Raw genomic sequence first — 144,179 nt, 5'->3', positions numbered from 1 at the left:
TCTCCATTTCCTTTTTCTTTAATTGCTTTCCTTCCAGAAAAAGAGCTAAATTATTTTAATAACTGGATGAAAGAAAAACCGTTTTAGTACTATATTTTATAGGACACTTACCTATTTTATAATTTCGTTATATAACGAAATGTTTCGTTTTGAATTAAAAGCTTTTATAAATCAACACAATCATAGACTCCAAATTAGTTAACTACAATCTTCGTTTCCAAATTAGCCATTTGTTGCTTAACCTATAATACTGAACAAATAGTTATAGGTATAAAAGTCAGTAACTGGGAAACGTGGTTATGGAAACTAAATTACGGGAAATAAATATTTATTCTTAAGTTATATTAGTTATACAAAATGGCATTCTTTTTCACCATTATTACTCCATTGACAAATTACAATTTTATGAGATTTTTAAGCTATAAATTTAAAATAGCTGTCTTACACTGCACAGCTTGAATATGTTTAAATAATTGTATTACGGTAAAAATATCGTATAATTTGTTTCATTTAATGATTAATGTGAATCATTTGTTTTAAACTATTTCAGCATTTCCTAAACGCATTTTTCTGTTCTCTTAATAAATAGAGTATTAACAAATTTACATGAATTAATTATTCCAGTTCATAAAACAATTGTTGTTACCAAAGCTGACTTACGGAAAACCTCTAATACTCACTTCTAAGAATATACACTATTCTAAGAATATACGTTACTGCGACATTGAAGTCGTCACAATGCGACGCGTTTGCAATGTTGCAGCGACGTGCCGTGCAACATTCACAGCAATGCTTAAATACTATTTGTAGCTCATACGGTAAACTGAATGAAACTCGGCTGTTTATGCGTTAAAATACACAAGCTCCTTTATTTAATCAACACATATGGGGAGTAAACACTTATTGTATACCGACTTGAATGAAAGCAGTAATAATTAATATATAATAATTGAAAATAAATTTAAAAATTATTATTAAGAATGAAGCGGTTATCGACGAGAAAAATACCAGAGATACATAAACTTTATAGAAGCGCGCGAGAAAATCAATGAAGATTTTTTGCTATCCACAAATTTCTACAAACAGACAATGAAATCAGGGCATTTGGAATTATTTTAATACGATTTTTCAGAGCAAAGATGAGGATTCGGAAAATGTGTTTTAATGTAAATAATGAAGTAACATGAGATATAGGCATTCTTGCTATCCTTCTCCTTTACTATAAAACGATTCAGTGTTTTATTTAATTTAAATAATATGAAGATATCATGTTTTACAATGCATACTTTCAAAGTTATTAATTTAATCTAAATGAATCTGTACAACACAGAGTCGTACCATTTTTGGGTGAATCAGGCATTTGAAAATAATGGGGCACATATACTATATGTATAAGAATTTGGAACGTAATAAAAATGCTTAGGAGAAGCAGTTATGAGATTAGCTTCAGATATTAAAATCTGATGATAAGGCCCTGACGCTTTACTTTCTTTACTTCATTTTTCTTCAAACTGGACTTTCTTTAAAGTTTTCATTTGATTTCTTTATTGAAATCAGAAATGATTTCAAACTGTTAAAATGTCAAAAAGGCATCAATACATGTTTTAGCAATGATGTTATAGTTTTTTCATTAGACGGGAATTAAAGAAACAGTTTCCTCAGTATAATTTTAACTGAAGAGAAATAGATTATTTGATTTCTTTAATATAACAAAATGAAAACACAATGTGAAATGAAATATGAAAACACGTTTATGCCTTTCATTTTAGAAACTACTCAATTAAAACTGAACTTCAGTTATGTACTTAAGTTCAAATTGAAATTGGCTGTATTTATGAAAATAAAAGTAATTTCACTACTTAATTTTGTAGGAATAACTTTACAACTTTTGTTAAAATTAAAAAACATTGAAAATATAAAACTCCTTCTCTTACATTAAAAGAAATATTTGTTTGTCTCACAGTATAACGCAGCGCAATTATACGGAGTTTTCAGAACCTTCGATTGACTCTCCAGGAATTGGCTTTCTGTTATGAAATTTCCAAACAAATTTATTTGCTTATTTAAATGCGGCAAAGAACTGAAGTCTGTCCCAATAAAAAGAATTCCATGAAGTTATATTGTACCTTAAAATCAGTTTTTCTTGCCCTGTTTGGCAAAAACTTTAGTTTAATTCATCAGTGTTTTATAATATGCGAATTTCCAAGTTATCACAATGAAATTTTTAAATTCCTTTGTGAAAGATTCCTTTCTTAATTTTTCTTTCCAAATACGATTGCAGAAATTAGTATCTTTTCAGTGTCTATTTCTGCAAATGATACATTAAAGCAAAACTAGATGTGATAAGTTTGGATAATTAAATTAGACGTAATTAGAGGGTTAGATGTAATTTTTAAGTTCATAATAACAAAATAAAATATCTTGTTTGCAGAAGTGAAATATACTAATTTAAAATAAAACTATTATTTCGAATAAAGTTTATCGGTGAAGCTTAAATATACATTTCGATTTATAGTAATTTTCATTACATTTATAAAATTGTCTGCAATAGGTTAAATAGGTGCAATGGGTTAAAATACAATTTGAAATTCGGTTTCTTTATAGCATGAAGTAACTTGTACTTTTAGAGACAAACTACTATTAATTTATAGTCTTTTTTCACAAGTGAAGTTTTAATATATAAGTAACGATGAAAGTAATATATAAGTAACGATGAATATATAATCGTTACTTATATATTACTTTCATATATATATAAGTAACGACAAAATGTAATTTCCTTATTTTTATACTGTTATCATTTAAATAATTTATATATCTATTTAAAAATTAATACCATAAATATATTCTCTTAATCTCTCAAGTAACAAATATTTTTGCACAGTTTTTCATACTATATAAAGTGAATACGAGTTAGTTTCTTTAGAAAGTCCTCCACAAAGGCATTCATTCTCTTAAGTAGACAGCCCTCGTATGTTTTGCCGTTGTCAAATAATTTGAACTAAACTAGAAAATATTTTTCTCTAACTAAATTTCTTAATAACGAAATTAAGTTACTTTAACAACACAAATATATTATACGTAAAAGTGTGACATAATTTGCGAAAAGAAAAGATCTGATATAATAAATTTTAAAACTAATCTCAGAAATTTACATATAGGAGACATGTAGAAAAGTTCAGTGTTTTGAAGTAATACACCATTTGTAAAGTTATGATAATTAAAAAAAACATGTTTTATATAACTAAAAAGTGGTTATGGAAGTATTGCATCATTTATAATGTGGCGCTAAGTAGCACGCGTGGAAGTAAGTAATTATTTTGCGAATAATTTTGAAAAATAGCTGAACACGATGAAAGTAAAATGCATAAAATCAATTCTTTTTCCACATTATCTTTTAACATGAAAAACAACAAAAAGCGAGTTATAAATAAACCTGACCCCCTAAATTAAAATTTCTAAGTAGTGAAACAAAAATAAGATGACTTTTGATAATGGCCTTTGCCTCCGCACTCTTTGTAATAAACGGGGAAAAAAAAAGTTAATCTACTGCCAGTACTTCTTTTTGTTCATAGCATTTAAATTACGGATTTATTATTACATACTAATTATTACTGATATCATTTACTTCAATGTACAATAAACAGTACTTACCTGAAAATGTAGCACAGATGCTGTGTTCGGTGAACAGAACTAAAAAAAATGGTCGCGAAAATCCTTAAGACAAACGCTATGCAGACAACAAACTCTGGTTAGTCTCTAGACACACTAGATACAGTAGAATGTGAATCCATTCACCACAGAATATAGTTCAATGATTTCGAAGTACCACATCAATAAAAACTGTTACTATTTTTAATAAAAAACGAAATAACTAAAATTGCAAGCTATTAGTATAAAAGAATCATTTATTTAGAAAGGTTTATTGAAACACATAGCAATGAATCGGGGGGGGGAGGGAGGTCAGCGCGCAACAATGCCTCCCATTAAAGAAGAATTACGCGAGCAAGGTCAAGAAAAATCAGGATGGGAAAGACTGCGAATTGCTTGTCGTCACATTAAACGTTTGCTGCGACGTGTATGTGACATCCGTAGGACATTCCCATCCACATCAATATGCGACATTTCTGCAACGTTTTACCGTGGTCACAGATGTAATGTGAAGAAAATGCAACATTGAGAGACTGCAACGTCATAGCAACTAAGTGTGCTGTATGAGGTTTTACTACCTATGGAGTTAGAATCGTGTATGCCTTCCAGCGATTCCGAGAAATAGAAGATATTGGAAATTTATGGCGGAGGGGAAAAATTACATAAGACAGGACAGCGCAATATTTTCGAGTTTAGTTCAGAATTTAAGTCACGGTATTGAGAGATCACTGTGCGAGCTTATGCATTTGACGCTTTCTGTATTACCTTAAGGTAAACACTCTTAGTAGTTTGAAGTAGTAACTATTGATGATGCTCTGTTCATAGTGAGAATAATATATAAGTAACGATGAATATATAATCGTTACTTATATATTACTTTCATATATATATAAGTAACGACAAAATGTAATTTCCTTATTTTTATACTGTTTTCATTTAAATAATTTATATATCTATTTAAAAATTAATACCATAAATATATTCTCTTAATCTGTAGGAGTACTTTTGTGTGAAAAAGATCAAAAACTGTAACGTGTGTTGGGAAAAACAGATTTCATCAAGCTATCATGGGTTCTGTGCGTACGAATCCATTAGGAATCGTACGCACGTAACAATATAAAACATGCGTCATTTTAATATTAATAGCCGCAATCACATATATTTTACGTAATATTACTGATTTAATGTTTTATAAAGTCCGAAAAGATGCACACTCTGCCAAGTAGAAGGTAGGGAGAGACAGGCGTGATATCTCCGTAAATGGGGATAATGCGCGTTATACTTCAAAAAATATTATATATATACTATATGTAATATATTCAAACTCAGAAGCAATGACCAGGAGCAGGAATTTTGATGGCATAGCAGTGTTGATCCATAATTACTAGGAAATTGGAGGCGAAGCCAGATTAAATCTTCAGTTTAATTTTCAGCAACATGTTGCGGCTACACACATGTCGGCACATTAAATGTGTCTGTTCCAAAAGGCTTACATTATTGATAGATTTGCAGTAGAAAAGAAGGAGCAGACAGACTGCAGTCCAGATAAGGCAAACCGTAGAAAGAAAGTGCATAATGTTCAGGATGAAATCTGAAGTCAAACTGAGTTAGTTTTGGTTCTCAAAGCATTTTGATTGGATAGTTAATATTGATATAAAATGATTATTGGCTGCTTGACTTTTAGTTCAATTTACATCCCCAGAATTACGTTAGAGTCATATGGCATAGATTTTTCTCAAAATGACAAAATGCAAATAGATGCTGCTATTTTTAGAATAGAGAAGGGAAATTAACTTATGCTGCTAATTTAATATTTTACATATTCGTTTTTTGTCTTACATTCATATTATAAAGCTAAAAAAGATTTTACATGTAAGGGGGTTAACACAATTCTTAATCTTGGTTACGTTAAAAGCAGGTTTAATAGTAAGAAGTAATTTGCTGCAGAAAAATTTACAAATCCTGATCCAATGGAAGAAAAAAAAAAAAAAAAAAAAATAGCTGAAAATCAACCAAACTACTTAAAACGGTAGTTACCGAACATACTATTCGATTACAGTAATCAAAATTAAAAGGTCAACATCTACGAATGCTATACAAAACGAAAGTTCCAAAAAGTACAAAATAAGGAATTCAACACGTAGAGATAATAAGATTACTCATTGTTCAAGCCATGGTATAAAAAAAAAAAAAAAAAACATACTTTATAAAGATTACGCGATTACACGCTGAGCGAAAAATTCTTATTTTAATGCGGAAAGTAGTGTTTCCAGAGAGATAAACAAGAGGCATGGGTTCTGAGTTAAAAATGGAAAACACGAATTACAGTGCAGATAATTCAAACAATTTTCGCAAAATAAAATGTATATAAAAAATTCATACACCTATGGGAATTTTTAGAGTTTATGTTGCATCACCTGATTGCTGTGAGAAGAAGAGCAAGGGTTTTGGCAGAATTCAGAAGCAATGACCAGGAGCAGGAATTTTGATGGCGTAGCAGTGTTGATCCGTAATGACTAGGAAATTGCTGACAAGGCTTTAAACTCCTGCATGATATATTAAGAGATTTAGGAAAGAATTTAGGCAATCCTCTAGAAATGAAAAAATTATATATTAAAAGACTAATTGAAGAGCAGTATGCCTGTTAGAAAGTAATATGTAAGCATCTAGTAATGCATAGGCAAAACGGTAAAAATCACGGTTGATTTAATTTCCATGGATTACAGGAAAATGTGAAAAAAAATGTATAAACAGTATACGCAAATGATCATAATGCAAATTTGGGTAGAAAATAATCGATCGAGCGAACGCATGATTTCATATCACAGGGAAGGAGCCATTATGGAAGCATGGTTTCTGACTTTCAATGTACAGAACTTACACTATAAAATATACAAAGTATTGCTGTAAATATGTTAAAAATTGCATATATTGATTTGGAATTATCCGGTCCCAAGGCATCAGTAGCTGTAAAAATCACGCCTACATGTCTCAACACGATGTCCTCAAAACAAAAAGCACCAGCCAGTACAGACGACTCACTGTGCTGACCCCTTTGTGAGTATACAGTGCACTCACAAAGCGTGTACTGCTTTGTGTGTGATGTTGAGGTGTACAACTAAGAAACTGCTCATGCCTCCCATGTTGGGAGCTTGGTGTCTGCAACATTCCAAGAAACCTGTCCCTTGCCCGAAATCAGTATTTTCCTCATATCCGTTTTCATTCCAAAGTTTAAGCAGGTTCCAGACAATTAGTTTTTTTATTTCCTCAAATGCTTTCAATATCTCTGTTGCCGTAGAGGTCAAATGATAAGCGTCCTGAACTGTATGTTTTTCTTTCAAATGCCAAAAATCATTTGCCAAAATATGATTAAAGATTCCAATGCGAACGGTTTGCGCAGACAACATTTTCGATTGCAGGAAACTTTTTCTTAAAAACCCATATAATTGCTCAACATCTTTCGCTAAAAATAGTTTAAATATCTTAAAATTTGTTACATAATTTTATTACACATTGTAATTAAAAGTTAAATATTTTTAAAAAGAATTTCATATTTTTGCAAAACAGCACTATAAAAACGCAGAAATTTTTAAGCGAAACTTAAATGCAAAATACAGAGTTTGCAGTATCTTTAATAATTTTGTCTCATTCAAAAATTAACTTCACAAATAGGTAATAATTTTGAGTTTTCGAGTGACAAAATGCTGTTTAGGAAAAACGGAAATGCAAATAATAATTTTCAGGAGTACATACTTGAAACACATTAAACACAGATCGAGGACAAGCCTTTTTCTCTTTGAAGGGGGAAAGGGAATATGTAAGATAAAATATATATAAATCAGCTTTATAATTTAATTCGGTAGTAGCCTCTTTTTTATTTTGGTTATTTCCTCTTTATTAAAAAAAATCAATAACATTTCTGGATTGCATCATATCTCGATCTATCTATCCCACATGACTTGTGCAACACTCGTGATGTAGCTAATTCGGAACCTAAACTGAAAATTTCAAGAACTGAAACACTTTTCTAACCTAAAAAAAAAACGGTATTAGAGCACTGTGTAGTAAAATCTGTAAAAAAAAAAAAAAAAAAAGAAAGAAAGAAAGATTGTCATTAAGTACAAGGTCTTTAGGTACTAATGTCGTATCATACAACATTGTGAAGGTTTGGTACAGAAAGTTCAAAAACAAGGATTATGACTTCAAGAAGTGGAGCACTCTGGTTGGCCAACTCATATTGATGAGGCCTGCCTGTGAGAGCTTGTCGAAGATCAGTATACAACCACTCGAGAGCTTGCCAATGCAAGGAGAAAATTCTGGACCGAATCATCACTTGTGATTGAAAGAAGTGGATCTACTTCAACACAGGCTAAAAAAGGTTTGTCTCCATCCGGTGAGCCCTTTGGCAGCATCCCAAAGAGCAATTTTACTAACAAAAAGATCATGTTTTGTAGTTTGTGGGATTGCCAAGGTATTATCCACAAAGAGTATCTGGAACAAGGTAAAACCCTTGAGAGTAAAGTGCACAGCAAGATGCCAGTCTGTGTTGACGTTGCTAACAAGAAATAATGTCAAACCGAGTTCCAGCACAAAAAGGTGATGTTCCATCAAGATTATACAAGACCACATGTGTTTGCATTTTCCAGCTGGAGTCTGGACTTGAATGGGGTTTTTTGCCATAAGCACCATATAGCCCCAATAGCGCTTCTCCGAACTTCTACCTTTTTTAACACCTGCAATTATATCTTGTCTGTGCTGTCTTCCATTCTCCACTGGACATCCAAAACGATGCTGATTTATTTTTGGACTTGTGGCCACCAAATTTCTGGGCCAAAGGCTTTGAAAAACCACCAAAACGTTCACAAAAAGTAATAGTTTTGGGTGCTGATTACTACCCACACTAAAGGTACTGCTTTCATGTTTTTTCTAACTTTATTAAGAAAATTTTTTGATGGAAAACTTGTCGTTGCAACAAAATATTTTTTAACTTACGTTGAAAATTTTCAAATAATGATAAGGATATTTACATGAATAAAATAATTTTCAAAAATTAGTACAGAATAAGATAAACAATGTTTTTGTGTCTTAATGTGGTAAATATTCTGGGCTTTCATATAGAATTGTGTAATGACATCTAAAGTGTGAGTAATGCAAGAAAGAAGCTGAATAATTATCATAAAGAATTATGTTAACTAATTTTAAAATTTATGAATGATATGTTCAGATAAACTTTGAAAGCTTCTACTTTTACTTTTTTATATACAATTATTATTTTTAATGAAGTATAGTTAATTACAATTAAAAGAATTAATGTGGCAATAACATACCATGACAATTATCCTATGTGAAACAAAAAAATTGCCAACAGCAGCTATTTATTTAAAATACGGACTTAACGATTCATTTTTAACCACTTACGCTATGACTAAACTTCACAGTTGCGATGCCATATGCTACAATACAACAAACGATAAAGTATCTCACTTACGCCGCTCCGCGTCTGCGAGTGCATGTGTGTGATTATGGCAAAGCCTCGAGGGCCATCTGCCTAAGGGGTGGGATGCCTTCGTGGAGGACTTTCTAAGGGAAACTGGCTTGTATACACATTACACATGGGGAAAACCACAAAAACAACCATGCAGCCAGCCTGTTCTCGGGATTCGAACTACCAGTGTTCAGCGACTTTACCGCTCGGCCCGCGTCTGCGAGTGCAATCTAGAGCTGCAACTCGAGAAATAAACAATCTCGTTGTTAGGCGACGTGCGCACCATGTTATTTTTCATTTTTGCATGCGATTTGAGAGAAAAGCATCTCGACGTGTGTGGCACGTCTCTTTAGTGCAAGTGATTAACATACAATGACATCACATGCAATTGCATGCTTTCTGCAATGTCAGAACATGACATTATTATAATAATATATTTTATGTTTGGTAATTATTTCATATTTTGTTAAACTTATACATTTTTTATTAACAAACTCTTTGATTTGAAAGCGAGCAGTGGCAACACTTTTCGAAATAAAACATTTTTATCTCCAGCGACTGTTGCTACTGGAAAAAATGAATGCAAAAATTAGCATTTTCAGAGTAGTTTTTAATTAATATCTCGGCTGATTAAAGTCATACAAAGAAGAAAATGGTCAAAATGGCTTCCCATAAATTTTTGGAATCTTGGGGGGTACATCTCGAACTCCCTGCTGTTCCGGAGGAGATGGTGACATAAGCAGACAGACAGACGCCTACGAATTTTAATAGTAAATATTCCAGTCTCAGGTAGCTACAGCAGAGAGATCATTTTCAAAATTAAATACAATTAAAAATTACCTGAGATCTACCAGAGGTTAGCAGATCTTGCAATTGTACCCATTGAAAGAGATATTTTACAAGAATTAGATATAGATTTACTTATAAATCAATTTGTGAAAAACAAAGCTTGAAAAGTTCCATTTCTATAATTTTTCTCGTACTAAATACTGAAATTATTTTGTTTCAGTTCATTTGTTTATTGTATGTGTTATACGCTTCTTTTAATGCATAATCAAACACAATTTATGTGAAAACGTATTTAAGGAGTTAGGCCACTTGGAATGCTTGAAAGGTACATTCAACTTTCGAGCTTGGTGGAGGGCTGCTTTGAAGTAGGACTCTCATTTTCTGCAGAACCAATCAGCATACATCTTTGTGGTCCTAATTTTTATCTTGAGACATAAATTTGAAAACCTCTTAAGATGCATTACAAAAACTTTGGGAGTACCAAAGAGTTTAAATATAACATTTCTGATCAAGTAGTCAACATTTGAGAAACAAAAAACGTTTATCGTAAAAATTCCATTTTTTAAACGTGGATTACTGAGAAAACACTTATTTAAAAAAACTTGGGTACTTACTACTTCCAATGATAATGTGTCTGAGAATATGCATATGAAGTTTGAAGTGAAATAGATCAAAATTAAATGATATACAATGTATGTCAACATAAGATACATAGTTTCGAGGAAAACGTGTTATGTTTTTCAAGACTTTTAAATCGAAAATGCAATGCAAAACTGTACTTCTCAGCCAATTCCTGTGCCATACAGTTGTCCCTTCAGGTTAGTTAAGCCAAAAGAATTTCTAAAGTGACCTAACCTCTTAATGTGTTAATAAATTGTTAGTAAATAATTAAAATGAAATATTTTTTTTTTTTTTTTTTTTTTTTGTTTACACATCTAAATAACATATCTCTCTAGCTTTATATTTTCTCAACATTTAACTTATTAGATATGTAAATTACTTTTTCAGTTTTAAGATAATAAACAATGTTAAGCAGTATATTTGATATTCAGTGTGTTTACTATATTATTTCACTTCGCTGACAATGTTATTTTTTGATATGTTTGAGTGTGGGTTTCTTGAAATATCTGCACATTTAGAATAATTAAAAGATAAAATGTAATATTTTTGGTTTTCCATATTATTATATTAATAAACAATAAGTAAAAACAATAAGTAATTTCCCTCTAATATCATCACAGCATAAAGGCACTCACTAGACATGCATTAGGCTTGGCTCCGGTCAGGTACATGCTTGAGAACATGGCCCTTTAACCATTCGAAATCAAAAAATCGCGATGACAAACAGTACACATTACAAATGTATTACATTTCCTTGAGGAAATAACAGAAGGAAAGTCATCTGTGTACAATTTTTGAAAAGTACATGAGTATTTTGCTTTTTTCGCAGACATAATTAAAAAGATCATAATTTCATTGCTCATTATAATTTCAATGCTCATTGGAAAACAAGAATATGACGTTTTCAGATACAAGCTCTCACTCACAAATCAGAAGAGCAGCATTTTTTCTCACTGATGAAATGAATTTGATTTTCTTTGATATGTAATCTAGAAAAAAAAATCAAGTACTTTCAGATGCCCCAAATCACTCGTTTTGGTGCAAATGATAAAGTATTAAGCAAGCTACATAAAAATCATCAGAAATTTTAAGAATAAGAGAAAGTCGGGAGAAATACACTGTAAACTGGGTTGAGGGAGAAATGGTCAGAAGAGAAAATCGGCAACTCTAGGTATTCTATTTAAGAATGTTCGAGAGTATCTTCACCTTGGTTATCTTCTGAGAAAACTGAATCGAGAATACTTGAGATGCTCTTGGTCATAAAATTTTCTGATTGCATGGGATTTTTAAATGCCTGTTGATGGAGCTGTGTCGGGGCATAAATTTTATTTGTAGCCCATTTGTATTTAATGCCATGTGGTTGGTTCTGTGTTAGTGCTGCAGAAGCTGTTAAGATTATGTCTTCCAGCTGTTAAGACTTAGCAGTGTGTTACACTTGTAGTTTGCTCTTTTGTGCTAGAACTGGGTGCAGTACAGGTTCTTCAATGCAGGAATGTAGATGCCTGCATAATGCGCTACATTTTTGCCTTTGCTTTCGAAGATTTTTTGTTTAGCATTTCAGTGCATGTATATTTTTAGTTGTCCTATAAAGAAGATGTTCTTCACAGATGGACTGGAGGCCTACAGCCTGTTCCAAAACATCCTTTGCGAACTTCACGTGCCAGTCTGTCAGAACATGATGAACATGTTTTACGCAGGAAATTGCATCTGAAAATCAAATTGTTCAATGCTAAGGCAACTTGATCGACAAGCAAAAAATATGAGTTGATAGTGGTGTTAACATAACTCCTAAAAAATTTAACAATACAGATGAAGGAAGTAATCATGGTTACACAAAATACGCAAAATTTCTTCCATCCACCCGCAATGAACGCCTCTCTTTCCCCTTAGGAGAATAGCCCCTGTTAGCTTTGCAATATTCATATTACCTAAATCATTTAACCTAAGACACAGCACTACGCTAGACTCGCTGCGTACTGTGAAAAAGAGGTTAGTTTTTCCTAGTCTTGTTGTAAATTTCTTATTTCTTTGTTACAGTTTAGGAAATAATTCCAGGGTGCATTTTTTAATTAATTTTTGTAATTTGTGATCACATAATTTACATATAAGTTCTTATTTATTGCACAGAATTTAGTTCTTTTGATTCTGAATTCAGTAATGTTAAATTATGAAAATAACTCAAATAAATACTTAGATACATGCAAAAAATCTCTTGACAAGAGTAATGTCTGGCAATTTTCTGAATTTTTCGGAAAACTGCATTTTTGAAGACATAGAAGATTTTCCCTGAAGCTTCCAAAGACCAGGCTATTCCACTAATTCTTTGAGGTCAGAGATCCTCAAAGAATTAGCCAAGGTATTCTTTATACTGCTCTCTAAGAAATATCGATAATATGTGATATTTCTCACGTGTTAAGGAGCTCTTCAGTAATCTCTGAATTCTCTTTGAGTTAATTTTGCACTGTTTGCTTGTTAATTACAGTAAATTGTGTATTTCTTCCTGTTTATCTGGAGTAACTATTTGAATGGATCTCCCTTAACCTATTGCATGTAACCTTTTGAGCTGATATTAAACACAGCGAAACCAGTGGCAGCATATCTTGCATACCCTTCCCTGCTATCAGGTACACTGCTTCCTTCTCCTCCTAAGGTGAAAAATGCAACATCTTACATTTGATGTTTTACTCAGTTTAATGTTGCTGTATCTTGAAAAACTTAACAGAACTTAACTTTAGAAACACACATCACTTATGTTATTTTTTAAAATAACGCATTCTAATAAATTCTTTTTCCTGTACCAAAACAAAGTATTTGATGCTAAATTCTGCAGAACAACTGAAAAACTATGCATTTTATGTCATTAATTAAAAATACAAAATTAGAGCATAAAATGCTCTATGAATTATGATCTTAAGTTTTATTTTCCCATGCTGTGTTTCCTACTTCATAAAAGATCTCACAAATATTTTACTTGTACATTTATTTAATCAATAAAAAGATAACATCAAGTGTTAAAACATAAGAATTAACTATATGAATGAGATATATAAAGGATATGTTCAATAAAACATAAGTAACAAGTTCAACAACAGATTGGTTTGTAAATATTCAAAATCTTAATGACAATGACTCAATATACATTTAACTGCAAATACTTTTAAAGACATATGTGCTTCATAAATCACAGAATAATGATAAAACAGAAACATTGTTGCACAGATAAAACAGAAACACTGTTGCACAGATAAAACAGAAATGCTGTGGCATAAACATATATCAAACAATTACACAATTTGTAACATTGATACAGTTTGCTACACTGATATAGAGGATTTGATACACAGATTACATAAATCCCTGTATGTGTTCAATATTTTGTAATACAGTGTTTCAATAAAATGATAAATTTACCCTTTATATTCACATAAATTTATCCATACAGTAAAAGAAATTTAAAAAAAAAAAAGGAAATATTTGAAAATGCCATATTTTATATAGACCAACAGAGAAATCTAATGTCTCTGACTGTTCGGATACAAAGCATCTAGAGCATCATTGATGTTCCCTTCTTTTGTAATAAGAAGTCGTTCAAGCCATCCTCCTTCATTGGTAAAACCCATGGCTTTCATTTTCATCAAAGCATTAGCTATTTTAGGATCTATGCAAGAAAACATTTGATGCATTTTAATGAAATCATTCTTTAACTGAATATCAGAGCTATTAATACATGAAATGACGCTTATACACACACACCTACCTATAAGCAGATAATATATTTACTAATATACTGTTTGTCTATTGTAAGAACTACTCTCGCCAATATGTCTAATTGGAGACAATTACTATAGTAAGAGACCTTAGATATTTTATGTGTGTATGAGTCAAGTGACAGCTTTATTTTCATTTTTGTTTTTGGCATATGGTGACCATAAGAAAGACAAAATGTTATAATAAATATTTCCCTTAAAAATAATAAATGTATATCACTAATTCATCATTAAGTGCATCCAGATGCCAAATTTAAATGCATTGCTTCAAGACACTCCTATGAAAAAAGGGGTTAGGGCTCGTTTCTACAGCAACAGAAAGAGGCAACTGTAGACTTTCTATAAGAAGATGTTCTAATGATAGACAAACAGTATATAAATATATGTATAAATAAAAAAAAAAAAAAAAAAAAACATGCAAACACATACATATATATATATATACACACATGATAAAAATTTAGGATGTTATGTCGAGGATGGAGCTCTTGCATTAGGATAGAGAAATTTTATAAAGAAGAATATAAAAATTTATCAGATTATTTCTCATTGAAAATTACTCTATGTTAAGCTTTCCTCAACAGCAATACAATAGAATAATTATAATAAGAGTTTAGGCATGTTGAAATACTTTGGTTTGAACCACACAATGAAAATGTTGGCAAAACTAATACATTTAATAACAATATTTCAGATGTTTGAAGCTAGAGCGGCTAGCTGCACATAATAATTATAAAAAAGAAAAATATATAATGAGTGCAATAAGTCCACCTAGTGTATTTCATAAAAATATTTAATATTTTTAATTAGATATGTCATGATTGCATTTAAATCAGACATATTGAAAAGAAGAAATATTGGCTATGCATCATGAGCTTGGCGACCAATGACAAGCTGTTTCGTTAAATTTTATCTTGCTTCTATCGTGCACTGAGATAACTAATCCTGAATTGTATTAGTTTAGTTATTTATAATACTTATGTCTATTTCTTGCACATGCTTAAGGCTTATCAAAGTTCTGAATAAATAAATTCCCATATATACTTAAGCCTTATTGAGCGACGGTGCTAGATATATCTTACCACCTGATGCAGTCAGTCCCTGTTGATCCTAAATTATGCGACTCGATGCAGCCATATCAGCCCTGGCACTGGTTCTGGGTTTATGTGAATAACAAATCAGTTAAGATATAATAACACGCCACACAAATATTAATTTAGAAGTCAAACAACAAAAATCAGCATTATATTTCCAAATTTTCACAGGACTAGGTTCGATGGTTTTTCCGAACCAGCATCCTCAGCTGCAAAAGTGCAAATGAACGAGATAGGATATAATGATTAGATAAGATAAGAAAGCCTGAACAGTAGATAAGCTACTGGCGCCATCTGTTGATGAAACCAGAACTAAAAACAACCGACTTTCTAGTTAACGACCCTAATTCCAATCCATCTTTGCCTTCAGCCTTTAAAAAAATTATGTTTTAGTTCTGGTTATTAAGGATTATAGATCATTCCGGATTATGGACGTCGGGATTAAAGATTTTGTACTGTATTTTATTTAGTGTTGAAGTGAAATTAAGAATTGAGACTCTCCAGATGTTTTATTATGTGCGGAAGGAGGAATCAAATGTGCATGCGTAAAGCCTACGAGAAAACGTTGGTGGTGGTTTTGAGGTCTGAAATTTAGATCATTCTGGATAATGGACATCCGGATTTCGGACTTTATACTGTAATAGAGTATTCTACAAAATACCTTGAACAAAATGAAGCATACTTTTCCCCTCCTGTTTTAATTTAAAAATCACACATAAATAAATAAAATGATAAATACTTTACCTTCAGAACGCACATCAAAATCACCATCTTGTTTCAGTTCCTGTTTCTTTTTCTTAACACAGCTGTCATCTGCAGATTCTGAAGATGGTTTTGCATGTTTATCAGCATCATCTTTATTAAGCAATGTCCAGTCATCACAGTTTCCTGATTCTGGTGCAAATAATCCTCCAGCAACCTAAATTTTCATTCAAAACCATATTTAATTTAAATACTATTACTCAACATAATTATTCTAAATAGAATTAAGGCTTTCATATTTAACAGCATTATGCTGATTATTATTATTTAAATTATCTATTTAAGGGTATAATAAGTAAGGTTATTGTAAAATACTTAGCTGAAATCAGATGTATTTTAAGTAGAAACAATTTTATTAAAATACTTTTTAACAGTTAGTGCAACCACTCCGGTGCAGTTTTGTGATATGAGGGATGTTTTTTAAGTAAGGGCCATTTGAAAATAAAAACCAAACAAAAGAAAATTTATTTTCAGATTCTACACGTTTCTCTATTTTTCAACACAGTTTCCAAGTTTGTTTAAACACTTATCATACCTTATAACTAGATCATACCTCATAACCTCTTCCTAGAAACTGGCTGCATGCTCCAATAACCAAAAAGTCACAGTCGTTTTCCCGTCTTTGTCATTGTTGTAGTGCTTGCCGCCGAGATGATGTTTGAGATAGCAGAAAAGAGGAAAATCACTTGCCGCAAGGTCTGGGCTGTACAGGGGGTAGTAAAGCCCAGATCTTGCGGCAAGTGCACTTCCAAATTCTCAGCCAAGAGAGTCCGATAAAGCTCGAGTCTGAGCTGTGATGTGAGGCTTTGCATTGTCATGGTGTAGCAAAATTCCCTCTGACAGCATGCCATGTCTTCTTTTGAATTGCTCTGTGTAGCTTTCGCAGGGTTTGACAGTAGGCTTCTGTATTTATGGTGGTTCCGCATTGCATGAAGTTGGCCAACAAAACACCATGCTTATCCCAAAACACAGAAGTCATCATGTTTTGCTAGGACAGAATCTGTTTAGCCTTGAGACTTACAGGAGAATTGTGTGTCTCGACTCCATACTCTGTCCTTTCCATTCGGGTGTGACATGTGAAACCCAAGTTTTACCTCCAATTACTATCCTACACAACATGGTATCACCTTCTTTTATAATGAATAAAAAATTAAAAAATTGAACACACAAATCTTTGTTTTTGTGTTCCTCCGTTACGAGTTTAGGGACTCAACGGAGCAGAGTTTCTTAAATCTTAACTTTTCAGAAACAATCTTGCACAGCACTGACTTAAACGGTTCAGGAAATTCGTTTGAAAGAGTGCTTATGGCAAAGTGTCTGTTCTCAAGAATTTTCACTTCAACTGTAGTCATATTGTCTGTGATCACAGATGGGTGACCGAACTGACCGTACCTCACATGTGGTGGGTGTTTCGATAATCTTGAACATTTTAAAGACACAGAACAAACTGTACAGGTTACCTATGGAGCTGCATCTGAGCATAGTTGTTTCCAAGGAATGCCAGGACACGATGCAAGTACTCGTTGTGGCGCGTGTGACACCTGTTAGTGTATACAACAAAACGGCCCTTACTTAAAAAACATACTATGTATTTTACTGAAAAAAAAAGAAAGATTTATAATTCCAAAAATCTACGCATGATGTACATATTTTACATCTGAATTAGGTATTTATCCTGAAAATCAATTAATATAAGTAAGGATCCTGAAAACAACTGATGTATGATATTTGGGGGTCACATTTTTGTTTCTTTTGTTCCAGTGGAAATTTTATGGTGACTGGTTCAAGAATACATTGAAAGCAATTGTTCCCTTTAGTGATTTTGCAGCAAAATATATTCCTGCAGAAATTTTACTGATGTTTCTTCTCTTGCAACCAAATCCCACAAGTACATAAATTTAAATGAAGATTGAGTTAAATAAATATTATGATTTAGAATGCAACAAAAAGTATCAATACAAAAATGGTGACGTTAATTATTGAAACAAAAGAATAGAAGGATATGGTTGCCAGAGTACAAAGGGGTGTCAAGAATAGAACATAATTGCCAGAATTTGGTTACATTCAGAAAATTTGGAAACTTCTATTACTGCAGTTGAGCTAATACACTCTTTTGCAAAAAAAAAAAAAAAAAAAAAATCGAAGCATTAAGAAGGACTTTTGCGATCGCAGCTCAACGATATGTTGATACCATCCTGCGGCCAGTTGCATTAACCTTTATGACGCATCACCCTAGGGCCATTTTTCAACAAGATAATGCCAGGCCACATACCGCTTCCATATCTCTGGACTGTCTCCATGCAGTTGATAGTCTTCTTTGGCCAGCAAGGTCACCAGACCTTTTACCAATTGAGCATGTCCGAAACATGGTAGACCGCCAGATTCAAGCACCACAAAATATCGCAGATCTGGAGTGACAATTGATTAATGCCTGACAGAATGTTTTGCACAATAACATTAGGAACCTCTACTACTCCTTGCCTCGACGAATTTAAGCATGCATTGCCGCTAGGGGCAGTTCAACCAATTACTAATTTGAACACTCAATAGGTGATTATGAGCCATGAACAAGTACTATGACCTTGATTTTTTAATCATTTTATTACCTGTGTATGAGCTACACACATATTCAGTTTCATCCAAAAAAAAACACGTCCTTCATGGTGCTTCAATTTTTTGCAAAAAGTGTATATAAGTACTTTTTTGTGTAAACAAAATATGTATATTTACTGCAATGCAGGTGAGATAATTTATTGTCTACTCTTTTTATTTAAAAAAAATATATAATGTAGCTAAAAAACAAAAATAATGTTAATCCCATTCAAAAAACACCAAAACCACATTTATTTCAATAAAACTCGACAATGAAATTATTTCTTAATTTATTGATGCACACAACCCATTTCTATTTTAATTAAAAACGAATTTTTAAAAAATCTTTCTCTTCCCATTTCTGTTGCACTAAAATTAAGGAATAAGTAAGTAACAATATTTTATTTGCATAAAACAGAAATTAATACATATTTTTATTGTCTGCTTAACTGATTATGGCAAAGCATGAAAAGGAAATCTGTCTTTAATGGGAGGCAAGTCTTTAAGAGTACTTTCTAAGGGAAACTACTACAAGTTATTGATGAGAAAAACTACAAAAATGCCTTAGATTTCAAAATTCAAAATGCCATAATTTTTTAATTATTTTTTTTACAAATAAATTACTTTATTATTATTTTATTGAGGTGAAGGTAGTATGTAAGTCAATATATATATATATTTATAAATAAAAATTAATAATTTGTGTTTTATTTTTTATAGAGATATATATTCTTAATAAGTAAAGAAAAAATAAAAATGCAGTATTCGTTTTTAAACAAAATAATAAATTCGTAAACCTTCCAAATTATTTTGATAAAGTAGCCTTATATATCTCTGAAAAATGAACATTTCTTAAAACATGTTTTTCTCTTTGATATTTTTTTAAAAGTCCGTGCAATTTTCATCAAAATTATTTTGGTGATTAATATATCCTTCAAAGTGTCCACTTTAAGCTGCATTTTATCACTAGCCCCAAAACTGTTCATAATGCTAAATACTCACTTTAAATTTGGGACCAAAAAACAAGTTGAAAAAAATTGAGACAGGGACTGAAAATCCAGGCTCTGCTGGATTATTTGGACCTCCTGGAAAATTTGGGACTTTTGGTCACCTTAATAATGTGGCCATTTTCATGGATTTTTCACCCAGCTTGTGTCATAAACACTTGCTAAGACTAAGCAATGACTCGGGGGGGGGGGGGAAGACCACTAAAACTACATGTTGCATAAGACATGTAATCAATTTTTGCCCATTGTTTATATATTGTATATTTGCCAAATGGTAAGCGACAGCATGTTATTGAAACCTGCATAGTTGCCAAACAATACATAGTGTTATGTTGTTGATATGAGATGGTCTTTTTTATTATAAATGTTATCCGAATTAATATTCTTAAAAAATAAATATGTACTATACTGTTTAACCTTCTGAATGTTAATAAACCCTAAGTTAAGAAAAATTTGATTGCTGAAACTGCAACGGCAGCACCAAACAAGTGATACAAACTCAAAAACTCTAGAGAAAAATGCCAATTGGTGAAACAGTAAACAAAAAAAGTAAACCTGTATGGTAACCCTACGGGCTGACAGGGAGAGATGAGTTTTCTCTGGCAGTGTAGTCTGTGTTAGTTTCTGTAACTTCTTCAGTCTGTGGCTTCACTGGATATGTAAACTTCGGCATCTGTGTCTGTGTTGGGACTATGCTCTTTCTTAAGCCATTATAATGTATATCTATGTTACCTTTCCTTATTAAATTTCATTATTTATTATATATGCCCATCTCAATTATGACTGCTGTTTTTCTATGTAATGTTATCAATACTTTTGTAGGCACATGTTACGTGCACGTACCTCAAAACTCTTCAAAAGTACAGCACAGAAGAATAATTTGAAAATTTTATGTCATTTATTAACTCCATATGCTCAAAAGAAAAAGTTTACATAATACTTAATATCATAACATTAAAATTAAATTTTTGTACTTACAGGTTTAAAAGCAGAGCTTGACAACTGTTCATTTCCATATTTATCAGTTTCAGGCGAAAAACCCAAACTGATAACTTTTGGTCTGACACTTGAAGTGTTATTATCATCTCCACTTGCAGCACTCTCTTGTACCTTTTGATCTGATTTATTGAGTTCTGTCTCCAGTTGGGATTCAAGTGGAATTTTGTTGCCTTCACCTTCAAATTTATTTTCAAGTTTGATTCCGTCTGATTCCACTATCACATCATCATTTTCAGCTTTAGATTTGTCTGCATTCTCTTCTTTAGCATCTTCATCATTACCAGTATCTTTAGCTGCTTGTTCATCATCCTCTGACTTTTTAAATGCACACTTCACATTAACATCTACATCTATATAAAAATACAATTCTCCTTTTGTATAGGCTCAATACACTAAACCATTAAAACAAAATTATCACTCAATAATTTTAAAAATATGAAAATAACTACAAACATATTTCTAAGATGCAATTAATTAATTTTTAAATAACATATAGTGAAAGCAGTAATTAAATTTTGTTGTAGAGGATTTATTCTCTGACATTAATTGCAAATCATAAACTTACTTTCTGCGAAACAAACAATACTATTTAATCTTCAGTCTGTCACACTATTACAACATTTTGTAGTTTTATGGAAATTCAGTAATATTTTTACCTCTTGCCAACTTATATACATAGGTAAGAGAGGAAATGTTTTTGGCCGAAAAACTTCAAGGAGTTTCTAGTGAATAAACAAGAATTAGGGTTCCCCACAACAACACATTTTTATTATTTTTAGAATGATGTCCATCTGTCTGTGTGTGATGATTTTTTCACCCACAATAACTCTTACATGAACTTCCAAAAATATCTGTTTCTATATTTATGCTTTCTACATTCATATAAAGAGTTTATTAAATTTTTAAAAACTGGAGAACTGGAACTGGTGCTTTATAGGATGAGAACCAGTATTTTCAGCATTATACAAAGCCCATAACAATTTTACTCAAAAACTGTATTAAAATATAATTGAAAACTTTTCAATTTTAGTATTTACGACTTTTATATCAATGGGAACAACTTATTAGATTCTGGCTACCTTGAAGTTCTGAACAGATGTTTGTAAAAAAAAAAAAAAATATATATATATATATATATATATATATATATACACTCACTTCCAAAAGTTAAGCACAAAGATGTAAAATGTAAAAACATTAACAAATACTGCTTTGATTGACACAAAATTTGGCAGGAAAGTAGCATATATGTTAATGCATAAAACAAAATCAATAATTATATACAGAAATGAAAACAATATTAATTTTTTTTCAAGTTATCAGATAATGACATATTGGAGACTTAAACAAAATTATGTATAAAATGAAAATAAACAGCATAAAATGAGGAAAAAAAAGGACATTAATAGGGTATGTGATCCCCCCCTCCTCTGTATACAAAGTTAACACCTTGTGACCATGCTTTCAATTAGGTGGTCAACCACCGCAGAATTAAGCAATTGCCATTCTTCTTGTAGCAGTTTCAGCTCAATAAGAGTGGCTGGAGGTAGGATACGTGAAGATACAGCACGGCTGAGAGCATCCCAAAGATTTTCAATAGGATTAAGGTCGGGCGAATATGCTGGCCACATCATACGCGCAATGCCTTCACTCTTCAGGTAAGTCATTGACGATGTCAGCTCTATGAGGATGTGCGTTATCGTCCATTAAAACAAAAGTAGGGCCAACTGCTGCAGCGTACAATCTCAAAATGGATTCTAGGACTTCATCTCGATACCGGACAGCCGTCAAAGAAGTGCAGGTCAGTGCGATATCCTAATGAAATCCCTGCCCGCACCATAATGCTTCCGCCTCGGAATGCGTGATGTTCGGTGATGTTTTGGAACTGATTGCGTGTCATTGTTCACGCCATATCCTTATACGCTTGTCATCTGGCTTCAGAGCAAATCTTGACTCACCACTAAACATGACATTGCCCCAGTCAATTCGCCTTGGAATTCCGCCTCGGAATGTGTGATGTTTTGGGACTGATTGCGTGTCATTGTTCACGCCATATCTTTATACGCTTGTCATCTGGCTCCAGAGCAAATCCTGACTCACCAGTAAACATGACATTGCCCCAGTCAGACACATTCCAATTGACATGTTCCCGGCACCACTGTAATCGTGCCCCTCTTGATTTGACGGATAGAGGAACACACTTGAGGTACCCGGGCGTACAGTCTACTCATATGTAATCTTCAGCGTACAGTAGCTGCAGACATTGCCTTTCCAACAGATGCTGTAACTATAGATGTCACACGTGTGGAGGTCACTCTGCGATTCCACTTGGCTACAATAGCAATATATTGATCTTCCCCGGGGGTTGTAACCCTTGGGCAACCGGCTACGGGTCTTCGGACAACTGTCTGTGTGATTTGGAATTGTTTCCATAAACGTGAAATTACAGAATGATGAATGTCGAAGAAAAGAGCAACATCTGTGATCGACTGTCCTGCATTCACTCTACAGCACGCCAGCCCTCAGAATCTTCTATCCGTCTTCTGGAAGTCATAGAAACACATATGTCTTGAAAACAAACTGCACGAAAGTTTTAAACACCTTTTATCAGCACTTACAATCAACTTCTGTAACCCTTCATAAAGATGGCTTCTTATAAGACTGCCTTTTTTGCATATTTCTTGAGATGAAAGCACGACTGGCTGTTACCTAACATATTTGCATACTTCCATCTACCTCTGTAGCAAATTGAATCCTCTTCAATTCTGATTGGCTTCCGGAAATTAGCATTTTCCTCTTGGTGCTTAAATTTTGGAATTAAATGTAATATAAATAGTAAAGTAAAAAGAACAAACGATAAAAGAGTTATGTGGTCAAAAACTTTGCGCGTTGTGCTGCAAAATTTAGAAAAAGGTTAAAAGAAAAATCCTAGTTTGTACGCTAAAAAGTCGCTTAAATACTGTGGTTCCGTGAAAACATTAACATAAGCAAAATAAGTTGCAATGAAACATGTGTTACAAGAGAAAAAAAATACAACACTTGAATATTTACAAGCAAAAATCAATACTAATACTAGTAAGCAATATGCTAATCAAATTAAGGTATATTTAAAACATTAGTAAAAGTACTAACAAATGATTTGAGCAAAAATATAAAAACTAAGAAGCGGTAAATGGTAGATTCGCCTACTTCGAATCTCATTATTATCAGGGGAAATTACTTTTTAATGAATTTCAAATCAAGCTAACTCCACAACGCATTTCGCTGAAACAGACAGTTGAAACTGCATGCGAAGCAGTTTTTAATTAATTGAATAAACTTTGCCAATATCTTTAGTGTCAATTCCTTGTTCCAATTTCCCAACGCGTCCGCTTGAAGAAACATATTAAGGTGTAATGAAGACAATAGATAATGGAATAGTATTGCCGATGTACAAAATAAAATAAATAGCGATTTGTTATTAGTCAAAGTATACAAGATTTTATGAGAAGACCTACTAGCTTATAGAGTTAATACTTTGTAAAAGTACTAAAAATTAAATTTTAAATTTTAAATAATAATAAAACAGAGGAATTGAAGTTATTAGTCAAAATAAACAAGATTTTATGAGAGGACCTACTAGCTTATAGAGTTAATACTTGTAAAAGTACCAAAAATTAAGTTTTAAATAATAATAAAACAGAGGAATTGAAGTAAGGGTCTTGCCAAGACCAAAATTTTCATAAGAGAAGAAATATTTTTTTTAATCAGACCTGGAGAGGCGCCGTCTTTATCGTTGTAAGATCAAAGTCAAAAAGGGGCTGTCAGCCCCGAACAACAAGGCAAAATTATGTAAAAAGGGGAAAAAACATCACTAGGAAAGAGCCAATGAAAAGTGACCGGCCGTTGGCAAAAACCTGACTCAGTGCAACGGGGGGTGTCAATGTGTCGAAATATGCTAAAATGGTTCAAAATGGCATCTTGCTTTAGGAGTTTGAAGAAATTTGGGCTGGGTGAAAGAAAAAATGGCTAATTCAACAAAATGTTATAAAATGGCCACAAAAGTAAGAAGAAATAATGAAAAATAGCTACATGTGAGATACAACAAAATATAATAGCTGTTTCAAAAAAATAACTGGCGACCTCAAAATTAGCATTCTAAATCTGGCGATTTGCCCCTAAATTCATCTCCTCTCACAGGTTCAAGATTTTTTTATCTTATGTAACGTTTTAATGCAGATGCCTCTTTTGTCTAATCAAATTAATTTTAAACCAAAACTCTGAACTGAAACTTTCCCACTCCCAACCTTCTTCCTCTGAAAGTACTATAACTTTCCCCCTTTCTCGCATAAGCTCTCCTGCTGGCAAAACACGTTTTGTGTATGCTGCTACTTGCTTAAAATGGAATCGTACTTCAAAATGAAACTTGTATTCAAATATAATTAGAAACATCTCATCTGCAAAAGGATGGTTTGATATACGTAAAAAAATAAAGATTGTGATTTTTCAAGATACGTTGTGCTAAACTGCATCGTCATGCTTTCTACTCTGCCACTACGGTCTTCTCAGTCATCTACGCAGTATCATAAGCTGTTAAAGCTCCAGTACCTTCATCTATGCATTTTTAAATCATTACATATATATATATTATGAGATAATCCAAAACTTCTCAACTTCAATATTTAAAATAGATATATATTTGAGAACATATTACATTTATATGCATTCAATGTATTCTTGGAATTATGCTAAACATTAATAAGCTCATTATGAAGACAATCTCTAATTATGAAACAATTAAATGTATTAGCCTCAATCCTCGATGTGTTTTACTTTGTGTCAAACCATTTTTTAAATAAAAGGATGCTGCCATTAAATGTTCCTTTTGAAGAAATAATGCAGTAAATATTAATAGCATACCAAATATAAAAAGAAACATATGACAACACTTAACATTCTACAGGGAGTTATGAAGATATACTTCTTTTAAAATTTGTAATTGTTGAGCCATTGATTTGTGAATCTGAAATTCTATACATTCAGAGGATATACAATGATCAATGAGATATTTTAAATCAAAGCATAGGAAGTGATGTGTACATGAGCACGTATAGTTGTTATTATCCGCTGTATGGGAGAATAGAATTAAAAAATGAGTCGTGCTTATAGTTATCATCCAGCCATAAAGTTTGTTAAGTCTTATTTGCAAACAATCAAACTGAAGTGATAATGTTGACTGCTGTTCAACCAATAACATGTCTTAAAATGGAATTGGCAGGAGGTCATGTGCTTACATCATCAGATTATTTTTTAAATTAAGTTTACTCCATGCAGTTCCAAATACACTTGGTATTAGAACTTCCTTTTATAGATAACAATGTTTCATACCTCGCTAATAGGCTTAATAGTTTTCACAATTATTTCCAGATTTTTCTCCTATGTCATATAAGGCAGTTTCCTGAGAAAACTATAATTTAAAGACATTGATTATCCAATTGGATGACCTTTATGCATTTGAAATATTTTAAACATAATATCCACTGGATTGCCCTACCAAAAAAAGCAATTCATTAATTATATGAAATAACTCAAATTTGGTTTAAAATGTCTGAAATTTGACAAAAAGAAAAGAAATGAATAATAATACAGTAAAAGTCCAAAATCTGGATGCCTTAAAAAATCTAGACCTCTAGATCATCAGCAACCATTTTATTATTTTTTAAGAATTTTTTTTGTATGCTTTATGCATACACATTTGATTTTCTTTTTTATAATAAAACCTGAGAAGAGTCCCAAAATTTCCTTTTGGCACTAAATAAAGTACCTCCATACTGAAGAAATTATCATTTATTAGCATAAATCTGTATGATCAATAGTTTGGCTCCATAGCCACCTTTCTGCTTGGTATACATGTCAGAACACATTACATGATTCTTATCACAAACACTCTACTTCCACATGATGAAATCGAAGAATTACTTTTATTTGATGATAAAAAACCGTAAAATTTTACACTAAAGATGTAATAGTTTATTTATTGAAAACTTACTATAACTCAATGCTTTTAACATTACTTATGCACAATTTTCTCAAAATGCATTTTAATAATGCCTTGGATAATTCCTCCCAATTATTTCAGTCAGAAAATATTTTTTCTTTGACACTTCCTTTTTTACAGGGCTTGTATAAAAAAGTAAGTTCAAGCTATATATTTACTGAATGGTTTATGATTAAAACTCTCAAAGCCTACCTTAATTATTTCTTAGAGTGGAATACAGAGCTTGCATAATTGACCTACAGTCCCATTTTAAGAAAATATATGATAGTATGATTACATGGAATGAAAAATTACAAGGCAGTATAATTGAGCAATTATTCAATAATGCAATCCTGTTTTTAAATAAGAAATTTGGTATAACAAAAGATTTCATTCATAATTTTTTATTAAATACATGAAAGTATTTTTTAACTCAGCATTAAGACTAGAATTTTATTTTTTTAATGTACATAAAAGTTCTTTAATTTTTGACAGAATAATATATAATTAAATAACAGTTGATATAGACTGTTTTTAATTAAGATGCACATGTTAACCATATATTTACTTACCAGCTACTTTACTCAAAGCCAGCAATTGGTGTTGACACAATTCAGCCATTTTTGATATAGCACTCCCAGGATTTTCCCCCAGAAGAGTTCCAAAAATATCAAAAATATCGGCTGGCTTTTGATGCTCTTCTGACTTGTTATCAGCTGATTTCTGATGTTGATCATCCTTTTTTGCAGAATTTTCTTTCATAGAATGGAAAGAGTGAAATCTTTTAGGGCAATGACCAAACATACCACGCCACATATGTCTAGCACCAGGAAACACCCATTCACGTGAAACCTAAAATAAAATGTTTTATTCTAAAATGAATTGCATTTTCTTTTTTCATGCTGCCAAAGTAGTCAAGTCAAATTTATACATAAAATTTTACCCCTTTTACAGGACAAGAAAAATACCTAAAGTTCTAATAAAATAAATAAAATTATGTAAGGCATTTCTTAAGAGAAGGCAGTTCACTGATATAAGTAACAAAAATATTATCCTATGTATGGAAGTGTAATGCTGCATATAATACACCCGAGAGAAATACACACACACATACATATATAGTGATGATAAGTCAAATGCAGTAAATTGATGAAAGATGAATGCTTGACTAGGGAAGACATTATTTTGCAGTCTCGAGTTAATTGACAATTAGAAGAACACAGAAATTATCCATTGCATAGCAGAAGATGCAGGGAACTTTTGAAGAATCACAAAAATCACTTGATATTCCAGGTATATCTTTATTAGGTACTTTTCCGTTTGGCTGGCGCAAATCTCACCAAGCACACTTAATTGGCGACAACAGACAGTAAATACATAAATAACAAATGTTACTTCTAAGAATTTTTTATTTTGAAAGCATAAACATTTTAATATCATTTAAAATTTTGTAAAAAGACTAAGAATTTACTATGATCACATGTTCAACATCCTGATTCACCGGTTCATATCACATGACCCCAAGTGATCTCATCTCACGTAAACTACGCTACAAAAATCTAATTCTGTCAGTAATTATCTACATTAATTTCAAGTTAAATCTTAAATCTTATGGAATAAAAATTTAAATGCAAGAATTCTTTCAATTCGTATGAATAGCTTACTCAGAAATTATGTAAAATTGCAGTGCTTTACTTTACTAGAGCATTCTCATTAGAACTGATAAATTTAACCTTTGACTTCGCTTTTTCTATATTTTTGCCTTCAGATGAGCGGTGTGATTGCATCCTAATTGAATTAATTACCGCAAAAGCCCTTAGTGATAGAAATTATTTAAATGGCAAATATATTTTGAAAATATAGTAGAAAGAAACAAGCAAACCACAAATGCATGTTACATGTTTATTTACTTGGCTAACTAAACATGTAATGTGCATTTGTGGTTTGCTTATTTCTTTCTACTATGGCTAACTAAACATGTAACGTGCATTTGTGGTTTGCTTATTTCTTTCTACTATATTTTCAAAATATATCTGCCATTTAAGTAATTTCTATCACGTTATCAGCACGATATGCTCTAAAGAAGTTTATTTAGCAGAAATGAACAAGAAATTTTGATTTTTCCGAAAGAAAAGAAGAAACATCCACAGCGCTGGTGAAGCTAAGCCTAACACGGTGAACATGATTTGTATCACTTAGGACATAAAATTGAGCTATCTGGTAAAAATTCTATGTAATTTTTTGTCATTATTGAAAGAAACAATCAATTCGATAAGAATTTGCTGCTACTTGTTTTGAAAACCAAGCGTAAAAGGATACCGGCGAGGATATTCCATTTGGCATCTGTTGTACCATTTTTGGTGACTTTATTGCCTGCGCCGGCAAAATGGAAAAGTACCCTTCATTACTTGTTGCATTTCACAATGGGTGCCAATCTGCACCTCACAATTTTCATGATGGCACATTTTTAACAAAAGCAGCCAAGCAAGAAACATCCTTCAGCCAGCAAGCATATGCAGAAAAAGAAGGAGGATGGTAGGATTGCACAATAATTTAGAGTAAATTTTTTGTTAATAATCTGATTGGCTAAAACTTATAGGCAATGCAGAAATTTCAAGATGACATAATGCGGATATGATAACGTTTTCAGATAGAGAAAGTTATTACTAGAGACAAAGCACCCAAATTAAAAATGAGCAACTAAGAGGCATTTTAAATTATAATTTTGATTTGCATTTCTTTTTAATCTTACATATATATATATTTGTAATAATAAAATTCCATAGTCAAACATACACTTAAAATTCTAACTGTATGTTCTTTTCATTTTTAATGGCGACATTCTCTTATTTGAAAGTACGTGGAATTAAATCCACAGCCCCGTAGTCAGGCTGTTTTTCCCGCCTTTTCTACTTGTACAGTTTTAGAATGTTCTGGAGATATTTTAAGCGAACTGGATTGGCTGATGAAGCTGTCATTTCTTGGAAGCTCCGCCTTTCCAGAGGCTATAAAAGGACTCGCAAAGGAATTTTGGAGGCTTTTTTCTCAAATGTCACGATGCAGTAAAATTCATACAAAAAGTTATTAGTAATTCTTTTTATTTACTCCGGATATCTGATTTTTGTAACTGCTATTTCTCCTGAATAATAATAAATGGATCCTGTTTCTTAAACTTATCGACTGATTATTTAAGCTACGACTAAAGCTGATACATCACATATATATACAGGGTGTTTCAAAATTTATCATTAAAATTTCGTGGGGAGGTAGGGAAGGCGTCGGGTAACTGATTTCACACAGGAAAGTGTGGCAGCAAATGTATGTGAGGGCGCTGTGTGTACCCAACCAGTATACAGCTTGCTCGAACACAACATTTAAACTGTGAAAACATTTCAAATAAAACATCACATATATGAGCAAAAAAACACTGAAATGGTTTGGGGGGGAAAAGAAACTTTTTCACCACACTGGTGCAAAAACTGTCACTAAGTTGGTTTCTAGAAAGTTGCTAAGCTGTACGAATGATTTTTCCCAAAGCTTCCAGAAACCTGCTAAGCACCGTATAAACAGAATTTCAAAAGTCAGCATAAGAATCATTTTTTTAAATTTACAAAATTTAAGTTTTTATAAAGACCACGGTTTAAGAATTAGTTAAATTGCATTTTAGAATTTATGGTACTTACGTATTATCGCAACCAGGTTGGCACGATTTGTAAGTTTCAGTAAAAAAGTATGAATAGAAAGAAAATGTACATTTATTAATTACAGATAATTTTTAATACAGTTTTTTTATATTATTTTATTTTAAAATATAAAATAGCAATTAAACCCTTCCGGTTTCGAATTTGAATAAGTTGCAGAATTATTTTTTCCGCGGAAATCTTTTGGCTATTGCTTTTAGCACTGATTGAAAACCGCCTTTGCCATTAACAGCTTCAGCTTGGCGCCATATAAATTCGATAAGGTATGAGTCAAGATGATGACGGGCTGTTCCTCTCTGTTTTTTGTTGCGTCATTTGGCTGAGCCCCACATGCACTCTACATGTTGTGTGTGAACGTCCGTGTTGGGATCCACAAAGTTATATTTGTCATTAACAGTTCCATGCAGAAATCCAGCATTTTCGAACTCACTTGTATTGTATCCTTTCCAGCAATCCGAATAAATGATGCTTCCTTCCTTGATATTTTCGCAAATTTTTTCCATGAGGGTAACAGCGCTTCTGTTAGGTACAGTAGCCAAAAAAGTCTCTCTCTTTTCTCGGCAAATTCCGCCGAAAACCCATTGCTGTGGTAGTACACGCCCAGTGTTATTTTTTCTTTTTACAAATAAACTTTCATCATGTAGGGTTGCCGTAAGTAGGGTTGCCAAATTTGGCGATTTATGCGAATTTTGGCCTGGTTGCATTAATACATAAGTACCATTTATTCTGTGAGTGATATTGGGAATTTATGATACTTTTTATGCATCAAGGAGGTTTGGCTGTTATTTGTGTTCTCGAGTTAGTTACAGCTGTTTATTTAGCTGCATTTAATTATTAGTTACAATAAATAATCAATTCTTCCCTAATCATCTTTAGTGATTATTTAAACACATGTACTTGAATCTGCAGTTCAGAATAATAACAAGAAATTTGATTTTTTGATCACTCATTAGTTAAAAATATATAAACTAGTAATAAGTTCAATTCGGCTATTTCCTTCTGCTTTATATAAAAAATTAAGACTGACATAAAAGGAAATCTTGGTATTTTCCGATTATGTGTGGCCTTCTCAAAACATATTTGTAAGGCAAATTAGTATAACAACAAAATAGTTGTGTGGCAGCCCACAATGTCAACAAAACATATTTATGCGGCAATCCAGGTATGTGTGTAACACAAGTTCGTTCTAGCCAAGTTAGTGCAATTCTTAAGATTTTTTTTTTTTTCTTTCTTTTTTTTCTTTTTTTTTTTTTTTTTTTTAAGTGAAAACAGGTCATTATATACATAGTGAGAGAAGCAGCACAAACAAGATAGATTTCTCAAAATAAGTAAGCGCTTTATTACCGATGTTTCTTGCCTTTTTAACTATGCTAATTAACAGTATTTACATGGAATTTTTAGTGTGCCACCAATCTGAATATGGCTTTTATGAATCAGCTTGGCAAAAAATTAATCACAAACGAGTTTGAAATGCTCGATAAAGTCGTTAATGAATTTGCAACTTTCTGTTGGGGGTGTCGATAATCAAAAAGTGCCAAAATCTTATTAAACCTATATAAATCTATCAGATTATGTGACAATAATTATTTGGTGGTCTTACGTATCAGCAGATTTTCAAAAGCATGACAACATGGAGTTCACATTTTATACATTTCAGAAAGAAAAATAATGATAATGGTGGTTATGTAATGATATACCATCTTTTAAATTACTGAAAAATTTTTCATATGTTTATTCTATGCAGCAGGATTTATTTTTAAAAGAAAAACTTAAAAATAAAAGAATGAATAAATACATAAAACCAATTCTGAGGGAATACAAATTTTAAAAATATTTATATATACAGTTATTCTTCTGTTATCAGGACCAGATTCAGAAATGTATGTATATGCATGGATGCATATGTGTTCATGTCTGCATATGTATATGTGCTATTTCGGCAGTCGTGATGAAGCTTAGCATCAAAGTTCAGGAGTTGCTTTTGCAGAGTGGTAAGGCTAATCCAAATGACGAGGTAGGTTGATTTAATTTTGAATGGTACATCTTTATTCCATAGCTTTAATTCAATTTCAGAGGCAGAGCACAATTTGTTACTAAATAAGATTATTTTAAATTTAACGCGTCATAGAGAAAAGGATGATGGGAGCAGCAGCGTAGGTTTTAACAGCACAGGAAGAGGGAAGCTTCTGATGCAAAATGGCGCACATTCGTTACTTATAGTAACAGTTACATATAATAGGCTAGCAAATTCTAGAAGGTACTGGTCTAGGGGGGAAGATCCCAAATTGCAGAAAATTAATTGAAGGTTGCTGGTTCACGTAGAGCAAAGCCATCGTATTTATCCATATATGTATGAATGCATGTGTTCATATCTGAATTATGTATATATGTATTTATATATGTATGTGGACACACACATATATGTACATACATACATTTCTGCACATACATACACATGCATGCATACATACATTTCTGACCCCGGTCCTGATAACACAAGTACCAATATATATTTGATCATATCGGGAGGGGGGGTGCAAAAGTTCTATCCATTTTTGGATATGCAAATTTCAGGGTTGCCACTCAAACAGGAGAATGAAATTCCCTGACTTTTCCAGGTTTTCCAGGTGTGTTTCAAGAAAATTCCAGTCTATCCGCGTAATGTACGTTGGCTGTGCTAAGATGTAAATTAATTATGGTATTACTTGTATTGTGTAGCAAATTCACTTAATTATTCAATAAATCCCAGAGTACATTTATTCTTAATTATTCTTGATATATTTTGTTTGATAATTTTGTTTAATTTTCCACTTAAGAAACTTAATAAAATTTAAGATATATATATATTGGATAACAAATGTATGTTTTATTTAATTATTACTCACGATCATCACCAGTTCAACACGAGGCTAATCCAGTCCTTATAAATCACAACGCAATGCTAAATAGTTCGGTTAGATTTTAGGTAAATTTAATTTGCGTGAGGTATGTTCTTAAGAGGCACCTTAACACTTGAAAACACAAATATAATTACAATAGTTGTTGTTTTCACCATTGAAGATTGAGATTAGAATCTTCCCAATCTGGAATAAAATAAGGCTTTTTTTGCAGACATTCTGCAGCTAAACGAAAGAAAGAAATCTATTTTAATAAATTGAGGTATTTTATATTTATTTCGCAGCATACATAAGGAAAAAATATGTGCATTAAATTTCGTGACGGTATGTCATCATACTGCTATAATTAATTTCAGGATTATGCCAGAGAAAATTTCCTGAAATTTGGAAATATTATTTACTAATAATAAATAAATTTAGAGGGAAGAAGCAACATTAAATTATATGAATAACATAAAAATAATTACTTAAAAATTGAATTAGAATAATCAATGATATTTTAGCGAATATAGTTATATTACATGGCTAGCCTAGATGACTGATTACTAATTTTTTTATTTTACTGCAAAATGACAAGGTATTTACTAAAAAGAAAAAAAAAAGGTTTAAAAAGATTTTGCGGTAAAATTCTAGTATACGGTAAGGCTTTGGCATGATTTTGAAAATTGTCGCCAAGACCAAAATGACCCGTTTACTGCGCATCAAGATGTCGCCAAATCCCATTATTATTCTAACCAAAGAACATCTATGTAAAGAAGAAAAGGTTCCATACAAGTAAAATGCTATTAAGACGCTAGAATATGGAGGGAAAATTTGCCAAGGGATTTGGCGACGGAACCTGGCAGCCAGAATTTCCCTCTCCACGATGTGTACAGGAAATTGAGAAACACGTGTTAAGAAGAAACACTCTTTGACAAAAAGAAAACTACGAAAATCCGTTTTTAAATTATTGCGAAACATCCAAGAAGAAACGTTTTATCAAAGGTTGTTTCTTCTTGGATGTTTCGCAATAATTTTAAAAACGGATTTTCGTAATTTTTTTTTCCCTGAATATAACTAATCCATGAATTAATTTACTTGCGCCAAAAAATATTTTCTTTTCCTTTAGAGTTTAACCACTTCCGCTAAGACTAAACTTCATGGTTGCGGTGCCGTGCGCTACAATATAACAAGCGGTAAAGTGTCTCATTTACGCCGCTCCGCATCTGCGAGTGCAATCCAGAGCTGTAACTCGAGAAATAAACAATCTCGTTGTTAGGCGACGTGTGCACCCCGTTATTTTCATTTTTGCGATAAATGCTTATCGACGTGGTGTTCACGTCGCTCGCGGTTTGAGACAAAAGCATCTTGACGTGCGTGGCACGTCTTTTTAGCGCAAGTGGTTAAAGAAATTTTAAACGATATTCATTTTATGAACTCTTGATAACATGACCTTCGAACTTCGACACTGGTTTTGAGCTTTGGCAACAGATATATCAGACATGCACAGCTGTTTCCCTCTATGATGGAACGGAGCCACAGCCACGTCTGTTGCAGAGAGGTTTTCCTTCTTTACAATACATATTTCTTTGATTCTAACCTCCATAGTACCGTATACTAGGATTAAACCCATTTTGTTTTATACGAGAACAGGTACTTTCTTTAGTTCATGCACTGCACATGCGATTCTCGAGAATACTGGAAACCAAAAGTTGTGGGAAAGTTGCTTTGCCTTTCTAAAAGACAATCAAATTGGAGCTGCGAAAATTGGCTCTATGCCAGCTACCCGAATGACACTCACGTGATGCATAATTCACCAAAAAAGTTACCTCTTCCGACGTTGGCGCAAAAATCGCTTTTTTTGGCGGGATCGTTGTATGAACTTCCCTGACTTTTCCAGATTTTGACAAAAATACTTAAATTCCCTAACTTTTCCCTGAATATTTTGGTCAATTTTCGAATTCCCTGACTTTTCCCGGTTCTCCTGGTTTTCCAGGTAACGTGGCAACCCTGAAATTTGCAATGGAACTGACGTCAAACGACATTCTAATGACGAAAATTGTTGCCCAATCAAACGTGTAGATGCCTCACATATAAATGCATCGTCTCTTGCATAGTTAATCATCTCAAAAAAATCTCAGAAGGTGTAACATGGAAAGCGAGAAGGAGCATATAAAACACTGCTTGTTATACAAGTTCGATAAAAAGACTACAGCAGCCGCAGCATGTTGCAATGTTTGTCAAATTTATGGGGAGGATGCAGTAGACAAAAGCACATGTCGTTGATGGTTTCATAAATTCAGGGAAGGAGACAGAAGCTGCCAAGATCAGGCTAGGAGTGGATGGCCATCACACGTTGGAGAAGACGATATTGACCAAGCCATAAGGTACAACTCAAACCCAACTGTGCAAGAATTAACTGAGACATTCAACATACTTGAGAGGTGGCTGGTTAAGTTAGGTTTTATGAAAAAGTTGGATCATTGGGTTCCACATAACCTGGCAGCTAATCAGCAGGATGACTGAATTGCCACCTGTATTTCCTTGCTTTCCCAGTACAAAAACAACCCATTCTTGACACGAAATGTGACAGGAGATGAGAAGTGGGTTATGTACCATAACATAAAATGTCGTAGGACTGTGTGTTGATGTAGGCATAGGACTGTGATACACCTGTATCGACTTCAAAAGCCGAACTTCATTCCAAGAAGGTGTTATTGAGTGTGTGGTGCGATGTGGTGGGAATAATTCACTGGGAGGTCCTGCCACTCAACAAAACTATCACTGCTGCCTTTTACTGTCTACAGTTAGACAGGCTGCATTCAAATTTGGTAGCAAAGCCGCCAGGTTTCATTAATCATCGTCATGATAACGCCAGACACATGCAGCTTTCATCACTCGACAAAAGTTACTTGGGTTTGGTTGGAAGGTTTTATGCCATCCTCCCTATCCTCCTGACTTGGCACTAACTGACTATCACCTATTTCGCGTGTTGTACAATGTCTTCAGTCAGAAAATCTTTGATGATCTTGATGCTGTGAAAACTGCCATCCAAGACTTTTTTGATTCGAAACCTCCGGAATTTTACTGCCATGGGATTCATCTACCAGAAAGATCACAAGAGATCATAGTTACAATGGAGATTATGCACAATAATAGGTACATTCATTTTGCGTTTATTTGCTCTTCTTTGTGGGTAATGAAAATGGGTAGAACTTTTGCACTTACCCAATATTACACACATTTTCTGTTGACTGCTGTAATGAAACGATTAAAGAGAAAAAGACAAATTACTAATGACAGAGATATGATGAAAACAGTGAAAATTTTGGATTACTCTGTCTTTACAGATAATACACTAAAAATACTACATTCTAAAAATTCCAAGTTCTGCACACATCATTTCTCAAAGTGGTTGAAATTAATTTGTAAATCATAATGTTCAAACTAAAAAGTGGGAAAATTTACAGCTTTTACAAAACAATGTTAGTAAACATGAGAAAATATGAATGGTGCTATATTAAAAATAATATAAAAATTATAAAAATTTTGAAGTTATGTATTACAGGGTTCATAGCCACATTTTAGTTAACAAAATAAGCACCTATAAGGGCTTTTCAAGCACATTTTAAGAAAAAAAATAAGCACCTGTCTAATTACATTATACACAACTGCATAACATTAAAATTAGACTCGTAATTTAAAATATGAGAAATGCAGTATTTATTAAGAGAGAATAAGCATTACCTCAACCATGGAAAATAATTACTTTTTTTAATTTTAAATAACAGTTCAATTTACAGAACTAGTTTACAATGAGAGAAAAAAAACTAGGCAGAACTAAACTATATTACAAGATTTAATGATGAAATTTCAGTTCAAAATAGAGGAAATATATAATAATAAGGCATATTTATTCTATTCGCTTGGAACTTAATACAATTTATTTTCCCACTCATATTGATATTTAACTAATTTAAATCTAAATTCTGAATTTAAATCTAAATTTTCTAAATTTTCATCGTATATCAGTTTTCCCTTAACAGATATTGCAAGCAAAGTAATTTAAGTAAAAAAGAGAACATTTCTGAAATCAAAAGACAGAAATTTGCTTCATGCAGTCATCCTTTAACAGTAAAAGCTTAACTACCCGCATACTTGAAAATTGGCGAATATTCGACAGTGGACAGTCAAGCATAACTTGAAAAAGAAAAGCGGGGGGGGGGGGTGTAGACTGCCGCCGTTCTTTAGATTTTTCTGCTAAATAAATGCTTTTGACATTTCGATATGTGCATCATATAAAAACAAACCAATGAATTGAACAGAAAAATATTCTGCTTTGCAAGCACAGTAAAACTCTTTTAAGTGTTCATAAACAAATCTCGGACCGAACATCAAAATTAATTTATCTCTGCAAAATATCCCAAATGTTATTGTGCAATACATGCGCCGTAATTCTTCCCTACATGATATTACGCAAACGGATTCATTCAACAGCTGCCGGTATTGAGAGAATAAAGAAAAAGAAAGAGACTTACCAATCTGGGGTGTTTTTCATTCTAATTTTCAACAGACTGCGTTAAATTTCGGGAATAGAATCATTATTCTGCGGTAGACCGCAGAACTTTTAGTCCTATTCAATCCAGATTGGAAAGTGACCAAAAAAAAAAAAAAAAAAAAGCGTCCATTGCTTGTTTTGCAGCAAACTGTAACAGTTTCAATATTTGAGATTTTGCGGAGAAAGGGGAGAACCTCCCAACCTTCGTACTGGATAATGTATTGGCCAAAAAAAAAATGACATTATTTTGACTATTCGATTACTTTCCCTTTATTTAAGCCATTCCGAATATTATTCCTTAGAAAGCTAACCTGTGTTAAAACACAACCATTTTTGGAAGTTTACTATACTTCAGCAGTTACTGCAACTATGTTATTATAAACATTCATACATACGCTCATAATATAAGCATAACGATCATAATAAACATGAATATGAACGAGAATGCAAATTATTAAGATCTTGATAGAAATTCAAACGTATGTAGTATTTGGGTGGGAGGAAAAGAATGCCGAATGTACCGGAATTTTCTACTGCTTTCGCAATTCTTCGACCAACAGAACGACGGGCACCTGTCTGTAGTCTTCGCGCACACCAAAGGTTATGTTAATGCACAGAAAGGGGGAAAAGCTATTTCCGGGAGTATGATTCCCCATCTGACATTCCATATTAGGGGCTTTAAAGAAAAAGTAAGCACCTATAAGGGACTTTATATTTTATTTTGAAATATAAGGACTTATAAGCACTTATAAATATCACTACGAACCCTGATTAGATGATTAAGTTTGACAGTTCTGACAATTAAGCCTGAGGATAATTTAATAAGGAAGTAAAAGTAAATAAATAAAATACTGATCCTCTACAACTTTAAAATCTGGACATGAATAAAGTAAAGATAAACCTTAACCTTTTTTTTTTTTTTTTTTTTTTTTCATATTTTCATAAAACTATCTTCAATTTAATATGTACAAGAAACTTGATGTTCATTAAGTACTAGTGTCAGTGAAATGAATGAATGTTGGTCATTTCAGAAAACAAAGTGTTGAAGTTACTGACCCTTAAGACAAAGTATAGAATCCAGATTAGAAGTTAAGGTGGTTCCCTTCTACATGAAGCAAGATCTTTTAAATTCCAAAATAAAAACCTAAATGTTTCCATGATACCAAAAAGTTTCAGTTGATTTACCGATCTTTGATATACTGACTGCAAAGTAATCATCTGATTGACTGAGTAATGACACAAAACATAATAAAGTTCCTCACTTTTATTCTGTTAAACTAAGTGTTTGGAAACCTAGTGAACTGCTAAATGAATAATCACTGAAGTCCAAGAACAGAAACTTAAGCTCAAGAAGGGTTAATTACCCTTTATTTCACTCAAAATAAGATTAAGTCGGCCCCTTTCTCAAGGGCATACAGCAAAGTCTCCACTTGGGCTTAAAATGTAAGAAATAAGAATTAACTAATGACTAGCCAAAGCTAACACAATTCTAAACTAGTTGGCCTGTAATATTAAATTAGCCAGCAAACTATCAAAAAGCACATAATAGTTAAGATGTTCCTAATTCACCGACTCTTGACAAATTAAAGATGATTCATCAATCTAAAGACATTCAAAATTTTAAACATCAGTTATAAAGAACATGAAAGTAACAAATAACACTTACAGAATTAGGTCTTGTCAATTTAAGCATATCGTGTTCAGGATGCTTGTTAGCAGCATGGCAGGAGGAGCATAAATCAAAATCTTTGCACTCAAGACACTTATAACGGTAACCTTTAACACTGTTATTACATCCATCACATTTTACAAAAGGATGAACTTCTTCATTTCTTTTAGCAGCATTAGCTTCGTTTGTCTTAGCAGCATTATTAACTTCAGCAGCTCCAGCAACTGGAATACTTGGCATTGGTTGTAAAGTAATATATAACTTTATCAAACCATCTTCAGCATTAGCTAATGCCTGAGCTAATTCAGGATCACTTGACATTTGAATTAAATCATCATCTGAATCTGAAAATTTGAACATCATATTAGCATTTCAAAAAATATAAAATTTATCTAGAGATATCGGCAAAAAATCTTGCAACTTAAGTGACATCTAACATTCGTATTAGATATTTTTTACCATAATATACAAAATATTAAATATCTAAAATAAAAATAACAGATAATTTGGATAATTCAGAAGAATTACAATTAAATTCTATACTACAACACTTTCTTGCAATGAACTGAAGCATGCCTTGTAGCGTAGCAGATCCAGCTAGCCAAATAAAAGGTTTTGGGCTTGGTATTAAGAAAGCTTATGACAGATTATTCAGTATTTCTATACACATACAAAATATATATTTATTATCAGTCTACAGAAAACACAATCTAAAATGTAATGATTAATAACTTTTAACATAGTTTTTTTTTTTTTTTTTTTTAGGTGCAATTCATACAATGTAGGATCTGCCAAAAAAGAAAAAAAAAAAAAAAAAAAAAAAACTTTCCTCTTTCTTTACAAATGTATTCTCCAAAAGAGTGAACATGTTTGAATTACACTTCATGAAATTAATACATGCCTCAAAGTCGAAACTGCAAAGCAGCCTTCATAAAATTTAGGAAGAAAAATTTTCAGAAGACATAGTTTGCTAAATCACACATTTCTGTTCTTACTTTTCTTAGTGCAATGCTTATTAATTACTGTTCTATTTTATTTTTGCATATTTTACTTAGTTATTTTTAAGGTGCAAAAAATATAACTACCTTTTTCTACACTTATATTTATTTCATGTTTTTTTCTCACCCTTTCTTTAAGGGGATTTCAAAGATGAAACTTGAAATATCTAAACAAAAAAGTCTGGGGAAAATCTATTATGATACATACTGATATAAATCTATACCAATAATATATCATCTATATTGATACTATATCAAGCTAAATACGTGAGCGAAGAAAGAAGCTAATGGTGCCGAAAATGTATAACTACAGAAAACACCTACTTTTCTTGACTGCTTCAAATATATTATAAAAGTGTGAAAAATACACAGGTAATCTTAATGTACTGGGCACATATCTTATATTGGTTTAGCTGTTTACTTCTGTTTCCGAAGAATTTTGTCAAGAACAAAGCATGTTGAATTGGCTATGACTTCATGCATCAACTTTGATAGTCATCATAATGATCTTTCAACACGATAGCTGCTTTAAGAATAATTCGTGACCTCAAAATTAACTATTTTAGATTTGGTGCTTGCTCTCCCCCTAAATTCATCTGTTATCCCAAATTCAAGATCCTTCTATGTTATATAACAACCTAAGATTAACCAATCATAGCTTGGAGTACTTTCTGCATGTACTTAGTATAAATGCTCTTGGCACAAAAAAAAACTACATCATTCTTTTCCCATCTTCGCCACTGCTAAGATATCCCACTGCTCTGCTTGTCCATCTAAAATGATGTTGCTCCCCATTTACCTGTGTAAATTATATATAAGAAATTATTGTAATTTATTATGATTGGATAAATATCTACCGAGATGATTTTATATGAGTGGAAATAAAGATTGGGAATTCGTCTAATTCATTTTGTGTCGGCTTCATCTTTCCACTCCGGCACGACTGCGCATCACATAAAACTAAAATTCAATTCTAAAAATTAAAAAAAAATAAAAGTTATTAAACATTATGCATTATTACTATAATAATGTTATGTCCAATATTTGTTTATTATTTCTTAAATTCAAGAAATGCCAGTTTCCCTTAAGCCCTCCACAAAGGCATTCCCCCTTGGCAGGTAGCATTCATGTGTTTTGTCATATTCAAATAATCTAACCTTAAATTCAAGAAAGTACCAATATTTGAAATAATCAACTTTATTGATTTTTTTTAAAGGCTTGTTGATGTTCTTGACAACTTAGTACATTACAAAAATTAAGAACACATACCTTTCCATGCAATCCGAAAGCTTTTATCCTTAAGAACAGGATAAAGTTCCAGAATTTTCTGTTCCAAAAATACAAATTTAGTCAAAACATCACTGCAAACTGCCAGTCTCCTAATTTCTGGAATCCCATTTCCAGAATCATAATATACTTTAATAACATGAACCATGTTTGAAAACTTTCTTCCCCTGAAATCAAAGTTACAGAACACTTTAATTCAGAATTACCACAGTAAAAAATAATTTAGGAAAAACACAAATAATACTTTATTACAGAAAATAGCAATGTACACAGGTATGCAAAAAAAAAAAAAAAAAAAAAAAAAAAAAAAGTTAAAAAAGATAAAATACAGTAAAAGCCCAACTATCCAGCATTCAACTAACTGAAAAAAGCTCCGAAAAGTTTTGGAATTGCAGTTTTTTTTAAACATCCTTTCAGAAAAATTAAACATATGGAAGCCTTTTAAAGCCATTATAAAGCACATACAAGTCTCTAGATACCCTGCTGATAACTTCATGCATGCATTTCTTTTGGAAGACCTTGCGTAAATATCCCACCACTATCATAGTATCCATTGTATTGTTCCAAGAATTCTACACCCATGGCCGAAACTGTAGTAGTTTTTACTGTTGGCACTGATACACCTCATAGAAAGAAAAATAGGAAGTTATTACTCAGTAGAGTTCCCATTAGAAGTTCTTTATGACATATGAGACTCCGAACTCTATGGAGAGGTACTCTTGTAATAGGTAGACAGTGCTGAGGTCACTGCACAGGGTGGAATATGGAAGGATGCCATGGACAGTGTTCCAACAGAAATTGCTTTCACCTGTTCTACCAATACATACTCCAATGAATTGGTCATAAGTTTAATGCCATACTGGTAAAAATTTTAAATGTTTTACAGATCTTTTAGTGCAACAGCAACCTTGCATTTATTTTGATTAATTATCCCTCTACCGAGTCGAAATTGTCATCAGAACTTAATTAACTTGTAAAAATGGAAGATTCTTCAGCATCTAACAAACAAAAGCATGTTGTTTTAATAGTTAACTTAGAAATTAGAAATAATCAACAACCTTAAAAAAAGCAAAAACAAAATTAAAATTCAATGAGAGACTTTACCATTGAATTATACAAATTTTATGATATTAAATCTCAAAAAGCAAAAATTATTCAAATTTGCCTTTTGTGCAGAGACTAGCAAAACTCCTAATGAAAGACAAACTTCACAGCAGCCTCAATTTAATAAGTGCTGTATGAGTAATTTCGGAAGTATTTTCGGAAATTTAGATAAAGTGCTGTATGAGTGGTTTATACTGAAATGAGAAGTTTCAGTTTCAGGACCAATGCTTATTAAAAAAGTAAATAGTTTTCCCGAAAAGATAAATGGGTAAGATTGCAAACTTTCAGATGAATGGCTTGCTGGTTTCAAAAAACATCATGCAATTCACTAAACTGATATATTATGTGAAAAACTGTGCAGAAAAGAGGGTGCTTTTTTTGAAAAGAAGAAAAAAAAAAAAAAAAAAGCAATACTATAGTATTCAACAGCGCCTTCAAACCAAAAATACCTTCAATTAATTTTGAAGTAAAAAGAAACAATATAGAAACTTCAGAATATTTATAATGCAGATGAAATGGATCTGTTACTTCTAAAGTCTTCCAACTTTGATGATGTTGATAAAATATCCTCACCCAGTATTAAAAAAAAAAAAAGAAAGAGAGAGATTGACAGTTTTTACATGTAGGAATGCAGCTGGATTGCACAGAATAAAATTACTGGTGACTGGAAAAGGCACACATCCTTGAAAACTAGCAGGTACATCTTCCTGTGGCATAAAAACATCAAAAAAATGCTTGGATGGATAAGGATATTTTTCTTTACTGGTTTTTTTTTTTTTTTTTTTTTTTTGTATTATTTGCTGTGAGAGAGTTGAAATCTAAATGTAAACCCAAAGGTAGCCAACAGGGGCGTAGCTAGTTTCCAGCACCCGGGGACATCTGAAAGATTTGTGCCCCTTTCTGTGTGCCAAGAATGGAAAACATTTCATTAAAAATTTTCATAGCATCAGTTTGGTGCCCCTTAGATGCAGCACCCAGGGACAGGTGTCCCCCCTTGCCCCACCCTAGCTACGCCACTGGTAGCCAAGTTGTTTTGCTCACTGATAATGACTGAGCAGATACTCACAAGAAGAAGCTATGCTATAGCAACATTAGAACTAGGTATCTTTTTCTGAATGTTATTGCTTTGATCCAGGCAATGGGCCAAGGAATTATCTAACACTTAAGAATGATTTATCAGAAAAATTGTATGAACAGACTTGTGTATGTTGAAAGGGCTAATCTTTGGAATATGGTAACAGGTAGTCTGGCAACATTTTAGTAAGGCGATAAAGGTTACTAGCTAGGACTTTAGCAGTGTACATGGATAAAGTCAAAAGTGTGCGCAATGCCATTTTTGTGCAATTCTGAGATGTTTTTTTAAGTGAAAATAGGTCGACGTGTACATGGATACTGTGTATGTGCAATTCTTAAAAACGCGGCAAGCAGTTTGTGATTCTGCACTTTCTCCCCATTTTGCACCTAATCTTCGTCATGATGAAGCACTTTTGTTCCATAAAAGTTCTAGCATAAGCGTAATTCGGCTAGCAGATCGTTGGAAAAAAAATGTTGAGTAAAAAAAAAAGCCTTTACTTCGTGAAAACAAAATGGCATCCAAACAAAAACTAGCAGGTTGCTGTAACAGGGTTGGTCGCCAAATTTTCGCCAAAAAATCTCCAAGTTACCATAATCCAAAGATTAACTGTTGAAAGTTCCCCAACACAATTTCTGTCTGCATTTTCAATGAAGATGACATTTACGGGCTTGAGAATGCTTGGAAATCTGTTAGAAATCAAACTTTTAGCAAAAAATGGAAGATAAGAACATGTTCAAACAAAAATATTAAAAACCTTAAAATGTAGAAACAAAGCTAAAGAATCCACTTCTAGGCCAGAAACCAACTTCTTTGTGACAAAAATTGGCTTGTAACAGATATGTTAACAGAAGAGGAAATTCTGATTCACCAAAATATGAAAATGGAAAGAAAAAAAAAAAAAAAAAAAAAAAAAAAAAGGAATTTCTTGGGGTAAAGCAAAAAAGGAACTTCCACTGAAACAAACAGACATTCACAATTTATTCAATCAAATATCGACAGCACCAGGAAAATGTTCAATCAAATATCGACAGCACCAGGAAAATGTTAATGTATTAAAGATTTAAAAAATGTAGTTATTTTTGGAAAATTAAAATGAAAATAATTCTCTTCTATTAAATGAATTTTTGGCAAAGTCTTACAATTATTTAAAAAAATTTGGTATTTAATGTGCTTTCCATATTAACGTGATTTAACGCCAATAATGTATATGTGTAACGTCACAGCACAATCATAAAACTTTACCTTAGTTCTATGCACACCGAATTAATTCTTGATAAGTTGGTTCAGTTTTTGCAAAGAAAATGCAAGTTAATTACTATTTATGAGTTTCTGCTCGCAATTTGAAAAAATGGTTAAAATCTAGGATCTGCTTCTACAGAATAGCATATTCTACGGTGATATTTTCAAAGTTAGAAATGGTAATGAAAACGTGTTTTAATGATCATGATACGTGATTTTAGTTGAAAATGTATAAACAATGGCGAGTCAACAAGCAAAATTATGATACACGACTTAAGTTTTTTATAAGCTATACCTGTAACTTCAATCACATGATTTTGATGAAAAAGGAATGATCTTCTTCCTATGCTTCTACAGAAATGTCTGCAGGCATATCAACTCATTTTCATCGTCGACAATATTTTACAAACGGATATTTTTATAATTTTAGACTGGAAATTTCATTCTTTATTTATATGGCTTTTCTAACATGAAGTGCATTTTGCATATGCTCCATCTATCCAGAAATTTCCCATACCTGGAATTCGGTATTTCATACCTAGAATGCCTGGCTACTTTCAGAGTATTTTGCCTTACCCAGCAACAGGCAATGCTAGATGGACCTTTTTTATCGTATACTTAAAAATTCTGCTTTTGCAAGTAAAAGCTCTGAGATAGACCTTTAATTCTTTAAAACCCAAAGCCTTTGCTAACCTGTATGTTAAAATGCTGAGCCGCCCGAAATGGTTTTCGAGAGTCACAGCAATATCCTCCCCTCCCCATCCATTAATGCACAAAGAATAGTGAAGGTTTCAAATCACATCCTTTCTACTTCTAACAAATAAAGATAAGAAACCAGAAATAAATCCTTTTAGGACAAGCTGCTTGCAATAAACTGATACAATGCATTTGCGAAACTGCACCTGCTACTGCATACCTTAGGGGATGGAACAAAACAATACCTGAATTTCGGCCGTTTGGGGTGGTTTTGATCGGCCATCTGCTCTGATATGGTCTTCAAAGAGTTAAATAAGGAAACCTAGTGAAAATTCAAATGAGCAGAAATGAATTGCACAAACTAGGCATGGCATGCTGCCTTAATGTTGTCCAATACACATCGATCTATTTTCACTTAAAAAATATCAGGAAGTTAAAACTATCAACCAGAAATGTAACTGGTAACCAGAAATGGGATTTCATCACCAAAATTGAAAAACATTTCTTGCTAATTGAAGGGCACTCAATTCTACACTAAAGCCGAAGGCTATGATAATAATGCCTCCTCATCAGTCAATTAATGGTTGGCAATATATGTATTATGGTTTTAAATTTAGAAAATATCACCACATATTGTGAAGAAAGCGAGACAGAAGTTGCTGAAAATGAAAAGATTTCAACTGATTATTTAATGGGATTTCTTGGCAATAAAACTTCATAACTGAAAACACAAAATTACACTTCTCTATAAAATTTATGCAACAGTATTAATACATTTATAAAAATTGCCTAAATAACACATTAAATTTTCCTTATTTATAACCTATTATTTAAAGTATACTTTCTCAAATATTTAAATTTACAATTACATAATGAAAACTTCAGAACTTTCCCTAACTCTAAAAATGCTCTTAAGGTAGGAGAAGCATTTCACACATGCAGCAGCATGAAAATTTTACATTTTAAAAATCTAAACACAATAAAATTTTCAAGTAAATTCACTTATAACTTCTACAGAAATGAGTTGATCCCCTAAACTGTACAGTTCACCTCATGAAAATTCTCTATAGATGCTTACAGACATTTCTACAGAACTCTATAGGAATTTTTATACAGCTCTATAATCTTTTTCCTAAGATATAAACGAAAAATTGATTAATATCAGCTGTGTGGGGGGGAACTAAATAAATCATTACTCTGTGCTAATAAAACTCCTATGATCAGATTATTGAAATCACCATTAATACTAACATTTTATAAAAATACTTACAATAGAGGCAATACAACCGATTAACGTTCAGACTTCTCTCAGAAGCAAAATAATAACAATCAGTCTTCAAGAAATGTTTATATACTTGTTACAAATTGCGAAAACTGATGCAATCGAACCGTTCTACAGTATTCAAGAACTTTCCTTATGTGTGATTCAAGGAATGGTGATGCAGACCATAAATGACGCAGCTGAATCGAACGTTTACTTGTTCCACCTGAAGTCCAGCTGTTTGCAAATAATAAAGAATGACAGTGTATGACTTAGATGAGGAGTTACACAAAACCAGAAACGGCAAATGTGATTGTTAGTTTCAAAACTGCTTATAGAGGGCACTAAATTTCTGCATGGCCACAGACGACACAAATATATCAATGAATTATTAAAAATTTTATATGTATGAGCTGTTAAAAAATTGAATAATTAATTTATATATGTTTAGATAAAATTCAAGCATCTTTTTTATTTTAATGTCAAAGAGAAAACTAATTTAATAATGCATTATGGTTTTCAATAAAGGCAAGTAAAGAAAAAGTATACTGAACAGGTATAGTAATTTTGAACACACATATTTTGGAAAAGATTTTTAAATATGTACGTATATTAATTTTCATATAAACTCATATAAAAAATTTTATTTACATTCAATAAAATAACGATACGGTACCCTCGAGTTATTAATATCACTTCCGTTATAAACATATCTGAGTTTATAGTAGTTTATAACTAAGAACATATAGTGAATTTGAGTTTCAGAAAGCAGCGCCTCCTTTTACTCTGTATCACGTGAAAAATATCAGTAAAACAAAAAGACGAAAATAAAAGTCAGGTGGCCGCCATCAATCGACGAAAAATGTGAGTTTCTGGTCGAAGGTCCAAATCAGTGAACTGGTAAATCTAGCATGAGTAAAAAATGTTAAGGATGCAGAATGTCAGATGAATATTTGTGCTTTTCTCTGGGAACTGGAGAATATCTAAGAGAGTTGATGCAGTTGTTAGGATGAGTGAGAACTGAATAAAAGAAATTTCTGGCACGTTTTTGACTATAATCTTGAATTGTATCTACTGACCATGGTGGATATACGAATTTTGAATGAACCATGGCGCGTTGATAATCTGTCTGAGTGCTTTGTTTTGAAGAACTTGGATGTGTTGAAGGTGAGTTTTGGCAGCGTGGCCCCAGACAGGACTAAAATAGAGTAATGCTGGTCGAAGTATAGCTTTATATAAGAGGAGTTTATTAGAAGCAAACATGTGACTTCTTCTGCCAAGAAATGGGAGCATAGTTGCAAGCGTTATATTAATTTTTTTCACACTTTCCCTGAAAAGTCGATTTTTTATGAAGAATGACTCCTGGATATTTAACTTTGTCAACCCAGTCAATTTCTTCATCAAACAGAAGAAGTCTAGATGGAGTAAAATTTGTTTGGCCTTTGCGAAAAATTATTGCTTTTAATTTTTCGGTATTAACTGCAATCCTCCAAAGAGTGAGCCAATTTTCTAGATAATTGAGGTAATGTTGAAGAAGGAGCTGGACAACAGTAACAGTAGAAGCTCGGGTCATAATTCCATTATCATCAGCGAAAAGAGCAATGGTAATTTGTGGGTCCTTAGGAATATCGTAAATATAAATGTTATATAAATATAGAGAAAGTACAGATCCTTGGGGCATTCCAGCAAAACTTTTCTCGTGGAAGAAACAGAACTGCCAATTTTCACTGTAAAGATTCTGTCTTGGAGATAGGAAGCAATAAGTCTAATACAATGATCGGTGAAGTTTAACTTGATATATTTGTATATAAGTCCCCGGTGCCATACCCTGTCAAAAGTTTTCGCAATATCAAGGAAAATGGCTCCGGTAGGAAACTTACAATTGAAACCGTCGGTAATATAGAGCCCTAAGTCTGAATACAATCGAGATGGAAGAACCGGTCGTTTTTTGCGATCTACTCGACAGAGACCGAGTCTGGTGTCATCGTCTCGATCATTACAGAGATCGACGCGCCGGAAATTTTTCCGTCCGCTGCGTAGCTGCCGTTTAACTTTCTGACTGTCGTTTTTGAGCTAAACACAAGGCGGCGGAATTCACGGATAGTTTTTGGAAGTGTGGGTAATGGATATTTTATTTTCTTAAGATTCTATTTTATACCGGGTGGCCATAATTAAACTGACAGTGTTCTGTAGCGCGATTTATTTGCGAGAATGACGCCACATTTTGTAGGAAGATTAAACAAGACGGGGGACGAAGGATTCCGAAAAAAAAAATGAGTTCCAAAAGTCACCGCTAGGGAATATTTGGCGCTGTGTAATAGAAAATAGAGTGTTAACAAATGCAAATTATTGCGGAATAAAATTACCTTTTATTATGCACATTTTCTGATTTAGTTCAAGTGCAATATGGCAACACTTTTAAAAAAGCGTAAAATCCACATAAACACCGATAGTCTCGTGATCTGTAATATCACGTACGCTGAGCAGCAGAAGAAGTTCTTTATTCAAATTTCACGTTACAGCCATTCGCACAGTGCCAGCTGCTTGGGTTTTAAAAGGCAATGTGTTACGTTTCGAATCAATCGGATTGAAAGTTTATGTGCAATGTCTCCTTCTTTAGTCGAGCGTGCGTTACTGGTCAAATTCTTTTACCTCAACCAGTGCAACGCGTCAGCCGCTCTTTGTGCTTTTAAAACGCACAAAAATGCGTAAGGGTAACGGTTCTGTGTCCGTTAATGGGCTAAAATCAATGGTTGCGACGTTTGAGAAAACAGGTTCTCTGAAGGTTCAATCAGGCAGAGGACGAAAACCTGTACCACAGGATACAATCGAAGCAGTTGCCACGGCGATTGTCGACAGAGAAGCAGAGAATACAATATTGCTGCCACCTCTAGCGCTCGTGGAGTGGCTCGGAATATGGATATGCCTAACAGTACGGTATGGAAAATCTTACGAAAGATTATCAACTTCTACCCGTACAAGATCAGCCGTGTACAGGAGTTACTGTACCCCGACCATGATAAGAGATTGACTTGCTCTCACCTTTCTTGCCAGAATGGAGGTGGATGATGCTTGGCCGTGGAAAATCGTATGGGGAGACGAGGCCCACTTTTACCTGAATGGAACTGTGAATACACAGAACTGCCTAATTTGGGATGACAAACCACCACATGCAGTCACAGCAATTCCCTTACATTCGCCAAAGGTAACTGTTTGGTGTGGGTTCACAGCGGAATTTATCGTAGGTCCATTCTTCTATGAGAACATTACCCCGACAGGACCGGAAACCTGTTCTGTTACCGGAGAGAAATATCGCCACATGTTGAACAGCTTTGTTATTCCGGCACTTCAGCAAAGACAATGCCTGGGGGAAATCATTTTCATGCAAGATGGAGCCCCTCCACACTTTGCTGTACGGGTGCAACAGATGCTAGGACAGAAATTCACAAAAGAAAGAGTCATTAGCCGCTATTTTCCAACTGTATGGCCACCTCGGTCACCTGATCTTACCCCATGCGACTTCTGGCTATGGGGTTACCTTAAGTCCAAAGTCTATCAATGAGTGGTCCAGGACCTGGCTACGTTGAAGAATAACATAACACGGACTGTACGGGAGATTCCTGCAGACATGTTACTTTCTGCTGTTGTGCATACTGTGCACAGAATGCAGTATGTGGTCCACAACAACGGCAGCCACATTGAACCTCATTTGAATGCAAAATAAAAGGTAATTTCCGTATCGATTGCATTTGTTAACACTCTATTTTCTATTACACAGCTCCCAATATTCCCCTAGCGGTGACTTTTGGAACTAATTGGTTTTTTCGCAGAATCCTTCGTCCCCCATCTTGTTTAATCTTCCTACAAAATGTGGCGTCATTCTCGCAAATAGATCGCGCTACAGAACACTGTGAGCACTGTCAGTTTAATTATGGCCACCCGTTATATCTCTATCTAACGATTCTATTTTGATTGGATTATTTCGACTTACCAAACCTATAGCATAGACCCTTATCAATAAGTTAGGCCATATTTTACCAGAGCATCCATATCAAAGACGGCAATAAAATCTGAATGAAAGGTAAAGAATAATTCGCTTGTTTTCATATCAGTATGATATAGGCTTCTGGCTATAGATCTATCAGATAAACAATTTTTTAATTCAATTTTAATGAAAATAATACATTTGATGTTTTTCTTATTCACATGTAAAAAAGAAGGGCTTACTTTTAATTTAAAATTGTAATTTTTAAACTAATGTGTATATTAATGTACTTAATTTCATGTTTTGATGAATAATTTTGAAATTTTATGTTTTAGATTGTAATGTATTAATTTGTAGTGTATAAAAATTTAATACATTGACAAATGCATTAATAAATATGCAGTATATATTCAAATTATGCACATCCTAAATTCAACATTCGTATTAAATTGCTTTGAGTTAAAAAAATTACTTAAGTAGTTTTAACTGTACCGATAGAATGTCAATTTCCAATAGTTTTTAGAATCCAGTGTATAATTCAAGTTTAATTCCTGTATAATTTTCAGTTAAACTAAATTCTCGTAAATATATTAATGCACGATTTATAATTAATTACTAGATTTTTTTTTATGTGATCAGCTTTTAGATGTTATATCTGTCTTGTGTATTTTTTATTCAGATTAAAAAAGTGTTGGTTTTGGTTTTACGTGATTAAGGCAAAGCCTCGAGGGTTATCTGCTAGAGGTAAAGGTTGCTTTCGTGGAGGACTTTCTAAGAGAAACTACCTCGTATACACGTTACACATAGAGAAAACCCCGAAAGCGCCCATGCAGCCACACCATTCACGGGATTCGAATCTCGTACCGAACTACCATTATTCAGCGATTTTACCGCTCGGCTGCTGGTATGATCGGTATAAATAAGACTATTTATACCCTTTCTAAATTGATCTGCAATTTTTTCACTGGATATGTTAATATATTTATAATACAGTTTTATATGCATTTAGTTATTTAATTGTTTAAAAGAGGTTTTGTGTGCATTAAACATTTTTGCTTCTGGAAGTTACCAGAGATATGTTGGTAATGGCAGATACATTGGTAATAATGCCCATGCTACCAGGTCGTTCCCAGGATTCGAACCTCGGACCGAACTACCAGTGTTCAGTGAATTCACCGCTGGGCCACTAGTCGAGTAGATTTAAAAAGTTGTAAATAGGAATATGTACTGCAATTTCTTTCAGTGCATATGTTAATATATCTAAAATACAGTTTTTACATATATATATGTGTATAGTTATTTATTTATTTAGAATAGGTTTTGTTTGCCTTAAACTTTTATGCTTCTTGAAGTTACCAGAGATATGTTGTTAGCAACAGTTATATAGGGCTGAGCCAGATATATATCAGTTGGCTTATTTGAGAAGTTTCAGATGCTATTTGTTCTGGTATTTTCACCATATGGATAAAATTTACGGTAAGGAGTTTTCAACAAAATAAAATCAAATTACGATTCAATGAGTTTCGTAAAGCTTAATACTGTGCAAATTCAAATGACGCAAAAAATTCAAGCCGGCCTTTGCTTACTTGGAAGCGAAATTTCTCTGCCCATCTATATGTGAAATGAAAGGAGGGGATTTATAGCTTTGTTTCGAATAGCAACACCATCCACAACTGAACCTTTTTCGTTTACTTGATTGTCAATCCAAGATATGGTTTCCATCTTTTCCAGTTGCGAAATTTTTCCTGAATTTTTGTTGATGTATCCGCTTAACCCTTTCCGGCACGCTACCTTTTAAAGTTGGAATTTCGATTAAAAAAAAAAAGGTTGGCAGTTTAATTAGGCCTAGAGGAGTACACAAGTAAAATTTTGTAAAGATAGCACTTATCGTTTTAACTGTGTGGGTGTGCCCGCTTCGGGCACACTGATTGAATAGAGCTTCGAAAGGAGTGCTGAAACGAGCATTACTGGGAAGCACGTAAAAGAGTAAGAGATTTTGCCTACGATTAAAAAACACTAGATTCTGAATTACCATAGCAGATTTAGCATTACCCAGGTGTGTCACATGGAGATCTGCTACTCTACACCCCCTAAAAAGCTCATTTTTGGTTATATGATGATTACATGCTTATAAATGGAAAAAAGTAACTTGGGCATAGGATATTTACATTATTTACATTTCACATTTACACTACATCGTGGTACTTTTCGAAGAAAGAGACACCACCTTTGAAAAGCACAACCCAATATTGCATGTTTTGCACATGTGCTGGGATCAGTATCAGATTCACTATCTGAAAGCAATTCGTGTAGCACTTTCAATACTTTAGAAATGGTCAACCCTCTCCGATCTGTTTGGCAAATAATTAACAATAAAAATCCGAAAAAAATAAACTAATATTACATTTACAATTTGAAATTATAAACTATAAGATAAAAATATAAATATCTACAACTCAAAACTATTAAACGTAGCGCTAAGGAAACTTCTTTGAACCAAAGCGAAAGAGAAAAAGAGAACTGCTCTAGTGAAAAACCAAACAGCTAACTGATAAAATTATCCCTGACCATCATAAAATCACCCCAACAATTTCTTAGTTGATAATCAAACCTCCCCTCCACACACAGAAAAGGGGGGAAGAAGAAAGAGAAAAATAGGAAATGAAACACATATGTAGACCCACCTTTCTGTGTTAATGAACTGCAGACAAACAAAGATACAGCTGCCTCTCAGTGACCTAGACTCGCAGTGGGCCCAGTCTGGGAACACCTCGGTTCGCCGTTCCATTTTAGGCAAGATTTCAAGGGAAACATTTAAAACTAATATAGAATAAGGAGATTAGCATACTGGCAAAAAATAACATAAACATAGAAATTTCCTTTCAAACAATTCCTTTTATACCCTAAAAATATAGAAGATTTCTTTGAAAAATGAGGGTCTTAAAAAACTAAGCAAGGCTAAAATACATGGACTGGTTTGTGTTAAGTTGTCATCTACTATAAATAAAGAAGGTTCAGAGTAACCTATAGTAACCTACAAATCCTTTTCCATTCAATTTTTCTGTGCGTACAGAAGGAAATTTTTAGGTGCACCGTGTCGCAAAGGGTTAAAGCTTTGACATAAATCAAATCTTGTTTCTCTGCCGTAGGTTGTTATGATTCTTTCGTTTATAGCTAGTTCTCTTGCTATCTAAAATTCCTATTTTCAGAGCTAATGTAAAAAATTTGCGGATTTTTGTTACTTTATCATCAGTCTTCCTGTTAGACACAAAATGAATTTTAAAATTAAAAATAAATAAAAATGAGAAAAGAGAACAAACATTGATAAATACATAATTACAGCTTTGTTAATGTGAGTCAAATGATTGCAACTCGGCCTGGGTCATTCAGCTAATAAGCAGCGATATTGCCAAATGCGTCTGTGGGTAGTCTATTGTAAAGACGGTTAACATACAAATGCGCTCAGCAAGGTTTTGCTAGACAGGGAGATTCTAAATTATTTTTACAAATTAAGAGGGGTAATAGTACCAATCCAGAGGAGCAATAATTACCACAAAAGATAGGGTCGCATTCCATTCTGAGAGGCAGAAAAGAGGAAAGTAGAAACGCATCGAGGGAGAACAAGGAGACTATTTCCTAACACTATCAAGAATTAACTCTATGCAAATTTGCACTAAAAAGAAACAGCATTTTGCGCTTAATTGGTATCTGAGAAAGTCAACCAGAGCAAACGGTGTCCTTGAATACGGCACAATATCCTTGCTTCATGTATTACCTTTATAATATCGCCGGAAATGTTTCGTGAATGCTATGGCGGAATACACGTACGAGGAACTGCCAGATATTCACCTCACATACTGTGAAGCAAAAAGGAAATGGACTCGAAGTACGAACAGCGAGTTCCAATTTGTAGGAATCCAAATCATCCACTCTTTTCCAGTGCTGATGGAAGACTGCTAGAAATCGGTTCTTTTGCCATGCGGTGGCGTACGAAATGGGTATGAGAAGCGCACTCACCCCTACCACGTGCAAAAAGTGTAATAATTGGATACACATGATCATTCATGCCGGACAAATTTTGTGTAGTAGATGCTTGGAATGAGGAATAATAATCCACGATTTCCTGCATTAATATTACTTAGTGATGAGGGAACATTCAACACAGAAGACATTTTCAACGTTCACAATCAACACGTTTGATCTGACAGCTATGCCCACTGCACTACCCCTCATAAATACCAGCAGAAAGTTTCCGTGAACATCTGAGCAGGTATCTTAGGTGATTACCTGGTAGGCCCTTATATCATGCCAGACCGTTCGACCGGCGCAACATACTGCATCTCCTTGGAACAAATGCTTCCCAGTTTATTGCAGACTGTTCCGCCCCACATCCAGAGAGACATGTGGTTTATGCACGATGGAGCCACAGCACATTTTTTCCGGTCACTGTCCGTAACGCTTTGAATGCTACATATCCTGCAAGATGAATCGGGTGTGGCGGACCTGTGGCTTGGCCTCCTCGCTCATGGGAACTCAACCCACTGGACTTCTTCTTCTGGGAGCACAATGAAATCTTTAGTGTACGAGACGTCTGTGGGCTCAGTTGAAGATCTCGTGGCGAAAATCGTTGTTGCGGTCGACAAAATTAATACGGCACCAGGAGTCTTCGAGAGGGTGCGCCAGTCATTCCTTCACCGATGGCAACTGTGCTACGACACGCGTGGTCAGCATTTTGAGCATTTTTTGTGAGTTTTCCACTGAACGATAAATCTAATTGCGCAACTTTTGGTCTCATTCATTCGCTTTCTTAACACTAAGTTCAGGTTGGAATTCTAATATACCTCTTTTCTGCCTCTCGGAGTGGAATGCGAGCCTATGTTCTCTTTTACTTATTGCTCGTCTGAATGGGTACTATCATGCCTTTTGATTTGTAAAAACAATTTAGAATCCCCCTGAATAATGTACATAATCCGAAAGATAGAATTATATAATTAAAGACTGTTATACTTTTTTTTTCTTTTTTGATAACAAAAGTTCTATGTAATGTGTTTTAACAATAATGTTTGTACGAAAGGTTGGCCTACCACTTTGAGCTGCAAAGATCCATTCTAAGGCCAGCAAGTTCTCGTGTAATTCTATGTATGCTTTTCCCTTATAAAACAGGAAAACTAAGCCCCGAGCCTGATTTATTTGTATAGATATATGTAATAAAAAGGGTATGTATGTATAAAGAATATATAATACGGTGGCAATTAATATACACAGAGTTTTCAGAGGAATATCAAATTAATTGAAAAAAATAGAGAAAATTTGAATGCTTTCAGATTATTTTTATATGCTTTTTAAAGTGTGATTTAAAGTAATCAAATAAGTTATTTTATTTCCAGTTCTTTCCATAGCGTGTTTTCTCTTTGTAGCTTCATTTTATTCTTGCGAATTTATGTTTATGCTGGTGTTGCATTAAACTCGGCGCAATGATAAAAAATAAAACCTGCAAGAGATTTTCATTCTAAAACAATAAAAAATGTTTTGAAGATATTATAGGTACATCATTGCATGTTATTCTGCACATTGTAGCACTTATTTTAATTTCCTAATAGTCATTTTAAATTTTGAACAGCTTTCCTTTATTCTCTTGTTTCCCACCTCGGCTAAGTTTTTAGTTAGTTAGCATTAGTTTAGTTTCTTATTTTATATCCTCAGGCCAAAGTCTCTACACACTTCTCAAGTATTCTAGTTGCCAAAACAACCAAATTTAACTAGAATCTTATAAAAATTATAATTTAATATCAATATTAAACCTGTTTGAGATTCAATGGAGAAACATATCGGGAGATTTAGCTAAAAGAACTACAAGAGCCATATCAAAAGCAGCGTTAAGCTTTAATAATATTTTTTATCGAAATATTTCATTCCTTATTATTTTATGTTGACTATTTCTTCTCTCATAAGCAATGTACATACAAACTGAATGGTACAAAAAGAAAACATGCCTATGATTGGTGTAATGAATTTATTTTACAAATGTAAATATAGTATGAAATGTAACTCTTCAAATTTCCAAGAACATTTACAGATTCTCTGGGTAAGAACTTTTTGAGACGTTTATATAATTATTTAGTTCTTGCTGCACCCGTAGAAGCATTACCTGATGATAAACTGAATCGTCCTCATAGCATATCTACTAGTTTAATTGATGGTAGATGTGTAGAAATGAGGGTAAGAACATCTTGTCTTTTACATATCCTCAAAGGAAGACATTGTAAGGCATTATCGGGTAATCTGAAAGTTTAGAACTTGAGTAGTATGTTTTTTGAATCAGCACGTTCAGTCCAGCATTTTGAAAGATGCTGGTTGAGGTTTGGTCTAGAAAGGGTTATGATCAAAAAATGAGAAGAGAAATATATACAGCAAATAACGCATTACAATTTGTTCATATGGTGACTTTGAATTTTAGCCAATTATGTTTCAAAAGTCAGTACAATTAAAAAAATAATTTTCCGCGAGAATTAACAGTATATTTAACATTCATAATTTCACCTTTAGAATATTTCTTCTAAAGTAATGAGTTCAAATCAAATAGTAAGTAATAAAAGATAACACTATAAGTTTAAAAGTTTTTTTAAGTAATAAAAGATAACACTATTTATTTTGAAATAATTTATTTAAGAAACACAATTCTTTACATAGGACATTAATATAAGACAAACTGAAATTAAGTTTACAAAGTTTATTGAAAAACATAGCAAGAAAATAAAATATTTTCTTCTATAAAAAATAATATTATGAAACAAGACTAAGGAAAAAAAAGCTTCTGTTTTACAGAAAGCATTTCTTATCAATCCGATACGTGATTTCCAGTTTTGGGTATAAATTTAGTGCAACATTATTTTCATAAATGTTCAAGTGAAGGTGATAGTCATCAAAAGTGAGTACAATTAAAAAACAACTTTCCTCAAGAATTAACAGTATGTTTAACATTCAAAATTCCTCGTCTAAAGTAAAGAATTCAAAGAAATCAGTGATAAAAGATAATAGAACTTATCTTGAAGCAATTTATTTAACAAACTCAGTTCTTTATTTTACATTAATATAAAGCAAATTAAGTTATAATGTACAAAGTTTATTGATAAGCACAGTAAGAACTATTTAATCAACATTCTTTTTTTAAACAAGAATAAGGAAAAAAGGTTCTCCGTCGTTTTACACAAAACATTTTGAACAAATCAAAGATATATGATTTCCAGTTTTGTGTATAAATTTAGTACAATATTATTTTTAAAAATGTTCAAATGAAGGTAACAGTTGTTTTCTTAATTTAAAACATCAAATTAGCACCTGGTGCCCAGACATTAAATAAATATGTTTAAGGTAATATGTATTTAAATTATGCATAATTACATTAATTATGGAACTCTGGAATCATATTTAATATACCCAAGGGGCATTTTATAAAACTACGTAACGTAAGCAATTGTAATGAATCGTTAGATTTCCAAAGACAAGTTGCTGTGAGTTAAAAGACTAAGTTACAAAATATCAATATGGGAAAAAACAGAAACACTTGATACTTAATTATACTTTTAATAAAGTATAATTAAGTATCAAGATTAATTAAATTTAATTAAGCGTTTTATAAGGAGCTTTAATTAATGTTTTTTATTAACAAAGTATGCAAACACTATTAGTAATTGAAAAAAAAGCCAATTATCGTGATCTGATGTTACGTGAATGTATAAAATCTAGTTTAATTTAATGTTGTCAAATATTTTGAGTTCATACAGTTCTTGTTTTTATTAATATTATTTTATTTATTTACTATACACATATTCCTCCCTCTTAATAAGGGGGAACCGTATTAACAGAAACTTTACTAAATGTTTAAGAATATGCTTTTTTACAGTAATAGATTCCTTCTTAGCCGGCTTCCGTTTAACCAGATTTTCGCTTTAACCAACCATAATTAATTTAAGTACGAAAATAAAAAAAATAAGCGAAAACATTACCCAAAACTGAAAATGATATGGTGTTGACAAAGAATATAATACGAATAGACATTCTTTGGTGTTGACTTAGCATGTAGTTCAATAATAGAGGCGACACGTGTTGAAACTTGAAAGGAAAAGGGCAAGGTTCTTTAGAAGGCATAAAAGGCATAAAGGGCGCACGAATCGCGATATGAAGAATGGCGACTAGTGAGATGGCTACAATAAAGTTGGTTGCAGGGAAAGAGGGCAAATGAAGGAGAAATGATGAAACCTCTCAAACAGTGGCGTAGCTAGGGTGGGGCAAGGGGGGACATCTGTCCCCGGGCGCAGCATCCAAAGGGCGCCAAATCGATGCTACGAAATTTTTTAATGAAATGTTTTCCATTCTTGGCACACAGAAAGAGGCGCAAATTCTTCAGTTGTCCCCGGGGGCTGCAAACTCTAACTACGCCCCTGCTCTCAAACATTTCCCTATAGTATTCGAACATATTGGGATTTGAAATTTTGAACCTCCGATATATCACATACAGACGGAGAGAAAGCATTGGAAATTGCTTTATGTTGTGTGAAACTACGGGCCATCAGCTGACTCTGTTGATGTGATGCTTTCAAGAAAATGGTGAAATTATGCAAGGTATCGCCGAATATCCAGCCTTTGAGGAAGGAAAAAAAAGGAAAAAAAAAAAAAAAACTGAATTTTTTTTAACATATTTACTAATGGTATATAAAACTTCTGTAATAAATTAATACATTTAATTAAATACTTACTGTAACTATAAAAAAACGCGTTTTCACCAATTAAATAATTTTTTTCATTCTCCGCTTTAACAGGAATTTCATTTAACCGGTTTAAAACTGGTCCCATTTAGGCCGGTTAAGAGGAAATTTACTGTATTTAAATAGCCTTCATCGCATCACATTTTCATTAAAAAATGAAGTATTTTTATATAAAAAGAAACCGATATACTTAGAAAATGAAGTATTTCATTAAAAATTTAAGTATTTCGTATGTCTTTAAGAGTACAAAAAGAAAATCTAATATTATACTCATATAAGAATGTGTTAACATTTTTAAATGAATGTGAGGGAAATTTATACGAAACATTTTATCATATTCAGTAAATTATTTGTTTGAAAGTTTTAGCATAAAATCTTCGGTACACAGAAAAAATGTAGACACAGTTGCACTAAAATAAATGTATTAAAAACGAGTATCACAAACATTTTTAAAACATACATAATGTGTAAAGTGTGGACAGCTTTTTACGAAACATAAATACTAGTTCGTAAATCGTCAAATTTTAAAATAATACTTAAGCATTGGCTACGCTAGAGTTTTGCTTCTTGATTTTGAAATTTCTTCCGTATTAATTTTTCTAAACAAATGATTGGAGATTCGAATATCAGAGATACAGGCAGAGCTAGTCCATATGTTTGAACTAAGAATCCCAAAAAGTAAAGGGTCTGAAAAAGAAAATATTTATTTGCACCTGATTTAATAAAACGTGAATATGTGTCTTAAACTAAATAATTTAATTTTTACCAAACATCAAGTAAGCAATAATATTTCATATTCTGTGATAAAATATATACATAGCTACTTCGGTATACGTCCGCTTTGAAATACGTCCAGTTTGGTGTATGTCGTGTTTGGATCCGAAATTTTGTTTGGTAAACGACAATTGATTGGAATACCACTCGAGTTCGATGAATCACTACTGCGCAACACTACACGTGTTTACCTCTTTGCGATTAAATTCGTAAAGAGGTAAACACATGTAGTGTTCCGCAGTAGTTCCTCTTTACGATTCCCATGGGCAATACTACGATTGTCCAAGATGCCATTACCATTCTCTTTCAGTTTCAGAGTTTCTTAAGACTGAGTTTTAACGTAATTTTGTGATTTTCGAGTAAAAATTTTGAGAACTTATTAATAACGAAATTTAGGAAAGTTAATGAGAGTCAAATAACGAAGAAAATTCTCAAAATCTCCATGGAGATAGAAAAAGAAATTGTTGAAAAAGTATGAAGCTAGCATACGTATCCGGGACTTAGCCTTACTGCATACATCATGCCGAGTACAATGGTATCAACGACTGTGAACAACTATGAAATCGGCTAATGTTGAGTTTCTTCAGGTAAGGAACATTGGCAAAATTTTGACAGTCAAGGCTACTTTGAGAACAGTTGGAGTTTTAGTTTGAAAGCGCATACTGCGTTGGTCAGTTGACTGATGAATTGGGTTTTCTTCCCACCCAATTTTTGTTTAGGTTATTCAGATGGGTTGTCATATCAACTAAAAATGCTAAGTCACATATGAAAGATAGTTACTTTAACATTCTAGTTTGCTTACCTTTTTCAAGGAATGGTATTATTTTATCAATCAAATCAGTAAACCTTTTCACTATGAAATCGGCTAATGTTGAGAAAGGGGTAAAACTGATTACCAAAGACCACAGACTTCAGAGAGTGTTGAAAAATTGCTTGTTTTCTGGATAGCGAAGAAACAGGGAGTGACATAGCGTTTAATGACCGTTGAACGAATGCCGTTGATAGACGACTGGAAAGTTTAGTTTTGCTATAATTTTATTGGATTCAAATTACTTATTTATACAAATCACAAACCGTAAACATACAATAGTTGGGTCATCCATGTAAAACAGTGTAATACACACCTCTCGACATTGAAAATACAACACCTAGAAGGAGTGGTCAGAAATTTATGCAAATTTTAGAGTAGACGCACGTCACTGAGTTATGCGAATGATGTGAAATGCACAACTCTCCGATGCATCTGAAGTAAGATATAAGGGAAGGAACGTGAAAAATGGGCAATATTCTTGTCGCTATATCTGCCAGATGAATTATCGAAGAAAGTTGATTTTTGTCGCGGAGGATACGTGTAATGGGAGAGAATGCCAAGCCGCCGTCAACGAAGGCATTTCCACCCGCCCCAGACGGACGATTTTTACAAGGGGTATGGTGATCGTACTGAGAAGGGCGGGTTGGTTCTTACGTCAAATCGCAGCTAATACCCACATGGGTGCGAGCACAGTGCATCAGCTATGGCGAACATGGCTGGAACAAGAAAATGTGGGAAGAAGGAGGGGTGCAGGTACAGCCAGAGTGACGTCAGCACGCGTGAATCGACGCATCCGCCGACAAGCTGTGGCGGTCCCGCAAGTCACTTGTACCGCGATTCTGCAGCATGTGCAAGATACCCTGAATGTTCCCGTGTCGACCAAAAACCATTTCCCGTCGATTGGTTGAACGTGGCCTGCACTTACGGCGTCCGTTAAGGAGACTGCCATTGACTCCACAGCATAAACGCCAACGTTTAAAATGGTACCGGACTGGAGCGATGTGGATGACAGAATGGCGAAACGTCGTGTTCTTAGATGAGACACGCTTCTGTTTATCCAGTGACAGTCCCCGCATACATGTGTGGCGTCGACGTGGGGATAGGTCTAATCCGGCAGTAACTGTGGAACGCCCCACCGCGCGACAACGTGGCATAATGGTTTGGGACGCTATTGCCTATGATTCCAGGTCACTTCTACTTCGTATTCAGGGCACTATGACGGCCCAACGATACTAGGATAACGTACTGCGACCGGTGGCAATCTCCTACCTTAAAGGGCTTCCTAATGCAATTTTTCGGCAAGATAACGCCCGACCACACAGTGCTCGCATCTGCCAACATGCTCTGCAATGTATACAGATGCTTCCCTGACCACCGTACTCTTCTGATCTGTCACCAATCGAACATGCGTGGGATGTGATTGGACGCCGTTTGTAGACTCTGCCCCTGCCTCGTGCATCGCTGTCCTTCACAGTTTCTTCGTCCATCGCTGTCCGCGGTGGTCCTACATCCTACTGAGCCGACGCCGTTTTCGCTCTGTATTCTGACTATCATTTTGAAATAAAGATCACTAATTGCTGCTTGCTGTCTCTGTCTTTTTTCCAAATTTCATCATTTTCTGACCACTCCTTCCTGGTGTTGCATTTTCAATGTCGAGCAGTGTGTATGCCGATAACATAATTTACTTAAAAATAAATATTAAAACTGTAGTTAACTACGTTCTAGCGACAGAATTCGATCGTGACGATAACGCTAAATTATGCTGCCAACGCAGGGCAATGAATAAATATAAACTTATTACGAGAGACCATCTAGCGGAATACCACTTCCAGTTATTTATTTTTAAATGACACCAGTAAAATTGGTTGTTATTTTAATCACCCCTATCGTCTGCAGTATTGTAAGCATTAGTATATCAATCCTGTAGAAGGTACTAATATTCAAGCAACTGAATCATGCTAGAGGGTTTTGAAGCTAAAGCTTCAACACAAATTGTAATGTATCACAACGCAAATTCTTCCACGTTACCTCGCAGAAGCACGGAAAACTGTGATTAAAAATGATGACTATGTTTTGGCCTCGCTACGCGACAATCATAATGCATACGGTTGAACGACTCATAAAATGGGGCCCTTTTAAGGGCCCCTCTTGCTTTTGTTTTGTAGAGTTGGAAGAAATTAAAAATTAATGAAATAAAAAAATTAATAGATTATTAAATTAATGGAATCATTTCCAATTATATATTCTTAATTATTTTTTGTTTATTATTATATTTATAAGATAGCATCTTAGAGGTGCCATCTAAGAAGTAAAGAACTCATTAAGAGTGATACATCGCATACTACATCATTATCGATAAATATTTGTGTACAACAGTATGTGCTGTCTTCCATTTCTGCACACTCTGTACAAAAAAAAAAAAGGGGTGGGGCAGTTCTATATGTTCTACTCGGTCGAAATTTAGCTTTCGTTTTTCATGTCTCAAAAGCGCGACTTAGTTATGTGTTAGATTTATACAGACGCTGCTTACACATTTCTTAGACGAATTTGCTCTGCTATTAAAAAAAAAGTCACCTGCTTGGAAAATTTATTAACTGAAACTATATTTTTGAAAGTACAAATTATCGTATGCTATTTGACAATTTTGTTTTCATTCAAAACGGCGCTTTTAATGATGCAATGGATGGAAGGTTATGTTTGTGCTCTTTCCAAAGAAAATTATTGGTATTTAGTTATTAAAAAACTGCTGTAAAAGCCATAATTTTTCGGTAACCAAAGCAGCGATCGATCGATAATATTGTCAATAAGAAAGGGAAAAATGTATAGCAATGATGATCAAGAAGAAACAAAATTCGATGATACGCCTGAAGATATAACGGAAGACGAACATGACGAATTCTTCATGTTTTCTGATAATGAAAATGTTTAATTTCATAAGGTATGTTATTTCTTTTAAATAAGCAGTATTTTACAAATCTAATTTTTTCTTTAAGCTATCGTGTTTTTATTCGGCGTATATCGCGCATCCGTAAATTTCGGTCCTATTTCTTGTATTAAAAGTGCGAGATATACGCCGGAACATACGTAGACCTTTGGAGAATCCAAATGCGCAAAAATCCAGCCGTGATACATCAGCAGATTTAGTAGGTTGGTGAGTGAGTGAGAGTCCTTGATACCCATTTCTTGCTCCATATTTTTCCAGGAAATTAACAGTGGACTTTGAGGTGTGGCTGCTTGTTTTGTCTTGACGTAGTTCTACTGATTGATGGCACTGTGGATAAGCAGAAGACCTGAAAATTGGGTATAAAATATGTTCCTGACAATAACGGAGTTGATCTCAACATTTTTCTCCACTCTCTTTAATTTGACGCTATATGAAAAATCAGCAACAATTATCAATCCGTTTAAAAAACTTTCTTTAGATTCTTTGAACCGTGTTTTAAGGTTGTTTTCTCCTCTTTGATGATAATAAATGGATCTCTTTTCGTAGCAGTCATTTAAATAGATTAAAGATTCATGGACCGTGATAAAATGTTTTAATTTTTGTCTGGAGAAATATTTCTCACAAAGAATTCTGTAGCGCGTTCTGCGTTCAGCGATATGTCGTAGAGAAAGACGATGCACACGAGTATTTTTCTCCTTTTTAAGATTCAGATAAGCAATAATTTACAGTTAAAACTTTGCATTTTAATGATTTTGTAACTGCCGTTTGATTCGGCGGGTTTTCTTTCAACATTAAAAAAATCTTACCTTGCAGCATTCGAAACATTCCGTCTTTTGATATGTATTACTCTTTGGATATCTATTTGGAAAATTTTTCCACTTGAAACCAAACTTGGAATTTTTTTTTTCCTTCTTTTGGCAGTATCGCCTATCAGAGTATTAGCTATCGAAAAACCATGGCTTCACAGCGTTTTTTAATAGATGGAAACGAATAATTTTCTTCGAAAAGAGCACAACCATAACCTTCTATCTATTGCTTCTTTAAACGCGCCATTTTGCATGAAAACAAAATTGTGAGGTAGCAGATGATAATTTATACTTTCAAAAACATAGCTGCTGTTAAAACAAATTTATAAGCAGACAACGTTTTTTAATAGCAAGGCAAAATCGGCTAAAAAATGTACGAAGAGCCTCTGTTATTGAACGAGGGTAGAAAGGGTTTTGGTTGGACTTTTTCCAAGCTCTAAGAAATAAATATATGTTAAAGACATTGAAGCCTACAGTTTCTAAGCTGTGTATTCAAAGTGTATAGCTGATTTCCAATTGTATTTTAAAAGAACTATCTTTTCCTCCGATTCTGTCTGATTTTCTGAAACCTTACAATAGCTAAGGCAGCGGTCTCAAGGAATTTTATGCCACCGACAAGATGTTTCAATTATGTATGCATATACGGTGTTGGAAATATTTCAAAATTTTAGTTACTTGTTGTTCGAATTTACATTATTTTCATGCCCATTAAAAACGAACATGAATGATTTATCAGAAAATCTATAAATAGAGCTAATTAATTTACACTGGGCTATAAAACGTATTCAGAGATGTGAAGGTACAGATTTTATTAACTTTTATTTTCGCTTATCATAAATTAAATAAGCTCAACTATGAAATTTTTGCATTAAGAATAATTGCTTCGCTTGGAACTGCATCTATATGTGAACAGCTATTTTTCACAGTTGAAAATTATTACAAAAAGCTCCCGATTGATCTATGAGCATCTACAATCCTGTGATGAAATTAATTTGTAGTAATTTCTGTCCAAGGCTATAAACTTTATCGAAATCGAAATGCCATCAAGTTTCAAGTTGCAGTGAGAAATATAGAAGCTTATAATTACGTATAAACCCTTAAATTAAAGTAAATAATTTAATGGTTAATTAAACATGTTAGAAAGTGTCGTTCTAAGAATTTATATTTGAATTACAAAGTGAAATCAACAAAAATGTCTAACAGGTAACAAACTTTATATTTCGGATAAAAACAAATATAAATTCGAATTTTTTCCCTTTGCGATATTATCATTCTTTTTTAATATATGTTTTGATAAATGTTTAGTAAACGAAATTAAAAATTTATTTAAAATATTTATTATTTTATTAATATTTTTTATTTTACTAAAAAAATTATCTGGCTCATTAGTTGTTATCAGATCGTGCGCACGGCCAGTATGCAGTATGAGCTGGAAACCCCAAGCTCAGGAATGCAAATAATTTGGGAATTAAGCTTTTTTAAAGTATCCGTATACATTTTAAGATTTTAAAATTACAGTTATATTTTGATACAAACCATGGTTGTATGGGAGAAAGTCAGAAGACTTCGGAGCGATGAAAAATAAAAACCCTGAATCACAGGATGAATAAGATAAGCGCAATATGTCAATCTGCTCAGCGGTATGAAAAGCTTGTATGAAAGAATACCATCAACAACAGCTGAAAATAAAACGAAAAAAAAATTAATTTACTATTCTAAATTTCATGTAATATATAAAAATTAAAGACTGGACTTTCTAATCCTAGACCCCCAAAAGGTCTTTCGTAAGGTTAGAAATCTACTCACTTTTTCATATTCTAATGGTTCGATACATAACTTAGACTAAAGACTTTGAAAATATAAATGGATCTTTTCGTTACAAACAAGCTCCAAATGATCATTTAAAGAACTATGGTCCCTACAGAACGATAAATTCGCCACCGCTAAATGAAATACGTTTTTCTTATTTCTTACGAAATAAATTTCTTATTTTCAAAATAAATTTTAGTAATAAATGCATTTTTAAAGTATGTCATAAAATTTTGTATTTTGTTTATATTAAAAAAAACTAGCCTTGTAAGATCTGTCTCTGTTATTCCACATAAACTAAATTAGATCCTACAATGAACCTAGCGAATTCTCGCACATGCGTGAATCAATTACCAGTACAGAAGAAGGGTGAAAAATAACCCTTTAATTTAATTCAAAACGATGCGTGAATCAATTACCAGTACAGAAGAAGGGTGAAAAATAACCCTTTGATTTAATTCAAAACGATTAACAGAAAGACACGATCTTTGTGCTTTACAATGGCACCGTCAACTTGGTGAAACTGAAATGTAGAATATAATTCAAGTCGAAATCTAAAATAGAATAGTGCTGGATTAGCGCGTTAAATTGCACCCAGCAGGTTGACTCACAAAAACCTAACAGGCGTGATGATATGATAATCCGAAATGGCCAAGAGGCTTACTAGCGTAACAGCGAGAAAGCAACGAAACGTGCGCTGGCTAGCAAAAACACGCTCTGAATAAACTTAAAATTCACCTGTTTAAATGTCCCCCCTTTTTTTTGTGTGTGTGTGTGTATGTGCGTCTAGAAATCTTTTATTACAATCGAAATGAGTTGATGACGAAAGTGGTTTCTTCTTCAAAGAATCAAGTTGACGCATGTAGACCTCTAACGAAGAAGATTCAAAATGAACTTTATTAACAATCAGTAAGAGCGTTCATGTAAAAAAAAAAAAAAAAAAAAAAAAAAACATTCTTACAGTTTCAGTGGGCTTACATCACCTACATCTTCTCGCGTGGCACCGACACCATACTCTTAATTTTCTGAAGAGAATTCAGAATTCCATGTTTAGTCACTTTTCCATATTTACTAGTTACTCTTGCACGTTAGTAGTTACTCTTCTTGAATTCCATGTTCAGCATTTAGCATTGAAATAATTCTCCTCTCTTTGCATTTGCTTTGATTTTAAACAATTTTGAATTTTTTTTTTTTTTTAATTGAACTATTGCTCAGATACCGTTTTTTCATCAAGTTATGCTGAGGAATGGAAGTCCAAGACTCAAGGATTTTAATCCTCAAGAAATTTAACTCAAGAAAGACTCAAGAAATTTAATTATACTTCATTTACTAAATTTTATTTGATATGCAGATTTGAAATTTCGCTTTCTTTTAAAACTTCAAAAACTATGTAAAACGGATATATATATATATATATATATATATATATATATATATTTTACATTCACTATTCAGAGAACGTTTACGATGGCTCAGGTATTAACTAGAGAATTAAGAACTTGATTTAAAAATATTACACTAGGAAAACTTTTGGAAATTTTATCTTTAGTCAAAAAAGTAGTTATTGAATGTCATGAACAACGTTAAGACCCTGTCCAAAGCTATTTAAGTTAAACATTAATTACAATACTTAATTTATATTAAAATTAAACTATTGAAAAAATATTATGTACAGACCTGCTTGTTTTGTAAGGCAAACATAAATAACCCAAGATAATCCTATAGCAAAGCATATTCGATTAAAAGCATTGTAGAAACTAGCTGCCAATACTGATGGATTTGTCTTGTACAAGCCGTATACAGCAGTTAACGTAAGAGTTGAAGCTACTACCCATCCACAACTTAAGATGATCTAAAAAATAAAAGAAAATAAAGCGTCATTTAACAAAAACATTATGCATGTTGTAACATGTTTAGAAAACACAACGCATTTAGTTTGAAGAATCAAACAGTTAAATAAAACAGTTTTTGTCATGGAAAAAAGAATGACATCAAGTCACTCAACATCTTTAACTAACAGCATTGTTAAAGTTGCCGTCGGAAGAATGGTTAGTGATTCTGACTGTTGTACCGAAGGGCGGAATGGATGTTGTTTGTCCGCCCCTTCATATGGGAAAAAGGTGGCCCACTTATTAGGTGCCTCCATAATAATGTGACAACCGCTTTCGGCTTTAGTAGTCACCAACGCCTATAAATGGCTAGAGCCCGCCATTAGAAACAATATATATATAGTTTCCAAAGGCGTATATGCACAGGAAAACTTCTGTCGTTACTGCACCTGTCAAGAGATAATAGTTTTTTACTGATGACATTAATGATCAATTAAAAATAGCTCAAGAACTAAGAGATAAATATGCATTCTCGTCAACACAAAGGAATTCCACAAACTATAGAATAATTTTTAAGGAACTGAGAGCTTTAAACGCATCGGGGATTTCCCGCTTCGTCTTTTTCCAGATTGTTTCATCTTGTGGTCGAAATTGTTCTGACCCATCCGCTGCTAACCTTGCTGATAGAATCTTTCCCTATTTATCATCTACTTACCCCATCCAAAGAATATGTTGGCCAGGTTTGGTACATCCCAGAGGGAGAAATTCTCGCCAACAGGGTCCATTGCCAAATCTCTTGGCGAATTTCCATCTTCTTTCTAGCGGTGTATGAGACAAACTGGTTTACATTACGTCTATGGAGCCTTTCCTTAGACATAGACGTTCTTTGCCCCATCCCATCCAGTACTATTCGTAGAGGAAAGACTAAATCTTACCCTATTCACCTCATTTTCAAAAAATTATTGCTGAGAGAGTCATTTGTTGAGACAGTTAATATTACGTGACGACTGCCCATTGACTTTGCAGAGGCTTTTGTGTCTATTCTCCTTTCCCACCTACTATTCCATACCAGATTAAGTTTGTAGTATCGAATTTTTTAGTATCGAATTAGTGGCATATGAATGAGATAGAAAGAGTATTTAAAGAAAGGTTTCGCGTATCTCAGTAGGAAAACTTAGGAGTCCTTAGTGGCGAGTGTTTGCCGTCTCGCTACTTCGTTGCGTAGCTAACTACGCTCGTCTGTATTGTGGGTGCCTGCTGATATTCGCCGGTTAATTTAATTAAGGGCCAACTTATTAGATAATTATGTACAGCTTCGGCTAAGTTAAGTTTAGTTTAGCATTAGATTAGTTTCTTATCTTGAGTTAAAGCACAATTGGAGACTTGTCTGTAAAAGGGGCCATCTGTATTCTTAGTTTGAGATAATAAGGGGTAAAATTTCTACGTTCTACGGCTGCTCCCTTTTGAGTTATGCAAGATATATACGTGCAGTCGTCACAAAAAATCTCTTCTGAATCCATTTTAAATTCATTTTACAATCCTTTTTGGAAAAAAAAGAGTCCTTTATTCTGTCAATACGTACAGATATCCCACGAAAACATCGTTGAAATGGATTCGAGAGCAGTCAAAATGGATATTTTCGTTGAAATATGATACCCGAAATTTTTTCACGATTACAATACTTCATAGAAGGAAGTAAAAAGATGTACTTTTCTTCACTGAATCGATTTTGTAACCTAATTTACAGAATTTTTGTATACAATTTTTTATATTCTTTGAGTTATATTTTATGTTTTTTATGCTTTATAGGAGAACCGATTATTTCTTCTCAATTTGTGTTTTCGGGAAGTTAAATAAGAAAACGAAAAAATTAATGCACGATTTTTAATAGCTCCGATAGTAAACTACTGAAAGGACAATTGTCATGCTCAATAACATTTTGTATAAAACTTAACAGTTTTTTTGCAAATCCGAAACGTGAAATAAACAAAAGTTTAAAAAAGAGCTAGCATGAAACTTCATCTGAATTATTATAGAGCAGGAGTTCTCAATCAAAGGGGAGAAATTTCATAATTTCAGGGGGAGTCAGCCTTTTTACCTGTTAAGTATTTAGGTTTACTCTGAGAAAGTAAAAACTACTTTTATTCAAGTCTTGGTACTTACCAATACTTTCTATTCTATACTTTTCCTTGCTTAATTTATAAAACACATTAAAAATAATTTAAATCTCAATAAATGGTAGGTGTATTTTTTGATTTCTGGAAAGGATGGGACGGATGGTGTTCTAGCAATGGTAAAAGGGAGTATTGAGCAAAATAGTTAGAGAACCACTGCTATAGATTTATTATGTTTACTGTTTTCGAACCATTATAAAAAATTTTTTTATGTGTTTGCTATACTTTGTCAGCCCGAATCATAGTTGTCTTTATTCCATCAAATTGTTAACTGTTGACTTATATTTAACTAATGTGGTCAGCCACATTGCAGTAATGGCATAACTGTTAATATTAATTAATATTTTGTAGTAAACAGCATAACCATTACTAGAAAGGAGGAGCTGATTAGTGCTAAATTTATCAAACCAGCGTTAGATCCTTTACATAAATTAGTACATAAAATCTGCTCCTGCACGTCATTATCTCTTAAAATCTTGGCTATCAATTTATTGTACTCGGACACTGAACACGACTCAGTACTCTTAGTTACATGTTTCTTAGGTACAGGTTACAATTCATTCTGTTGTCTAAATTAGAAATAGTTACGAGTGCCGTGCTGTCAGGACGTGTATTTGTCGCTCCGCCGTTTTGCCTAATATCAGCAGAAGTTCTCAACGTACCGTTGTAAAAGTAGTTTCTACGTGTAGCTAACATCATCAGGAGTACACATATATAAAAATTATGTCATTACGACATTTAGTCGTTTTTTTTATGGAACTTCAAAGTTTTTAACACTATCATTCACGACTTGGAGCCATTTTCGCCGTGTTCCTCAACTTCGCAGCCCGTGGATACACCGACGGACGTCCTAGCAGCCGGATTTTTACATAGCCGGATAGAGGATCATCTCAGCAGTATTTTGATATAAGTTTCATCAAGATTGGATAATTGGTTGAATAATTATGCAGAAATTACTCATTTAATTTAGAGCTTTTTTTCGCTCACGCTGCATTTTCGACCGTTAGGTGCCACCTTCCCCCCCCTCGGGGTAGCGCGTTTTCATCAAGGACATTCGCAACGGCTTTCCTTTTATGAAGTGGACACTTTATTAGCTGCCTGCTAATTAATTTCCTAATTTCTGTATCATGCTGGAATAAACGGCAATCTTCATCATCTATCTTCAGAAGCAGAAGTTTCAAATTTTGGTCGTGATCGGCCCACTGGTTCCAAAGATATAATTTTTTTCGACATTTATTAACTTAGAATTTTCAGACTGCAAAATTGCGTAGTTTGACTTCCTATTACAGTGCAGTGTTGTGTTTCAGTGTCTATGTGCCTCTGGATTACTATGGAATACCTTTATACAGATGAAGGACAGATGAAATACTGCTGCCAAGGTAAGAAAATTTGACTTTTTCCCGTATTCCAGATAGAAAATTCAGCACGAAACGCAGTACTGCACAGAGAAACTTAGATCCTTTCCCATACGATGAGTGACACAGATTCCTCCACTTACTCGAGAGAATTTGTTTTGCAAACATTCATTACCTCGGACATAAGCTATAATGAGAAGATTGATAAACTCACTGACGAAATTAAAAAGATCGCAACTTCCTTTCGAGGTGGCAAAAATATTCTACCCCTAGGCTTCCGAAAGCAACTGATAGACACTGTTGAAGCCTTCCGAATTCTGGCTTTGGGAGTATCTGAGTATATCCCACCTCCGGATACCGTCGATAAAGCAGTCAACACATCGAGTATTTTCGCGTGTGAACTAGCAAGTCAACAGCAACACATCACAGCTGCACCTAATCTAGCGCAAAAGGCAACAGACAATCGAAAGTCCTACGCAAGTGTAACGGCGCAAAAGCCTAAACACACCTTGCTGATCTACCCTAAAGACCCGTCCACAACATCCAGGAAAGTGTTAAAAGAAAAATTGACTGCTGAATTTCCGTTACCCACATTGGGAGTTCAAGTAGCAGCATTAAGATACATTCCGCAGGAAGGACTTGCAGTGGATTGCCATACAAAGGAGGACATTCACGCACTCTCGGAAAAACTGCAGACTGAAAAGGCTAAGGAATTCTTGCAAACCAAGATCCCAAGCACAAGGCTTCCCAGGGTTGCTATACACAATATCCCATTAAGCGTTACACAGGAGGAACTTGGACGAGTCATCAGTTTAGAACTCCATATTAACAAGAATAATGCCAAAATCCTGTACAGGCTCAAAGAAAGGAGTAACACAGTCAAGTGGATTGTCGAATGTAATCCCGATGCCTTCCAACAATTCATGCGCTCCAGAAAACTACTCATCGGCTGGCGGGCACATCGAATCTCAGAGTACTTCAACACTAAGAGGTGCTACCGCTGTCAAGCATTTGGCCATACCCAGCAGGGATGCCAAAATAAAATCTATTGTGCATACTGCTCGGGGAATCATGCAATCAAAGACTGTCAAGCCAGACGAGCCACATGTATCAACTGTGCAGACAGTAACTACCGCAACCGAGACAATAAAGCTTGCGACCATCCAGCATATGATGTTGCCTGTCCAACATACACGAGATACGTCGAACGGATCAAACGCAGCACTATCTATGAATAGTCCATCTGCTACTAATGCTAACAACAACACGCCTGTAATCCAATCTAATAATAACAATAATCATATGCAGATTCTCTCTCCACATACTATACCTCCATCAAGCAGGAACATAGGTACACTAAGCACAAGTATCATCAAATGCCTGCAAATCAATCTTCAAAGGGCTGAGGCAGCAACATCTCATGTCCTCACGCAAGTTATTTCCAACGACGTAGACCTCGTAATCATGCAGGAACCATACTGTAGAGAAGGTCACGTCGCAAGCTTACCTATTGCATGGAAAATATACCAAAAGGAGTCCCCGACGGCAGATCTTGCTCCTAGAGTAGCAATTGCCTGCTGCAACCCCTCATGGACACCACAAGTCATCAAGCTGCATAGGGATTATGTCGCCATTCTAATCATTTTTGAAAATATGCTATTTATCCTTACTTCGGTGTATTCACCACCAACAGATGCAATTGGCAGCACTGTCGCCCACATAAGCGAAACAAGTAGAAAATTTCCAAACACAGCTCAAGTCATAGGAGGCGACTTTAATGCCCATCATATTATATGGGGGTATAGTACCACAAATCCAAAAGGGCAGGAGCTTGAAGATTATATTGCGGCAAACAATTTACAATTGCACAATACAACGAATGCACCACCTACATTCGATAATTCGTACAATCAAGGATGGCCAGACTTAACGATCTCAACTTATGATATTGCTAACAACATACATTCATGGCATGTCTCAGACTCTGAAAGTTGTTCAGATCATAAATACGTAGAATTTACTATACAAACAGATACCACCATTTCTATAATTAAACGCCGCTATAGGCTGCCAGGTAACAAGGTTAGACAATTGACCCAGGCCTTTACTCGTCTCCTGCAAGCAAAAGAATTGCAGCTAGAATCTTGCAACAACTCAGAACACCTTGATTCCCTTGCACAAGGACTTCTAGAGGAACTTAATGAAATATGTCAACAAATTTTACCCCTCCGTACAACCAAGAAATTACAAGGAATCTCTTGGTGGACCGGCGAACTAAGGCAACAAAGACAAAAATGCAGAGCTTTGCGCCGCAGACTAAGAGGCAACGTGGACGGAGAGACCAAAGCACAGATTCTGACTACATACCGGCAAGAGCGGGCTAAATATAAGAAGAATATTCTCGCTGCAAAAGTGACAAGCTGGCGTACCTTCTGTAACAACAATACGAATCCCTACGGGATCTTACATAAGATTGCAACACAGAAGGTATTCAAACCAGCACAAATTCATGCACAGGTTCCAACAGCCGGTCTTTCAACAAACCCATCGGGGTTTACAGCTGCCACCCTTCTTGACGAAATTTTTGCAAAGGACGATCCGCATGAAGATACACTGGAACAACGTGCAGTGCGAAACAATACAACTATCCCAGATACGCCAGATGATTATGCTTTCTCAGCAAAAGAAATCGCTCATGTATTTCGCTACCTACCCCTGAAAAAAGCCCCAGGACCGGATGGCCTGGACTATTCAGTAATTAAAGTTGCATATAAAGCCAATCCAGATTTCTTCACTAAATTCTTCAATAAATTACTTCAGGCAAAGCTCTCCCAACCGTATTTAAGAAGGGACAGGTAGTCTTGTTCTTGAAAAAATTCAAAAATCCAGCTGAACCGCGGTCTTACAGGCCAATCTGCTTGTTGTCTGCACTGGGCAAAGTGTATGAAAAGCTGATTGTCAATCGACTTCGTCACCATCTGCACAAGACCAAATATCTAAGTGTCAGACAATTCGGTTTCCGCATAGGATCTTCCACCGTTCAAGCCCTTTCAACAATCAAGGATTGCATCCAGAAGAATAGAAATGATAATATGCATACGGCTTTCATTCCGATTGACCTGGCAAGCGCATTTGATACTCTGTGGTGGCCAGCAATCAAACAAGCTTTACGCAATGCAAAATGCCCGACCAACCTTTATCTAACAATCACAAGCTACTTACAAGATCGTATGTTAATAATGTCCCACGATGCAGGTGTTTCATCCAAAGCCCAAGTGAGAGGTTGCCCGCAAGGCTCTTGCGCGGGGCCCCTCCTATGGAACATCACATTTAACGAAGTGCTCGCTGCAGACTGGCCCGCACACACGCGAGTTGTCGCCTACGCAGATGATGCTGCACTCCTGGTGCGAGGACGCACACGCAACGAACTGGAGAAAAACGGCACAGAAGTCTGCACACTTTTTGCTGACTACTGCACTCGACTTAAGCTTCAAATATCAACAGAAAAGTCAACAGCGTTAATCATTCCAAGGCCAGGAACAAATCCAACAAGACGGCCCTGTATTAAATTAAACGGGAGAAATATTAAGTTCGTTAAAAATCTTAAATATCTAGGAGTAACATGGGACTCCGGTCTAACCTTTATTCCTCATATACAAGACCTTCGTGTTAAAACATCTCGAATAGCGAGAACAGCGCGCCAATTTCAGGGCAAGAATTGGGGTCAGAGCCCCCATTTTCAGAAACTGTTATATCTCACAGTTGCAGAGAAAATCGCATTATATGCAGCCCCAATCTGGGCAAACCCAATGGGAGCCAGGAAAATCCGTCAACTATCAGCCTTGCAAAGACCTTTTGCGATAAACCTATGCAAAGTATATCGAACTACAGCCACAAATGCAGCACAGGTACTAGCTGGTATCATACCACTGCATATCAAAGCCTTAATGGAATCTGCATATGCCCAACTGATCCACTTGCGCCGAGATGCGACATTTGGAAACACTACCTATAGCCCAGTCCAATATGAGCATCGGGGTGACGTATTGCGTACACATCCCTCAATAAAAGGGACAGGCATACGCACAGTTAAATCCAACTGCCTTCATCGAGACACCCTCACGAAGATATACACGGATGGCTCGAAGCATGAACATGGAGTAGGTAGTGCCTTTATACACTATGATGGTTCCAACACCGAATACACATGGAAAGGACATCTGAAACCGGAAAACAGCGTCTTTCAGGCGGAAGTTACTGCTCTCACAGCAGCGGTACAGCACATACTCAACAACAATATACAGGCAGCTACCATATACACGGACAGCCTTTCAGCAATAAATGCAATAGAAAATCAACACCATGTATCGCCGAGCATCATTAACTTGCAAGACATCCTGCAGCATAATCGTCACACTAAAATTACCATGGTTTGGGTCAAAGCCCACGATGGCAACCAGGGAAATGAAGCAGCTGACCGTTTGGCTAAGGATGCTGCAAGCAATCTCGAAGCACAAGAAATAAATATTCCTGCCCCACCATCCTATCTAAAGCGTCATTTGCAGGGACAAGCAATACGACAATGGCAAGAAGAATGGACTAATGCGGAAACAGGGAGGCGCACCTATGAGCGTATTTCAAAGGTATCAACTGACCGCCTTATCGCCATTGCTCCTTTGGTAAACTACATAACAGGTCACGGGCCGTTCCCGTCTTACTTTCATCGACATGGGATATCAAATACAGACATCTGTGTCTGTGGAGAAGACGGAACGCCAGACCACTACCTATTCAGGTGCCCTCTGACAGATACCATGCATCTTTTCATGCCCACGAGCAACATAACTGCCTACCACCGACTGATAATTAAGCACAAGGGAAGCATTAATGCAATATGTAAAATTATAAAATTTATCGCGGCACTAGGTCAGGATATCTGCCAGCCCATTTAATCAACATAAGGTTTTCCACTGCATTTATCCAGGAAACTACAATTTACACACGCATACCTTATATCTTATACCTAAACAGAACTTAAACTGGTTTGAGAACTCTTGCACAATAGCAAATATTTAATGACCTTTAACGCTGTCATGTGTCTTTATTAGTTCTATACAAGCACAGTATTATAACGACTCTGTAGCATGCCTTCCTATAAGCATCATATCAGCTCTCTGTATCATACGTTTCTATTAGCACTTATTACTCATATACTATCATATGTATCTTTGTCTACCTTAATATTTATTTGCACAATGTGTTTTATTCGTAATATATCTGCTTTGCTATTAGTATCATATCAGCTCTGCACCATGTATATTTATTGGCATCATATTTACTTTGTACCAAGTGTATTTACTCGTTCTTCACCTGTACTGCATCTACTCAGCACCATGTCATTTAATTAGCTCTATATTTGTTCTGCATCATGTATATACATTAATACCATATTTGCACTGGCCATGTAACTTTTTCATTAAGATTCAAATATACTCCCGAGGCAGCCTGATGAGGCTCCAGGGAGTTGTTGCCACTAGATAGTGGAGGACGCGGGGTATATGCCTGTTTACCTATGTTAAACATCAGGCGTCCTCGTCCTCCGTCACCTGTCACCTGTCTAAATTAGAAACAAAAATGAAATCTAGCAAATTTACTTACCCAGTTGTCTTTGCCTCTGTTATTCTTATTGGATTTAAATAAGAAATATCCCAAAAATATTCCAATCAGATATGGACCTATTCTAGTATATGGTTTAGTATACAGTTTGTCAAAGTAATCAGCAAATCTGAAAATATAAGGCATTTATTTAAATAGGAGATACCATATCAAAACAAAAGCGTATAATACTATTTATTCTTATAAAAGAATTCTAGAATACAGTATTAAAATTAATTGAATTTGAAACATAAATTCCTAAGGTAAAAGTAATTGAAATAAGACCCCCCCCAAATAAAAAGGATCTGAAAGCTTTCAGATTTTATATTACGCGAAAAGGGTCGTTTTTTTTAAATTTGTGTGTTACCTTTATTTATTAAATATCATGTCATTCACACGTAAACCATAAAATTAAGTTCAGAATTATCAAAAAATGATTTAAAAAGAGCATATCTTTAGAATTTCCGGCGCGCTAGAGATAATTTTTTTTTCGTACAGTGTTGCAATTACTCATTTTGAAATCGTTGAGTTTGTTAATCAAAAACTCATAAATGATTTACAAAATATGAAATAGATAATAAAACAAATTCCAAATTTGGGCTTCCAGATGTCCAGATTCAGGTGTAAACGTACGTTATTCAACAATGGATGGCTCTACATACCGTTGTTTTACCACAATGCAAGAAACATGCATACATTTATGCAGATTCTTCATTATTAATTTCTTTAAATATAATACAGAGAAGTAATATTTGGCGCAACAATTTGAAAAGTGATTCAGACTTGTAAAGTTTTCGAAGCAAAATGCCAAAACGAAATTAATAGCCCTTCTGGGGTAACGCCCTTTGTGCTATAAGCATCTTTAGGACTGACGGCAATCAAAGACGGATTCAGAAACCAGCACAAGTATGGACGCCACCAATAACTAAACAAGCAAGTTAATAACTAACCAATGAATTAATAACTAAACAGCAAATATAGTTACAAAATACAATTTTATAGTTTGAAATCAAAGCAAGGGTTTGAAGATGATTGTTTTAAAAAATATAACAAGTGGTACACTGGACATCTGAAAATAATAAATCATAAGGTAACTGGCGCACTAATGGGAAAAGGTTCGCCATCCCTTGCATAGGCCATTAGAAGTGGCCAAGGATTCGTCAGATGTAGATATAAAACCAAATACCACAATATGAAGTGCCTTTTGGTGTGAAAAAGAAAATGAAATGCAATTCAAAATGTATTCAAACCTTCTTTGTTATAACAAGCAAATTATTTTTTTCTCTCTTACTTTTTTATTTTTTTATTTTTTTAGTAAGAAATTATTTTATTTTATTTTATTATTTTCTTTATTCATTTATATATTTTTAACGAAAACATTTCAGGAGTTTCTTTTCAAGTTTTACTTTTTTGTGAGAAAGGAATTAATCGCAATTTAAAGTAACAAGCCTTTCTTAATTGTTTCAAAAAACAAGTAAGTTCATAAATTTACTTATTTTTCATTTTAACATACGTCTTTTCAATAAAAACTTTCGTAAGATTCTCTTTTAATATTTTGCCTAAATAGCCATTTGCCAATCTGTATAAAATAATTCGGAAGTTTCATACTTTGCCAAAAAAAACTCCAGACATTCTGTATATTACCTAAACATTACACGAAAAGCCAGCTTTTCAAACACTGTCTATAATATATACAGACAACCCTCGATTTACATGGTATTCGATTTGCATGATTTCTGTTTAACAAGTTGCAGAACAGCGAAATAATTTCCAAGCGGCCTTGAATTTCACTTTAACACATGTGAACCAGACAAATGCAAAATCATATTTATATTATTAAAACCTCCAAACAGATATTAAAAGAAAGACACTTCTCAAAAACCCCTTATTAAAAAAGAGCTAAAAGCAAAAAACAGATAGGAAAAAAGAAAGACGTATTGACACGGTATATCATAGTAGTAAATATAGAAACGCAAGAAAATTCAGAATTCTGCAGAATTGGAAATTTGGTTGTATTGAAAACGACCGAAAATAGAAAAAAGTTTAAAATTTAGAAGGGAATAGAGCAATGACTTGGCTCTATATCAGGGAATTAATAAGGAGCTAAGTAAAGATTTGAAATAATCTTTGATTACGGATTTTATTCAAAAGGTCCTGCCATACAATAATATAATAAATTAGAAAAAACACTGAAACTGAGCAAATAAGCAGTAATTAAGACACAATAACACGCCGAATAAATACTAATTCAGAAGTCAAACAACAAAAATCAGCGTTATACCTACACAATTTTCACAGGACTAGTTTCGATGGTTTTACAGAACCATCATCTTCAGCTGCAAAACCGCAAATGAACAAGATAGGAAATAATGATTAGATAAGATAAGAAAGCCTGGACAAGAATAAGCAAGTGGCGCCATCTGTTGGCGGAACCAGAACTAAAACATAATTTCTCTAAAAGCCGAAGGCAAATTTGGATTGGAATTAGGATCGTTAACTAGAACAGAAAGATTTTTTTGAATGTGAAATGCCTCTAGAAAATCCAGTTCTCCAATGGAAGATGTTTTTTGAATAATTTTGGCAGCAGAAAAATTGAAAGTGTGATTTTCGGACCAACAATGTTGATCAACAGAAGACTTCTGTGTTTCCTTTTTTCTTAAATATGCCTCATGTTCTTTGACGCGAAATTTTAAGGCTCTCTTAGTTTGGCCAATGTAAATTAAACCACACTGGCAAGGAATCCTATAAATACCCCAGGAATTCATATCCGGAATGGGGTCCTTGAGTATAGAAGTTGGAATTTTATTGATGGGAGAATAAACAACCCGAAAGTTAAATTTCTGCAAAATATGTGCAACTTTATAGCTAATTGATGGAAAGAAGGGAATGACAACAGAATTTTTATAATCTCCTAAAATAAGAGTGTGGCTTTTAGTGTGTTGAGATGAGAATTTTTTAACTGCTTGATTAATAATGTTGGGTGAAAAGCCCCTGTCAATAGCTATTGCTTTTAAATAATTTAGTTCTTCATCAAGGGCTAGTTTGGAGGAGCAAACTTGAAGAGCACGGAAAACATAGGAATAAAATGAAGGTAACTTTTGTTTTTGGATTTTCTAGAGGCATTTCACATTCAAAAAAATCTTTCTGATCTAGTTAACGATCCTAATTCCAATCCAAATTTGCCTTCGGCTTTTAGAGAAATTATGTTTTAGTTCTGGTTCCGCCAACAGATGGCGCCACTTGCTTATTCTTGTCCAGGCTTTCTTATCTTATCTAATCATTATTTCCTATCTTGTTCATTTGCGGTTTTGCAGCTGAAGATGATGGTTCGGTAAAACCATCGAAACTAGTCCTGTGAAAATTTTGTAGGTATAACGCTGATTTTTGTTGTTTGACTTCTGAATTAGTAAATAAGCAGTAGTTTAAATATAGCACCAAAAAACAAAAGAAGAACTCAAATGGAGATGAAACCGAATAAAAACACTTTAATTTTAATTTTAAATTTTGATTTAAATAGAATCTTATTGAATTAATGTATTTTTATTTAAAACATGTATATACGTACTTTTCATTAAAAAAAATAAGTAATACTCTTTACACGAAACACTTTCGTATGGTTTTATTAAATTTACTACATGTGTTATTTCTTTTGAATGCGAATTATGGACTGGAATTATACGATTTCAATCTATACGGGATTTCCTAGGAAGTGATCTACCGTGTAAATCGAAGGTTACCTATATATATATATTTATGCAATTAAATTGCTAACTGTCCTTCATTGGTATCTAATGAAAAGGCTTCAGAAAACTTGCAAAGTTGCCACATGAAGTCGCAAGGAATAATTTGATGTGATATTCAAGGTTTTGTAAAAATTTAAAAAGTATAAAAGATCCACTTATAATCCATTTCTAGCATCATTTCTCTTTTCTTTCATTATGTATTTTTTGTGCATTTTGAGTTTTTTTTTTTTTCCTGTTACTCTAGGCAAACAACTAGGAGCCTCGTAACATAACTTAGATTTAGATTTCTGCATCAACACTTATTCTTATAATAAATAAATGTTATAAATTAAAACTGGAGATTTCAAAATCTACTTTATTTCAAATGCATATTCAAAATCTGAAATTAAAGAACATATGAAATTTGAATTTATGTACAGTTAAAGATATATATAACCCGTTAAAACTGAAATTAAATGGCAGAATGGATTTTCTTTGTAAAATCAACGTAAAAGTAATGAAAATCGCAATCGAATCAACATAATTTAGATGTATCTTACTTAGCCATAAAATCTTGAGCTTTAGCGAAATCCATAGAAAGGACTGCGTCGATTCCAGTAATTAATTCATAGTGGTAAGTGATGAAGAAATTTGCTAAACATGTGCCACACAAAAACAGTGCAATAAGCGAATAACCAATTTTCGGCCACCTAGGGAGAAAAATAAGTGTTGAGAATTTGGCGAAATAAAAATACTTATGCTATAAATATTTATGAGATAAGTAATATGAAATAACGCTTGATTAAAATTTCAAGGATATAATACAGGACTACTGCGACAGCAGGATGCTATGTAATTCTGATATCAACCATAAAAAGCTAACTATATTTATACACTTAATTTTAAATTATAATCAAATACCACATTTTAATACATTATTCTGCACTGCATTTAGAATTTCGTGAAATTTTTAGAAAGAAAAATGCCTTTGTTTAAAAAATGCAAACTATATTGCTTTAGCTGACAAGTAAGATAACAATAACCCTCCAAACGTTAAGTCTTTTGGCCTTGAAACCCTAAAGTTTCTAAAAATGTTATGAATATAGGTTGATTATAATTCCAATATACAAGGTTAGTCAAATGTCGTTTACCGTAAGGATTTAAGATAAACTCTTGTAAATACTACATTCAACTAGTTACGAGCCGCGCAGCTGGTGTAGTGGTTAGTGACGCTGGCTGACATACCGATGAGCCGAAGTCCGAATAGCGAAACAGAATGGACGTTTGTAAGCGTATAGTATCTATGTGGCAAAGAGACACTCAAAATACATGGTGGGCCAAACATACTTTCGAAAGGCTGATGGTAGTAGAAGAGGGGTGGGACACTTTTGAACCACCCCTTAGTGTTCCTCTACAAAACTGTGGTGGAACTGCAAAGTTAGTGAACCGCACGGTGTTATACAAGCACGACCAATAATAAAATGTTAGTATACCAACACGACCAATTGGTGCACTCACTTCCACCTCTACCTCTACCTGATTGGTGTTATGATAATTTGCATTGAATTCTTTTCTTTATTCTTTGCAAATATAGAGAATTTAGTGTAAAGGACTTCAAGTTAACAAAGGATGAACAAGTTATATTATAAGTGTTACTTATAACGCTTCATAATAAGCTGTTCTGAGATGAGTTGCAAAGGCAGTAGAATCATTAGATTAATCATTCAGTGGTAGAATATAGTTCTCATGTTTCATGCAATATGTGAAACACGACTGTATTCTTATGATGTACGATATTTGCTTCACCCTGTCTTTACAGGTCGTTTCCCAATCTGACTGACAAATTCAGAGAGTTGATAGTAGCATCAAGAAGATGAAAAATTTCCATAGAACATGGAGTCGCAAACCACATTTAGTGAGAGAAAATCGCAATGAAAGGTGTGACGTCGAATGGAACAAAAGAGACCAATTAACAAGCAGAAAAACCTTCAATTTGAAGTAAAGCAGGATTACAATGCATCAGAGTTCGACGTCAGAAAGGAGACAACGAGACAATTTTATAGGAATGGTTCAAATTTGCGGCCGCGAAGATCAATTTCTCCACTGTAGCCTCAGGCATTTTATATACAAGGTGCATCTAAAACGTTCGGCGAATGGAAGCATAAAACAAATAAAACAAAACATAGAAACAAAAATACCCTTAATCACCCTCAAAGTAACAACCGCTGGCCACAATACACTTATGACATCAATGATAAAACTACTGAAATGAGTCGGCGATTAGCTCTTTTGGGATCGACTGAAACCCAGATGTCACACGTCATAGAATGTCTGGTATGTCTTCAAAACGTCCGCCTTTGATCACTCCCTTGAAGCGAGGGAATAAAAAGAAGTCTTCAGGTGAAAGATCAGGTGAGTACGGTGGATGTGTGATAACAGATGCACGATGATGGGCCAAGAAGTTGCGTACAGGAATCGCAGTATGCGGTTGTGCGTTGTCATGCAGCAGACTCCACTTCCACCTCTGTACGTCTGTGGGCGGACATGTCGAATGCGCAGCAGTAAATGCTTCAAAGCATCTTTATAGAATTCGGCTTTGACAGTTTGCCCTTGCGGGACAAATTCTTGGTTGATCATGCTATTGCTGTCGAAAAACGCAATCAGGATTGTCTTGATTCTGGGCTTCTGCAGGCGACTCTTTTCGGGACGCGGGGAAGCTGGTAAGCTCCATTCCATTGTTTGCCGTTTCCACTCCAGATCGTACTTGTAGTATCAGCTCTTACCTCCTATGACGATGGTTTGCAGAACGGATGAATCTTGGTCGCACGTGTCAGGGAAATCTTACTGGAACAGATCTTGCGCTTACCCAAATCTTGATGAATGATGGTGCTGACACTGTCCTTGCTGATTCTCAAGTCCTCCGATAACCATTGTAAAGACAGTCAGCGATTATCTAAAAGCATCTATCGCCCCCCTCGGTGTTGTCGGTGGTCACATTTGTTCAGAGTGGTCCTGAACGTGATTCGTCATCCATGGTTTCCTTCCCCTCCCGAAAACATTTAAACAAGTCGTAAACGCATTTTTTGCTCACTGTGTCTATTCTGTACACCTAGGCCAACACTGCATGCGTTTCTATAGCGGGCTTTCACAATTTGTAGCAAAACTTAATATTTATCCGTAGCTCCATTCAAATATGATGATGCATTCAAACATACATCGTTCGAGTGCCTATAGCAGAATGTTCTGCCCCGGTTTTTTTGCGCTTCTTGCTACGTGCCGTCTCTTTGTCTCTACTTACGCATGCGCAAGGACGCATTTTTAACTCGTTGTTTATGAGATAGTCATCCATTCACCGAGCTTTATAGACGCACCTTGTACAACAGATTTAAGGTGGCCCCAGAAGGGTTGAGGCTCGGGGAGCGTGGAGGCCAAGCAATAGGTCCACCATGTCCTATCCACCTCCCGGGATTTGTAGCATTGAGGTGGATACGCACCGCAATCGCATAATGTGCTTGTGCCTCATCATGCATGAATTGGCGCACAGTGGCCGGTATTCTCTGCATCAAATCTGGGAGGAGTGCTGCAGGAAAACAAGGTAATTTGGGTCATTGATGGACGCATTTGGGCAGAAGGTACGGTTAGAACAGATGATCTCCGAGAATCCCTGTCCAGATGTTAACATCGACTTATGTTTCACTTTCGACGAGACAGTGCTGTGGGGATTTTCGGACGACTACATATGCGCATTGTGCATGTTAAGCACGCCTTCTGTCGTAAAGCAGTCTTTATCTGAGAATAAAACAATAACGGGAACTGTGAATCATTCCGCGTGGCATCAAGCATGCGTACAAACTCTACCGGAAGCGAGTAGTCGGCATTCGACCTTCTTTACACGGAAGGTCTTTACATTCCACACCATTTTATGACGAATACCCATTACAGCTGCAACCGATCGCGTATTGGTCGACGGGGAAACGACAAATTGCTGCAATGAACGGTTTTCTGCTTCGAGTGTGAGCACACTGTGTTCTTGCCCTGCATTACGCTTCGTTATTTGGAAGGACTCCATCTCACGCAGCCATCGATCGATATTCGTGAAGACGATATGGTACAGAGAACACCTCCTCGGATATTACTTTTGGTACATCCTCTGTGCTAGGCGTCCATTGCCACATGTTCGGCTGTAAATCAGATGCATATCTGCAAATTCCTTGTTCGTGTAATCAGACATGTTGTTTTCAAATGAAGTTTTAGACCCGCAAATTCTGCTAATGCCCACTAATGAATACTTGCTCGCTGTTTTATTTTCCCAATACGCATAGGGAATTTGCACAAGAGAAGGTTTCTTCTTGGCCGCTGCTTTTATTTTCCCCATACGCATTGGCATTCGAAAAGGTTTCTTCTCGATAGTAGTGCTCCTAACCCTCCAATTTGTTTGGCCGCTTTCTTCGTAGGCTCACAGCACTATCGATATCTATTTTTCTCATTTTCACCCACTAAACATGTTTTGCGATCCCATGTTCCATGCTAATTTTTTATCCTCTTGATACCTACTATCATCTCTCTGAATTTGTCGGTCGAATATAGAAATACCCCGTATAATTGAAATTTTCAGGTTGATGTTATAAAAAATGTCTGATATGGACCACTTGAGACTTCCTTTTTACGGGCTATTAAATTATACACATTTTTTTGCCGCACTTCATTTAAACTAACTTCTTCGAATTATTCTAAATAAATTAACCGATTGCTGGAGTCCAGTTGAAAATGATTTGCCTCAAAAACTGCAGATTTTGAAATTAAATATGCCGCTCAGTTTTTGACGTACGGGAGTCAAACTTCTTACAATTTTATTTTTTCATAACGAGTATAAAACTTTCGCGAATATAAGTATAGAACCAGGAGACGGCATTAAAAATTAGCTCTCCTTGTTTGTCGAAATTTAACTTTTTTTTTAAAGGTAACATTGCCAAAACCTGAATATTTTCATCATTTAAAAAGCTTCTCTAACTGGATGTAGATAACTACGACCAACCATTATAAAAGTAAAGGCCAAGTAAGGATTTTTAAGCCGGATAAGGGGTGGATGTATATACATATATAAACATTCATTTGATACTGCCGATTTCAATACAAAAGGGGAGATACTAGATTAACAGGTACTAGATATTAGTCCCATGTACAAAATTTCAACGTGTTTAAACTTTATGGAGTTATGGGAGATACATACATATATATGTACGTATAAACGTCACAAAACAAAATTCTCATCTGAATCTATTTTTCACCCCTTTTTGGAAAAAACAATCCTTTATTTCGTGCGGAAGTACAGAAATCGCACAAGAAATTCATCTAAATGGATTCGAGAACAGTCAAAACGGGTGTTTCCGTTGAAACATGATACCTGAAATTTTTCGCGATTACAATGCTTCCTTTACTTCTTATACAAGAAAGTAATAATATTATGATTTCTGTTTGAATGATACAAAAAGTTATTAATTTTTCAGCGCATATAAATATTCAAATTACACTTTGTAATTTGTAAGCGTTGCGGAATAATTGTAATTTGTAAGCGGAAGTATAAGAAATTTCCGCAACGCTTGAAAATATGCACCTGTTACCTATTACATTTTTACGCTATTCTTATACTAACTACACACTTTATTCGGAATAAAACAATTAAGACTCAAAAATATTATACACTACATTTTTAATTTATAATAACTCCCGCTTAGATAATCATACATTTAAACAATGTATTGCACGTGATAAAAAAAGTATTTATAAAGCAACAAGTGCATATCCTGATTAATTTCCCCTGTTAATTATTTCCTTAAAGTCTTCCAAGAATTTGATTTCTTTTTGATTTCCAATGAGAGTTAAAATACATATTTTTAATTTTTGATAGAAAATATTACTTTTGCATCATTTAACGTTACAATTTATAATGGAACATATCTATGCTTAATAATGATTTTTAAGGGCTGTGAGGGAGATACTATCTATATATACTCCTGATTTTTTTAAGTACAAAAAATCCAGTTTTAATATCAATAATATGGTATAAGTTTGAGGCATATAAGCGGGTACGAAAATTGCAGATTATAAAGATAATCCTAGTTTATTACCTGAAAACTGTGTTTTCTACTTATGAAGAAATTATTGAAAACATTTTGCAGCGTTATTCAACTTTTACCGAAACTGGCTCTCAGTCTATTTTCAAAAGAATAAAAATGCAACATCTCATGTAGCCGAAAATGAGCCTCAAGTAAACTTTTAGCACTCAGTGCGGCCTCAGTCATAGTTAATGAGACCCTGAATCTTCTCAGAATTAATGAAATTGATCAAAAACATAAAATAGTCCAAATAAAATTATCATATAATTGATTCCACTGCTAGACACCTACTCTAGATCATCAAAAGTATTTCTGTAGCTTTATTGGAAATAATAGAATAAAAATATTTATAAAGTTAAATAAAAAACATAAAATTAGTTAAACAATATGTAAGCATGCCAGCTGCAAGAAAATGTGCTGTTCAAAAGATTAATGAAATTTATTTGAAACTGTTGACACTATTTACTAATTAGGCAAAAATAAACGAATTTTAAATGCCAAGCAAACCTCTCAGTTTTTTTGTTTTTTCTAAAAGATGAAAATTTAATTATTGTAACTGTCCACAAATCTGTTAGAGCCATACTTTCGGTGATCAAACTCTGGATTTCCTTATTGTTATACAAGCATAAAATGCAAATAAAAAAACTCCTTTATGGATCTTAACGTCTAACACTATTTCAAATTTTAGATAAAATAAATAGTATATTACCTAACACTGATTGAAATTTATTTTCTTAATTTTTTATATAAAAACAGAACAAATTTAGGATTTGTTTAGTCAAAAAACTTGGCACAATTTTTAGATTCATACACATAACCTGACGGAACAGTAGCGAAAAAAAGTGTTTCTGATTTGAATTAAAGATTTTAAAAATTCAATGTATAATTAATTCTTAAAATCTACTGTTATGTATTTTAATGTATCTTAACTTCCTTTTTTAAATATATTTCGAACCTTTGATTTAATTGAGAACGAACAAGTATATTTTTTAGATATCCTGTAGAGTCATTAGTTTATTTCGAAGCAGAAAAGTTGGAAAATATGCAACGCCTTCGCCGGGAACCGCGGACCTCTCAATTATGCGCTGAGCGTGCAGACCACTACACCACCAAGGCTCGCTAAGAAGGCGGGAAAAATACCTTATAATCCTATAAGGTATTTTCTCCCTCCTTTACACAGGCCTTTCGTGGTGTAATTAGAAGCAGACTCCACATATTCCACAGGTCAAGGATTAGAGCCCCGACGAGGGTATCGCATATTTTTCACATCTTCTGCTTCAATAACCTAATAGTTCTAAAATTCTTTTTCATATTCGGATCTTACAGTTAGAATCCGTTACACATTTGCCTTTTTATTTCTTGTACAGATATCACGTTTCAACGAAAATATCCATTTTGACCGCTCTCGAATCAATTTGAAAGATGTCTTTCGTGACATCTGTATGTAAATAATAAAGGACTCTTGTTTTCCAACACGGGTTGTAAAAGGAATTTAAAACGGATTCAAAAGGGATTTTTTTCTTGATGTCTCTACGTACGTACGCATGTATATATCTCACAGAACTCAAAAACGATTAACTATAAAACGTTGAAATTTCGTACATAGGACTGCTACATCTAGCTGTGTACCTCCCTTTTCTGTTATACTCAGCCTCACCAAACGTGTATACACCCACCCTCTTAAACGGCTCGGTGAGCTCTGTTTATTTTTGTTATACGTTGGTAAATTATATATTTTTTGCTTTAAAAGTGATGGAATTATGTTGTTCTTATGTTCTGGTTAAGGATTTGATGCCTTTAGTTAATCTGCAGGCAATAACTGTAGAATTATGAGCAATTTAAGCCGAACGTATCGGCTATTTATATATGTTTGAAACTCATAATAATGTACTGAATTAAGTTAGTCGTTACACCAACTTCAGTGTTCTTTTGCACAGTGGGACCAAAAGTTGACTTCACATTTTTGTGCACCAAAAATTTAGTGCTTTTACTTGTTGGCTGAATTTCTTGTTTTTGTATAGAAATCATAATTTTAACTGTAAAAATTGCTTTTTTAACTGTATTTGGTGTTTTAAATTTTTCTGTATTTTACAATTTTTAATGAAGATGTTTTGAGTATTTATATATTTTTATTTAGCCACGAAGTAAGAATTGAACTGATTGAATGAGAAATATAATTAATGAAATTCGAGACAATAAGATGGAATGAAGTTCAGCAAATAAACCATACAAAGAAATCATGTGGTGTCCGCATCAGATATTTTTATCACATTCACATACAAAAATAATATTAATCCATTAGAAAATTCTCTGAAACTCGAGTAGTTGATGAAAGTTCAAAATTAGATATCGTGCAATAACTGGCAAAAAGTTTTCATGAAGCAGAGTTTTATAATTTAGGAAGAACGGAGAAGAGGCTGAAATTTGTAGCACACGATGATATCCAAAATTTAGTTTTTTAAACATATGAGCATGAATGAAATATTACATACCTCCACAAAGAATACAAAAATAAAGGGCTGATGATGAAGAATTGCATATCGTTGGCCAAATACCAGGTCCATATCATGCACTAAATTTGGAAAAGATTAGATTATTTTCAATTTAAAGGTTTCAAAGCGTTAAATAATTGTCTAAAGTTTGATTCTAAATATTGGTTGAACTAAATTTATCTTTAATATTAGCACTGGTTTAAAACGTGAGCGTCAGCATTTAGAAAACGTTTTTTATACACTAAGTTTTTATTTAAAATGGATATGATAATTAATGCACTAAAAAGAGAAAAATAATTTATCGTATAGTTTAATCGGAATAACAAATTAAGTAATTCTATTTACAGAATTCATCTGCAATTTGATATCCCGTTGGCTACATATATCACGAATAATAACAGAGTGAGCACAAGATTTACATAGGAACTTATGTCTCAAAATGTGAACTGCAAACGGTAGAAGGCAATGTTCGCAAGCGTAGAGAGGAAGAAAGAAAGGATATCGAAAGAGGTGTTAATATGACTTTTATGAAAGAACATTTCTAAATTGTAGAGACATTAGGATTTTCTGGAAGCAGGAGACTTGAAAAATGAGCCACGCCTTCGCCGGGAATCAAAACAAAAACCTCTGGAATACGCGCCCAGCGTGCAGATCACTACACTAGGAAGGCATTCTAAGAAGGTTGAAGAAATATCTCATATACTCCCCCCTTTTAAAGGACTACTGGGATTTTAGGGAACCACTTGCCAAATCCTTGGTGTGGAAAATCAACATCCACCATCTTTTTAGTTCGGGCGCCACTGTAGAGACATTAGGTAATTTTTGGAAGCAGGAGTGATAAAAAAATGAGCAACGCCCTCGCCGAGAACCGAACCACCACCTCTGGAATACGCACGCATCGTGCAGACCACTACACCACGAAGGCATGCTAAGAAGGCGGGAGAAATACCTTATATTCTCCCTCTTTTAAAGGGCGACAATCGCAAAATCCTGGGGGTGGAGAATCATCATCCACCACCCTTTCACTTCGGGCGCCAATGTAGAGTCATTAGGTATTTTTGGAAACAGGTGAGATGAAAAATAAGCAACGTCTTCGCGGGAAATCGAACCACGGACCTCTGGAATACGCGCCCAGCGTGCAGACCATTACACTGTGAAGGCATGCTAAGAAGGTGGGAAAAATACCTTATAAAATCATAGAAGATGTTCAAAATTTCTGCCATTCACCACAATGTATCTTCACAACGTCAATGCTTTGATTCACGGACTCCTTAAAAATTGGCAGGTGTGTCACGGACACGTGCTGCCGCTTCCATGATCCTTTCAACAAGATCCATCTCCGATGTTCCTGGCGTTTCGCACACCATCAAATTCATGCACCATTAGAGGTACAAAATCCAGGGAAGTCAGGTCCGGGGATCACGGTGACCATGCGACTGGTCCGCCTTTGCCAATCCAGCGAGCAGGATATGTCCTAGCGAGGTATTCCCGCACAATGCTGCTAAAGCAAACGGTCCATGATGCCTGTAACCAGGTGTTTTGGCGCCTAGCAGCTGGAGCGTTAACCATCTTATCCGGCAAAACTCTTTCCGCAAAATGTCCATAAAGAAGTGAGTTAGTGAACCGAATCATCTTTCTCCTGCAACGTCCTCGCTTGAAATGATCAAACTTCCCATTCTTCCATAAGCCTGTCAACAATGCCCTCTAGCGGTCGCCGTTCGCATTTTCGGACACATGTTCCTATGTAAAAAATAATGCTTGTTATGGTATGACAGATTAACATGTTAAGTTTGGAAACAACGTTTTGAGACATCCTGTACATTTGGCAATGCAATCCAATTAATAGGAAATTTGAAAAGATAACGGCTTACACATTTGACAATGCAATTCAAATTAATAGATTTCGTTATTTAAGCGCCCCACGCTTTTATTCCTCGTGAAAAGATTAAAAAATAATTAACGATGAATGATATAACATATTGTTGCGTTATTTTGTTCCTTTACGTTACGTACGTACGGGGTTTCTGCGGATTTGCAGTGAATAACGACGACAGCACTGAATGAAGTATCGAAACACACTTTATTTAGACAATATTAATCAGGACAGCACCAAAATCACGTTGCAGTCGGCGAAGAACTACTATAAACACGCTGACACAATCAGCGACACAGCCTCCAGGTTATCAAGCTATAACGGTGGAGACAACTTCACTGCATAGCACCAGAGTACAGCTCCCGACTTTGCTTGGTCGTTCTCGGAACTCCACGTACTCTTGAGATTCTTCACGCAACATCTCGAGTTGCACTCGACGATACACTAGTGTACAGCTCCCGACTCCTCGGTTCAATTGTTCCAGGAGCTCAACACACTCTCTCGACGATGCACTAACCGCGATACACTAAGAGACTCTTTGGGTGCTCGCGCGGACCCACTCGGCACTCGCTGACCGACTGTCCACTCGGTCGACTTCGCACGGACTAAATAACTTGATACTAACTGACTAACTAACTCTACGCCTACCAGCAGGGTTTATAAAGCGTTTGGCTTGTGTTCGAAACATTCTGGGCTAAACGGGTAAGAATTCATTTCAGAAGGTTCTCCATCCATCTATGGAATATCGCCAATTTTGTCGTCGCGATGGGCGATTTCTCGTCAAATATGGCAATCCTGCCTTTCCTTGCCATTTCATGGCAACCCTATAACTGCTTTGCGGGGAAGCCATCTTACCGCGCCTTGACATTTCGTAAGAATATTGCTTTGGAGAATAATATAATTAATTAAATGAGCTTTTATATGGTTTCTTTTAAGAAGTTTATTTTCCATTTTTTAGAAAGTTCTTGGCGGTAATATTAGAATCATGTTCATAAACTTTTTAAATAAAATAAATTTTCAGTCCACAAAATTTAGAAATTCATTTCAAAAGTTCCATATTTATTAACTTTATTCCCAACTCATGCGTAAAAGTATTTTACCACGCAAGATAATAATTTTTTCACATCAGATATCTTATGAGTTATTATTTCATTACAGATATTCAATACAAAAATTATTACTTGATCTGTTGATTTTAGAAAATTGTTTATATAAAGTAAATTCCACCACCAATTATTTTTGCAGCTTGGTTCTATATCTTTATCTGGAGAAACTGGACCAGAGCTCAAATAAAAGGAAACCGTAGCAGAAAATGCCAACGTTATCATGTACACAGGTGTAAGTCTAAAGAAAACATAAAAAAATCTTATTATTAAAATAAAAAGTATGGACGTTATATTGGTTATTCGATTTTTTTTTTTTTTTTTTTTTTTTTTTTTTTTTTTTTTTTGAAAATTCAGTAAGTTTAAAGAATAATTGATGTTATTTTATTACAATGAATACAACGAAACAGCAACAGATTAGTTTTGATTTACTAGAATAATTATCCCGAATTGTACAAAAATTTTGATTAGAAATTTCATAAAACCTAATACTTACCTTATGTACCTGTGGATATAAAAATAAACCCAAGATATTTTTCCTTTCCTTTTGCTGAATTCTTGAAGGAAAAGGTAAGCGAGAAGAAATCCACTGTAAAATAAAAATGCTTTAAAATGTATATTTCAACTGAAACAAGAGAAAATTAAAAGCCAGATAAACCTGTTATGTTTTACAAAATTGCTTTTCCAACAGTAAAACTTTCTTTCCCTTATTTCATTTAGGTAATTATGAGTAAAAAATAATAATTACACTTGGTTTTTATTAAGAACCAAGCGCAATTGTAAATTTTACTCGTAATTATGTGGGCCCACCAGCGGCCGAGCGGTAAAGTCGCTGAACACTGGTAGTTCGGTCCGAGGTTCGAATCCCGCGAACGGGCTGGCTGCATGGGCGTTTTCGTGGTTTTCCCCGTGTGTAACGTGTATACGAGCCAGTTACCCTTAGAAAGTCCTCCACGAAGGCATCCCTTCCCTTAGGCAGATAGCCCTAGTGTGGTTTGCCATAATTGAATACACTAACACCAATTATAATTATATTAACGCTTAGAACTAAAGCAATTTTAATAGTGCGTAAAAACTCAGTAACATATGGAAAAAAAAAACTTTATTTTAAGCATAATGTTCAGACATTATTTAATTTTATGTGTTGTTTCATGTATTTCATTTTTAATAAATATATTAACATAACATTGCAGAGACATTAGGTTATTTCGAAGCAGGAGAGATGACAAATGAGCAACGCCCTTGCAGGGAATCGAACCTTGGACCTCTGGAATACGCGCCCAGTGTGCTGACCACTACACCATGAAGGCATGCTAAGAAGGGGGGGGAATACCTTATATACTCCTTTTTCGAACAGCGACTGGGGTTTTTATGGGACCCAGTTGACAAGTCTTGGATGTGAAGAATCATCATCCACCACTGTTTTAGTTCGGGCGCCACTGGAGAGACATTAGGACTTTTTGGAAGCAAGAGACTTGAAAAATGAGCAATGCCCTCGCCGGAGATCGAACCACGGACCTCTCGAATACGCGCCGAGCGTGCAGACTACACTACGAAGGCACGCTGAGAAGGCGGGAGAATTACCTTACAACATATTTTACAAATACAATAATATTATTTTTTAAAACTTGGTAGTTTAACACAAAGTTATACAACGTGCTTTTCCCCTTATTTTATTAATTTTGTCGCCCGAAAATCGAGAGGGGGAAAATTATGAGAATAGTTTAATTTCTAAAGGATGGACCACCGTAAGATTATAACAAATGAAAAGTAATCATGGATAAACTACAGATACTGCCACACTATTATTTAAAAAAAAAAAAAAAAAAAAAAAAAAAAGAAAGAAAACGTACATTCCAATAAGAATACATGGTAATGTTAACATTGCCGCATAAGATATATTCATTTCCATTTCCCTGTAATTTGAATCCCGCCCGTTCTTATTGTTGTCTTTGCTTCTCCTTACGCCTCAAATAATTAAAGAAGCTGAATGTGCAGCTGATTCGGCAAAATTTTAGACTGAATGTCAGTTCGCGTTTGCTCCATTGTAATTGATCGATTCTTGTATTAGGCTGGCATAAAGCTCAGCGTTAGAAGGGAAAGCTTCACAGTGACCTTCGCAGGTGCTTTACGACCGTTTGTCTTTGTTAGTAACATGAAGTTATTGTATGTACGCAGAAATTCATCACATATGTATCTTTTGAGAAACGTTCAAAAGAAAACTAATAGAAATTTATTTTAAGATGTACATGCGTTTTTTGTTTTAATAATCTCGTAAATTTTAATGCTCTTTTTTTACAGATTTAACTTTGCAATTTAGCTTGTTTAAAATATTATGTACATTTTAAACAGTTAAACTATTTCATTGTTTTAAAACAATAAGGATTCAAAGTCGAAAAATAATGTGTAACATTTGAAATAACGATGAAATTGTTCATATCTTTATTTCATTTGCCTGTCGCGAATAAACGGTACTTTTTCTCCACGAAAATTTTAACACAGATGCGGATTTTAATTTGAAAAATTCTTCAAGTGTAATTTGACGTGGCATCTGATTCTTAGTCTTAAGCAAAGCACTGAAAGTTGAATTAAATTCTTGAAAGTTTTCTGGCTGCTCTTCTTATTTTAAGAAGAAAAGATATTGCTGAGTGTGTCAAAACAATGCACGGTGCCTTGAAAGAAAAACTGAATTTTTTGTTTTTTCTTCATTTACGCTATTTAAATACTTCATCGGAAAACTATTAAAAGCAATGTCTGTTTCCAATTGATTCCGAACTGTTTTTCTCCAAGTATTTCCAGCAGTAACGTTCAGAAGGATAATTTGAATTAAATTTTTTACAGAATATCGCTTGTTTCTCGATTTATAAAACCTGTCTTGGAGAAAAATTTAACTATTTTTGTCTTTAAGTCAGATCATTTTCGTAGCTCCAAGCATGTTTATCTTTCTCCAAGTATTTTTTGCAGCAATATTCTCAAGAGCTATTGGAATTAATATTTTGTTATATACCAATTTTAAATTATTATTTTTACTCAATTTCAAAACTTGAGTGCAGTCGTTCAATTTAATGGCAATATAACGTTTACATTTTCCAAAACTACAATCTGTTATGGACAGTGGTTGCAGTGAGTTTCATCAAGGGCGACTAGGTATAAGGAAAGATAATTTCTTGAATGGTAAAGTAACAAGAGTAATGATATACTACAGCGGTGTTTCGCAGATTTTCAGTGGAAACTTTATGAATTAAAATTAAGGATTTCCTTGAAAAATAAAAAAGTTTAAAAATTATGCACATTTATTTGGTACTTGGATTAGTTCTCGCTGTTTATTGGACAATAAACACATATTTGTTTTAATAGAATTATGTAAGATAATTTACTGAAAGTAATGTCCTTCAGCAGCTTCAAATTTTTCCCACTTGTCTGGTATTCAAGTTCTTTTGAGATGATCCAATTACGAAGCCAGTTTTCGAGATCGTTAGAAGATGTGAAGTGTTGTTTAGAAAGACAATGCTGCGTGGACCAAAACAAATGGTAACTGGAAGGAGCGATGTCTGGTAAATATGGCGGATGGGCTAAGACATCCTTTTGAAGTCCCTTCAAGGGTTTTCCTTTATCGTTTGAAACGTGTGGTTTGGCATTGTCATGAAGCAGAATTACATGGTCATGTCTCTGAACATATTGCGCGTATTTGTCTTTAAGTGCGCCAATCACATTGAATAACTGTGCTTCGTAGCATTCAGCACTCACCGCTTGATCCGGTTGTAGCAACTCATGGTACACCACACCGGTTTGATCCCATCAGTTGCACATAATAATCTTCTTGCCATGAATATCCGGTTTTGGTGTTGATGGTTCGCCACGACCGGCTCATTATTTCATGCAAAAATGGCTTCCGTTTTTGCTTTTGAAGCAACACGTCACAAATGGTGAAACGTTTCTCAATGTCCCTCTCTGCCAATTAATGTGGTTCTCAGTTTCCCAATTTCTGAATCATGCGCATTGTTTTTAAACGCTTATGAACGGTTGGTGTATCCACATTTAGTGTTTCAGACAACTGTATAAGCGTCTAAGATGAATGATCTGCCAGTTATGCCTCTAACTGTCCATCGTGAAAACTTTTTCTGCCAACCAGGACGCATTTTGTCACTCACCTCAAAATCGTTATCTTTGCATCGTCGAAACCAATCTCTGAACATTTTTTTCTAATACAGCATATTCCCCTTACGTTTCCACTCGCAAACGATGACTTTCTGCAGCATATTTCTTGATATGAAAGCAGAAGAGCAACACTTCCTTTTGAATAAACAAAAATTGAAAACCTTTAGTACCACCACTACAAAGTACAACCTCTCTTGAATAAATTTCAAGAGATTCTCAGATCGCATAAATTTACGAGTGTTAGAGAAAAACCTCAATCAGGATGTTGGGGTTTTAATTTTTGAATTTAATAGTTAAAATTACTTTGCTGCTTTGCATACCACCGGTTGAGAAACCCTGGTCTATACGACGCTTATCTCGCCTCTGTGCGATAGATATTGAACATGAATTTATACGAGTATCTTCCTCTTCCACATGTAAAGTATTTAAACATCCAAAAAAATTCACTAATTGCTGCAATAACAGCCAATTCTAGTTTCTTTTTTGATATAAATGTTTCTTTGGGGCAGTTATTCCAGACAACACTATGTAAACTCTCGTTAGTATTTTGTGTTTTTCCAGATATGCATTTTGCTAAAAGTTCACTACTGGTTAGCCTTTAATACACTGACAGTATTTTGAATAAAACATACACTATTAATTTGTTTTCGCCATTAAATGAAAATTAGATTTCTCATTTTTGGCAATGCTACGTTGAAAAAAACACCATGATTTAACATATACTGGGCATTTACTATGTCTATTACTAGTATAATATGTTCATGGAATAACAGGGAAGCACCATGATGTGACATCTATTGGGCATTTATTATGTTTAGGTGAGCATAGTTTACTATATCCATAGAATAGCAGTGAAAGAAATTTGCATAAATTGCATTTTTCATATTTTGCACATTCATAGCTTGTTAATAAGTATTAATTGCGGAAATTAAAATATAATATTTTTTCTCAAATGTTTGTTTACCTTTTTGTGTTTGCTTTTTGTTTTTCTCACATGTTTGTTTACTTTGTTTACCTCTCAGTGACATTTAAATGTCACTAAAAAGGTAAACAAACGTATTCAAATGTTGATAATTTCTTAAAAATAATTTTTCACACAAGCAATTTTTTTTCGGTAGACGATAGAGGTAAAACCGCAGAATATTATTATATAATTTTTTTTTCTAGTTTTTGGTCGATTTTTGCTAAAATCATCGTTCACTGTTCCCTCAATATTAATATAGCTTCATCTGATATTATTGTAACAAATGCCAGCCTTCTTTATTTCGCTCTATATTCTATCCAGTATTACATCTCCAATACTATCAATAGAGTGGGTAATGTGATCACATTTGTCCATGGCTGCCTTGATAAGTAACCGCATGATAATATTAAGCGTTGGGGGAAAATGCACTTCAGAATCACAATGTAGTTTAACACAGATTTAACATGCCATATATTCCGGCGCACATAAAAGCAAAAACAAACAAAAAACTGAGATCCAAATTTATGGGCGCTCGTTATAAGCTAAATATAAAAATGATAGATTTAAAAAGAAGGAAAATATAAGCATACAAAAATTTGTTTTTTGCATGTACCTATAAATGCTATTACTTGTGATTCTGGCGATTTTCTAGGACCCAGTTAGCAACACTTTCTTTTAGGATAGGCCGGACATTCTGTTACTCCTTTCCGCAAAGCACATTCATTTTTTTGGCATATTAATAATTAATTCTGATATCATTTTTTTTTCGACTCACGTATGGAGCTTTCACCATACGTGTTCTTTTGCAAGCTGAATGCCTTTGTATTCAAAATCAGCACCATGTTTGTTTCCCTTGCGGCAGCCATATTTACTGCTAAAAGGAACACTAGATGAAATGCACTTCTGTTAAAGCAAATGCGATTTACTATAGCCTTCGATGTTCACTTCAGAATCACCGCTGCTGACAACTTCAGAAAGAGAAGTTTAATTTAGTTTATCATGGCAAAACATATTAGGCCTATCCACCCTAAGGAAAGGTACGCTTCGTGGAGGACTTTCTATTAGAGACTGGCTCGTATATACGTTATACATGGGAAAAACTACGAAAACAGCCATGCAGTCTGTTCGCCTGGATTCGAACCCGGTCGGAGCAACCAGCGCTCAGCGATTTTACTGCTCGACCCCTGGTGGGCTTACAGAAATAGAAAACATCTGACTTCTAATTCAGCGAATTCATTTGGGCCGGAAGTACATTCGTATCCCAAATTATTTTTCCCCTTTTCTCGAAACCCTAGGATAACATTCTTGTGCGCAATTGCATTGAATACAACCCATCCCTCTAAAGAATTATTTCCTCAAGCACTTCCCCCCTCACACACACACATATTGTTCTCTTTATCGCTTACATATAAATAGGGACTTTTCACAGTATTTTATATCGGAAAGGCAAAAATTTAATTACGTCAATGAAATATTTTTATGCCTTTCACGTCAATGAATAATGCGGTCTTAATGAATAAAGGGAATAGGTGAAAACAGTAAAATTTGAAAAGACTACTACTTACCTTAAGACAAAAAATATGCACGTATATGTGCATATTTTTATATAATATGCACAATATTTTATATAATATATATATATAATATGCACGTATATGTGCGTTCTTACAACTGAATAAAATCCTTGAAGTACTATCTGAAATGGCCAATTTTTAATGAAATTCATGATTTCCAGAGGACTCTCTGTGCGACAGAAAACAAATAACATTAGTTGGTATCAGGAAATTAAAAGAGGTTAAAATAACAAGGTTAAAAATTAACGAAATAACATAAAATTTACTTCTGAACATTAAAATATTTCTGCTTTTTTGAAATCCCTTACAGCTTTATTTTATAGACTACAAATAAAATTTTGCACATTATAGAAATTTGATTTTTATGGCATTTCACTAATTAATTACAAATATAAACACATTATTGCTTTTTATAACAAAAAAATATTATGAATGTTGTAATCAGATTCCTCTGCAGTAAAGATTAATGTTTATTATCAATTCTGTAACTTACAATCTAATAAATTTAAACCTTATTCCATGCTTAAGAAGATTATAAAAAAACTCCTAAACATAATTAAAAATGCATAAATTTAAGTGTAAGATAACATGTCTTAACCCTCTGACCGGTCAGAGGTTTCGCTAAGAGAGCACAAATTTCCCAAAACTACTATGAGAAAAAATTATTTCTTGATTTTAATGTAAAAATTCTCTTGGCATTTTATGCCTAGATTTGTGTACTTTTAATATATTGCCTTAATTTCTTTTACATATTTTAATATGCACGTATATGTGCGTTCTTACAGATATCACAAAAAATATTCTAGGACGTATATATACGGTTAGAGGGAAAAGGAGGTAAACTTTCGGTTTCACTAACATGCCATTATTGCCTTCCGCGTGAAAACAGCAAATTTTCGAGTAGAAGACAAACCAGTTGGATCATATTTTTAAATTTTCATTGACCTGAATTCTGTATAACCTTTTGCATAACCTTTTGCATAAGCCGAGAATTGCATAACCTTTTGAAATAAGCCGAGAGAAGATAATTATGTAACTGCCGTAATTTTTCTGTAATAATGCGGAAGCACTTCTTCTGCTTAAAAGGCATTCTTTTAAGGTCCAAATTTTGAAACAGTCATTTATGATTGATTGTTTGCAAAATAAGTTACATGCTTTCATTTCTATTATAATAAAAATATGTAAGTTTTTCATTTGATTCCAAAGCTAATTACTAAACTAAAAGTGTAGTAAACTTAGAAATCAGTTTGATAAAATGTTTTATAAAACAGCCTATCAAAACCAGTAGCAATAATAAAGTTGTTCAGTTTTACTGTTCTTGGAAACTTATAATAAAATACTGCAGACCCTATAGACTGATAGCGAGCCATCACTATACGTCTTAAACAACTCACAGATACTCAAGAAAATTAAAATAGTCTTTTTGTTTCCTTGTATAAAACAAAGGAAATAGGGTTATCTGAAAAAGCTTCGGGTATCATATTTCAGAGGAAATATCTGTTTTGATCGTACTCAAATCCATCTGGACGATTTTTTTTACCTGTCGTTTGTATGTACGCATAGAATAAAAGCCTGTTTCCCCCCCAAACGGATTATAAAGTTGATTTTAGTGAATTCAAAATGTATTTTTTTGTGATATACGTACGTACCCATGTATGTGTGCATGCATGTATCTCGTGTAACACATAAATAATCAACATTTTGTATATGAGACAGCTGTAACATGTAGTTATGCACCTCCCTTTTCTATTGTTAATTGACAGACCCAATACGAAAATTTTCATGTTTTGGCTATGCCAAATTAAAAAAAAAAAAAAAAAAAAAAAAAAAAAATCAACAAATAATGAAATCTAAAATTTAATGCCTTTGCCCGGTTCTTATTTTTCCTATATTTAGAAAAGTTTTATACTCGTTATGAAAAAAATAATATTATAAGAAGTTTGACTTCGTCACGATAAAAATTGAGCAAGATATTTAATTTCAAAATTTGCAATTTCTGATGTCATTTTCAACTTGCTCTTATCGGTTAAGAATAAGTTTAAATGAAGTAGAACAAGAAATACATATAATTTAATAGGCTATACTAAGAAATCATGTGTTGCTTCCACGTTAGATTTTTTTTTTTTTTTTTTTTTTAACTGAACAAGACAAACACAGCCTGCGCTACAACGAATTCCACTACCTTGCGGGAATTTAAATTAACATAACCAGAAAGTTAAATTCAAACACAGGTAACATAGTCTAACACTATAGATAAAATAGCTTACTTTAGCTGGCTCAAAATTTTACAGGCTCTTATTTTAAAGCATCAGCTATCTATATGCCAAAGCTGAAATATAACTTACTAGAAAGCCCGGCGGTCATACGAAATGACCGCTGTTCTAGATATTATGAATTGTAATTAAAATGATTTGTGCAAAGGTGTCTGCTAATTCAAACTGAATTACCCAGGGCAGGCGGCGAGGATGCCCCGTTGCTTACTGGCCCACGGGGTTTTCCCTCTTTTGCTTGCTTAATTGCTTAAAGTAGAGTGCAATGAAGGAAACCACTGGCGGTACATTTCTTAAGACCACCGCTCGCTCAATAAATAAAGGTGATTCAATTAACAAAATGTTAATTCACATGTCAAAGATCTCTTTGTACACAACATTTCTTGTGTAGATCTTTCCATCATTTTTAAGCTCGCCTTGCAGAGGACCATCCATTATTTTTAATTTTACGTCCGTTCTTTCACGAACTCTTGAACAGGCAACATAAAGTTGACCGTGTCCAAATGCATGCTCAGGTAAAAATATGCCAATACGCTTTAAGCGTTTGGCCCTGAGACTTATTGATGGCCATAGCAAAGGCAAGTTTTACAGGAAATTGTCTACGTCTCAATTGAAACGGCCGTGTGCCGTGGCAACGTCACCCCATTGGCTAGTACAGTTACGCAAGGAACCAATAAACTATCGGTGACAAACAAACACTTAAGCCGCATATAATAAAGATATTTATTTACTTCATTTTATTTGTTTTTTTATCTTTGCCGGTTTCTGCCGGGTGCATATTTCCGAATTCTATTATATATAGATGTTAAATTTATTTTTTAAATGTTAAATTCACGTGCTCTTCTATTTTTAATTTTTCCGGCTTAGCTTTCTCATAATATTTGCCAAGCGCCTGCACTGCACGGGGAATAACACAATTTACAGTTACGCAAGCAACTAATAGACTAAAATGCACTCTAAATATGCAGCGAGCCAAAAGTCGTCTCTAGAATTTGGTGGTAGAGGAAGAGGAGTGGGACCGTCCCTCGGACCCGTCCTCCCGGAGTACTCTCCATCAAAATAGGGGGGGGCGGACCTGGACAAAGTCGTATTGTCGCCTCTATGGCGCTCGAGGTTCTTGCCAACGACAGACGCAGTCCTGCATTTCTTGTCATGATGAAGTTCGTGGGCTTGTTCTGATGTTACTATCTGACAAGTCACAACAATAGTAACAGACCTAAAGAATGCACAGCCCCCATTCGAAGGATAGAACTTAAGTAGAATTTGTACTAAAAAAGATAAGGATAACAAATTTTCATTTTCTATAAGATGGATGAACTGTTTAAAAAAAAAAATGTAAGATCGTTACTCCGTCCCTTGAAAAACGAAAATTTCCATCATTGTATCAACAATGAATATAGCTCTTTTTTTTTCGCCATCGGCAGAGCAGCTAGCCCCCTAGGTAAGGTGCTCTTCAGACAATTGGATCCCGTCGACGGAATAGAAAATCTGATGTGTACACCACATGACTTTCTTGTACGAAATATTAAATTATACGCATTTTTTCTTGCATTTCATTTAAACTTATTGGATTGAACTAAATCTACTTCTCCGATAGCACATAAACCACAATAGAATAAATGCACGCTTTAAAATTCACTATATTTGTTTACCATAGCGACACTCTGGCGCTAGGTTCACTTAACAGCATTATATTTCGTTCATATTATAACTCAGAATGCACAAAATTTATATCATTCGAAGAATTATCTAATCGTTGTCACATGTTCTATTCAAATACTATAATAAATCTAGAGCAATGTATAAAAAAATTAAGCAAATAAAACAAAAAAGAAACAGTTTTCACAGACGATTCAGTATTTCTCATTCAATTAATTCAGTTCTCTCTTCGCGACAAGGCAAAAATACATAAAAACTCAAAACATCTATATTGAAAATTACGAAGTAAATCTTAAACACGTATTTCCTCGAAAAAATTCCAGAAAGGATTAAGCATGATTTAATTCGCAATAATAAATGAAAGCGTTATCTTTGTTGTTGTGTTAAAGTATTAAACAATTTATCCTTAATCAAATTATACGTGCTATAAACGTAAGTGCACATCTAGTACTTCAGGGTCCAGATGCTTAGAACTATTCATTAAAAGGGAAAGTCCTCTAAAGTCTAGTCTCTCTATATTGGCAACAAATCTACTATTCTGATGTTTCAAATGTAAACAAATATGTCCGCCATGTTATTTAAAAATTAGGCTTAACTGCACTTAAACAGCTTTTAAAGTATTGATAATTCTGCAAATATTGTTTGCAGATTTCCTAAAGGCATAAAAACCTTAACCGAAAGATAAGAACAACCTAATTCAATCATTTTTAAAGCAAAGATTGCACAATTTACAAACATATAAGAGTAAAGAAGCTGAGTTCACTGAGCCGGGTAACAGAGTGGATATATACATAAATATATTTATATACGTTTGACGCGGCCGATTGCAACCAAAATATGAGGTGCACATCTGCATGCTATAGCAGTTCTATATACAAAATTTCAACTTCTGAGGCTACTCGTTTTTGAGTTATGCGAGATACATACGTACGTACAGACACCACGAAAAAATTCTCTTCAGAATTCATTTTAAAGCAGTTTATAATTTTTTTTTTTTTTTTTTGGAGGAAAATGATTTTTTATTCTGTCCTTACGTACAAATGTCACGCAAAAAGATCATTAAATTGCATTCGATAGCGGTCAAAATAGATATTTTCGTTGAAATATGATACCTGAAAATTTTCGCGATTACAATACTTCCTTTTTGTTTCGTACAAGGAAGTTAAAAGAGCTTACATCTCCGGGAATAACCTATGTAAACTGAGGAACAATGAAAGACATTTATAAAGAATGTCATGTTCGCCAATGCCTAAGATTTGTTTATTATGTCCTCGTTGGGCCTCGTTCGCCAATGCCTAAGATTTGTTTATTATGTCCTTCTAGAATGGGTGTCACACCAGTTTCGCATAGTATTTGCTTACAACACAAAGAAAAGTGTGGTTGAACGTAAAAGAAAAGCAAAGGAAAGAATATTTTACTGTACGGATGGAACGTAGAATACGAATCCTAACATCCTTAAATGTAGATGATTTTAAAAAGTAAATTTTTGATAAAAATTGAAGAAATTTGAGGAAAAAATACGAAGATGTTTCAATCGAAGACATCCATATACTTCGCTATATCCGATTTTCGTAAGTTTGGAGATTCCTTTCTTAAAAGATATTATCTATTCTCACTTTTATACTTTACAGTTAACATTATCGTCAAATGTATAGAAATATTGTAATAGTGGATAATAAGTTACAACGATTTGCAATGCACTAGCAAACAAATCCTGAGAATTTTACAGAATGTAAAAGAATTTCCAGACTTGTGACTTCATCATAGTGGGCCGAGTTACAATCGTCGCTTACTTCGACTCTCACTGGCTGATTTTGAGTGGTTGTCTTAGCAATCAATGTACAGTTTGCTTATATGCTTCACCGCTGTCAACCGCTGTTGGCTAGGACTCGTCTTTGACCATTTTTTTGTATACTCTGTAGCGAAGTTTCTTTCGTGGCAGTGGATTTTCCTGCGGTCAATGTGTATTAGAAACATTGAATCTCTCTTCTGAAGCATGTATCAACACAGTAGTAATAATGCTTCGTAACTATATTTTCAGAGGAAAAAAAATTAATCGATATTTAACTTTAAGAGGAACTTACACGTTTTTAATATGTTACCAGAAGATTAATAATGAGAAGAAGAATTAAGGAAATCGTGCAACTGAAACGAAGCTAAATGGTACCTAAAATGATATAAATAGTAATAATTTTTGAAACATTATATGATTAACGAAAACACGAGTAGTCCTCTCCCTACCACAAAAAACAAAAGGAAAAACGTACTGTCTAACATCCCTTCAGCGCAGACTTAAAGTATTAAATAATTTACAGTAAGACCTCGCTTAACGCGGGGGATCCGTTCCATCAAAGTAGAGCGTAATGCGAAACAGCGCTAAACGAGGCTATCTTAACATGTAACTAATGGAGTTAGGGGAAGATGGATAGAAAATTGGTTAGGTATTAAATTTAATAATGTTTTTTTTTAAATAAAAATAAAAACCAAACATTTATTTCTTACAAAAATAAAAACAATATAAACGAATATATTTATAAAAACAAATAAAATTCTAAGCCAGTCAGATCATTCAGTCTATTCTGTGTTTCCAATTTTCTGCCTTTTTGTCAAGAAGGCTTTATGATAGATTGGCTTAATGGCATACTGCGTTCAATTTCGTTGTCAGTCCATATAGACAGTCGTTTTTCCACTTCCTCTATAATGTTTTATCTAGAACGGGTAATTCTAGTTGCAGAGCTCGACGTAGTTGCAGTTGCCGATAACAGTATTTTTTCTTTATTCTTAAGAATTGTCCTTATTGTTGAAGTTGCCAAATTCAATGCAGCACTAATTTGAGATTGACTCTCACCAGAATCTAATCTTTAATCACTTGCTTTTTAGTTTCCAGTGAAATACTTTTTCTGGTTGCTTTCTTTTCTTGTTTTTTATTATCACCCATGATAAAAACTAAAGATCATAATATTTGTCACTGTATTAATCGTTATAGTATTATGTAAATTTATACTTACAATAATGTCAACAAATGTTTCAAATGATAAAAATGCTTCTGTACAGCACCTCACCGCACCAAACAAGAAACATAACTACAAAGTTTCGGATATGTTATTTGGAAACCTACCGCTACGCACAATTTCGAGGAATCCCCGTAGTTCACGCTGCGAGCAATTTCGGGGAATCCCGAGGTTGAAATAAAAGAGCGCTAAACCGAAACAGCGCTAAACGAAACAGCGTTAAGGGGGTCTTACTGTATCTTTAATCAAATTATACGTGCTATAAACGTAAGTGCACTGATCTAGTACTTCAGGGTCCAGATGCTTAGAACTATTCATTAAAAGGGAAAGTCCTCTAAAGTGGAGTATCTATTAACGGAAGTTTTACAACATTTCGTTTTTAAAACTATGAATTTACGCCAACTTGTTTCCAAAATAAAGCGTTGCATTATGTTACAGTATATTAGCACAGAATTTCATTATTCATATAACTTAAGTAAGACTTTTTCTAATATTTAAACCATATAGAACAGCTGACAGAGGATGCACCGCTCTGTCAAAAAATAAACAAATTTTCAGCGCTGAATGCTTTTTTAATATTGATACAAATCGGCCATTAACATGCATCATTCCACATCAAGACGACGTCGGGTATTTTGCCGCCTGGTCCAATCTTCACAGCTCCCTAAATTCTGTAGCCCGGTGCAGTTGCGCCAAAAAAAGCAATGTGGAAATTTATCAAGTAATCTTCAGATAAGTATTTGTTAATAGCATACTCAGACATTTTAATTACAAAGCTTTATTAAAAGTGGCTTACTTATGGAATAAATTATTTATAGAATATTACTTAGATGAAAGTAGCTTACTTATAAAAGTGAAACAAGATGCATAAGTGTGGCCTAGTATGACCCATGTCATACTCAAAAATCTAATCCCGTGTATACACAGCAACTGCCCTTCAGTTCCATCAGTATTCAATAATTTAGATCCATTTGTGAACATACAGAAACACTTAAGAAATGGTTTGCATTTTCTAAGAATTCCTAAAAACAAAAATCAATTTTCAACCATATTTTAACAAGTTTCTAACTCACATTAAAATACCAAAAAATACACAATGTGAAATATTTTAGCTGCAACATAAAAAATCACTATATCATTTAACAAAATTCATAAAGATGTTCTCAAAATAGTACATTAATATGAAAGTAATAATGAAAATACCTTACATATTTTAAATAAAATTGCTTTTACTTACTTGAAGATACTTTTAAGTTATCTAAACTATTATATATTTCATTGTTAAATGAAAAACTGTGTTTTTTGAATAACTCATCAAAATTGTAAACCACAATCTATTATAAAAATTCTTAGAAATTCAGCAGTTTTTGCAAACATACTTTAAGAAATTCAATGGTTAAGAAATTAAACTTGGCACATAAATCATCATTCAAGATAATATTCAGCACTAAAAACATTTCATGAAGACTGAGAAGACAAAAATGACAGTAAATACTGAAGCTCTATAGCAAGCGTGGCAAAACTGCGGTTCTCGAGATGCAAGCGGCTTCCTGACAACATAACTGCGACTCGCGACCTTGCAACTCTTTGGCCTAAAAAATGCGGCTTGCTGTCAACAAACAGTAGCTTAATTTTCGACATATAATGGAACTTCGAGATACGAGTTTAGTTCATTCCAGCATTGACCTCGTACAGCGAATTTCTCGTAACTAGAAATAAACTTCCCCATTGAAAAATAATGGAAATCCAGTCCCCCAAAATATCCAGTCCCCCCAAAATATCAACATAAAAATCAATTTTTCAAATAAATAACACTGGTGAATAACATAATCGTAGTTTACCTTCCGACACCGACCTCTTAACTGCTTCTCATTAATCCACCCCAACAACAGCTTCTCAACATCTTCCAGGAGTTTTGGACGGTGGTTGTAAGTAACAGTAACCCCTTTTGCTATATCAAGTTTCTTAATTTCTTCCCGCTTCTTCAGAATAGTGCAAATCGCCGATGTCGAAAGGCCGTAAATCTTCGCCAATTCTGTCCCTCTTAGACCACGCTTGTTAATCTATGACTTCTTTCTTAATTTCAAAGGCCAGGGCTTCCTTATTTTCTTTTGCAGCACTATCTGAGGCAAGAATCTTCTTGGGTGGCATCGTGAAATAATTATTTTCACGTTAAATGTAATAAACAATTAACTCACAAGACCACAAACACGTAGATCAAAGTGATCTAACAAGGAGATTCCCCGAGTCGAGCTGGATCGGGAAACGCGACACACATACCCACTGTCCGGCTCGTTATTCGAGTCAATGCTCGTATTTAGAGACAAATTTTTCACTCATACTTTCCTCGTATCTCGAAATTCTCGTATATAGAGATGCTCGTATCTCGAGGTTCCACTATACAATTGCATTTTGAAATAGAAAGCATACAATGAAACGTTTAGTTTCTAATTACTAATTTGATTTATTAAATTATTATACTCATGTATCAAATTAATCGATTTCAAAATGTCCTCTGCAAGTTTATCGTCAGAATAACAGATACATTTGCAAATAACTCCATTTCTGCAAACTTCTATCACAGCCATGCATTTTTAGAGCAGATAATGGCTATCGGGATAGTATAAAATATACAATACTAGGACAATTTAAAAGTAATGGCTCTCTAATTTGTTTTTCAGGTTAATTCTACTTCAGGCAGTTTCTTTCTGTGCAAAACATCTTCCTTCACAATGACAGTCTTGGAAGATTTGCTATTTCTCCCAGGATACTAGTTTATTCAGTCTTTGAATAGTTTGGTAACTATTGAAAAAAACTTCTTTCAGGGAGGGAAATCACTGTTCAAGTGAGACCTGTTTTAATTTGGGGAAGAATTTGAAATCTGGGGATTTTATAGTTAGTCCTTTTACAGGTGTTCTTCGAAGTTAATTCCTAATTCTTAAGCGTTTTAGGTCATTTTTATGCAATGTTTTTCTCTTTTTTTTTTTTTTTTTAAATACTTATAATAAATGCTGCAGTGACAATTTTTTCACACTTCACATCTTTCGCAATATTGTCTTGATAATCTTAAGCAAAGATCATCATTTACGGATCCAACGGTTTAGCATGTTGGAATTTTTGGGGGTCGCGGAAAGAACGAACTCCACTGGATCAATAGGTATTTCAGTACTGGTCAAAATTTTTAACTTAGGTTTTAAGTTACTTGCAATGGAAATTTTTCATCTTTATGATCAGTTCTTCGTTTCAATAGCGCTGCATTAAGAAATGAGTCAACAACTGCACATAAAAACTTTTTTTTTTTAATACACAGCTTCATTCAAAATACTGATGATAGTAAAGGCTCTTTAGCTCATGATTCTTTCTTGCCTGTTGCTTGACGAACTTATTCTTGATTCTAGCCCTTCACAAATATCGGAATAAATTGGAGCCGATGCTAGGCCTCTGCCGCCCGGTGCTTTTAAAACTTTTTGCCTTTTTATTCTGCCGTCTAGTGTAGCTGAACTGGTTGTCTGGGTTCTAGTTCCTGCACTACAATTCTTAATCAGTCGATATTTTTTATCTTCTTAAACTTCGATCATCTTGTATGCTTGTCATATCCTTCACGAAAACTTAGTATCCCAAAGGAATGTTGTACTTTTCTCCACTCTCTGATTGCTAAAATCTCCAGTAATGTACTGTGAAATTCTGCTGGATTTTATCCCCAGAAACACTTCATTTTCAACTATGATCTTTCATCTTCTGAAGTATCCCCATATGTATACATATTCCATTTCAAAGAATTCTCACTTTAAACTGCCATCTTCTAGAGAATTTAAGTAGACACCTTTACTTTTTCCTCAGAACGTTAGTTTCAAATAACACCAATTTATGCAATATCTTCCGCCTTTAAGAGATTAATATAAATTTTCTATAAGAAATTCAGAATTCAGAGAGCATTTATCAAAACTCAGTGGAATATTTGATGGTATTGTCACCAAATCTGGCGCTGCGATCAAATCTGGAATCCGAAACCACCAAATCTGGAATCCACATCTAGCTAATCTAGTATGCTAGTATGTTAAACTACTACGTAGCATCAGCGAACTGCAAAATACTTAATTATACTCGATGTTCTTCTCCTTGTTCAGATCTGTATTTATTAATAGAATATAGACAACATTTAGCATAAGTAAACTTTAACATAAGTAAACACTTGAATCTCACTTTCTCGACATAATTTGACAAACATATAAGGTAATTCAAGATAAATATATGATACAAAATGAAACCATATTTGTGATCCCTACAATAGAAACGAAAAGTTAAATCTAACTTTCATTTGACAATGCTGGAAAACTCATTAGAAGTGATGATATTAAAAATGGAAGCTTTAGTTCAAAAAATTCATTATTAACTATAACACGCAAAACCTCCAAAGGTAATCGTTGTTTAGAGACACTTTTTAACCGTATTTTTTAATAAAGCAGCTCACTGTCTCAATATCACAAAGCAAATGAAGCATTTTAATGACAAGGGTTGTTTGTGCTAGAAGAAAAGCACAAATATTCTGTTCACATTTGTTGAAGTCAATAACCAAGTAGAGTCAATAATTCGAATGGCGGAAAATATTCGTGGGCTTTATCCTTGAATCTTCAGCAAGTACATGCATCATGCTAACAGACAAGAAAGCAAAATTATGACGTGGACTGCACAACCTTTTGTAGTTCAAGTGTTACAAATTTGAGAAAGCATGGGCGCTAAAAACTGTTTAAAAGTCAAATGGGTTAAGTTTGACGCAGATCTGCAAGTGTATGATTCCGCGGGCAGACTCGTGATCCGTGATGAAGCCACGTTTCATGTAGTACGTACACGTTTCATATGGCAAACTGAACAAGAATAATTTGATATTTGGTTCGCGGAAAACTCGGTAGCTACATAAGAAACATATATGTAATTCTCTGAAGATAAATATTTTCTGTGCTTTAACAAAATACTTTGTGTTTTCTTCACACAGCCTTGTAATTTATTCCTTGGGAATGCTTGAAAAGAAAGATTTTCTTATGCCTACTTCTCAAAAGGACTTAATAGCAAGTAAGGCAATGGTCAGTAAGTACAGGCGAGGTGGTCGGCTCAATTTATCAAGCCATGTCATCGCCTGCAGGGAGGTTTGTGTTTATTAACAGGTTACCGAATAATTTTGCCTTTATTTTCATTTCTAGTTTCATCGGTTCCCACCAATATCAACATAAGTTTATGTTTTAAGCATAGAATTCTTAACAGAAATCTTTTAGCATCTATAACTTACATCTCACTATTACTTCTTTTAACAACTGTTTTACTATTTTATCTCTAGTTTGCTAGCCGTAACTGTTAGTGAATGTTTGAAGGCCTGAATCAAAGCTTGTAGGCTCACTCTGTCTTGTAAATTAATATCTTAATTTTATTTGAGTTGTAATTTATGATATACAAGCTACATAAACGTTAGTCGCACAGTTATAAAAGAAGATTTATTTTAAACTACTGAATTGGAATCATTTTTCTCAGAACTTTAAGATGAAACGATAAGCTACCTGACACTCTTTATGGATCCAGCAGTTAACAGTTAGAATAAGATGGATACGTACACTACTGTGGCAAGAACTCGAGAACTAAAGAACCATGTAGACATCTGCCATACTACAAAGAACCTTCACATTGAACATTGATGCATCTCCATAAAAATTTGGAAAGCTGAACTTCCATTTTACATCTGCATTTCAGAAATAAATTCATTGCAGCGGTCATAAGTATCTTTTCTTTCTGTACCATTAATTTTGATTTGCAGAGTTTGAAAACCAGCTCAGAATTGAATAGCTATTGCTGAAAGATTCGACTCGTATACAGACGAAATATGTGACTGAAGCAACATTTATAATCACGACAAAAGTTGCTAGATTTATTTGTAGTAGGTTATCTGTGTCCAAATTTATCGAAACAGACTCAGAAATAATTTCGAAAATTCTCAGCGATGCTGATTACGTAAAAATTATGGCAAATTTCGTTGGAAATTATTCTGGTTGGAATTGGATAACAGAACAGTACCCAAATATCTAAGGTTCTTTCATATATACTCATATTATGCAATATTTATGATCAAATGACAATGACATTGTATTGCTAGTTTTGTGCCATAATCATAAGATTGTAAAATATCAAATTCGTGAGATAGTTTGTTATTTAGCAGCACAATTTTATAATAATATTATAAACTTAGAATATTCTAAGTTTGAAAATCTCCATTATACCCATTGTCCTAAAATAGACTGACTGTTTTCCCAAATTTATATTAGTAAAACTGTTAAAGTTTAAAAAAAAAAAAAAAAAAATCTTGCAGCACGTTCATGTGGCAAGGACATAATTTTTTCCTCTCAAAGTTAGTTAAAAGGTTTTAGTTAAAAACTCCCCGACAGATGGAGCTACAGAAAATAAACCCGTAAATTAAAGAAAAATAATTGAAAGTGATATCCCATTTTTTCGAAATTTTTAATGAATGAAAATTATACTATATTGTTTTCGAAATGTTCACCATAAGCCGCAATCGTGTTTGATTTGTGTACCGAAATAAAGGCTTGCTATTTAACGCATTGTCTTATGCGTTGTCGTTTTCCTTAACTGATATACAGCAGCAGTTTTGTGGACTGATTTTCTAGGGAAGCGTGTAGCTGTTTCTTCAATGACCTTGTACCTTTCGCTTCTGTAGCAGCAGAACTGGTATCTTCCAACAGTTTCTACCTTTCCTCATCCGCAGCAACACTAGCCGTTGAGCTGCGGACCATTACCTACTTAGAATTTGCACTGAAAGTTTGCTGTAATATAAAAACCAGTCGGTGGAATTTCAACACAAGGAAAATCCTCTCCTTTAACGAATACGACATTTCACTACATTCCTAGAGAATCTGCTTTTCAACTCTCTACTACTCGTCCAGTCACAGATAATGTTCCTTTTAAGTCAAAACATGAACCCCTTCTGGAAATGCGTATTTTTATGATTTACATACATTAAACTGGGGGTCTTCAACTTTTCATGCCCGAGGGCCACATAAATAAATTCAGAAAAATCCGCGGTCCACATGTCTGTTAAAAAAAGTGTAGTCAGAAAATTTATATAAAAAAGAGAGGTTTGTTTTGCAAGACTACAACTGATTATAAGGGAAGAGATAGTGTTACAGATTTGAGATTTGTACATTGGTTCCAAAAAGTCAAATGGAAATCGAATTAAAATGTTTTGCAACGTTTTTTAATATAGAAAAAGAAAGTATAAAGATGATTGTACAGAACGATGTTACAAAATATATTTACAATAAAAAAAACTGACATTACAGGCGTTAGATGGTAGTTACTTTAGTTTTAATGTGAAATTTGACATTGTTTTTGCTTGATTAAAGCTTCAAAATCCGGTTTAATCTGTGTTGTTGCAATTCGAGAAATTTCCTCCAAATGTGTGTCTGTCAGCCGTATTTAGGATTTTCATTTTACTCAAAAGCTGCTCACATATCTAGGTACTGTCAAAGATACAAGACATGAAGAGTGCATGTTTACGAATGTTTACGTTACTTGTCTTCGGTTACGTAATTCGAATAAAAATCAATTAATGTAGGATTTTCAAGAAACTTGCATTTTACTGCAGCGTAGCACTGTAAATCTATAAATTCTAATTGAAATTCAAGTGGAACACTTCCAACCTCTACTGAAAATGGCGAGAAGAACATTATGATAAAAATTTCATTTTCACAAAAATCGAAAAATCTGCTTTCGAATTCCTCTTTCAAATTTGAAATGCATTGTACATAATTATTTGCATTTCATATTACAGAATTCTTCACATACTTCAGCAATTTTGGAAAGTGAGTGGAATTCTTATTTAGCAACTGACTTTCTCGCAGGATTAATTTTGTCTCAAAAGCTTTCACAAAGTAATAAAGATTACGAACAAGCAGATCTTTTCCCGGTAAGCGGTAGTTCGAATCATTGAGATGACCTGTAATATTGACAAGAAATGTAGTCTCTCAACCATTTCTTATCACTGAACTCGTGAATAGATTCCATGAATTGTTGAACTTTGCTCTTCAAAGAAAACAAACATTTTTCCTTGGCTCAACCAATGTACTTCCGTGTAATACACATCACTATATTCAGCTTCCAAATCACTCAAGAACTGTTGAAATTGCCTGTGATTGAGTCCTTTAGACCGAACGAAATTAACCACTTTTACAACAACATTTATCACATGTTCAAAGTTTGAGAAGGACTTCTTGCACAAATTTTCGTTGCGGATGATGCAGTAGAAAGTCATTATAGCATTATTTCCACTTGCCTTCACATAAGATTTGAGTAATATTGTTACTCCTATTTTCTCTCCAGTCATAGATTTAACACCATCCGTGGTTATAGCAGATATATTACTAGTAATATATTCTACTTATTTTAGAATATATCATTATTTCTAACTCACATTTATCCAAAGTTTGTGTCAGACTCGAATACAAATTTGTTCCTCGTGTTGTGTCTTTAAGTGCAACGACACTTGCTACTTCCTCTACAATTGTGAAGTCTCTAAGAGTTTTCCAAGTTTAGCAATTTTTTCTGCTATCATGTAACTAACAAACACACTATTTTCAGATTCTTAATTCTCTGTGGTGAAGAAAGACTGCTGAAAATTTAATTTTGATTTTAATCTGCTTTTTCTAAAATGACTTTCCAATGCAGAATAATTCTGACTGTGCTTAGAATCATAATGTCTCTTAATGTTGTATTTCTTCATCACATCTGCACTGTCGTTGCAAAAAAGGCAAACTGGCTTACCCTTATGTACAACAAAAAAATAAAGATCTAACCGCTTTTCTTGAAAAAAATGGCAATTTTTCTTCAACCTTTCCTCTTTTATTACCACAGCCTGTTATTATGTACTCATTCAAAGACCATAAACGCTTCTGAATTTTAGAATGTGAAATGAAGATGAGTAACCTAGCTCAAAATCAATTGTAGAAAATCTGCTTATCACCAAATCAAACAGGATGTTTATGATCACCGTTCCTTTGACAACTGATTGCGACATTAGGAGAAATACTAGAATTATATTAATTTATATATCGGCTCACTCACTGCGAGCTGGTCGCTTGGTGAAGTGTTCCTGATCGATCGTGCGAGTAAGTAGATTTTGAGTTTGGTTTTTTATTTTTGCATGTGTTTTCATGATGGACTTGCCTTTCCGTTAGGAACGGTAGGTTTTTTGGACTGTTGCAATGAATCCAAATTTAGAGTACATTCAGACCTTAATTAATGATATAAAAGTTATTGAAAATCTTATTGAAAGTGGTTCAGAAGAGGAATTAGATGCTATACCTACCTATTTGCAAATCCAAAAAAATATTATTGATAGTGGTCAAAAAATAGTTGATCCAGAAGTTGGAAAAATTGTTTCAGATTATGGTAGCCAAACTGTTCAGTAAACGGCAATTAAAAAATATTAAATCTGCAAAGGAAATTGATGAGATTGTAGGAAATGGTCAGATTCTGACCCAACAAAACATGAATAATGTCAATGTGCAAGACAATAACTCTCTTAAGCAGGACGAAACTTGGATTAACCCCCCCCAAAAAAAACGCACAAACGTACTTTAAATGATAGCAGTAACTCATCTGTTACAACAATAAAAAATAGCTATTCTACCCTTAGAATAGATGACGGCATGGAAGTCAATAAAACGCCCAACACAAGCCCTCAGGATATGGACCAATCAGAAGAAGGCGAATTCATAGCCCCTAGAAAAACTGCAAACCGTGTACCGCCGATTATAATATCTGACGTTACGTCTTGGAAGCCCCTTAGAGATGAAATTAAAAAATTTACCACAGCTACGAAGTGCGTACAAAAAGGTGGAGACATCCACATAAAAGTTAAATCTGACGATGATTATCGCTCAGTCACAAAATTTTTGGATAATAAGGAAATACCTTATCACACTTTTCCCCTACCAAGGAATAAGCTCATTAGAGTAGTAATAAAGAAGCTTTCAGTGCATACTAAACCTGAAGAAATATTAGAACTCCAACAAATAAAAATTCCAGTTAAAACGGTTAGACAGATAACCAAACAGATTGACAATGAAATTGTCAAATTGCCATCTTTTCTTGTAGAAGTCCCACGGACTGTTGAAGGAAAAAAGATATTTCAGGTAACACATATCTTGGACCTTGCGGTTAAAATTACCTCTTTCCAACCAACCCCAGGGCACAAACAGTGCCATAACTGTCAGAGATATGGACATAGTCGCTCTCACTGCAAACATAAACCAAGATGCTTAAAGTGCGGATTAAACTATATCACCACTAGCTGCCTCACCTCATTCTCTTAACTCCTACCACGTCAGACTTCCTACCGTCATGTGCCTACTGGCTCTCCTCATGAGCTAGAAACAGCGCGCTTCGCGCGCTACTCCAGCCATACTTGTTCGGATCGGATCGGATCGGATCACCACTAGCTGTACAAAAGATAGAAATCTTCCAGGAAAGTGTTGCCTTTGTGGGGGACACCACGTCAGTTCCTACAGGGGTTGCGAAATGCACCCTGACAATATTAAACGTAAGATTGCTCAAAAAGAAAATCAAAGAGATGCCTGGAGTAAGACAAGAACAAATCCTCCAGAAAAGAACTTGGAGAACTTCCCCCTATTACCGAGTAGAAGAAACACTAAAGAAAATGTTAATGAAGCCAGTCCCTCATCAGCCAACCAGAATGAAGCTCACGAAAGAGAACAATCAGGCTCCGCCCCGGATTTCCTGAAATGGATCAAAAATCTATTTACTCAAAGCAAAGCGCTATTTTAACGCTTTTTTAAAGCCAACTCAATAATGGAAAAGCTCCAAATAGGGTGGGAAGCCTTTGAACTTTTAGCAAATTTAAATTATGAATGTTAATATTGTAAATAACTATACAAGCATCCAACTTACTGCCTCCAGCAGTTTAAATTTTGCCTTCTTTAATGCCAACGGAGTTCGCGGCAAGAACACTGAGATCATAAACTTTCTTAATTGCCATGACATTGATATTTTCTTAATTAACGAGACACATCTTCGAGCTAGTGATAAATTTAACATACAAGGTTATAAAACCTTTAGAAAAGACAGAGAAAATAACAGGGGCGGTGGCACCCTGATTTTCATCAGAAGACACTTGCAGGCCACCTATTTTAATCTCCCAAGTTCTAGTAATATTGAAACTACTGCCATCATAGCTCACTCTCGCACTAATGAACCTAATGAATGCACTAAATGAATATTTCTGCTTATAATCCCCCGGGACATAATATCAGCAACAGTGACATGAGCATCTTTAGCGGCACTATGCTTCCCACTATACTAGCCGGAGACTTAAACGCGAAGCATCACTCCTGGAACTCTCGACGTGCAAATGCAAACGGGAACTTCCTTTATAATTATGCCCTTACAAATGATTTAAGTATCTTTGGACCAACGGATCCCACCAGATACAGCCATACTGGCAGTGCTGAAGTTCTTGATATTGTTATCACAAAAAATATTGCACAAATTCCCTTTCTACAAGTTTCACACCAGCTAATTTCCGATCATCTGCCTGTCAGGTTTACTTATTACGGCTTTGAAAAAAATATTCCACTTAGAAAAATCACAAACTGGGATAAATTCATTCATTCTCTGGAAAATCTACCAGCGCATCCTGCTTTAGCCGATATTACTGACATTGAGTATCAAATCACTAAGGTCAATAATTGTATAAAAAGTACTCTTGACAAATCTACTAAATATGAAGAATATAAAAAAGAAAAACTTCCGGATAACATTATTGACAAAATTAAGGACAAAAATCGCACCGCTAAAATTTGGCGCCGTACTGCTGATTCTAATATCAAAAGAATTCTTAACAGAAAAAATAGAATATTAAAAATCTTCTAAGTGAATACAGATCGGATAGTTGGAATAATTTATTAGACTCAAGGGACTTCAACCCTGATACAGTGTGGCGTATTGGGAAAGCGCTCAGAAAGACTCATAGCGGCAACATTGGACCGTTGCACACCGATACTGGAATCGCATATTCTGAAAAAGATGTGGCAGAAGTTCTTGCAACACATCTTAAAAAAACCTTCACGACAAATAACTCATAAGATGAAGATACAGAAGAAGAAGTTTTTAATTTCATTATTCACCTTCCTGACAGAACAGATGGACAGCATATTGGTTACTTCTCGCCCATTGAAATTCAAAACATTATAAAAAATCTGAAAAATAGAAAGGCCCCCGGCTACGACGAGACAACAAATAAAGTGCTTAAAATTCCCCCAATATTGTCCTAATTACCAACATAATTAACGCCTGCATAAGGCTTAACTATTTTCCGCAGCAGTGGAAAATGGCACATATCATTACTTTTGTTAAACCCGGCAAAGATCCAAAAAATGTTAACCCTTATCGCCCAATTAGCCTGCTTCCAAGCCTTAGCAAAGTTTTGAGCGAGTTCTACAGAAACGGCTGACCAGACACTTGGAAGACAGAGGGATAATTCAAAATGAACAGTTTGGTTTTCGCCCACAGCATAGCACAGTACATCAACTTCTCAATGTTACTGAATTTATTGCCGATTCCTTTTCCAAAAAGAATACTATTGCAAGCTGTTTCCTAGATTTAGAAAAGGCATTTGACAAGGTGTGGCATGGGGGACTCCTCTTTAAGCTACACCTTGCTCATCTGCCTATAAATTTTATCAAACTAATGCAAAGTTATCTAAAAAATCGCAATTTTCATGTCAAAATCAATAATACTTTATCCTCAAGAAAAAGAATCAAAAGCGGCGTCGCCCAGGGAAGTGTTTTAGGGCCAATTCTCTTTAATATCTTTACTAATGATATGCCAATCCCACTAAATTCAAAACTTGTGAAATATGCAGATGACACCGCTATTTTTACAAAATCTTTAAAACAACAGTTTGCTGTAGACAAATTAGAAGAAGCAGAAAAAAAAGTATAAAATATAAAATACAAAAAAAAATTATAAAAACCTAAAAACTTATAAAACAATTATGATACTTAAGTTTTTATTTTCTCATCTCTATCCTTAAACTTTCTCGAGCCTGTGGCTCCCCTCTATTGAGCATCAAGTAAATCACTTATGCCAAATTTTTCTTATTTCTGCTCACTTTTAATAATTCTGATGTGGAGGTAAAGGGTTTTGAACCATAGGCACTCCGAAAATTGCAAATCATTGGCATTAGAAGAAGCAGTTAACATCATCGCACATTACCTCAAATCTTGGAAACTTAAAGTCAATCCGGATAAATGTCAAAAAACGTAAATATAAAGATAGAAGATCAGCCACTCCTCGTCGTCAATAGTACTAAATACCTGGGTGTCATTTTCGATTCACAACTCCTCTTCAAGGAACAGACTGCATACGGAAAGCTACAGCCGCAAAAATGGCTCTGTACCCTCTCATCAAAAGAGACTCAAAATTAAACATTCAATTAAAGAAAAGAGTTTACATGATGCTGATTAGACCGACACTACTTTACGCAATTCCCATATGGGCTACAGTGTTCAAAACGTACAGACACAAGTTACAAGTCTTTCAAAACAAGATTCTAAGAGAAATAGTTAATTCTCCTTGGGTCGTTAGAAATTTGCAGATACACATAGAATTAAAACTCAGACCAATTGCTGACCAAATTATTTCAACCTGCCACAACTTTTTTAGTAAAATTGAACAGTCTCAATATGATCATATTAAGGAACTAATCGATTATGATCCAACACTTGAAAATGCTGCTAAGCTTCCTAGGAGCATTTTTCATAATCCAAGGTGGTGAAACTTGTAAATAGCTGTACATACTGTAAATATTTCCCCACTAGAGACTTTTGTGTTTTTTTTTCAACTTATTTAGGACTTAAAAAAGGTCAGTGGATTACTACTTTATATCATTATTTTCATTATTTCAAGAATTTTATATTTTATTAGTGTTCCTATAGAGACTTTGTTAGAACTATTGAACTTTGGACTTATAAACTCTTTCAGGACACACAAACTGAATTAATTATGTGTATTTCACCATCCCGCCTTCTAAACTGTGACTTATGCTGAAATATTGTGTCTTTTAAAATTACAAATGTTTCTTAAAATGTGTGTTTATTCCAGAACGTTGTACAGTGTGAACTATTTGTGAATACTGTTAATTTATATGACTTTAACATTTCTCATACGAGAACTCTTGAAATTCACCAGAAATATATTACTGTTGACTTATTCCTCATCTGAGCCACTCCTACCAGTATAATTACGATCCATTTCATTCTGAACCTGTTTCAAAACCATACTTAATTTAAATTACTTAATGTTTATTTTTTCAAATGCTTTATTAAGCAAACTTTTCAGTTAGTTATATCTTTTGTCACAGCTCGAACTGCTCCCAGATGCGTTTTCACTCTACATACCTTTGTATTTGCTTCAGCTTCGCCTAGTAGGCGCGGCGTTACACGCCCATTTATTATATATACCAACGCCTAAGGGCATTTTTTTCAAAAGCGGTGTTTAAAGCAGCAGAGGCTGCTAATTGCCTCCTAACCATTCAAAAGACAAAAGACAAATATTAATTTATTCCCCCTCCCCTCCATTGTAGCATCACGTTCACGGTCACCTTTGGCGAAGTATTCAGGAAAGATCGACATCTGTTGCAAACCTGTTAGAGATAGGAATCTACTTTTTTTATGGAATCGAAATTTTATGCGTAGCCAAATTTTTTATTTTTAAAATTACATAAGATAAAGTGAAATTTTTGAAAAATTCGTCATTTTCAGAAAATTTTATTCCAAATAATAATTGCATATCAATAAAATGTTTTAAATATCAAGAATAAGAGAAAAAAAGGTTTTTTACGACAAAAAGCTGAAGCTAATTTTCTTGAAATCAAAATTTCTTAAAATTCTTCAATTTTTTTTTCAAATTCAAATGTAGGGCCACTAAACTGCTTTCAGCAGGCCACTCGTGGTCCGCGGGCCACCGCTTGAAGACCCCCTACATCAAACTGGAAAGAATGGTAAAACTTGCAGCACCATCTGTCAGAAAACATTTAAACTAAAACCAGGATTTCACAAATTCAGCAGGTAATTTGCTGCTGGAATTTTTTTTTAACCTTAACCCTTTTTCTACTTTCAATTTTTGAAAACGGTCTATTTTAGAACACGATTTAAATGCAAAAAGAGTTTCAGTATATACATCAGTTTTCTTAAAATGAAAATGAATAAATTTTCTGTAATAATAATTCTGTAAATGAATAAATTTTTTGATTTTCATAAAACTTATTTGAGATTTGTTGTTACTAAATAATAAAAAGAAAAGTTATTTATGTTTGAACAAAATTTCACTTAGGAAAAATATACTAACTATGGAACAAGTTATTTTGTGGTTTGTTGTATAAAATGCATTCATCATCAGCAGTAGTGCTGCTTTCAACTGTATTTATACGACCATTATTTGTATGAGAAATGTCCTCCTTATCACTGCTTATCGATAACTCATTCCTGGTGAAAAAATACTCGTATGCTGTTATAGAACTCCCAAGTATTGCTAATAAACTGAACAAAGCTATTAAGCATCTGAAATCGAAATAAAAGATTTTAAAAACATAAAATATAAAAATACATTAACATAACAACTGACAACATGAACGAACAAAACAAACATAAGCGTTTAACGAACATAAAATATAAAAATGTAGTAAATTTGAGAAACATTATAAATTTAACTGGTCTAGCACGACATAATGTATAAATACAATAAATGGTGTTACATATACTAATAATAATACCATATACTAATAATAATACCATATACTATAATATAAATACTAATAATAATACCATATACTATAATATAAATACTAATAATAATACCATATACTAATAAAGGAAGAAAGATATATTCAACAATTACGAAGTTTATATACAGGATGTTTCATAGATCATGGGACAAACTTGGAGGAGTGGTGGAGCGTACTAAAACATGCATTTTTTTATAGGAATGTAGGGTCTAAAGTGACGGGTTAAGGCAGGAACGAAAAAAAAAAAAAACCCCGATACGAGAGGAAAATGTGTTTATGTACAAAATTTCAACGCAAAGTGCTTCTTTGTAGCAATATAGTATTCACAATAAATGTTCAAAATTGCTACCGCCAGCAGTAATACATGCTTGGTAACATCGCAGAAGGGATTGACGAACATTTTGAAAAACGACAGGCATTTCGCGCACGCTTGCAGCCGCAATGGATAGTCGTGCAACTAGGTCCTCCAGTGAATCAACGGGAGTCTCGCAAACGATGCTCTTCAGATGGCCCCATAAAAAAATCCAAGCTGGATAAATCTGGCAAACGGGGTGGCCATCGAACGGGTCCACCACGGCCGATCCATCGGCCCAGAAATGTCCAATCCAAGTAATTGCGAATCCGCTCCTGGTTATGGGCTGGTGCACCATCATGCTGGAACCACATGCGATCACAAACGACAGCCGGAACATCCTGCAAGAATTCCGCTAGGACCTCTTGCAGAAAAATATGATAACATAAGCCATTTGTACGTGCAGGTAAGAGGTGTGGGACTATGAGGTAGTCGTTAACAATACCCGCCCACACATTCACGGAGAAGCGGGTTTGGAATGCATGTGGAGGTGTGCCGTGTGGTTTATGAGTTGCCCACACCTTGTTGTTACTACTCTCCATGTCTAGGAATATATTAGACGAGGTCCATGAGTCCTTTCACCCTCAGAAAATCGAAAACAAGCTTAGGAGACATGTAAAGGTCCTCAAGAGACAACTTCAGGCACTCGAGGATACGTGCCGGTGATGCCGGTGCATTTTGACATTTAGAACAAATGGGGCGCATCTTGAGATCTCTCTCAAAAGTAAGTCCTTTCAGGTGTCCACTGAAGAATCAGGAAAGTGTCTGTCACAATCAATAGCAAGAGATCTTCCAGGACAATCAGCTTGATAACAGGGATGATTCGGGGGAACGAGCCAAATTTGCCTGTCTGCATGTCTTCTAATGGAATACAGTTCAAGATATATCAATGAATCGGTAACTGGTAATGGTTCTTCAGAACCCTCCTTCGCCAGAATGTCATCCATTTCCCTCATATGTCAACACGGGAAGGAATCCACTGAAGTTGCACTTCACAGAGTGACGAGACCTGCTTAAGCCTGCTAAGAATTGCAATTCTGGCCTTATCACCAACTCTTCGCCAGTTTGAAAGATATTGGATGGCGCTACGACTGTTAGACAAAAACCATACTGCCTTAAGATCTGTAAAGGACGAAACAGCGTTTAGTCCCTCTCTATAAGCTCTTAAAAACAGAACTGAAGTCAGAATTTCTTTTCTTTATTTTAACAATATTTCCATTTGTGCATTTAATGACAACTCTCGGCTCAACATTACGGTCAATTATACCAGCATACTCAATTTGACTAAGTGGGCTATTTTTCTTAGTCTTTGGTTATTACTTCAGCGCTGCAGGAATTCTGAAGTTCTGTTTTGGGAATCATAACTGAAAAGTTTATTATAATATTTTGCGAGGCCAGCATTTCTTCTTAGGCCAAGGGGTTGAAGGTCTGTTTCATGCAACGCACTTTTATTCGGGCAACTGTTGCGTAAACCAGTTATAATGCGAGAAGCACTAAGTTGGACTCTTTCCAATTTCTGGAGTTTGGTAGAAGAGGCACAACAGTAAACGGGGAAACCCGTATTCGAAAATAGGTCGTATTGATAGATGAATACGTAGTTCTCAAAGTGCATGTATCGGCTTCCCAATCACGTCCCGAGATATACTTTAAAATGTTTAGTCGTTTTCTGCTCTTAAAACCTAGTGCATCCAGATGTTTTTTACTAGTGATCTCTGGATTGAGAACGAAGCCAAAATACACTCATGTCCATAAATTAAGGATAATTCGGAGTCACGCGGAAATCGAACTCTAAAATAAATATATCACCTGTAAAATCACTACACACATCTTCAAGAATCATATGCAAATTTCAGGAAGTAACCAGATGACACCGACGGTACGTCACAATGACGAGAGTGTAAGAGAGTGATATATAAGAAATACAGCCAAAGAAGTAAAATTGTTCGCAGGCGCTTTATAAGCATTTCACTGCAATAACCGAATAGTTATGACACAAAGGACGCATTTGGATGATTTTTTACGTGGTAGAATTATCAGCCGTCTGGAATGTGGGCGTACCCAACTGAAAGTATCAGACAAACTTGGAATTGCCCAGAGTGTCATTTCCAGGCTTTGGCAACAATTCCAAGATGATGGTAATGTGAGTAGACATTACAGCACAGGTCGCCCCAGAGTTACAACGCCGAATGAGGACCAGTATTTGGCAGTTACTGCCAAAAGAAACAGGCAGAGCACAGCCTCAGACCTGTCTCGTCAGCTCTCTTCAGCCACTGGTACGACAATTTCAAGGCAGACCGTGTACAGACGCTTAGGGAAGGTTGGTCTATATGCTTGTAGACCTGTCAGATGCGTTCCACTTACTGCAACTCACTGTAGCCTGCGGTTATCCTGGAGTAGAGAGCATGCATTGTGGACACTGCAACAGTGGGCTTGTGTGATGTTTTCCAGGTTTAGCTTGCAGTCTGATTCTCGCCGGACTTTCATATGGAGAGCTCCAGGTACCCGTTACCACCAAGAAAACATCATTGAACGACACCGTTACGGTGGTGCAGGAGTTCTCGTTTGGGGTGGAGTTATTCTGGGTTCCAGAACTGACCTGCATGTTCAAATTGGAACCATGACAAGCCAAATCTATCGGGACGTCATTCTGGAACAACATGTACGTTTGTTTCGGGGCGCCATGGGCGCACAATTTGTGTTTATGGATGACAACGCTTGTCCTCACCGTGCAAACATTGTAAGCGAATGCCTTCAATCGGAGGATATCACACGTATGGACTGGCCAGCATTCTCACCGGACTTGAATCCAGTAGAGCAAATGTGGGACATGCTTGACCGACGAGTTGCAGCCCGTCAACCTCCTCCTATATGTCTACCGGAACTTCGGAGAGCATTGCTTTTTGAGTGGTGTAATATCCCCCAAGATCAGATCGATAATTTGATACTCAGCATGCCTAGGCGTTGTACGGACTGTACTGCATCGTCTGGGAGACATACAATGTATTAACAATCATACCAACCATGTAATATTGGTTTTTTGTAAATAGGTTATTTTTGTAATTTGCTCCAGAGAGAAAAAATCGCTAATTTTTTTAATAATATCAAACATATAGAATCTTTTTTTGCTCTTTACCTTTTGTTTAATAAATAAGCTTTACAAATAAGTCAAATTTGTTTTGCTTCTAACACTTCCTTTGCCTGATTTTTCATTATCCTTAATTTATGGACATGAGTGTATTTGGGATGTTTGTCATACGTAAGAGGCAAGTTATTCATAAAAACCTTTGGATGATAATTATAAAACTTCCTATTGGTGGTAAAAAAACTAACATTAGATTTAGTTGGATTAAAACTCAATTTGTGATCTTTCGAGAAGTCATGAGTCATGGCCACACGTGGATGTTGCGGCTACGGAAGATGCTGTTCTGTGAGAAAGTTGCCTCGTCCGTGAATAGCACATCCGGTGGGAAATCCTCCTGCGCCGCACAATGCTTGCAAGAACCAATGACAGAAATGAACTCGAAGAGGGTAATCTGTCTGTTGCAAGGCTTGGACTCTCTGCAAATGGTATGGGTGCAAACCATTTTCATGCAATACTCTCCAAACGGTGGAATGACTCAGCTGCAGACGACGTGCAATTTTTCTTGTACTTGTCTGAGGTGATTCATGCACAATGTTCAAGATGGATTCTTCAATGCGAGGTTGTCATGCAATTCTTCCACTCCTAGTGTCAGAGACCCGTTTTCACATAGAGACCGATGCAACCTCTCGAACATTGTGTACTTCGGCATACGCCTGTTCAGAAACCGTTCCTGGTACAATCGTAGCGCTGCTCTGCCGTTCCCATTAGCAGCAACATACATGAGATTCATATTAGCTTTTTCCATGTGCGTAAACTCACCCATCACGCTCAAAATCAGGAGTTGCGAATGATTCTCTAATGCATCGGATCGTGGTTTGCCCGGCTCACTACCGCCCTCTACCGCTGCATTTGCCAGCACAATCACAGGTGTAGTTCCTATAATTGTTAGTGTTCTCTTTTTTAATATTTATTTTGAATGCTGTTTTGCTGCAAAGAAGCACTTTGCGTTGAAATTTTGTACATAAACACATTTTCCTCTCGTGTCGTTTTTTTGCGTTCCTGCCTTAACCAGTCACTTTAGACCCTACATTCCTATAAAAAAAAATGCATGTTTTAGTACGCTTCACCACCCCTCAAAGTTTGTCCCATGATCTATGAAACACCTTGTATATATATATATATATATATATATAATTCTGTAGATAACTTGAAGATTAGAAAACAGCTGCGTAGATACAAAAGGCGACATAACAAAGAAGAAAAATTTTCAGACGTGGCCTGTGATTCAGCACAGTTCCATTTCGTGATAAAGAAAGCGCGCATTTTAGCAAAGCGATAGAGTCGGTTCTTTGTTTACATTTTGAACTGCGACTAGATAAAAAATATTCGCAATGCGACTTTTACATAATGGCATAATGCATATTAATTTTCAGATGACTCACTTTAGATTCACATATTAGTATTTTTAAACCAAAAAGGGAATGTAACCAAATTAAAATGAGGAATTAAAGGAATATTGCTAAACTAAAGTTAATAATTTTCTTTCGTATTTTATATCTCGCATATATCTATATCCATTAACTAGCTCGAATACATATCTATGCGAAATGTCAAAGAATGGCACTTCATCTCTGGATGACAAACACTCTGAATAAACGATGGGAAAAAGTCATTAGGCAATTAGTCTGTCATTTAGGCAAAGAAAACATAAATAAAAGAAATATATCCTAATGGCGTATTTTCTTCGAAAAGTATAGAACCAATGATTAAATAGCTTCCGATTCAATACAAATAGCGAAATGCTTCATATTGGGTATTTTTAAATAAAAGTACAGAAAGAAGAAAATCAATAAAAGCAAAGCTTTTCAGCTTCTAATAATTCTAGTGTTTGTAAGTAGTTTAGTAGAATAAAGTTCGCATATTCTTTTTGGTAGTGTTTTCTTAGCATTATTTTGCATTGCTGTGTTAACAAAGTTTGTATACTATAATGCATAATTTCGTATATTTTCATTTGTATTTTTTATTTTCTTATCCATTTATATTTGCTGCTTACCTCTAGTTCCTGGGTGGCGAATCAGTTTTTCTGCTTTGAAGAATTGGCTTTCAAATCCGCTACGAGACAATGGTCTCACTTTATCTCTTTGGGACGATGACTGCTTTTATTGTGATGTGCTCTAAGTAATTAACTGGAAAATAGCTTACAACAGCCATTTTATGGCTACGTAAGAATCGCGAATTTGCATTAAAGCATGTTACTAAGAGAATGTGTGGAAATCAAGAGAACAATGATAGAAGTTCATGACGTGATAGTGAATGATAGAAGGACATTTGAAGCATGAGAGGGGTAGAAAAAGGAGAGTGGCAAGAGTAAATTCATAAAAGTTTCTAAATATGAATTCCTACCCTTTGCTCCGGTTTATTTAAATGAAAATTTTTACACCTATCCACCAATTCTGGAAAGTTCATATTGCGGTAAATCCTAATACGGAATACTTATTCCTTTCCTTTGATTGAATTCAGTATTTCACTAGTAGTTGAGTAGTAAAAACTGTTGATAGTGGGAATTCGCCCAGGCTTCGGTCTTAGATAAACAGGTTGACTGCATTGTTGGTTTTCAACATGCGTAAACTGTATATAATCCAGTCTTAAAAGACTAGTGGCGTAGCTAAAAATTTTGCAGCCCAGAAGGAATTGCCTCCTCTCTTGGATGTTCCAAAAAAGACTGAAGGTTTCCAAAAATTTATAACAGGTAAACGGTTGCAGGGATTATATTAATTTTTTAACAGTTACTTTTAATTTTAAAACTCTTTCTTTTAAATTCTTGTTTTTCATCTAGAACTTCCTACCAGAATAAGTTTTTAGTATCGCGTTTTATGTAAATGAAGTAGAACAACCAGCATTTAATGGGAAGGTCAGTTACTTCCGAAGAAGGGTTCAAAAGTTCTCAGCAAAGCGTGTTCTGCCTTCGTGCCATATCATTGCTTTAAGCCTTACTACGTTCGACCGTAGTCTTACATGCCTGTTAGTATTCGCCGGTGAGATTTAATTGCGGGCCAACTCGGTTAGTTATTTCTGTACAGCTTCGGCTACGTTTTGGCTGTAAACTGACTGTATCATTTCTATGAGTGAATAAAAAGATATTTTAAACGTTCTTCGGACTTATGTTTATACGTATACGAAGACCAGAGCATGGTTTTACCAAAATAACTGCAACAGAAAAGGTGCATTTCTTATCGAAGACAAAGAAAAAATAATGTACAAACCTGGTTCTGACAATACAAAGAAATATTCAGTAAAAAATTGATGATTGCAGCAAGATTTTCTCACAACGAGAAATTAAAAATAAGAAGAGGAGGGGAATATTAAAATCAACTCAATATTCTATCAAGAATAAGTTTTATGCTCGCTATTTATAGAAGAAATTCAATTTCTTTATTCCAGTAATTTATATTCAAAGAGTGAAACTTCATCAAGACAAAGCAACAAGTCATACTTCGGAAAGTACCAATGCATTCCCTTGAAAAAATGCAGAGTGATACAGGTATTGCATTGTACCTTTTGAACGTACTCATGAGAAGCCGCACTGTTGTGCCCTTGGTGTCTCGAAAGGAGCTGTTTCTAAACTCGAACCCCCATGAGTAATGGGTATGGAAAGTAGGGGAAGAGGAAAAATAATCAGTAGCGCTGAAAATTTTACGAAAAGCCCTTCCACTATGGAGATCACGATGTTGACTTATAGTAAAAAAGGCTAACATATCAATTATCTGAACAAAATACTCTGTACATTATAAAAAATAATTAAACTGCCTCGAAATCCTTCCAAGAATGTGTAAACATCCTCTGTACAATCATTTTTATCAAAAATTTCCGCTAACGAGAAACGCAAGTGTTTTTCCTCTAAAACATTTTCTAGATAAAAATTTTCCATTTGTACTTCAGCATAATTATATAAACTTTATACTAATTTATTAATACCTTACTTGTATCTTTTATCACCTAAGGACAAGTTTCCAAAGTCATTTTGTGATTAAATGTAATAATAATAATAAAAAGTATAAAGGAACAAATGATAAATAGTATTAACATTTCTGTAATAATTCCTAAGACTAGCTACTCACATGACGGCTATCGCAGAAGAATTTAACTTCTTTGAAGTTGGTTTGCATGTGAAGTCTGTAATTTTTAAAATTTGACCAGATTTATTTGGAACAGGCACGGATTCTGAAAATAAAAATAACATTGAAATGCATTTAGTGTACCTCTTATAAGTAAGTAGTCATAACGATGCTAAGAAAATTCTTTTGAATTTTATTACGTATTAACAGAATATCGTCTAAATGCAATTGTAAGAGTTATTTTGAATTTCTTACGTATGAAATACATAGAAAAAGAAATTAAATATCAGCACCCCCTAAAAATATTAATACCTTTTACGAGGTCTCATAGTAATTATTTTATCAATAGCATCAAGACTGCATAGAATATACAAGGTAACATTACTTCCCATTTACTTCTTGTACAGAGTAAGAAATGGAGTCCGCCGAAAACGTCTCAGTGAAAACAACGCAATCGCGAAAACGTGGTGGCACAAAACATCCCTGGGAGAAAAGAAAACATTGCAGTTCAACAACATAGTGGCACAAAACACCGTCAAAGAAAATAAAGCGGTTCGAAAACTTCGAACAGTTCGAAAACTTTTAAAAACATCGTCGTCGAAAATATTGTGGTAAAGAATAAAGCATTTACAAACCATCGCATGACGATAGCATCGCAGACATGTATTTTTAAGCCTTAAAGCTAAATAATGATTTATGAGAGCAAGAAGATTTGTTTGGATTTGATAGATTATGGCAAAGCACACTAGGGCTATCTACCTAAGAAGAGAGATGCCTTCGTGGAAGATTTTCTAACGGTTTGGTTTGGTTTATTTAATTATGGCAAAGCACACTAGGGCTATCTGCCTAAAGGGAGGGATGCCTTCGTGGAGGACTTTAAGGGAAACTGGCTCATATACACGTTACACACGGGGAAAACCACGAAAACGCCCATGCAGCCAGCCCGTTCGCGGGATTCGAACCTCGGACCGAATTACCAGTGTTAGCGACTTTACCGCTCGGCCGCTGGTGGGCTCGGATTTTCTAACGGAAACTGGCTCGTGTATGCATTACACACTGGAGAAAACCACGAAAACGTCCATGTAGCCAGCGTGAACCTCGGATTCGAACCTCGGACTGAACTACCAGTGTTCAGCGACTTTACTACTCAGCCGCTAGTGGGCACGCAAGAAGGAATGAGGAATATTTTTACTTTTATATTTCCTGTTTTTGAATTAACTAATTTTTTTTTTTTTTTTTTTTTTTTTTTTCTGAAAACGTAAGAAAAAAATTTAAGCATTCAAAATCTGAAAATGAATAGGAAAATAAGGCTAGGTATAACGGTGAGAAAGATTAGAAAAAGGAAGAAGAGTAACTGCATGTAGTTTTATGCCTATTAAAATCTTTAATTAATTAACAAGTTATAAAATTCTGTTAACCTCTACAAGTAGCATTAATTTTCTACTCAATTTCAGTTTTTTAATGCTTGTATTTCTTTCTTAATTTTTCAGCAAAAATTTATTAGTTAATTTGAAAATATAAAAGTAAAAATATTCCTCATTCCTTCTTGCGCTCACAAATCATTATACGAATACGCATTTACGATATTTAAAGCCTAGAATGGGCCTAGATGTTTAAAGCCTAGCTGTTTGGGGTGTTATCATTATGCTATCATTCGTAAGTGCTTTTTTTTAAAATAAGATATTTCGACTATGATGTTTTGTACTACAATGTTTTATAATTGCCATGTTTTCTCCTTTCTTCTTTGTACGACGACGTTTTCAATTTGGGATATTTTCACCGCGATGTTTTCGCCTGTAACCTAGAAAAAGGCACCACAGCCAATTTCAATTTATCGATGGTCACTAAATTTCATACATTTAGAAGCGATACTATCTTCATGTTTCAAATTCTGCTTCAGTTATCTCAGATGATAATTATGCCATTGATTTATCTTCCGCTGATGGAAACCGCACAGCATGTGGTTGACATACTTTCATGATTCAGTCAGCATTTTCAGTCATTTAACGCAAACAATTTATGCAACCCACAGCATTTTCTTACTTTTCCCTACGTTGTTGGTACACTGGAAAGGGTTATTACAACGAAAAGGTTTCACAACAAAGATGTATTTAATTTAGATCAGAAATACAAATGCAGTTTAAACTCTATGTCTTAAAGTATGGGAGTTATCATAAACGCTTCAGATCCAAATTCTAGTCCAGAAGATAGGATCAATCATTTAAAGAGTTAACTGCAGTATTTACAACTTCTTCATTCACTATGTTGGCTCATCACACCTACATATATTCTTTGTACCTTCCTTTGACAGCGCAATAAAATCTTGTTGCAGTTTGCATAATATATCAGGACTGTTGGACTCTATGTAAATACATCATAAACAGTTTGACTAAGCTATTGAATTAAACTTAATTAAGATATAAATTTCCTAAAAGAAAGAAGAAGAAGATTAAGAAATTTTCTAAAACAATAGATTTATGTTTTATCAGAGTATTAAAAATACTGGATTTAGGCGAATAAAGTACATAACATATTTCAGTTGTAGGAATACATATCTGAATATTTAAGCAATTCCCTCCCGAACGTATGCGATGTTACCATTTCCCAGAAAGTTTTCCAATGGCTACAGAAAACCCTCCTTTGGAGTACTTACTCATGATATGACTCATGGATAGCTCATGGATAGCTCATGGATAGCTTCTTGCAATCCTTGTTGCTGGGGAATTTTTTATTTTGTAGGTTCTCTTTGATCTCACTGAAAACTGCGTAGTACGATATAACGGTTACTGGGACATTATCATATGCTGTTGCTTTTAGAAGTCAATGAGTTCCTTAGGCACACACTTGCCACAAATTTTAATGCATTTTCAAGTCCTCATGCATTATCCTGTATAGAATTCATCTGCTAATTCTCGTTTCATGTTTTACCTCATCGAAGGTAATGTTTTTGATTTATTAAGTTGGATAACTGCTGTACTCAGACTGGGGTGTTTATATACCACTGCTCATTCCTTTCCCTATAATTTCCTATATTGAAATTCTTAATCCACTTAAGGCCCACCAGCGGCCGAGCGGTAAAGTCGCTGAACACTGGTAGTTCGGTCCGAGGTTCGAATCCCGCGAACGGGCTGGCTGCATGGGTGTTTTCGTGGTTTTCCCCATGTGTAACCTGTATACGAGCCAGTTTCCCTTGGAAAGTCCTCCACGAAAGGCATCCCTCCTCTTAGGCAGATAGCCCTAGTGTGCTTTGCCATAATTAAATACACATACACTTAATCCACTTAAATACAGAACTTCGAGGAGGACTTGCTCATCACATGCAATCACTAATGGTTTGCAAATTTATGCTACTGTCAGTTTGTCTTTCCAAAGAAACCCATACAGCATTCTTTTGACTATACATGTAGTATCCTCCATTGCACCATACTCTCTTGTCCGTGGTCTTCTGCATCGCGCTTAATGTTGCATACCCGAATACAAATACGCAATTAACATTAATACAAAAAGCAATCATGCAGTCGCACCACAGCGCCTTAAAAAGGGGCATACTGGACCTATGCGTCAGTTCGCAAGCAGCGATAGTTCCGTGTAACTTCAGATAGCCAAAGAATAAGAATGAGCCGAAGACACCATTTGCACGATAAAATGCGTTGGACAGCCATCCATCGGGATGTTGCAAGCTGGTACAAGACAATCCGTGTTGTGAGAGAAATGAGTGTGCAACGTAGTGCCATCAACTGGCTGTGAAATCGTTGCCAAAGGGATCAAAACCCTTGTTAAAGACGTGGGTCTGGAAGCCGGAAGTCTGGAAGACAACGGCAGACGATTGCCTCCTGTTGCTATCTGCAAGGCGCTGTAGATCACTGAGAGCATGACAGCTGGCGTCGCATCTCTCTTCTGCTGTAGGACAATCTAAATCCCACAAAACTGTATTGCGTCGACTGCATTAAGGTGGACGGCATGCAAGACGACCTGTGGTTTGTATTCCTGTGACCCCATCCCATGCCAAAGCGCGATTGAATTGGGCCCGTGAACATCGCAGTTGGATACCAGAGCAACGGGGCCATGTTCCCGAAGGGTAATGATATGGTGAGAGCCAGGGACATGCTATTGGGTGCCAAACATCGTCAAAAGAGACCGTTACAGAGGAGGAGGCGTACTTGTATGGGTTAGGATAGCAACGAGCGGCTGCACTGTCCTGTGCCTGATGGTTTTGTCACAGCCTTCTGATATCGCGACGAAATTCTACACCTTCTTGTGCGTTCTTTTATAGCTGCAATGGGTACCAACACTATAATATATATAGTCAAATTCAGTAACTGAATTGGACTGGTACGGAGTTATCTGGCGAGTGAAACTGCCGTGGCCTGCTAGATCACCGGATCTTAATCCCATAGAGCATGTATGGGAGATGTTGAGACGATAGGTATCAGGTCGTAGTTTGCCGTCAGCCCCTTCCAGGAGTCCCGACATGCATTACTATAGAAATGGGCGCTACTGCCATAACAAGCGTTCAACGACACTGTTGTCAGCTTGTCTTGCCGTTGTCATGCATGAATTGGTATCATATCCGTTATTAGCATGATGTTTCCATTGCATATTCTTCCAACCCATTTGATTTTTCGCGATATGATGGTCGTGATACAAATATTTTTGTGTCTTTGCTTTATTCTTTGCTATGCGGTCTAGTAATGCCAAATCAAACTCTTGGATCAATTTCACGTATATCCATTAAATAATTTTTGTTTTTTTCTGTGTTTTACCTTTGTTGGCTTATTTTTTGAGCAGGAATGTATATGGAAAATGTCCTTATCATTCACACTCTCTGCTCACAAATGGCGGGAAGGGGACGTTTACACTGACCTCACGTGAATGCAGAATACAGCAATTCTGAATTTAATAAGCAATTATAACAACTAGTGACTTAAAAGCACTACTAGACCATGAGTGCGTTTCATGTCTGAGAGATTAAGCATCGAGTTAGGAATCAACATTTTCGAGATATAGCAGTCGACAAAATTGCTTTTTCAAATAACCGATGATATTATTTTCAAGAAAATTATGCCATCATCAGTTTCATTAACTTTCACCTATTTTCCATCTGTCACTACGGGCATTTTAAATGGAAGAAAAAAGGAAGAGGATCAGTTCTTAACAGGCACTGAAAATTGCTCGAAAAGACTTTTCACAGTGATTAATTTCGAACTCATAAATTTTATCTAATAACATTGTGTTTATGAAATACTTACTACTAATCTGTAAAAGTCTTTCGAAGTCTTCTTTTAAGAGTGAAGAACTACATGTATCTGGAATGCATACACCTGACGTGATTGATAAATTCTGAAATATATAAAATATTATGAGAAACATGAAATTTTGATACTTTAAATAAGTTACGAAAAAACAATTTAAACATCTTACAAAATTTGATATCTGAGCTGCCCACTGAAGAGTGCAATATTTTCCATGAAAATTTCCAGCACTTGTATTCACCTGAGGCGGAGCATACACATTTATGCATTCATCGTAATCACCATACCATTTTAAATTTAACTGTAAAATTCCACTTTCTGGTTTTCCAAAGGCGTCAATCACTTGAAAAATATGAAAAATACATATAATTTAATATCATTACACAAAATACACATAACGATGCTTTAATATCATGCAAAAAAAAATGTATAATGTTGTAGCCCTGTAATTCTGCCAATTCCATACCTTTGAATTATACATCGAATACAAGTAGTAAAAAACAAAAGTAAAATTCAACCGTAAAGTATAGTAATTTTATTTGTATACATAAAGTTACCCCCTCCAAAAAAAGAAAAAACAGATGTGATTATTATGGAACAGAATTTTCAAATTTGGCATGTAATCGTGCTTCATATCTACTAATTCAGTATTTATGGTTTCGCAGTTGAAATACGTCGCCAGTTGGTGAAAGTCAGCGGGACGACTTCAACATTTCTACCCTCTTACTGATTTACTCTGTGACTGCAGTGTCTGACTCTCTGCTGACTCGTCCAGCTTAACATGGTGTGTTTTTATCAAATCTTTTAGATAATGTGCTTGTTAATTGTCCTTCTTATTAAATTCTCAAGTTTTAATCGTTAACTTTATGACTGACATCAGTTAATGGGTTTGAATAATTTATTTATTTAACTAATCTTAACTTTTGAACACTTGCTAAATCAGCATGTCTAATTAGTCACCGGACGTGATATAAATTAAATATCTTCAGATAGGTAGACGGAACAAATACACTATATATACAATATTGTTGCATGCGTAGGGGGTTCGTCATAAATTGAATGTACACAGAACTCTTGATAGCATGGTAAAATGCATTTTACCAAAAGAAACCGCAGTTCTGGAACTTTCCACAAAAATAATCGTACAGCTCTTCACAATATCACAGAGTACAATCAGTAGCTACACTTTAAACTGCTTAGATTGTTAAACACAAGCAATACAAAGCAGATCTAAGCGAAGCGAACCCGGAGTTATCTCAGTATTCCGAACTCACGTTGAACTAACAACTGACAGCCAATGCTGTCTTCGATCTTTATATAGTTTTATTCGGCCGCCGAGATATTTCTACTACATTTTGCTTCTCGAAATTACTGGAAGGCATACAAGGACCGGATACGGTTGCAGTTACATATAGCATCAATTAAAATTATTCAGTTACAATATCCATTGCAGTTATACAGAGGATCAAACGGATCAAATTACACACACACGCAGACCCCCCCCAAAAAAAAAAATCCACTAAAATTATTTATATGTGTACAAAATTCGTAACATTACAATAAAGCACAGAGAAATGAATCGCAATAATGGAAATAACCAAACACTGAAATAATTAAGATTAGAAAACCATGTTAACGTAAGATGCACTAATAAAGGGAATCTATAAATAATATAACCAATCACAGAGAGAAAAAGTAAAAAAAAAATCATTCACACTGCCTTGCTTATGACGATTCTTCACTGGGTAATCCAGAATGCCGCGATCACGTGTTGAATTATCATCTTTAATTTTTTTTTTTTAAATTTTTAAATAATCAGCATTTTAAGTATATTTTAGTAAAAAGGGTGATTTTTGCCGCTCAACCGGTACAGTGGTTAGCATCGCTGACTGCCGTGCCAAACGGCCCGGGTTCGAATTCCGGAGAAAGCATGGATGCTTCTAAATGTATAGTGTCGGCATGGCGGCACTGTAAATATGCGGCGAGCCGAAAGTCCTCTCGTGTGGTTTGGTGGAAGAGAAGAGGGGTGGGAGACCCTCGGACCGTACCAGTGCCTCCATATATCTAGGAGGCACTGACCGTGCCCTCGGGGTTCTCTTTATCAAAATTGGGGGCGGAGTTGAGCTAAATCGCACTGTCACCTGAATGGTGCTCAAGGCTGTTGCCAACGGCAGGCGTAATGTAGTGCTCTTTGCCACGAGGAATCTCGTGGGCTTTGGTTAACTACGTCAGACAACTGAGCATAAGCAAGAACACAACAGGGTGATTATTAAATGAATTAAGATCGGATTTTGAGTATCACGAAAGGATTAAGAATGTTGTGTATGAGCTAAATTTGTGTGCCAAATTGTAAACGAGAACGAGGCATATGTAAGTTAGGCAGTCAGTAAAACATATGCTGAAATCCATCCATCATTATTAGTAGTAGATCATTTTCACGGTAAACCCAATAATGAGAACCTGCGTTAGCATTTCAACCAGGAAAGAACAAGGAGGAGAAATGCAAACAGTTCTCTCAGAAATTTATGAGAATCCTTTCAGATTAGAGATAACATCACGAAAACGCATTTTTGTTAGCTTACATGTCGAATGAATGAAAATAAATGTTTTCTAAGAAGTTGAGACTGTCCTTTAGCTAGACAATATTTAATTCATCTACCTTTTTTCTCTTTCTTCCAGTATAGAATCACACACGTGTTAGGGGAAAAAAGAAAAAAAAAAAGATTTTTATTCCAATCATCTGTTGAAGCAGATATCATATTACTTTCTGTCACGTTTTGAGGATGTTAAAATAAAAAGTATCTTAAATTGATACACCTGACAGCGAGAAAGCACACTCTCAATATACTTAATTTTACTTTATAGGGAAGCAAACAAAGTATGTAATACATCATTCAACCTAATTTATTACTATTATATTTAATGTTTGTAATATCTTCTTTATATAACTTGGCATTTAAACTAGATCTTATTTGTACACACTTCACACGAACATCAAACATATTGTTCATTATTACTTGCAGTTTCACATATCTTCGATAAATCTTGGAAACTATCAGTTGGTGATACTTTCTGATATCAGCATACTACTGTAATTACGACCGAACAATAAATAATTGATATTTGCAAAATGCACATATATTTTAATACCATATAACAAGTTTGTATAAAACTATAGTACGGTTATAGGCTTTCTAGATGTATAGAAGTTTAAATCAATGCCCTGTAGACCCTACTAGAATAAGAAGGGAGCTATCACTTTGTCTGCATTGCGACGGCAAAGCCCAAAGAAGATTAAAATAACATTTTTTATTAAATCTTTAAATTTAATAGAATGCACCAAGTGTCTTTAAACAAAACTTTGGCATCTGCGAGTACTTAAAATAACATAAGTTGAAATTTAAATTAAAGCATCATAGTCGCAGACTACATAATCTCAAACAATTAATAGCTTAAATAATTAATAGTCCGTTTTTAATGTATGCCAGAAAAAAGGTTAAAACGTGAATTAACTCGGGTAGACTATAGGACGTACGTAAATTGTAAGCGAAGCCGCCGAAAGCTCAAACATTCCAAACACTCAGCTTCAGTTTTTCAGAGTAAATTTTTTCACTCAGCTTCAATTTTTCACAGTTTCACAGTTCTGTGAAAATTTGAAAATATAACGCTGATTTTTGTTGTTTGATTTCTAAATTAATACTTGTTCGGCGTGTTATTATATCTTAATTACTCAGCTTCAATATTCACATAACGAATTTGCATTCTGGTGAGGAGGCCCACCAGCGGCCGAGCGGTAAAATCGCTGAACACTGGTAGTCGGTCCGAGGTTCGAATCCCGTGAACAGGCTGTCTGCATGAGCGTTTTCGTGGTTTTCCCCATGTGTAACGTGTATACGAGCCAGTTTCCCTTAGAAAGTCCTCCACGAAGGCATCCCCCCTTAGGCAGATAGCCCTAGTGTGCTTTGCCGTATTCTCAATACACATTCTGGTGAGGATTTCGGAGAGAAGAAGTTACAGTAAATGTTTAAATCATAATAATTGATTAATTAACATAAAATTCTTACACGGTAATTTCGTAATTCTACAAATTTAGGCTAGTATTATAGTAAAGGCGCACCATATAAAAATAAACAGAACCGAAAAGCATGCTGATATGATCTCTCAGGACTGAATTTGGGATACATAGTTTCTAGTAGCAGTGTTACAGGTAACACAGTGCATGTTACAGATATGCCTGTGTTATACACACATTATTAGCATACAGCGTTGCTCTGAAATTCATTTTCGATCTACTTTTGTTTGAAACACTCAATATAAACTGAATGTTTAATACAAATACATGGAATTTTACATTATAATTTTGTTCTAAATTCAAAATGATTCATTTAATAAAAAAATTATTACATAAAATATTTCCTAGTTTACTACAGTAGCAAGAATTTGCAGGGGATTTTATTCATAAATACATTAAATAACTGAAATCTTTTAGAATTTGAATTCAGATAAGTGGCAAGTTTCCTGTGTTTCAAGTTATAATTGCGAAATATGACATAAAATAATACACAGCATTTCGCTTTAAGCAATTTTAAAAACAAATTACTTACTGTGTGTAGCCCAAGGATTCTGAAGATTACCAACATTCTCCAGAGTATACATTAAGTCAAGATGACATTTAGTTGAATCGTCTTCAGAAGAAGAAGAATGATGCTGTTGAAAATGTATTCGATCATCGTAAGCAAGACCATAATCTTGCTTACGTGAATCTATAGCTTCACCTCCATCGGAAAAGGTAAAATCACGGCCAATTTTTGTTTTCAGTTCCATAAGTTCCGCAGATTTTTGTATTTTTGTTGATAAATCTGCTGGAAGTCTTGAAAGATCATAATTCGAAAAATCATCTGTTTGTTTTTCGTTTACCGAAATAACATTTTCTTGAAATTCATTTTCTGAAAATGTTGGAGATAATTTTAAACTAAAAATAAGCACTAAAAAGGCTTCATATAAAGAAGTCTTCATTTTCCGTCGAGTCAAAATTTTTTATCTGTGATACAGTTTTTAAAATAATGTGTTTTGTATCTTGCTGTGGAAACTGATTTAAAGGATGACAGGAAAAGATTTGTACCATTACCTAATATAAACATGTCAATACTATTTCAGAATGTTACACAATTAACATACCACCAATGGAATCGTAGTTTGCAATCAAAAAAGCAATTGATAATATTATTGTAAGCTTATCTACTGAGCATCAGTCATCAGACTATTGTTGTAGCTCTTTATCAATAAATAGGAAATCAGACATTGACTTCTACACATAAACTTAAGCAAGAATGAAAAGGCTTTTATAAAATTTAAAGCTTTATATCTAATATGAACTTTAAAATTGTTAGTGGTTCAAAGTAATTACATCAATTCAAAATATCTGATGTGGATGTTATATGACTTCGTCGTACGGGTTGTTAAATTACACACATTTTTTTTTTGCTGCACTTCATTTATATATATCCTCGAATTTCATTAGAGATATATTTCTCATTCAATCAATTGATTTCTCACTTCGCGGGAAGGCAAAAGTACATAAAAATTCAAAACATTTTCATTAAAAATTGTAAAATACAAAAAAGTAACACCAAATACAGTTAAAAACGAGGGGTAAATAGATCTCTTCTAAGTCCTGGTTTAAAAACAGTTAAACAGACAATTTTTACATTTAAAATTAAAGTTTTTATGTCAAAACAAGCAATTCGGCCAGCGGGCAGATGGTCAACGGCCAAAGGCAAAACTTTCAGTGCACAAAATTGGAAGTTAACGTTTGGTTCCACTGTGCAAAATGACATTCAAGTTGGTGCAACAAATGACTTAATTCACTACTTTAATAAGTTGCAAATGTAAACAAGTGACGGCCTCGTTGGAACTAGCGCCACTTAAACTTTTAAATTGTTGATAATTCTACAGCTATTGCATGCAGATTAAGTATAGGCATAAAAAACTTATCCAAAACATAAGAACAACAAAATTCAATCCCTTTGTAACATTCTAGCTGAAATAGAGTTCCTTGATAGCTAGAATACTGAAGAACTGTGTGGCGACTATTCGCTGAGTGCTTGCGTGTAAGTAACAAGTTCAAATAAGGGTTAAAATAATCTTGTATTCTAACTCAAAATGAATTAACAGATGGCCCCTCTCGGGCGTACAATAAGTCTCCACCTGAGCTTTAACTCAGAGCAGAAAACACAAAACTAAGTAATATTAAATAGAATTAATCAGAGCTTAGATTAATAGGAACAACGTGGCCGAAAGGTAGAATACGCTTTCTTACTGAAGTAACTCAAACCTCAGCTTAAATACTCGTTTCTATCTTATTTGCATAAAGCGTAATCCTGAGAATTCATTCTGGCAGAAAAACATACGTGAGAAACTAGATGGTAAAGGAAAGGCTTGTTCCAAAATAAAAACAACTGTTAAAAAAATAAAGTAAAACCCTCAAACTTGTAAAGCAAAAAATGCACAGTTTGCTAACATTTAAAAATAAAACAACTGAGTTCACCGAGCCCTGTAACAGAGTGGGATATAGATATGGATATATATATATAGTAAGAAATTTAGAACTAATATTTCACAAAGACCAGAAATTGAAATTCATAATTAATAAATTTCAAATAATCATATAAATGCAACAAAGAATTTTAAAATGTTAAGACCAAAATATTTCAAACAAGCAAAATCCCACTTCAAAAAAATTTTTTATATGAAATTTAATGAAAAATGAACAAAGACAGAAGAGGAATTCAATCAACCTCATTGTCACTTCACCAGGGGGGAGGAATTTTGAAATTAGTTGAAATCTCTTTTCTACAAAAATACCTACTTTTCTGTATCCAGAATTAACTGATGAACCATTTCAATGTATTTTAATTATAATCATAGCAGTTTACCCGAAAATTCTGGCACTTCCCCAGAGCAAGGGAAAGCAAATTCTAATTATAAAAATTAGAATAATCTTAAAAAAAAAAAAAAAAATAATAATAATAATAATAATAATAAAGTTTATATATTTTCGCGTTTTGAAATTTGGCATATTTGTTATAAGCGATAATAACGTCAAATGTGGTTTACGCCCTTTGTTAAAATTATTTGAAAGAATTAACGATGAAACTTTTTTTCCGTACATGCACAATAAAAGACAAAGGAAAATAGGTTACCATAAATTAAGAATTTCGCCAATGAATTACTCTTGGTGCAAACTGAAAAAAGCGCGTCATGATAAGTTTTGAATTATTCGGTAAGTTCCACAGAAAAAGTCTGATTTTGTGTCAAAATACCTATGTTCGAACAATGTCATATAAAAATCTAATATATATCCAAAGTCGCGCTTTCGAGACATGAAAAATGCAAGTTAAATTTCGTCAATCGGCCCAGAACGAGAAATACGAAGTCTCCTTTTTTTTTTTTTTTTTTTTTTTTTGTAAAGAATGTATAAGGAGAAGCAAAAAGCAGTGAGTAACAGCAATATGAGAGAGATGATTGCAGGAAGGAGTTGAAAATAATTTAATTGAGGAAATGCACTTGAACGACATCGAAAGTTTTTATTATTTATTTTCGCATGATGGCACATCAATTTGATGAATTTCTAACTCTCATCGAAGTATTTATCCAAAAGCAGAGCACTAATTTCATCAGAATATCGCAGAAATGGATCGTTTAGAAGATGAGAATATTATATTCCACCCAGAAAAATATCCTTGAATTTATTTATGAATTTCGTTAAATGATAATTAAAAATTCTTAATTGCACACTTCAGTTTCAGGGGGTAAATTTTTCATGGGGTAGAACACTACCAATTTTTTTTGCATGATAGCGGCACTTAACAAGTGGGCCACCTTTGCCTCCTATGAAGGGACGGACATTTACAACCATGCCTTCTCCGGGATTCGAGCCTGGGTCCTTTGGTTTCGCAATCGTCTCCCCTAACTACTATAACGTCTGAGCGGCCGGTTTAATTAATGTAACAAAAATTATTTTTTGGGTAAACGTCTGGGAGAATTATTAAACTAAATATCACATTTGAAAAAGGAAAGCAGTTACTAAAAAAATTAATAAAGAATCGAAATTTTAAAAAGTGTTTTAAAATATATTTTTTTATGCGTTATGTACACTGCCCAAAAAAAAAGGGGGGAACAATTCTATATCTCCTGTAGACTGGGCCGATTGACAAAATTCAAATTGCGTTTTTCATGTCTCGAAAGCGCGACTTAGGATATATATTAGATTTATATATAGCACTATTCTAACATAGGTACTCTGACACAAAACCGGACTTTTTCTGAAATTACATACCATTTTTTATACATATTTCGATTTACGACTCAAATTATAGTATTAAATTATTTTGTAAAAATCGTACGAGTTTAAAAAATTA

At 34.3% G+C, this 144,179-nt stretch overlaps 2 protein-coding genes across 2 annotated transcripts; both read right to left on the bottom strand.

Moving 5' to 3' along the window:
* Positions 1-13,509: 13,509 nt before the first annotated feature.
* On the bottom strand, positions 13,510-47,488 carry LOC118188122 (sequestosome-1-like). The gene is made up of 7 exons (XM_035358485.2): positions 47,257-47,488; positions 41,855-42,039; positions 39,585-39,931; positions 27,356-27,635; positions 20,747-21,117; positions 16,152-16,326; positions 13,510-14,204 (listed from the first exon to the last, which is right to left on the bottom strand). Exons 2-7 carry the CDS (start codon positions 42,018-42,020, stop codon positions 14,059-14,061), a joined length of 1,485 nt encoding a protein of 494 aa, XP_035214376.1. The 5' UTR covers positions 42,021-42,039; positions 47,257-47,488; the 3' UTR covers positions 13,510-14,058.
* A 10,395-nt stretch (positions 47,489-57,883) lies between these two features.
* Positions 57,884-140,843, bottom strand: LOC118188116 (nose resistant to fluoxetine protein 6-like). The gene is made up of 15 exons (XM_085827414.1): positions 140,364-140,843; positions 135,929-136,101; positions 135,757-135,847; positions 130,511-130,613; positions 122,523-122,734; positions 107,942-108,118; positions 103,552-103,694; positions 93,957-94,078; positions 93,539-93,701; positions 90,485-90,564; positions 82,437-82,586; positions 78,158-78,284; positions 68,819-68,993; positions 66,869-67,011; positions 57,884-60,684 (listed from the first exon to the last, which is right to left on the bottom strand). Exons 1-15 carry the CDS (start codon positions 140,773-140,775, stop codon positions 60,550-60,552), a joined length of 2,406 nt encoding a protein of 801 aa, XP_085683540.1. The 5' UTR covers positions 140,776-140,843; the 3' UTR covers positions 57,884-60,549.
* Positions 140,844-144,179: the final 3,336 nt, after the last annotated feature.

This window comes from Stegodyphus dumicola, chromosome 12, assembly GCF_044657685.1.
Source record: "Stegodyphus dumicola isolate Sdum_Otavi_A_Nest chromosome 12, ASM4465768v1".
Lineage (NCBI taxonomy): Eukaryota > Metazoa > Arthropoda > Arachnida > Araneae > Eresidae > Stegodyphus > Stegodyphus dumicola.
The sequence above is the reverse complement of the archived record's forward strand: the minus strand, read 5'-3'. Positions and strand labels throughout refer to the sequence as shown.

Bases quoted from the DNA above. Each gene is read 5' to 3' on its own strand.
- LOC118188116 (XM_085827414.1), bottom strand. From the start codon at position 140,775: ATGAAGACTTCTTTATATGAAGCCTTTTTAGTGCTTATTTTTAGTTTA. The intron at 136,102-140,363 runs GTAAGTAATTTG...ATATTTTTCAAG, and splicing joins GAATCCTTGGGCTACACACA to TGATTGACGCCTTTGGAAAA. The intron at 135,848-135,928 runs GTAAGATGTTTA...TATATATTTCAG, and splicing joins CAGCTCAGATATCAAATTTT to AATTTATCAATCACGTCAGG.
- LOC118188122 (XM_035358485.2), bottom strand. From the start codon at position 42,020: ATGGTTCATGTTATTAAAGTATATTATGATTCTGGAAATGGGATTCCA. The intron at 27,636-39,584 runs GTAAGTGTTATT...ATTTTATTTTAG, and splicing joins AATTGACAAGACCTAATTCT to GTTTCACGTGAATGGGTGTT. The intron at 14,205-16,151 runs GTAAAGTATTTA...TTTCTTGCATAG, and splicing joins TTTTGATGTGCGTTCTGAAG to ATCCTAAAATAGCTAATGCT.